The 142,666-nt window shown below is 39.5% G+C and overlaps 7 protein-coding genes and 1 long non-coding RNA gene across 17 annotated transcripts; 3 read left to right on the top strand and 5 right to left on the bottom strand.

Annotated features, from left to right (window-relative positions):
- Positions 1-2,346: 2,346 nt before the first annotated feature.
- On the bottom strand, positions 2,347-5,087 carry LOC146554972 (macrophage mannose receptor 1-like). 2 transcript variants are annotated; one of them, XM_085251867.1, is made up of 4 exons: positions 4,990-5,087; positions 4,359-4,752; positions 3,539-3,897; positions 2,347-2,950 (listed from the first exon to the last, which is right to left on the bottom strand). In XM_085251867.1, exons 1-4 carry the CDS (start codon positions 5,021-5,023, stop codon positions 2,604-2,606), a joined length of 1,134 nt encoding a protein of 377 aa, XP_085107993.1. In that variant the 5' UTR covers positions 5,024-5,087; the 3' UTR covers positions 2,347-2,603. The 2 variants fall into 2 exon arrangements, with proteins under 2 accessions (XP_085107993.1, XP_085107994.1); XM_085251868.1 differs by having other exon boundaries at positions 3,539-3,895; positions 4,366-4,752.
- A 1,307-nt stretch (positions 5,088-6,394) lies between these two features.
- LOC146554971 (macrophage mannose receptor 1-like) lies at positions 6,395-14,406 on the bottom strand. 2 transcript variants are annotated; one of them, XM_085251574.1, is made up of 6 exons: positions 14,352-14,406; positions 9,868-9,928; positions 9,539-9,592; positions 9,022-9,408; positions 8,195-8,551; positions 6,395-7,282 (listed from the first exon to the last, which is right to left on the bottom strand). In XM_085251574.1, exons 3-6 carry the CDS (start codon positions 9,570-9,572, stop codon positions 6,936-6,938), a joined length of 1,125 nt encoding a protein of 374 aa, XP_085107700.1. In that variant the 5' UTR covers positions 9,573-9,592; positions 9,868-9,928; positions 14,352-14,406; the 3' UTR covers positions 6,395-6,935. The 2 variants fall into 2 exon arrangements, with proteins under 2 accessions (XP_085107700.1, XP_085107699.1); XM_085251573.1 differs by lacking the exon at positions 14,352-14,406 and having other exon boundaries at positions 9,868-11,982.
- Positions 14,407-19,335: 4,929 nt separating this feature from the next.
- Positions 19,336-21,414, bottom strand: LOC146554970 (C-C motif chemokine 25-like). The gene is made up of 4 exons (XM_085252491.1): positions 21,286-21,414; positions 20,085-20,196; positions 19,862-19,950; positions 19,336-19,774 (listed from the first exon to the last, which is right to left on the bottom strand). The coding sequence occupies exons 1-4, from the start codon at positions 21,347-21,349 to the stop codon at positions 19,767-19,769; spliced, it is 273 nt and encodes a 90-aa protein (XP_085108617.1). The 5' UTR covers positions 21,350-21,414; the 3' UTR covers positions 19,336-19,766.
- A 9,237-nt stretch (positions 21,415-30,651) lies between these two features.
- On the top strand, positions 30,652-41,956 carry LOC146554969 (plexin-C1-like). 2 transcript variants are annotated; one of them, XM_085252214.1, is made up of 15 exons: positions 30,652-31,739; positions 32,279-32,401; positions 33,290-33,424; positions 33,499-33,599; positions 33,674-33,779; positions 33,858-34,023; positions 34,259-34,361; positions 35,212-35,287; positions 35,664-35,705; positions 35,810-35,943; positions 36,461-36,640; positions 37,537-37,645; positions 40,719-40,898; positions 40,990-41,157; positions 41,554-41,956. In XM_085252214.1, the coding sequence occupies exons 1-15, from the start codon at positions 30,744-30,746 to the stop codon at positions 41,662-41,664; spliced, it is 2,730 nt and encodes a 909-aa protein (XP_085108340.1). In that variant the 5' UTR covers positions 30,652-30,743; the 3' UTR covers positions 41,665-41,956. The 2 variants fall into 2 exon arrangements, with proteins under 2 accessions (XP_085108340.1, XP_085108341.1); XM_085252215.1 differs by having other exon boundaries at positions 35,212-35,317.
- A 3,473-nt stretch (positions 41,957-45,429) lies between these two features.
- Positions 45,430-55,720, top strand: LOC146554968 (plexin-C1-like). 2 transcript variants are annotated; one of them, XM_085251234.1, is made up of 16 exons: positions 45,430-46,502; positions 46,786-46,908; positions 48,134-48,268; positions 48,343-48,443; positions 48,523-48,628; positions 48,708-48,870; positions 49,018-49,120; positions 49,309-49,384; positions 49,772-49,813; positions 49,926-50,059; positions 50,574-50,753; positions 51,462-51,570; positions 53,721-53,900; positions 53,984-54,151; positions 54,764-54,860; positions 55,466-55,720. In XM_085251234.1, the coding sequence occupies exons 1-16, from the start codon at positions 45,498-45,500 to the stop codon at positions 55,549-55,551; spliced, it is 2,808 nt and encodes a 935-aa protein (XP_085107360.1). In that variant the 5' UTR covers positions 45,430-45,497; the 3' UTR covers positions 55,552-55,720. The 2 variants fall into 2 exon arrangements, with proteins under 2 accessions (XP_085107360.1, XP_085107361.1); XM_085251235.1 differs by lacking the exons at positions 53,721-53,900; positions 53,984-54,151.
- Positions 55,721-61,963: 6,243 nt separating this feature from the next.
- Positions 61,964-79,913, bottom strand: LOC146554967 (NXPE family member 3-like). Of its 2 annotated transcripts, none has more exons than XM_085251237.1 (7): positions 79,219-79,913; positions 73,439-73,612; positions 71,798-72,250; positions 67,773-68,065; positions 67,437-67,507; positions 65,648-65,854; positions 61,964-65,560 (listed from the first exon to the last, which is right to left on the bottom strand). In XM_085251237.1, exons 2-7 carry the CDS (start codon positions 73,550-73,552, stop codon positions 65,004-65,006), a joined length of 1,695 nt encoding a protein of 564 aa, XP_085107363.1. In that variant the 5' UTR covers positions 73,553-73,612; positions 79,219-79,913; the 3' UTR covers positions 61,964-65,003. The 2 variants fall into 2 exon arrangements, with proteins under 2 accessions (XP_085107363.1, XP_085107362.1); XM_085251236.1 differs by lacking the exon at positions 79,219-79,913 and adding an exon at positions 74,154-74,945.
- Positions 79,914-81,418: 1,505 nt separating this feature from the next.
- LOC146554965 (anoctamin-4-like) lies at positions 81,419-140,124 on the top strand. 4 transcript variants are annotated; one of them, XM_085253071.1, is made up of 29 exons: positions 81,419-81,790; positions 84,566-84,640; positions 94,444-94,668; positions 106,388-106,588; positions 107,285-107,433; positions 107,597-107,746; positions 108,828-108,928; positions 109,567-109,611; positions 109,689-109,820; positions 110,041-110,147; positions 110,841-110,896; positions 111,032-111,153; positions 111,368-111,502; positions 112,542-112,638; positions 113,091-113,151; positions 126,047-126,129; positions 127,251-127,391; positions 127,596-127,760; positions 128,020-128,056; positions 128,150-128,261; positions 129,853-129,910; positions 130,560-130,657; positions 131,504-131,646; positions 132,781-132,933; positions 133,020-133,167; positions 133,253-133,372; positions 134,660-134,765; positions 137,048-137,251; positions 139,530-140,124. In XM_085253071.1, exons 1-28 carry the CDS (start codon positions 81,565-81,567, stop codon positions 137,237-137,239), a joined length of 3,438 nt encoding a protein of 1,145 aa, XP_085109197.1. In that variant the 5' UTR covers positions 81,419-81,564; the 3' UTR covers positions 137,240-137,251; positions 139,530-140,124. The 4 variants fall into 4 exon arrangements, with proteins under 4 accessions (XP_085109197.1, XP_085109200.1, XP_085109198.1 ...); XM_085253074.1 differs by lacking the exons at positions 81,419-81,790; positions 84,566-84,640; positions 94,444-94,668 and adding exons at positions 96,113-96,629; positions 104,532-105,967; XM_085253072.1 differs by lacking the exons at positions 81,419-81,790; positions 84,566-84,640; positions 94,444-94,668 and adding an exon at positions 96,113-96,629.
- On the bottom strand, positions 113,286-123,472 carry LOC146554966 (uncharacterized). 2 transcript variants are annotated; one of them, XR_014889347.1, is made up of 10 exons: positions 123,182-123,472; positions 120,032-120,149; positions 118,313-119,640; positions 116,689-116,820; positions 116,472-116,571; positions 116,294-116,353; positions 116,114-116,204; positions 115,790-115,947; positions 114,970-115,127; positions 113,286-113,992 (listed from the first exon to the last, which is right to left on the bottom strand). It is a non-coding gene; the product is annotated as an uncharacterized LOC146554966 (long non-coding RNA). The 2 variants fall into 2 exon arrangements; XR_014889346.1 differs by lacking the exon at positions 113,286-113,992 and having other exon boundaries at positions 114,606-115,127.
- Positions 140,125-142,666: the final 2,542 nt, after the last annotated feature.

The following is a 142,666-nucleotide window of genomic DNA, read 5'->3' as shown; positions in this document are numbered from 1 at the left end:
AGAATACACTGACACAGGACACAGACTGTCAAAGTAAAACAGGAAACTAACACAGAGACGCAGACATGACAAGGGGCACAGCAAACCTGGAACACAGAGACAGAAACAGAAGGACTCTAAATAACACTGAAACCAAAGACTAGAGATTCTAAATAAGACAAAAGCAAAGACTATTAATAATAAACAACACAAAACGCTGGGTCACCGATGCAGGACCATGACAGAAATATGGAAACTGTAAACAAAAAAGAACAAACATATAGATGAAAATAATGCAGCTAAGTATAAACAAAGAAGATTAGACAAATAAATGCTTCAACAACCACTGACTTATTGCAATGCTCTTACTCTGTGGAAACTATATGAAAAAAAATCTAATTTTAAACAAAGAAAGAAAAACTACTTTAAACTTCAACCTACATATTATAAATTTTGAAAAGCAACACAAAGTTTTAATGTATATTTGATTATTTGTGTTTCCTTGCTTCTCTCTGATGTCTCTATTTGATGTGTTAATGAAGGCTGCATTCAATAAAGTTCCTCATCCTGCTCCAACAGAGAAGACTCTGTTGAATGGATTTGAATATGCAAACAAGAAGTCTAAGCTGGCCAAACACCAGGCAATATAATAACAATATTTACATAATGTAATGGAAAAAAGGACAGACAAGAAGCCAAACCTGCTGTTTGACATGCTGAAAGACACAACTAAAAACATCCTTTCTGTTAGAGCAATGGTAAAAGACTAAATTAAATGAATGTTTTTAATAATTGAGATTTGTTTTTCTTTGTAGTTGTGGTCATTCTGAAAACTGACCAACAAGTTAAACAACAAGAAAGTATTTGTGTAGAAGATAAACTAAATTCATGCTGATAATCAAGTTTATAATCTTAAATCTAGAACACTTTTCTGTGTTCTAGATGTGTTCATATCTATTTTAACTACAACTTCTTAATGATGCTGCTGACATAGTTTGAATACTAGTAGTAGCAGAAAGTAGCATGTAACTAAAGACGTATGGAAAGTTTACAATCCAACACGCTGGACAGAGTTTATTTGTGCCGTCAATAATCATTTAAAATTATTGTAAAACATTTCTTTCCAGGAATTTTATTGAGAATATACAGAAAAATAAAAATGTGTGGACGGTTAAATTATGGCTGACAGCTGCTGCTGGAAATTTTTAAGAGGTAAATATTTTTAACCCAATAATATCATAGTGGTCACTTTTTTCTACTCAGAAGAGGCACCATTTACACAAATGTTCAGTCAGTCCATAGAAAAACATGTCAGTGTGGTTTAACTCAGAAACTCTGATGAGCGCACAGAGACACTCATGATGTGTCTCTGTGTGCACGTCTTCAGGTATTCCTGTCAGTTCACCGTGTTTAAGGGTTTTTCATGTTTTAGTTTTAGATCACCCAGTTTAGGTTATTGTTTCGTTTCACCCATGCCCTTCATTTGTATTTATTTTACCAGCCTTAGTAAACTGCTCGTTTTCTGTTACTCCACGTCACGTTTCACTTTCTGTTTTGGTCTGCATTTGAGTCCTTTTTTGCTACACATACAGTCTGCCACTGCCAGCATAGCACACAGTGTGTCTCTGTGTGCTTTGCTAATGAAGTCTGCACTCAGTAAAATATTCCATTCTGCTCCAGTAAAGAGGATTTTATTGTGTGCATTTGGATATCATCATACAAACAGTGCTACAATAACAATATTTGCATCATATCATTAAATGGAGAGCAAACACAATGGTGAACTTTGGATCAACCAGCCCCCCCAAAACCAGTCATTTCTCCTGAGACTACATATAATGAAACTAAAATAGGCGAATGAGCTTTTTTTTTACTTTTTGAGATGTATTTTGAAAAAAAATAAATAAAACTTCAGATTTCTAAGAAAGATTAATAATTTCTTATTCCTTCAGAATAAACAATGATCTTTGCTAATTTATTTTCAAATGATTCCTAACGTTCATCCGACAGCTTTCATTACTAGTAAAAATCTTCATTTTTTGACTCTCTGCTGTGTTAATATTAAAGTGGTGCAAACACATTAGTCACGTTTTTGCACATTTATTTTATGCTGGCTTTAAAATCCGAGTGAGGAATTTGGCAACAGTGAATGTATCCAATGCATTAACTCATTGCTCTTGCTTATTTTATTTTAAATTTTTGTCTCACATTTCACACAGTTGACAATTTCAATAAAGTAGCATAATTCAGCAAATATCAAGTTTCCAGAGTATTGTTGTAGTTTATGTGGAGCACTTTCAATTAGAGTTCAAAAGTATCACAAAATAGATACATTTAAAATAGGACACAATGGCGTGGATTTATTTATTTATTTATTTTTACTGCACTACAAACTTCTTAGTACATTTAAAAAGAGAAAAAAACGAAAATGATTACATGCAAAATCCAGCGTTATTGTATTAAACAAAAATCCTGTCCAGAGTGGAGGTTTGCACTCAGAGTGCTTCTTGTTGTTATATCCCATCAATCTCTAGCCTGGATAAAGGAAAAATATAGTAAGTGTGATTACAACACTTACTAGAAATATAAGATTTAAAACAATTAATTTAGCATGGTTCCAAAGCCTATGATAAAGAACAGATGAAGCTAAACATCTGTGCATCATTTTTCTTGAACCATTTATGTTCTCCTCTTGTCTCCATGGCTACAGCCAGGTTACAGTCCCCAGTGTCTGTGTCATCGGCCCAGTTCTCATAGCAGACAAGCTGGTCATTGACCCAGAACCACAGATCAAGAGCACAGCTGTAGCGCAGTCCCAGCCAGATGTGGGGTGTGCTGGCATTCTTGGCTTTCTCTTGCACCAGTTCCTGCTGTTCAAGGTTTGTGATGGAGACGAGGTCACGATGGTGCTTTCTGCAGTAATTTACAGCCTCATCCCAGTTTTTCCTTTCATTGATCAGGATCAACTTTTCTGCCATGAACAAACAGATGTTCAGTTCAAATTAAATGAAATCAGGTTTCTAGATTTTCTACCTCAAATACAAAAATACATGAGGAACAAACAGAAGAAAACAAAAAACTAAACAAATTTCATAAAAATAAGTGTTGGACAGTTTGTCATATTTTTTACTTTCCTGCTGTAAGTTTTTCCAGCTTAGAATTTTCAATTTACTTTATTAAAGTCTTATTATTTAAATTTAAGTGAGCCTTTTTATATTTAATTTTCTTTTAATCAGGAGGATTTAGAAACAAGAATTATGTCTCATTATAGCTGTAAATCTAGAACCTATTAGAAACAGTAGCGATACCCACACTCAGAAACTAATATGACCCCTGTGACTCAGGTTCCTGATGAAAGGAGGCTGCATTATGTGTCTGGGGTGTAGCTCTATCTCCATAACAGCTTGCATTATTTAGCTTTATGATGAAACATATACCAACCTCTTCGTGTACAGATTTTCCATGAGACTAAGAAATATTAGTTTAGCTTTAACATTTATTCCTCAGTAAGAAAACTGACAGAAACCAGATGTGAAAAATGAATCTCTGTAAATCTCACCATCGTAGCAGAAGAAAGATTTTCTGGTGTTACAATCATCAGCTTTCCATTTTCCTTCTTTGTTTAATTCAGTCATCGCACATTTCCTGGTGCTGTTGTCAGTTTCAGACAGCTCTTCAGGTAACTCACCAACATCTCTCCAGTGTCTGTAAGAATAATTACTCCCATCTGACCACCTCCAGGTGTCTCTGAACAGGCCGATCCATGATCGTGGTTCATCAGAACTCTTAAATGTACTGACTGCTTCCTTTAACTGTTCTGCTCCACTGGCCAGGTCTGTGTGGTGCTCTCTGCAGTAGCTCTGAGCCTCACGCCACTTTTTTTCATTGTCAATGAAATGTAGTGATTTGTTTTGTTCTGTGGAATAAAGAGAAAGACAAGACTCATAAGAAATGTACATTTCTATCTTTAAATGTATCTTTAAATTGATTTTCTAAAGACACAACTTAAAATAGCTCGAAACCTTCAAAACTAAAATACCAACATTATGGGAATAACCACAGCTGTGACATTATGCTCAGGATGACTTTGCTCTGTGTGGCAGAGAAACAGTTTTCTGATCAAAGGTCTGGTATGAAATTTTGTGTGATGACATTTGGCACCACGAGATGGTTCAGCAAAGCAAATGAACAGTGTCCTGGTGTAACATGAGAGGCAGAGAAAGCACCGTGGGAGGACGGGTATTCAAATGAGCAGGATAGCACACAGGGGCTAAAACACCAGCAGCCAATTATCGCATCTTCTCATTTTCATTAGAGATGAGCTGTAGATATGTTTAAATATAAACACTTTGTTTAATTAATACAATTATTGTCACATATTCTCACCATTATAGCAGATAAAGCGGTGAACATGAGAACAACCAAAATCCAACAACCCACCAGAGCTGTCAATCACTACACAGTTCTCAAGATATCCGCCTTTATCATTAGGTTCATTTCCACTCCATTTCACGTCTTTATCATTGAACTCCACTCCTGGCAGAGACCAGTGCCACCTCCTGTTTTCTTTTCCTGAGATGCTGTACAGCCCAATCCAGGCGTTTCCTTGATTCTCTGTAGAATCTGTGTACAGTGTCTTCATATATGTCATGTTAGGCACTGTGGCCAGGTCTTTATATCCTTCTCTACAGTAACGCTGAGCTTCGTCCCAAGTTTTAGGCTCTTTAATGAAATAGTATTTATAGCCTTGGCATAAAATCAAAGAACACTGACCTAAAAACAACAACAACAACAAGTTATTCAGAAATCTACTGATGGCAAAAATGTTGTTAATAAAATTATATCCGGAGGACAGAGGTCCCATAGAGACTGCTCACACATGGTTGTTGACAGAAATTGTGTTTTGGATGTTGTTATCTGACAGGTTTTGTAAGCAGTTCACAGAAACCTTCATTAATCTCAAGTGATGCAGTAAATCTGTGGTTTTTAATGCTAAATTGATCGACTTACCGATCAGGATGAGCAGAAAAAGCCTCCCGTGCATATTTCCTCTGTTTGATGAAACTAAGATTTTAATTGTGTCGATTTTGAGTTAATATAGTTAGATGTTTGAGTTAGATGAGTTCTAAGGAAGACCAGTGAAAGATGGATGAAAAAATCAAGCTGTAAACAGGAACCACAACAAGCAGGACAATTTCAAATAATATGAATAAGAAATTAAAGGTTGGATCCAGTTTCTTTTACATAAAAAAGATTATTATTACAAACCAAGAGAATTCCTACTTTAAAAATTCTTAAAATGTTCATTCTAAAACTAAAAATGCTTTTCATTTTAAAAGTGCAAATCATTTTAATATTAAGCAGAAAATGAGGAAGAAATAAATATTGTAGGTAAAAATGTTAATTTCAACTACAAAGTTTTAACTTACATCTGGTTATTCTTCTGTGCTTCGCTCTGATGCGTCTGCGTGTTGCTGTAAAGAAGACTGCACTTAATAAAATATTCCACTCTGCTTCAACAAAGAGAATTCTGTGGTACACATTTAAATATTCCTACTTTTGGTTTAACAGTGGGACTTTGTGTTTACTGGAAGCATATCCGGTTTGTTCTTTTTAAACTTGTTTTTTGTTGCCGTCTCTTCCTCCTGCGTGTGCAGTCCTCCCCATTGACAGTGAACTGTGACAGCTCGCGTCACGTCTTAAGAAACTAAATGATAGAAAAGAGGAAGAAGTGAAATATGCACTGTTGGCTGTCCAGCAAATAAATACAGAAAGTGTCACTTCACAGAAAGACACTTCTGTGGGAGATAAACTAAAATAGTTGTTCATACTGAATTTTTATATTTAAAAATCAGACTTAGGGAAAAACAAAATGTTCTGTGTCATGAAACTTGCTCTTATTACCTGGTTAAATCACCATGGCAACTTATGGTGAACACACAACCTGGTTGAGAGCAGGTTGTGTGTTCAGGTTTTCAGTTTAAAATCAGCTCAGCTTTTTTTAAATTTTACCATTCTCTAAGCTGTCACTACATTTGCAAGTGACTGCAGCATTAATCTTCTATTTACAACAGTCTTGCATTTTACTATTTTATATTTCATGTTCTTAGATTTTTATCACAAATTTAACCACCATCAACATTGAAAAGAAAGAAAAAGACCTTCTAGTGTTTAACATGGACATTAATTGAAAATAACTAAAAGGAAACAATAAGATGGGAGCTCAGTCACAAAGCCCTCCTGGTGTTTTACTATATGATTGTAAATATTGGTCTATTTCTTTCTGAAAAGCATAAAAATGAAGTTTAAACTGTCTAAGAATACAAAACTTTATGAGAAATATATTTATTAGTTTTTCATATTCTTTTACTTTGTTAAAACAAAAGCATAGTCCAACATAATTTCAGAGCTACTGTTTAATGTTGATTTACACAAAAAGACCAAACTGGGTAACATGAATCATTTAAAGTACAAGCACACGACTTTTCAGACATTTTTCAGTGGCTTGGCTGACTCGAATGCACCATCTAGTGTTCAAGAAAAAAATTGAAAAAAGAGAAATAAAAGTAGACGGAAACAGAATAATAAACATTTTATGTTAGACACCAAACTAATAATTACATATATGTGGTTTTGAGACACATTAGCTATTATAAGCATATAAATGCTGTGGTGTACTTTGCTGTAAACACCCAGAAAGCTGTAACCTGACCGTTTTTCAACAAATAAAACATTTTTAAGTTTGAAATAACAAAACAAAAAAGGGATTCTTATTCTGTAGGTAGTAGTAAACAATATGCAAAAAACAAAACAAAAAAAACAACCTTAAGAATAAACACAAAGAGAAATTATCACTGTTAGATGTCATCTGCTTCTAGTTTTGATTTTGATTTTTTGACTTCATAATTACGAGAAATATCAACTCTATAAGCAGTCATTTAGACTGGTTTAAAAGCCTATCGCAGCGAACAGATGAAGTTAAACATCTCTGAATCATTTTTCTTGAACCATTTATGCTCTCCTCCTGTCTCCATGGCTACAGACATGCCACACCGTCCAGCGTGATCCTCATTGGCCCAGTTCTCATAACAGACAACCCGGTCACTGACCCACAGCCACAGTTGAAAAACACAGCTGAAGCGCAGTCCCAGCCACACATACGGTGTGGTGGCGTTCTTCACTTTCTCCTTCACTAATTCTTCCTCTTTGGGATTTGTGATAGAGACCAGATCATGATGGTGCCGCTGGCAGTAAGTTAAGGCCTCATCCCATTTTTTGTTTTCTTTGATCAGAATGAAGTTTTCTGGCATGAACAAACACAGGATGGTCGGTTAAAAGGAAACAAATCAGGACAAAAACAAAAGAAAAAGAATTTAAGCATTTTCTGTTTCAAATCTTTACTCCTCTTGATTTACCCGTGGTAAAATCATTAATGTCATATGACTTGTTACCCAGAGTATACCTCGACCACCCCAAGTTATCGAGAAGATTTCTTTCTTTCTTAAGAATTATTTACATGTAAGTTGCATTACAGGCCCTCACTGACAGAAACTGATGTGACTAATGTGTCTTAAGTTCCTTACAAAAGAAGTCTGCATTAAGCGTATACCTTTATCTCCATAAAAGCTTGCATTATTTCACTTTGATGATGACTTCTTTTCAATAAGAATAAGAAAGATTAGTTTAGTTTGAATATGTATTCCTCGAGTAAGAAACATGAAAGATACCAGATGTGAAAGATGCATTTTTGCAAATCTCACCGTCATCATAGCAGAAGAAAGGTTTACTGGTGTTATAAGTAATAATAAGAGTTGGAAATATTTTTTACTTTCCTGATGTAAGTTTTTCCAATTTAGAATTTTAACTTTTCCTAATTTGCTTTATTAAAGTCCTATTAACTAAAATCTTTCATGTATGAGTGAGCCTTTAAAAAAAAGGGAAAAAAACTGGAGAATTCATAAACAAGTATTATTATAAACTAATATGACCCCTGGTTCTTATAAGGTTCCTATAGGGAGGCTGCATTATGTGTCTGGGGTGTAGCTCTATCTCCATAACAGCTTGCATTATTAAGCTTTATGATGAAACATATACCAGCCCTTCATGTACACTTTTTCAGTGAGAGAAGAAATATTAGTTTAGCTTTAACCTTTATTCCTTCAGTAAGAAAACTGACAGAAACCAGATGTGAAAAATGAATCTCTGTAAATCTCACCATCGTAGCAGAAGAAAGATTTTCCGGTGTTACAATCATCAGCTTTCCATTTTCCTTCTTTGTTTAATTCAGTCATCGCACATTTCCTGGTGCCGCTGTCAGTTTCAGACAGCTCTTCAGGTAACTCACCAACATCTCTCCAGTGTCTGTAAGAGTCATTACTCCCATCTGACCACCTCCAGGTGTCTCTGAACAGGCCGATCCATGATCGTGGTTCATCAGAACTCTTAAATGTACTGACTGCTTCCTTTAACTGTTCTGCTCCACTGGCCAGGTCTGTGTGGTGCTCTCTGCAGTAGCTCTGAGCCTCACGCCACTTTTTTTCATTGTCAATGAAATGTAGTGATTTGTTTTGTTCTGTGGAATAAAGAGAGAGACAAAAATCATAAGAAATGTACATTTCTATCTTTAAATGTATCTTTAAATTGATTTTCTAAAGACACAACTTAAAATAGCTCGAAACCTTCAAAACTAAACTACCAACATTATGGGAATAACCACAGCTGTGACATTATGCTCAGGATGACTTTGCTCTGTGTGGCAGAGAAACAGTTTTCTGATCAAAGGTCTGGTATGAAATTTTGTGTAATGACATTTGGCACCACGAGATGGTTCAGCAAAGCAAATGAACAGTGTCCTGGTGTAACATGAGAGGCAGAGAAAGCACCGTGGGAGGACGGGTATTCAAATGAGCAGGATAGCACACAGGGGCTAAAACACCAGCAGCCAATTATCGCATCTTCTCATTTTCATTAGAGATGAGCTGTAGATATGTTTAAATATAAACACTTTGTTTAATTAATACAATTATTGTCAAATATTCTCACCATTATAGCAGATAAAGGAGTAACCATTAGAACAACTAAGATCCATCAACCGACTGGAGCTGTCAATCAGTGCACAGTTCTCAAGATATCCGCCTCCATCATTAGGTTCACCTGCACTCCATTTCATCTCCTCAGCATTGAACTCCACTCCTGGCAGAGACCAGTGCCACCTCCTGTTTTCTTTTCCTGAGATGCTGTACAGCCCAATCCAGGCGTTTCCTTGATTCTCTGTAGAATCTGTGTACAGTGTCTTCATATATGTCATGTTAGGCACTGTGGCCAGGTCTTTATATCCTTCTCTACAGTAGCGCTGAGCTTCGTCCCAAGTTTTAGGCTCTTTAATAAAATAGTATTTATAGCCTTGGCATAAAATCAAGGAACACTGACCTAAAAACACAACAACAACAAAAAAAACCCCAGGTCATTGAGAAAAGTTTTGTGAGCAGTTCACAGAAACCCTGCACTAATCTGAAGTGATGCAAATCTGCAGTTTTTACTGTTAAAATGATCGACTTACCCATCAGCATGAGCAGAAAAAGCCTCCGGTGCATATTTCCTCTGTTTGATGAAACTAAGATTTGAAAGACAGATAAACAACCATCAAAGTTAATATAACTGCACCACTTTCACAGATAATAGGGTAATATAGGTAAGGTAATATATGAGTAAGAAAACATAGTTTATTTTGCACTGTAAAAAAATACATTACACATGAGGGGAATAGCTACTTTAAAAATGGTTTTGAGTCTTTTGAAAATCAGCAGAAATACAGAATAAATACTGTAAGTTTAATGTAAAGCCAGTGCTGAGCTAACAATGTAAATTGAGACTGAAGTTTGAACTTACATCTGATTATTCTTCTTTCCTTGCTTCAGTCCGATGCCTCTGCGTGTTGTGTTAAAGAAACCTGCAGTCAGTAAAATGTCTCTGCTTCAACAAAGATCATTCTATGGGACTCATTTAAATATTCCAACAAGATGGTCATAACAGAGGTAATATAATACTAATATTTACATAATGTCAAACAAAGAGAGGGTGTTATTTAAAATAATTTACTTTAACAACATGCTTCCTTCTCTCAGAGGTATTTATATATAATAAAACTTATAATAAAACTAAACTAACTGCATGTCTTTACTGTTTGCATTTTGAAGGTTCTTTGGAAGGTTCATAAACAAAATTAGACTACTGAAACAGAACTTAATGAGCTACACAAATCAATAGGAGCTATGATGTAAGGTATGCACGTATGCTGAGATGCAAGTGTTGTAAATGCAACAAACAACAAAGAGTAAAGAAAAAGCAGTGCAGGAAGATTTATAGTCTGGGAACCAAAGGCCCAGTTGGCACTGATGAACCCTGCTGCACCCACCAGATCTGAAACACTTTAGAGAAGGTTTAAAACAATGAGCAGGGTTCATCACACCTCTCCCAAAAAAGAAAGGTCCCACAGGAACCCCCACAAAATCCAACTCAGCAGTTTTTCATATCCAAAATCAGGGAATCTCCATTAACACTCACACTGTCTCATCACTCCCATACCTCAGCAGCTGGATCCTGGAGGCAAATTATTGGAGGCAAAGACCCACTTCAGTTTGCCTACCAGCCTGGCATTGGAGCGGATGATGCCGTCATTCACCTCCTACATCGTTCCCTCGCTCACCTGGAGACCGCTGGAAGCACTGTGAGAATCATGTTCTTTGATTTCTCCAGTGCCTTCAACACTATTCTTCCCTCGGTTCTGAAGGACAAGCTGGTGAACTCTGGAGTGGACCATCACCTCACTACCTGGATTTTGGACTACCTCACCGACCGACCACAGTATGTGAGGACTCAGGGTCGTCTGCAGTATGGGGGCCCCACAGGGAACGGTTCTGGCTCCGTTCCTCTTCACCATCTACACTGCAGACTTCTCCCACAATTCCACCCAGTGCTTCCTGCAGAAGTTCTCTGATGACTCTGCAATAGTCGGCCTCATCACTGATGGGGACGACAAGGAGTACAGAGGTCTGACTCAAGACTTTGTGGACTGGTGCCAGCTGAACTACCTCCAGATCAACGCCAGTAAAACCAAGGAGCTGGTGGTAGACTTCCGCAGGCACAAGCATTCTCCACTGCAACCACTGAACATCCAGGGTATGGACATTGAGGCTGTGGACAGCTACAGGTACCTTGGTGTTCATCTGAACAACAGACTGGACTGGACTCATAACTCAGACGCCCTCTACAGGAAAGGGCAGAGCAGGCTGTACCTGCTGCGGAGACTCAGGTCGTTTGGAGTGGAGGGCCCACTCCTGAAGACCTTCTATGACTCTGTGGTGGCTTCTGCTATCTTTTATGGTGTGGTCTGCTGGGGCGGCAGCATCTCTGCTGGGGACAGGAAGAGACTGAACAGGGTGATCCGAAGGGCCAGCTCTGTTCTAGGATGCCCTCTGGACCCAGTGGAGGTGGTGAGTGACAGGAGAATGGCGGCTAAGCTGTCATCCCTGTTGGACAACGTCTCCCACCCCATGCAGCAGACTGTGACAGCACTGAGCAGCTCCTTCAGTGGGAGACTGCGGCACCCACGGTGTGGGACGGAGAGATTTCGCAGGTCTTTCCTCCCCACTGCTGTCAGACTCCACAACAAAGACTTTAACTGAACAAACACACACATCCACACATGTGCAATAACACTAAGTGCAATAATCTTTTCTGGCATCGTTGTATTTTTACTCAGTTGTATATAGCATTCGTATTCTATTTTTATCTTCTTGTATATTTTTATTCTATTTTATTCTACTGTATATAGTATATTATTTTATTCTATTCTGTACAGCTGTGTACTGTATTTATTCTTATTGTATTCTAATTTTTGCGTCATAACTTTTGCACTGTCCACTTCCTGCTGTGACAAAACAAATTTCCCACGTGTGGGACTAATAAAGGTTATCTTATCTTATCTTATCTTATCTTATTAAAAGAGTGTAAGAGTGTAACACAGTAAAACATGAATGGGAAATGACCATATGCATCATATTCCTAAGTCCAGAATTGATTGTGTAATTATTCAGCCCTCATGGAACAACAAATACAGAGATTCCACATGCACACAAAGAGAGCAGAACCTCCGAATACCCTTTCAATAAAAATCGAATTTACTCACAAATGTAGCTGGACCCACTCGACCTATTGTCGACAAATTCTAAGCAGTCATTCGATTTCACATTAACCACTACCTTTGTAAGTCTGAGCAGACACACCATGATTCAGAGGTTGCTCAGCAGAGGAGGAAGAAACTTTCCTTAAATTGATATCCTCTGTATTTGCATGATGTTTGCCTCAGTTTGAGTCTGAGGGTTTGACTGAAAATGAAAATATATTCATGTTTAAGTTAAATCAGTGATATATAATGTTTTAAAATTTGAACATTACAGTATATACAAGTCACATATCAAACTCAAAACATCCAAAACAAATTTTTGTCATTAACAAACTACAACATTTTATTGAGTAAAAGTTCATCATTCAGTCTTTAAGGTGACAAATATCCAGAATTAGCAAACATCCAGAAGGCCTCTCTTCTCTTCAATAATAAGTTGTGGTTTTAACACCTTGGGGGTCATTGAACATGTTCAATGCAACCAAATCGTAAATACACAAAATCCTGTTTCATATCATTAAACTGAGCAGACCCTGTATAATCGCACTTTTGTGTTCATGTATTTTCTGTTTCAGTGATAAACTGAAACTGTTCCACATGTATGTGAAATGTACATGACAGACAGACAGACAGACAGACAGACAGACAGATAGGTATATATGGTTAATGAGGTTTACTCCCTGGAGTGAGAAGCTACTTGAGCTGGAGTCTGATATTCCATTACAGGTGTGTGATTGTACTACTGAGTGTGGGGTTTTCTACAGCAGCAGAAATATCCTGCACATTACTTTGATTTAGATCTCATCCAGTGTCTGTTTCAGATGCTGCTGATCCACACTCTACCATCGGTCTCACCTCCTTCATGGACCTCCTGCTTCAGAGAGGCATGCCTGGTGTCTAATAAGCTAAAGGAGTATTACATGGTGGCAAAAGTCCTCTTCAGCTACTACAACTAGTCTGCTATGCTACAGCATTAGATCCTCTGAAACACAAAAATATTCTCATTTCAGCCGTGTGGCCTTCGTCACGCCATGAACCAATCTATGATTGGTTTAAAGGAATCACATGGTAAAAGTCTCTCACTAATCTCATATCCATCATCTTAATGATGAGAAAAATTATGAATCTTACAACAGAGTAGTGTGCTGAGGGTGTCAGTTTTATCATAAACATTCTGTATTTTCATGTATATCATACAAGCTTGTTCACAAAAACTGTTTTCAGGCAAAATCCTCATTCACACCAGAAGGTGTCATTGTGCTCAGCACTGAAGTCGCACACGTCTCTCTCTGAGAAAACGCCTTAGATAGACTTCCCCTAAGAGTGGGAAGTCTAATGCTCAATACCAGTAAAATGTAGGGTGGGAGGAGAGCTGTGTTTAGCCTCATAATAGTGTTTGGCTATCTAATTCGTCTTGTTTGTTTAAGTGCTCTCTTTGTGTGTCCAGTAAAGGTTGACCACCGGTGTATTTAAGCACACAAATAACTCATGTTGTGTTGAAGTTTGTGAACTGTTTAACAGGCGACGTCTTTCCACTGTGTGGATGAGTAAAATACATCTGAAACATCGTTCAGTTTATTTGAACAATATTGACAAGATGATCCCTAACTGTCTGAGCTCCTTAAAATAATAAGACGGGAAGTTGCTCCAGTATCAGCACTCAGCAATGCTTCAGTCTCTAGAGTGTGCCAGTGTCTGCAATGCGTATTGTTAAGCTGCTGATAACAGTGGTTGAACTCAGAGATGAAGGTTAGTCTTTCTGTTTTTCCAGTTGGAGTTCAGATCTGGACAATATTAAAGCTTGTAGGCTCTCCCAGTTATGGAGGGATGGTACTTTCTTTCATTAAATCTTGATCTCACTACTTTCGCTCTGTTTTAAATCCAAGTGTGATAAACAAGAATTGTTTTAAGCTGTGAATCATGCAAAGCTACTTTAGAGAGTCCAAGAATAAGAACATATGAAACAGGAAATGAACAGAAGAGGTCCAATTTAAATAAAAAAAAATCTCTCTAAAACCAGTGTATCAGTAACTTATGACGAGAGGACGCGAAGCAGTATTGCTACATCCAATAAATGCGCAGTTAAACTGAGGAGTTCTTTGTCTGTCAGCATTAAATCCGAACTTTGAAATTTTTTAGCAAATTTGTTGATTTGAGACATCAAACCAGACAATATATTTACACTCACTCAGTATTTCTGATTGCTCACCACAGTATCCAGACCGCTGATCCACAGATTCCTGCACAACAAGAAAGAGCAGGTAAGTGTTGTGGCAGGTAATAAACGAAGCCGTGATTTTACTCACTGCAGTAATGCAGCAACCCAGCACTGACTGAAGCTCAGCTGCTCAATTAAGTAGTGGCTCTTAACAAGGTGATCACAGACATTTGTGTGATTAAAAGCTCTCATAATGAAGTTTATTCACTGGGGAGGAACGTTAAGAGCACAAATAATGTTGAAAGTTTTCCATGGTTTTATTTAAATTTTGTTTTTATCTGTGTAAATGATTGTATGAATATTTTCATAAATCCTTCAGGGATGCCAGCCTGAGCTTAAAGCCACTCTGCCTCAGTAATTACAGTGGCTTGAACTTTTCCACATTTTGTCACATTACAGCCACAAACATGAATCAGTTTTATTGGAATTCCACGTGAAAGACCAACACAGTGGTGTACACGTGAGAAGTGGAATGAAAATCATACATGATTCCAAACATTTTTTACAAATAACTGCAAAGTGGGGTGTGCGTAATTATTCAGCCCGCTGAGTCAATACTTTGTAGAACCACCTTTTGCTGCAATTCCAGCTGCCAGTCTTTTAGGGTCTGTCTCTACCAGCTTTGCACATCTAGAGACTGAAATCCCTGCCCATTCTTCTTTGCAAAACAGCTCCAGCTCAGTCAGATTAGATGGGCAGCGTTTGTGAACAGCAGGTTTCAGATTTTGCCACAGATTCTCAATTGGATTTAGATCTGGACTTTGACTGGGCCGTTCTAACACATGGATATGTTTTGTTTTAAACCATTCCATTGTTGCCCTGGCTTTATGTTTAGGGTCGTTGTCCTGCTGGAAGGTGAACCTCCGCCCCAGTCTCAAGTCTTTTGCAGACTCCAAGAGGTTTTCTTCCAAGACTGCCCTGTATTTGGCTCCATCCATCTTCCCATCAACTCTGACCAGCTTCCCTGTCCCTGCTGAAGAGAAGCACCCCCCAGAGCAGGATGCTGCCACCACCATATTTGAAAGTGGGGATGGTGTGTTCAGAGTGATGTGCAGTGTTAGTTTTCCGCCACACATAGCATTTCGCATTTTGGCCAAAAACTTCCATTTTGGTCTCATCTGACCAGAGCACCTTCTTCCACGTTTGCTGTGTCCCCCACATGGCTTGTGGCAAACTGCAAACTGGACTTCTCATGGTTTTCTGTTAACAATGGCTTTCTTCTTGCAACTCCAAAAAGGCAAACTTATGGCTGTCCTATGGACAGATTTCCCCACCTGAGCTGTAGATCTCTGCAGCTCGTCCACAGTCACCATGGGCCTCTTGGCTGCATTTCTGATCAGCGCTCTCCTTGTTCGGCCTGTGAGTTTAGGTGGACGGCCTTGTCTTGGTAGGGTTACAGTTGTGCCATACTCCTTCCATTTCTGAATGATGGCTTGAACAGTGCTCCGTGGGATGTTCAAGGCTTGGGAAATCTTTTTGTAGCCTAAGCCTGCTTTAAATTTCTCAATAACTTTATCCTTGACCTGTCTGGTGTGTTCTTTGGACTTCATGGTGTTGTTGCTCCCAATATTCTCTTAGACAACCTCTGAGGCCGTCACAGAGCAGCTGTATTTGTACTGACATTAGATTACACACAGGTGCATGCTATTTAGTCATTAGCACTCATCAGGCAATGTCTATGTGCAACTGACTGCACTCAGACCAAAGGGGGCTGAATAATTACGCACACCCCACTTTGCAGTTATTTATTTGTAAAAAAATGTTTGGAATCATGTATGATTTTAAGTTCAAGGGGGCCAAATACTTTTGCAAGCCACTGTATTACAAAGAGTAAAGCCAGATTTACTGAACAGAATAGATATTTTTTCACACCGGTTTTGAACTATTTCCCCTCCAATCTCTACGTCTGGACAATTCTGGTTCTTTTCTTTCAGCAGTTTCGGCATCTTCCCCCAAGGATGATACGACTGTCTTTTTCTGCAGCATGTGCAAGACTCCAGATTTTTACAGTTTCCAACAAGGATTCTGCTGGGGTGTAAAATTTTATTTATGATGAATTATTTGTAATCCTTGAAATTTGATAAATTAGTGAGTCTTGAGTCAGTTCTGGGGAACTGATTTTGGAATCAAATCAAACACTTTCATGAAAATGATGAAAACTTTAATTGTGTTTGTGTATTTGTGACTGTAACATGTCATTTCACACCAAAACGTGCAAGTGATGGGCCTTTAGTTTCCCGTCACTTGCATTTAGGATACAAAAGTCTTTCTGAACCAGGAGTCAGTGTTGTGTGTGACACAACCTGGCAGTGTCCGTGTGCACACACTGGCTCTGTTTCTTATGAGAGTTTGGCACTATAACTTAATATTTTGCAATAAGGGTTTTAAGCCCACAGCCTGTTTGCACAAGAATGTGCACACATTGTGTGGGCAAGAGCAAACATAGAGAGGGGTTATTAACATCGGAATAGGTGCCAAGAATACGTCTTAACTTGCTGATTGTTTAGGAATCCTGTTCTTGCTCAATATCACTACTTGAAGAGTCTCTGTTATCGTTTCCACTTGAGAAAGTTGTAATCTCCACAACTTTCTGCGCAATTATTCATTAAACTGTTCAAGGATGCAATGAATAATGTTCTCTTTGCAATAAACACTGAGAAACTAGCAGCTTCCTCTGAGCCAAAAACCTCCCCAGCTGCATCGGTATACCTAAACCAGCTGAACTGTAATCCCTGAGATATGCAGGAAAGCTGTAAGAAGACCACAAACAAAAGGACCAGCAACTAGTGGCTTGCCGCTCACACACCCAGTTTAGTTAGTGAAGCTAGTGAGCAAGCTAACCTTAGAGGGCAACAATGTGCACTCTGACACTAAGCTGTAGGCAGGATGACAAAAACAGCAAGACTGACACGCAGGGACAGATTTACACCAAAAACAGTTTTCAATCCTTTGTATCCTGCACTGGACTGAAACGAGGAGGTGGGGGAGTTTCACCCAGCTGGAAGAAATTAAACTATCTAAACTGTTACTTGTATGCATCAGCCCTCAAGAAATACACAGAGACCAGGCAGAGGGGAAATCAGTATGATGGTTTTGGAGAAAAATGCTGCTGCTTACTGTAATAGTTTAATCAGAGCTTTTCTTTTTGTCCTGTTTTGTTGTAAATCTACGTAAAACATGGCTGCACACACACTGCACCACAAATTCTTTTGCACATTAAAAAACCAGCCAGTTAAGGGTGCGGGCTTGGGAGGATTAAGAAGCTGATGAAAAGGTTCTTGGCTGCATTATCAATCAGGGACATGCTGTTTTGATGGGCCATGTCTTTGCCCTTAGACTACCAGTATATCCTGTAGTTGTTGCTGACGTCTGAGGGCTTTTCACGGTACATTAGTCATGTTCTAATAAATGAGTGGCATTGTGATGTGTGAGGGATGAACATCCGAACTTCCAGATTCACCTGGCCAGGTGCAGTGCTCATTTGGCACACATTTGGCCATGGCACAGACTCAACAAGGTGCTGGAAACAATCCTCAGACATTCTGTTATTGCACAGTTGGTGGAGAGTTGTGGGTTGCACATCCATGATGTGAATCTTTTGTTTCAGTAAATCCTCAAGGTGCTCTGTTGGACTGGAATCTGATGACTGTGGAGACCATTGTTCTGGAAACCAATTTGGTATAATCTGAGATATCCCCTACACCAGCAGTCCCCAACCTTTTTTGCGCCACGGAACGGTTTATGCCAATATATTATAACAATGTTTTAAAGGTGTTGTGGATAAATACAACAAAATAAAACCAGTACTGGTACCAAAAAAAGAAGATTTATTCATAACAGACAGGAAAAGACTCAGGGAAAACGAGTTAACGATAAAAATAATAAAAAATAAAATAACGGTAAAAACCAATAAAAACCCAGAAAACCATAAATTTCACACCAGAACATCAACTCTTGCAGCCCAGTGCCAAACGACTCCGGGGGTTGGAGACCGCTGCCCTATACCATTGCATCCCCACCACCATCAGGAAGCATGGATCCATGCTGTCATTTTTTTTTATCCCAAATTCTGACCCTACTTTTGAATTTTGCAGCAGAAATTGACCAGACAATGTTTACCCAGTCTACTACTCTCCAATTTTGGTGAGACTGTGTGAACTGTAGCCTCAGTTTTCTGTTCTTAGCTGACAGGACACCCAGCTGCACACAGTGTGGTTTTTTGCTGCTGTTGCTCATCTGCTTTAAAGTTCCATATTTGGTGCATGTAGAAAGCCTTTTCTGCACAAGTTGGTTGTAGTGAGTGTTTATATGAGCTACAGTTGCTTTCATGAGCTTGGAGAAGTCTGGCCATTCTCCTCTGACCTCTGACATCAACAGATATTTTCTGTTTTTCACTTTCTGTATCGTGTGGAAAATCCCAACAGGTCAAAAGTTTCTGAAATACATATGCCGCATTATGTGGAAAATGTACCAAGTATGTAGGAATGTAATATAAAATGTAATAAATACATTTTCGTGGGAGTACTGTGAGTAATATGGAGACATGACTAATGTTGGAAACACACTTACAATGGAGCACTGACAGCTAACAGAACCAGTTTTAATGTGTGCATGTGACTGTTGCTTTAAGACAGATGTGAAATATGTTGAATCTGTCCTTTAATCCCGGCTGGATTGATTGGTTAAGGCAACGCATTCACTTTTATCTCAACTCTGAGTGTTGGATTAAGTGTACAGTAGAACAAATACCTTGTTTAATGTATTTTACAGTTGTAGCACATAGACAATTAACAGCTCAAATCGCTGCCAAAAGAATATATCAGAGATTACTGAATCAAAGGCTGGTTGCTTTACCTCATCTGGGCCTTCTAGAAAACACCAGAACAGGGATTAGATATTTAAAACAGATCCTGGCTTTTCTGATTAATTACAAACTTTTGTAGGACAACAGAGGTTTTGTATGGTTTTGCTTTTTATTGGCAATAGAAAAAGACAAAGTACAATTATAGTGCTGATACAAAAATTAGCAAACCTGTTGTATATAATGAAAAAATAAAGTGTATGTTTCTCTCAGAGATGCACTTTGTATTCACTCACGATTCAAAGCTGAATAGTACAATATCATATATGTTTTATATACATTCATTTTCCCCACAACCATTCTAACATTAACGTCTTAATGCCAAATGTATCTTATCTGATATATACATGGGTGTCAAAAAATAATTAGAATTTTCTGACAGTTATTTATGGTTCAGCCTTTAAAAGGATTAGGATACAGTATTTTTCTGTATTGGTGAACTGTGCACATGACCAAAGGATGATATACGATGTCTGACAGTTCGTTGAAGCGTCCGCTGTCCTCTCTGATCTTCCTTTTCTCGCTTAGCCATCTGTAAAGAGGCAGGAGTTATGATGATTCATGTGCATAACCTGTGAAAGTGTATGCCATTTTAAGAGCATGTTGTGTAACTTCTTACGCATTAAATCCAGCCTCCTCATCTCCTTCTGCACCCAGTGATCATTTGGATTGGCACACACGGGTTGTTCCCTCTTCTTCCACTTAAACCTACACATATGAGTATCGTTATTAAAAATCTGTGGATAAATGGGGATCAGTCACTTCCTCGGTCTGTGCCAAGTCATTATGATGGAATTTGACAAAATGTGCCAAAAGTGAAGGACTTCACAGTTGATACTCACAAAACAGCTCTGATGTTGCAGTCCCCATCTGTTTCCTGCATAGTGTAACTGACAAGGTTTCTCTTCTTTTTTATCTCACGAACGTAGCCGAGGCAGCAGTTGGCATACGAGCCTGGAGAGAAAGTTAAAGAGAATTATGATCAAATAAACCAGCCCACTGGAATTTGACCGTTTTGATGATTTGAACAGATCTGAACGTCTGCCAGAGCAGCCCAGGAAGATTCCCACATCCCCTTACTTGGGGATCTTTTTCAGGATCTATTTCAGCAAATTCACCGCTCACCCCTCTCCTTAGTTTTATTGTTGTTTTTAGCTGACTTTACCTTAACCTCAACATCTCTGCCTGAACTGATGCTGCTGATTGAGAATTCCTCTGAACAAAGCCAGCTTGCACAAATGCTGAGAAAATACGATGTCTGTAGACCTGTTGCACTTGGCAGCAGCTGCAAATAATTTCACAGTATGCACAGAAAAAAAGTGAAAGCACTTGAACATGAAAGGGCTGGTTTTACATGAAAAATATTTGGATCCTTTAGGAATCTTTACTTTAATCAAAGTAGCAATACTACAGTATAAAGGTATCAATAGTATTTAATCAGATAAGTAGTACTCATTTCAAAATCATACCCACATTACTGGTTCATGATTAATGTCTGTGTCCCTCCCTTGAATGTTGCAGCTGCATCAAAGAAACAATTATTTTAGACATAAACATACAGTACTTAATAAAATGATTTTGTTTTAGTCCAACTTTACTTTTCTTTTATTATTCAATTGTTTAAGGAATTTTTTTTAGAATTTCATTTATTATTTAAGTCCTCTGTACATGTGACAGCTGTCCTTATGTCCTTTTTAAAATTCTGCAGATTTCCACATTTAAGTGATCTGTAAAAGCAAGATGAGTGAATACATGTGCATTTAAAGAGTTGTGATAAATGGCTTTGAACAGAATCTCATTCACTGAAAAATTGTCCTCACAGCTTCAAAGAGATGTGGCTTCAGGAGCTGTGGTTAAACGAAGACAGGGCATAAAAAAAAGCACTCAGGTGCATATTTTCAGTAATTTGCTTTGTCCAGAAAATGCTTTTGAGATACCATGAAGAGCTGCATGGTTAAACTTTTGTGAATTCTCTTAAAAATACATTTTTAAGTGGAAATGTTAAAGTAGTGATTTGAAACCAGACAATTCTGTTTCACTTACCTTGTGCCAGACTCAGGTACGTGCAGAGGAAGAGCAGCATGAAAACAAAAGCATGAAACTTCATGGTCGCTGCTGCTGTTCTTGTGTTGCAGACTGCACAGAAAGTTAGAGGCAGAATCTATCACCCCCACTGTCTTGAAAATGTTGGGCAAATATATAGTTTTTTCTCAAATCCCTCCCTCAGAGCTATTATGAAAGAGCACAGAGGGAGGGATTACTTTTTGTTTCTTTAGCTGAATCAACACAAAAAACCCCAAAGATAACACAGTTTGACATACATAAAGAAAGAGTTATTAGCTAAAAAAAATAAATAATAAAAAATATTTATATCAGCAAGTGTCCCCTTTAAAAACTGAGGATAATCTAGCTTTCATGTGAAAGGCTAGCTCAATTGTTTTGAAAGAAGAAATATGACCCAGTTCATCAAAGGTCCTAAACATGATACTGGAGTCATGCAAGGATGATGAACTAAATTGAGGGGCATTTTTTAAATGTAAAATATTGTATTTTATTTATTTATTTTTCCATCCATTTTTGTAGTAGCGTATCTATTTCAGGCACACAAAGGGACCGAAGCTTAGGTGGACCCTGGAAAGGTCGGGGCTAACGTAGAGACACAAACATTCTTGTTCACATTTACACGGCTGCCAATTAACCCAACATGCATTTGGAGTGTGGGAGGAAGCCAACATGACATCCAGCCATTAATCAAAAGACATCAGTGTAAATTTGGGGAAGCCTTTGAGCTGCAATCTTTGGGGATTCAGAGAAGAGCCAGTAGCACCAGAACAACCGTTAACACTATTAACTTTAATACTTGGACAAACATTTAGAGTCACAGATTATACTACATAAAAAGACAGAACATACAGTAACTGTGGCTGTGGAAATCTGTGGCTTGTCCCACATAAACTGAGAAAGTTACATTTTGAGCTCCATCTAAATTTTTTCACCTTTTTATCTCATTTGTATGTACAAACTGTTTCCATTTAAATCCTCATTTAAATAATTATTCAATAAAATTAATTTTTAAGTCATAGTGATCAAAAAGTCTTTCAGCAGAGAGAAAATCCAGTTCACACATTACACATAAAGAACTTGTCTGGCAGTACCTGTAGTCTGGGTTTGATGGCAGGTAGGGATTTCTCCAAAACCAAACGCTAAACAATGAATGTTCATTAGATTAACTGAGATCCAGTCACTCATTAGAGCTTTCCAGCCACACATACGTATTTGTCAATATATGTGGCTTTGTTGTCAGACTTCTCTCTTTTCCCTTTTGACTCATGGAACTCAAAGGTAACTGGATAAACATCATTTTAAATATTATGTTTCCATCCAAGTATGAAAGTTTTTAATACTTGGAGGATTTAAGCCTTGTCTCCACTCCTATTGATGCTTTACTTACTCAACAGCTCACACAGTGAATTGTGATATAATAAAGGTTTTACCCTGGTCTATGAATGCAAATGTTTGTAAATAATATAATTATTTATTTATATATTATTTTATTCCTTAAAAAATGTCCAACATACGTTCACAGCTATAATGATCGTAATTACTGATTTTATACGTAAAAGACACGTGGCAACATGATGCATTTAGTGGATTTTATTTAATTTGTTTATTTAATTCATTTAATGTACATAATTCACCTACTTGCTGCACACAATGTCCCCCTTGTATATATTCATTAATGTATATAATGCTCTTCTCTCCCCTTTTGCACAGTCGAAGAGCGAGTCAGGATACATTTCACTGCGTTTTGCATTTGACAAATAAAGAATCTTGAATCTTTAATGGCTCGAGTGCGCCATCTAGTGTTGGTGTGAATTACTTCTTGCAGAAAATGATCTTGATCATCTGTACAAGTTTCTTACTGATTGAAGAAGAAGAATTAGAGGATAAGAAAGTACAAGTAGATCTGAATTAGATTCAGATCTACTTGTACTCTCAAGTCCAGTTTTCCTTAACTGGCATAAGATATCCCTTTATTGTTTGAAAATGTAAATAGAAACAAAACACTAAAGCTATTCTGTTACACCTGTATGCAAAAAACGCACTGCACCCAAAATAATTTGCAGTTCAGCAATTCTGATCTTTTAGTTTAAACTTTTAGATGAACTTTAAAAAAAACAAATAAAGTATTTCAAGTAATATTCCAAAAGTAATTTAAAATGCAATTTTATGCAGATTTCAAAAACTCTTTGGTTCTGAAAAAAGACGTGCAATATCAGCACAAAATAATGTTTAAATTTAACAACTTAAAAACAGAACAGGTTGGAGAAGGGACTCTTTTATAATTAAGGCTTAACATAAACATAAACAAAATTTTAAATATTAGATAATACAAGCAAACACAAAATGCAGTTTCTAAATATACCCAAACCTGCATGCAGACTTCCCATGTCTCAGTTAAGGTCAGAGTTCATAACTCCACGAAAAGAAAGAAACTGGGCAAAAATGGTGTGCATGGCAAAAACCACTGCTGAGCAAAAGGAACATGATGGCTCATGCCAGTTTTGCCAGAAAACATCTTCCTGATCACCAAGACTTTTGAGAAAATGCTCTGTTGACTGACAAAGGTTTACCTCTTAGAAAGGTTTGAGTCCTGTTTCATCTGGCATAAAAGTAACACAGCATTACAGAAAAGGAGCATCATACAAACTGTATAATGGGGTGGTGGTAGTGTGATGGTCGGGGTCTGTTTTCCTCAGGACCTGGAAGACTTGCTGTGGTAAATGGAACCATAAATTCTGCTTTCTACCAAAATCTCCTGAAGGAGAATGTCCGGCTATCTGTTCATGACCTCAAGCTGAAGCACGGTTCTGTAGCATGCCAATGATCCAAAACACACAAGCAAGTCCACCTCTGAATGACTTAAGAAAAACAAAATGGTAAATGGACTGGTTTTTATATTAGTGCCTTTCTACTCTGAGCGCTTTACACAACTTGCCTCATTCACCCAAGCACTTTTTCTAGGCTCTAAGCACCTTCTATCTAACATTCACAGTCCGATGGCTGCATCAGAGACCAATATGGGGTTTGTATCTTGACCAAGGATATTTGGCATGCAGTGTGGAGTAAGGTATCGAACAACCAACCTTCCGGTGAGTAGGTAGGTGACCTGCTCTACCACCTGAGCTACAGACACCCCAAAATGAAGACTTTGGAGTGACTTAGTCAAAGTCCTGGTGTAAATGTGAGACCTGCCTCTATGACATTCATTTAACCTCTTTCTAGATAAAGTATGGTGGCAGGACAATAAGACTTGGGCCGCAGTCTTCTTTACACAAGGTCCTTCAAATACGGCGTTTCCTGCTGATGCCTTGTGTTATTGTTGGTAAGTGATTTGATTCTGTCTGCTTTTTATTTTGTGCCCTAAACCTGAAACAAATAAAATGTTGTTTTAAATTAATCTTACATTTCAAACAGCTATTTTCAGAAAATTAAATGCAGCAGATGTGTAGTTCATGTTTTCTACTCAACTTTACTGATGATGTTTTAGTTTTCTGCTGTGTTTAGCTGCTCTTTGTCTTTCAGTGTTGGTGGTTATCTTAGTTTGGCAGAAGACATTCACAAGTGAAATGAATAAGCTCTGGCTGCTGACTGGTTATATTCTATAACCAGGCTAGTAGATTATGTATAGCATATTCAATACTATAACCTATAATACTAGAAGTGCTGGATATACAAGTCTGGCCTAAGTCTTCGGGCAGAAAGACTACCAGGAGTTGAGTTCACTGTCTTTAATTAAGCTCCACAGAAGAATTGGTTACATCAGAGCTTCCCATGTGTAATCCAAATGTGGTGCAGCCATACATGAACTTATAGTTGTAGAAGATACAGTATATGCGAATATGAGCTTGGATGTAGGTTCATTAACACACACGTCATCACACAAAACCGTGTTACAACTGTGATGCTCTGCTGCTGCTCCTTCAGTCTCTCTCCCTCAGCTTGCGCACATGACCACTGATGAGCTCATTGCCTTTGGGTGCGCTTGATTCTTTCCTCTAGACATCCTGAGGCCAAGTCAGCAGGGAATTTTCTGTATGACTGGTGGTGACTAAGAAAAAGTTCCCTCTTTGTCTCAAAATATGTATTACAGGGGTGGGGAGATCCAGGCCGCAAGGGCCAGTGTCCTGCAGGTTTTATATGTCACCCTGGGTCAACACCAGAGGTGGGACCAAGTCATTGTTTTGCAAGTCTCAAGTAAGTCTCAAGTCTTTATCCTCAAGTCTCAAGTCAAGTCTCAAGTAATGTCAGGCAAGTCAGAGTCGAGTCTCAAGTCACTGGTGTAAAAGTCCGAGTCAAGTCACAAGTCTGAAACTTTGAATTTCAAGTCCTTTCGAGTCTTTAAAAAAAAAAAAGAAAAAATAATGTTGCAGTTATATGCTAAATGTAAATATTAGACCATGTAATTTTAAAATCTGTGTTTTTCTCAACACATGACAAAATAGTGAACTTAGAAAATATACACAAATTGTGAAATTGCACCTCTTTAAAATGCAGCTCAATTAAACCTAGCTCCAAGAATAATTTTCACCGACAGTTCTGAGATAAGCTGCATGTTATTCTTGGATGCGGTTGTAGGACCGGCTTTAAAATCGCATGACAAAAATATCATACACATTAAAAAAAACTGTATCACCAACGTAGCCTGGACAACATTTGCTAGTTAGATGAAGTCAGCTATCTCATCTTAGCATATTTATATGCATATTTATAATCATACGGTTCTTGGAGTGAGTGCATACACTCATGAAGTTTAGTAACTTCAGGTCACTGCAACAAGCCCAGGTACAGTTTACCGACGGATGGGTGCAGGACCTTGAAATGCACCGTGTAGAAAGTAAAGACCATCGTACGTATCATAAGTTTACCAATCTCACAAATTGTCGTCATAAATACATATTCCTTAACCGTTTATTAATAGGACCTTTGAGCTCAACGGTAATTAATTAGTAGTGGAAATAATTTCTGGTAGCATCACAGAAATGTAGCAGTGACAATAATACTGTATGCTGTAATCGTACTGGACAATTAGTGATACAAAAAACCTGTTTTATCCTGTGAATAAAAGTATATGTTTTTGTCAATGTACCATAATAACAGAAGCGAAACGCAATATTGTGTCAGGACAATTCACTATTTATGCACAATACATAAAGGAGCATAGCGCGACAATTTCTGTTCAGCGCCAGACTTGCTTGTAACCTATATCACTAATTATGTTATGAAAATGACGTATTAACTACTGACCTTCGTGTAAATGCTTGGAGCAGACTAACCTGTGAGCTGGAGTGTTCTGGGACGTTATAATTGGTCTTTGAATGATCCAGGCCATCCGTTGCGTCTTTGTTACTTCGGAAACATGGCTTGAACAATTTCTCTTCAACGACGTAATCCGATAACAACCGATCTCTTTACCCGTCGGCTTCCCGTGGCTGTCATGCGACCGGCTATTGCAGTTAATAATACAACAGCTTCTTGACATTTTTGTGTTTCTTTTTATCGCTGTATAACTGATTTCAATTGAAAGCCTGCGTACGCTAGTACCGCTTGCCACGAGTTCCCAGAATCCTTTGCGGTTCTACCCGTGAATGACGTCACATTTTCAATCTCTATATAATATGCATGTTAAATTTTATATTTGGGGTAAAATATCAAGTCTTTTCAAGTAAACCGGTTCAAGTCCAATTCAAGTCCCAAGTCATTGGTGTAAAAGTCCAAGTCAAGTCACAAGTCTTAGAACATTTTTTCAAGTCAAGTCTAAAGTCATAAAATTAATGACTCGAGTCTGACTCGAGTCCAAGTCATGTGACTCGAGTCCACACCTCTGGTCAACACACCTGAATCAAATGATTAGTTCATTACCAGGCCTCTGGAGAACTTCAAGACATGTTGAGGAGGTAATTTAGCCATTTAAATCCGCTGTGTTGGATCAAGGACACATCTAAAACCTGCATGACACAGGCCCTTGAGGCCTGGAGTTGGACAACCCTGGTATATTAGGATTTCTTTCAAAATTTGGCTTTTGTTGCATCTGCGAGCAATTTCTGAATTGTTTAACATAGATGTAGTTTTATCTTATAAGCTACTTAATAGTTTTGACTGTTGACTGGAGGTAGCACTTTCTACTACAGCTCGGTAATAAAGCGGTAATAGAAGAGTAACAAGGCAAAAACAAGAACATAATAATGTCGTAATTTAAATGCATGCCAATAGATGTATGTAATTCCAAACATAAAAAGGTTTTTAAAATTATACAAAATAAAGAAGAAAAACTAAAAAGTACAAGAAAAGGGTGCACTGTAAAATATAACTTGTTGTTTCAACTTAAAAATATGATGTAAAGGGCTGCCTTAAAATTTTAAGTTAATTCAAGAAATAGAGTTTGTTCTTGTAACACAACTAAATGTTATGTTGATGAAAAATCACATGTTGTCTAAACTTTTGTCTTAGTTTAGTTGACTGCGATTTGTTAGTCAGTTCAACTCCTTTAATTGTCATTAAAGTTGGGAAAAATTGGGAAAACCCTTTCAGCTAAATTAAAATAATCTATTGTTTAAACTCTTGTCATAGTTCAGTTGACTTGGGTTTTTTAGTTAATTCAAATACTTTAGTAGTTCTTTTAACTTAGGAATCTATTTTAGCTTAACTAAAATTATTTGTTAGCTAAGTTGATTTAAGTTTATTAATTAACTGAGCTCTTTAAGGTAGCTGTGTGAACTCATAAATCAGTTTCATTTTAATTATCAGGGTTGATTGACTGGATGTAAAGAAAATGTGTATTGAACATCTTAAGTATTTTTTTTTTAGCTTTCCAATTTCGTCCATTTCAGCAAAACTACCTGTTAGGTTTATCTCAGGTTTAAATATCTACATTCCTTTAAATAAATTTTCTGTTGTTTACAGAAAAAAATAAAACCCCACAGATTCCATTAAAGTGTATCTGATCATTGCAGGCAGAAAGTTTGTTTCAAGAACATGACAAGACAATTACTCATGAGCACCCAACATTCACCATTTATTGTGCCATCTTAGTCATCTGAGAAACAGAAAAATCTGTGACGTAGCTCATCAGGCTCACAATCCATCAAAACTCATAGGTTGCTCCCTGTGAAGCAATAAATTTGAACTGGGTCTTGAGCCCAGTTTGGGTGAAGACAGATTGGGTGATTATTTTGCACAAGTTTGATTAAATTCTGACCAATACTTTAGGAGCAGTAGTGATTCTTGTGAATTGCGGACAGCTGGTCAACCGAACCCTCACCATGGCATGAGCTTATCAGACTTTCAACAGGATGAGATAAAAAACTGCTGTGTTAAAAGTAACAACATAAAGTCTGCATTAATGTAATGTATCAACGGGACACTTGCCATTTTAGAAAAGTTATTCTTTACATTTGCAATATTTTTAAACTTCATTGTGCTCAGTCACACCTGTTCGCATAAAACTTGAAATATTAAAATAGTACAAAACCTTTGATAAGTGACAGTAAAGATCAGTTTACAACAACTAAGACATCAAACTCTTGTATTTGTCTTCAATTACAATTGCAACAAATTCCACAGAACCAATTTCTCTGAAAATGAGTGCTGCCTGCTTCTGAAACATTTCATAATATGAATATTTCAGAAACATTGGTTTGACTCTGCTCAATTGCAAAACAAAGGAAAAACTACTGACTTGCATGAGATAAGCATCTGCAGAGTCCACCATTATATTGTTGATAGCAATCACGTGGGACAGTTTTGAATCCTGCTGTGCTCAACTTCCCCACATTGTCAAGTTCACATAAGTTGCTGATTTAGCTGGACATGAGTTTTCAAGTTAGCTTTTTTTTTTATGTAATTGGGACATTTTTAACTTGTAATTCTATGTTATAACAACAACTTCAGTCATCTATCATCAAACTGATATAGAATAATATGTTACAATAACAAACATCTAGAATTACATTTTACAGTGTGTGGTTCCTGAGGAGGAAGAATGGGGAGCAGAGAGAGGTGGTCAAATTGTCACAGTTGGGCGAGAGATGTCGCCCAACTGGGCAAGAGATAACGTCAAATTTGCCTATACTTGATGTTACTGTACAAATGGTCCAGTGACCTGTTTCCTCTGGTAGGACACTACGATGTTGGTAGAATTTGGGGAGTACAGATTTCAAACATACCTGATTAAAGTCCTCAGGAACAATATGGACGCCCTCCACATTGGCCTCTAAGACTGGTGAGCAGTGACTGTCTATAATTCTACTGTTATGGCACCAACCCTGAAGCACATGAGCACAGAGCTCTAGGCCCCTTCCCTTAGAGTCTTTGTTGCCGTCATGGCAGTGTAATGTCTGGCCCGGTACCTCGACTGATGCATTGGGGATGTTTGGACGAAGGATTCAGCTACAAACAACACTCACAGAAAAAGCAGTTGTAGTAAATCTCTGATTGCAGCTCATCTGGTTTGTTTACCGAGGGATCTGGCATTGGTGAGATGGATGGAAGTATGAAATGCATTTATTAAAGTGACTCTGCATCAGTTAGAGATATTTCTTGAAGGATGGTCAGTCATTAGATCCTGCTGGCCCAACAAGAAGTGAAGTCATTTTGGATAACATGAGCAATGTCATTCTGATAATTCTAAGTCAAAGCTGAACTTAACTATGCATATTTATTTTGGGGTATTGTTTAAAAAAAAAAACATGATAGCACTTCATTAATTTGTCTTTAGGTCTTTGTTTAGAATGAATAACCTGTGGTTCTGGTTTCAGGGTCAAGCACAGTGACTTTTCTTTGTCCTTCTTCCATACAGTAGTAAAGTAAAGGTAAAATTTTATTTATACAGCACCTTTTAAGATGTCATGATGCTTTCTCAATCATCCAGGAAAGTAAATCTCCAAAAGTTGATTCTGTTCATTTGGACGTAGCGTTTTGTGGGAGAAACGTTTCGTCACTCATCCAAGTGACATCTTCAGTCTCAGCTGACTGCAGGTTTCCCCAATCTTATGCAAATGTACTGTTTATAAGATTGGGGGAACCTGGTGTGAATGGCTTTTGTTTCAGAATCATTTCTGAGGTCATATCTTTCCATTGATTTAAGCCAAATCTGACTTTACACTAACATTTATGGAAGGTTTAAAGAATACAGCTGAGGGCTGTAATTGCGGTGATTTTGCTTAGGGACGCACTATATCCGGCTTTTTTTTTTTTTTGTAACATTGACCTGTACAGAGGTACGGGGTGGAAATGAGACGGAAGCTGCTGAGTGAAAATGTTCAAATATTTTCACTTTCGCTTGGCACGCTCCAGCCCTCCTCCTTCCAGCGGTTCTCTTTTCAGCTGCGCGCGCTGCTCGCGCTGCGCTTCACACACAACTTTAGAGACACAGAGAGCAGAGTGCCACGCAGAGCATCGCTGTGTGAGCATGTCCCAGGTAGAATTATCGTTATTATAAGATGATCCTGCTGCTCGCTCTGCTTTCTGTTCTCTCTGGAGAACTGGGTCTGTGCCGGAAGGAGGATGAAGGCTTCAACTTTGATGGAGACATCCGCCAATTCGCCGTGACCCCCAATATGCTTTACATCGCCACAGAGGAGAGGCTGTACCAGCTGAGCCACGACTTGACTTTGATCAACAGTCTGACCCAGAGGGGAATCTTAAAGACCGGAAACCAGCAGGATGATGTGCAGTTTCACCGGGTTTCTGACACAGCTGAGTGGAACGCAACTTTCAGCATCAACGTGTTGTTGCCTTTCACAAAGAATGACTCGCTGATCAGCTGCGGTGTGACTGACGATGACTGCGGCCACTGCGAGATTCTGGACCTGAAGAACATCTCCAAGCTTCTGCACAGAGAACACATCCAGGTGGGACCTCTGAAGCGCAGCAGCAGGTCAGTCAGCTTTCTGGTGGATGTGAAGAAGAAAACTCAGGCTGACACTTACATTCTGACCGCGATCCAACAAAACACAGAAAAGCCCGAAAACAACAAGTGTGGTATTAATCGGCAGACTGTCAATCTGCAAGATACAGATAACAAACAGGGTGGAGGTATATTTTCTCTAACTGATGGAGCTTCAGGCACACCTGGGATCAAAAGTAAAGGTGATGTGGAGTTTGTTGACGGGTTTCAGATCAATTCAACCATCTATCTGTTCTCCAACGCGCTCTCAGCTCAAACAAACAGAGTCCGTCTCATTTGGCTCGAAGGCGAAAAGAGCAAAACTGATACACTCAAGTCTCTGCGGGGCGCGACTCTCAGTGTCTCTGACAGTGAAAACAGCAGACTCGTGGCCTCCTCGGTCATCCCGGGGGAGCTTTGGAGCGGCGTGTTCAGTGTGGATGGAGGAGACACCAACACTCAGCTAATGGTGTTTGACATCAGCCCTGATTACAGCAGTGATGCCGACAGAGATCCAGACTTCTACACCTCTGTGCCATCAGAAGTGACGGTGAGAGCTTTTCAAACTCTGATTTAATGGTTCTTAATTTAATGGCTCCAGTATCCTCTGGATAAATGTCCCTTTAAAAAAGAATAAAATAACTAAAATATACATTTTAACTACAACAAAAAGAAAGTTTTGTTCTTTTGTGCGTCTTAATAGAGTTATTTTTGTAATATCATTTCAGCTGCTGGAAAAATCTTGTCATGTTTGAGCATCATAGACTGAAGAAAGATGAGAGAGCAGTTTAAGACTTTTGTACAATTGGTGATAAAATAATCCATATATTTGTTTCTCCACACATACTATAACAAAAAAAAATGTTATCTATGAACCAGTTTAACTATTAAGCCAACTGTGGGATGTCCTAATGGCCACACTTCATGTCTGAACCTCATATTTCAAACTAAAATGACAAAATCAAGAAATTCAACTGACTTTGGTGACAATGCAGCAACAGACATGCTTCAGTGAGGCTTCAGGACTTTCAGTACTTCTGATGTTCAGTTCTTCAGGTCAGTTATTTCTGATGTTTTTCTGTTTCTCAGCCAAAGATCCTCAAACCGAAGGCAGTGATTTTCAGGCAGAGCTACATGACCTCAGTGCTGGCAGTGAGGCAGAGAGGCTGGATGGTTTTCTATATTGGGACAGGAGACGGACAGCTCATTAAGGTTTGTATAAATTATCATATATCAGTTATTATTAACAGAAAGAAATAAAGCTAATGTTCAGTATTTCAGAGGCCATCTAGTAGCAGTAGGGTGTCTATTGAGAAACTGTTAACTAAACAAATTTAATGCATTAACTGTTTAGGAATTACAGCCATTTTTATACACAGGCTGCCATTTTCACAGTCAGTTGAGGCCTAATTTCGTTATGTCACAACATTTCGCTGGAAGTCAACGTATTAGGCCCAAGGAAGTGTCAGTGCAAGTAAACAAGGCTGAACAAGCAAAAGAAAGCAGACAGACGGCAGAGCCTGTAGGAGAAGCCAAATCAACATTCCAGATCAAGAACATCCAACGAGTCTGAACAAGTACAGAAGACAACCGATGTGGATGTTTGCAGCAGTGTTTCATTAGTTTACAGCTACAGAGCATCATGGAATCCCAAGAAAACCCTTGGAGAAGTAGTTTTGTCGTCCTTTATCAAACTTTGAGTTAAAGAGACACCTTCAGGAATGTATATACGGAAACCATTGTTTACACTCGGGCACAGGAAGACCAGATTAGACCTGGCTGAAAACATCTCAAAGATGCCTAAAAATAAATATTTGGACAGAAACAAAGATTTACTGGATGATGGTTAACGGGGGGAAGAAAAGTGTAAAAGCTTTTGTTTTTAGTGTAAATTCTAACATTAACACTTGTGATCTTAATTATATGATTATCAGCTTTATTTATTTTTTACATTCTTCCTAGAGTCCCATTTTTTTCAAAGCAAGGTTGTAACTAGATTGATCACTCACACTGCTTCTGATTTGACATAAACAACCAAACAATACAAACCCCCCCACTGAGTACAGAAACAATAGTACAGTCTCTCCTTCTTGTTGTCAGCTGTCTGTGGACAAGAACTATCACGCTGCCTGTCCCACGGTGCTCTACAGGACCAGTGATGACCGCAAAGTGTTTCCCAAATTACATCTGGATCCAGTGGGTCGTAAACATCTGTATGTGCCATTTACAAACCAGGTACTTAAATTATTTACTGATTATCTTAACGTCACATGTACCTGTGCTGCATTTTAAAGTGTTTGTTGTTCTAGGTGAAGCGAGTTCCTGTGTCAAAGTGCAGCACGTACACAAATGTGCAGGAGTGTTGGTCTGCACAGGATCCATACTGTGGTTGGTGTGGCTCTAAAAGCAGGTGAGAGAAACAACATGCAGCTGACGTCTCCAAACTATTCTGAACTTGGTGATCATTTCTCCTTCTTCTCCCAGCTGCACATTTGAAGATGACTGCACAGATTCAGATTGGCTGTCCATTCCTGATGAGTCCCAACACAAAATGATTTCCCACAAAGTTGAAAAGGACACAAACGGACAGGTACAGCTTACAAACACACTTGGGACTGTGATCATTTGTGGCTTTCAGGTGTTTCTCACTTATGTTCTTCATTTTCAGATTTTACTAAAAATCCACACACACCTGACTGTGGGCCAGGAAGGGCCGTCTAACTTTGCCTGTCAGTTCGTTGGAAGGTCCGGCTCGATTTGTGCTTCGAATAACCCTCCTCCACATTTCCCACAATGCACCTGCATCCTGTCTGATCGTACGCTTCCTGCTGATGGTCAGTGACTTTTCAGAAATAATTCCAGGAATAAAATGCTTCACAACAAAAGTTATTTATTGATTTGTAGTATTTGCCAAAATAAGAAAATTAAATCAGAAATATTAATGACAGAGCTACTCTGACAGATGAAATATTCTAACTGTTTATTATTATAGTGGTACAGCTCAAACATATATACTACTAATAGTAGAGACTTTGACACTTAAGTTTTTTTGTTTTTTTTAATGTACAGGTCTGCATGTCACAATAAAATTCAGACTTGGGACATCACAGCTGTCAGAACAACTGAGGTTAAACGACTGCTCTAACATGAGTGGACCACCAAGTTTCATGTTGTAAGTCCATTAATACTAGAAATGATTCAACGACTCAGACTGTGGACAGACTAAAGTGGTCCTGATGTGATTAACAGAAAGATCAGACAATCAAGTCGCAGTTAGAAATCAAAGAGAACGAAACCTTACTGATGAAAGCTGGAAAAGTTGAACAATTGAATGAAACTGTACGGACAGGATGGACCAGAGACGAGTGGTCTTGTTGTGGGAAGTCTTTATACTGGTTTATTTCAGCAAAGCCATGAGCTTGCTCATGGCCCGGAGCGTACTTGAAAACATATTTTCATTATTAAATGTTCTCGGCAGTAAACTCATACAGCGTCCTCATTTCAGCTGAGCTTTGTTCAGTAGAACTTCTTGGCTGAACATCTGCTCTCTTCCTGTTATTCATTCAGGATGACGCGGACTGGGTGTTTCTGTTTCTGCATGAAAAGTATGGCAGTCTCTTTTCATTCCCAAAAGTACACGTAGTTGATTCCTCTTCTTGAATCCTTTCCTCGGCATCTTGGTCCCTCCTACCAGCTGTGGCAGCAGAGGAAATGAGGAAGAGAGATATTTAACAAAATAAGACATCCTGTCAGTTAAGACATAAATGAACCATAAAGAACTTTAGCGACTGTGGCTGAGGAATAAGAACTGCTTCAGTGCAGATTGGATTGACTGAGGCGACACGCAGTTTTCCTCAGGAAGTGGGTGGAGAGCAGGCAGGTGGGGTCAGCGTGTGTGTTCGGAGGTCCAGGTGGTTATGAGTAGGAAAAACAAAACAGCTTTGTCCTTCTCTCATTCATGCACTCCTTTTTTCCCTATGGTGCTTTTTTGTGCTCATCTCACTCCTCTGTTTTCTGCTCAGGTGTCGGCAGTGTATCAAAGCTGGTTGTGGATGGAACAAAAACAGCTGTTCCTGGGCTAACCAAGGAGAGACTGGTGTACTAGTGACTGATTTTATGGATTTATCAGTCTGTGTGCTACATTATTTTAAATTCATCACTTTTTAACATTCAGCAAGAAACGTGGGCTTAATGGTAGAAAACAACATTTTTAGTAAAGGCCAGACATGCTAAGAAAAACACAATTACTGAGCAAATTTCCTACTGATTAACTTATTTTGAGGATGACATTTTCAAGTATTTATTGCTTCATCAATACAATGATTTCCATGTTTAGTTTATAAAAAATAAAAATGCTTTTATTAGCAGTTTTCCTCTTTTTGAACTAAGATAATGTTAGCCACAACAGGTCCTAGATCAGTTCTGATAGATTACAGTGCTACGCACATGCTAAGTGCTGAATCCCCTCCTGCAGGACAGAGTTTGCCAAGAGTTGGAGTCTGGGAAGAACTTCTCCGTGAGTCTGATCCTCATTGTTCCTCTGACACCTAATCCACATCCAGTATAATGTCAGCAGAAAGAAATTAAATTATCTGTTTTTTTTGTTTGTTTCACTGTCAGATCCCAGAGATCTCCTCCATCACTCCCAGTGTGGTGTCTTTCTATGGGACAAACCATGCAGTGTTATTAGGTCGTAACCTTGGTGATGTGAAACGAGTGAGGATCCAGACACACGCTGACTGTACTCCAAAAGAGTGAGCCACTGTACACATAACTAAGACGATGCTGGGAAATGACAAATTAAAGAGCAGATTTTAATACAGGGGAACACCACCCATATTACAAACCTACATATTCTATAATTTAACCCTCTCAAAGCAGGTGTTGCCGATTTGCAACAGTTAAAAACTAACAACCTGATTACCCCACATACATATTTTATGAGTTTTTTTTACTCAGAAGTACCACTGCAGGACTTGGTTGTGCATTAGCAACAAAAAGTTTAATTTGAGCCTGAGAGGGTTAACTTTGACAGGTCAATTCTAAAATAGTTAACAGTGTGTTTCATAAAATACTAACAAATCCAGAATATGTACAATAAGAGTCACCCTTCACACAAAACAACAATAAAATATTAAATAAAGAAACAATACAAGGATTCAAAATTAAGGTGCAAAAGAAGAAATTAGTAAAAATAAAACAACAAGTTTTGTCTGTTTTCAGGTTTTCTGCATATCGTGGTGATGTCATTGAGTGTGTGTCTTTGCCCAGGTCTCCTGTTTGGGGCAACACTGGTATCAGTCTGACGTTCCACATTCCCACCACAGAACTTAAAGGTGTGGCCAGCGTCTGCGTTCTCCTCCCAGATGGTAGTTGCCATGGTGAGGCTAACATCACTTACCGCTCATCGCCATCCTGTGGCAACATTACTCCAAGCAGCAGCTGGATGAGGTAAGATTAGTTTTGCACAAAGCGTTAGCGACAGCTGCTGATGGTGGATCCAGAACTTCCAGCAGCTAATGTCACAGAAAGAGTTTAAACTGAAGCTTTTAAACTGGATGACTAAAAGGAACTAGTGCTGATAACTGATTTTGAGGAGGTGGTCACCTCTGACTAAATTCAGTTTAGTTTTTAGACAAATCAAATCAAATAGAACCAAATTAACAACCATACAATATCTGCAACACATTTAATGTGACATATGGAGAGCACTGTCTCTAAGAAATTATCTTCTGAGAAGTGCAATAAAAAAACCTGATAAATCAAAATAATAATCATCTGCAGTTCATTTTAACAGGGAGTCTTCCTGAGGCAATAAAGGCCGATAGTAAAGGTGGTGTTAATGATCCAAATCTAAAACTACTTTAGTCTTATTTATTTATTACAAATATAACATGTTAGTGGGAAAGAATAGAGACATGGATATTTTTCTGCTCCATCAAGCAATAAGCTTATTGTTACACCTTTATTGAGCTCTGCTGGTTTTCTGCTATAATGCTGTAGATCTTTCTTCCATTAAGAAGTGATGCAGCATCATTTTTATTCTCAAGTAAACTCTTAAAGAACCCCACGGTGATCCTTTCATGCTTTGGCCTTTATAGCTGCAAAGCTAAATTTGTTGTTTTAGTCCATCAGACACTTTGGTCTGCATCAGAACATAACAACTAGGTCATCCTCAGATGATGACTCATTATACTCTAGTGTATAGAAATCTCTTAAACCTGCAATGGGAGCCACTGCAGTACAGTTTTACCATTACATTGAGGTGTCATTATAAGAATTATTCTCTGTGATCAAGAGTCTTTCATACTCTCTGCTCTGCATAAATGCTGCTCTGTGTTTGGTAGTGGGAAGAGGAAGCTCACACTCATGGGGTCTCACCTGGACCTTGTTGAAGGGGTCGTACACAGCCACGCCAAGCACGACGTCAAGCTTCCCATCGGCAGCAGCTATCAGGTCTGCAGACACACACAGTGTAAATGGGATTGTTGTTACACATCAAATATATCATTTTACATAATATGTCTTTCTCTGGTTGATTTACAGAGGTAAAGATGTCATGGTTCAAACTTTCAAATTTTAAAATGTTCAAAATGTTGGCTGATTTCAACATGAAAGCAGAACACATTCAGACTAGATGTGTTCTTAAATGCCGTTCAAACAAACGTTTGTTCATCATTTTAAAAGATAATAGGATGAACACTAGTGAACGATGATTACAAAAGCACGCATGTTAAATGAACAAACAAATAAACAATGAACTAACATTAAAGCAAGCTTCAGTGTTTGAGAAGACAAATTAATCTGCTCCACTACCAGGTTTTCTATTCATTGTGCATGTGTATGAAACGTGTGCACACCCGGGTTTTAGTCAACTTAAAAAATGAGATCAAATAATTTCAAAACTGTTCTCATCTTTAACTCTAACCTGTACAATATAATTTCAAAACCAACTAACCAACTATGTTTTTAAAAATTATATTTTTTAAAATATATTTAAAAATAATAATAAAACATCCAATTAGTTGGTTGCATACGTGTGCACAAACTTAGTTAGCCCAATACTTTGTGGAAGTGCCTTTTGATTAATCAGAGGATTGGGTCTCTCAGCATGGCATATCTGACCTGCCTATTCTTACTTGCACCAAATGTGTAAAATGTGAGAGCATGTGCACAGGCATCTTCTGCTCATCCCACAGATTTTTTAATGGAAATAATTAGACCCCATCTTATCTTAAAGACAGCATCGTATCATATCACCCCAATAGAGCACTTTGCGCTCAGACTATTGATTCATTGGGTATTTAAAAGTAGAATGGGAAGCAGAGCCTTCAGCTTTCAGCTCCTTCTCTGTAGAACCAGCTCGAAGTTTGGATTCAGGAGACAGACACCCTCTCTACTTTTAAGATTAGGCTTAAATCTTTCCTTTTTGATGAAGCTTACAGGGAGTGCAGAATTATTAGGCAAGTTGTATTTTTGAGGAATAATTTTATTATTGAACAACAACCATGTTCTCAATGAACCCAAAAGAGTCATTAATATCAAAGCTGAATGTTTTTGGAAGTAGTTTTTAGTTTGTTTTTAGTTTTAGCTATTTTAGGGGGATATCTGTGTGTGCAGGTGACTATTACTGTGCATAATTATTAGGCAACTCAAAAAACAAATATATACCCATTTCAATTATTTATTTTTACCAGTGAAACCAATATAACATCTCCACATTCACAAATATACATTTCTGACATTCAAAAACAAAACAAAAACAAATCAGCGACCAATATAGCCACCTTTCTTTGCAAGGACACTCAAAAGCCTGCCATCCATGGATCCTGTCAGTGTTTTGATCTGTTCACCATCAACATTGCGTGCAGCAGCAACCACAGCCTCCCAGACACTGTTCAGAGAGGTGTACTGTTTTCCCTCCTTGTAAATCTCACATTTGATGATGGACCACAGGTTCTCAATGGGGTTCAGATCAGGTGAACAAGGTGGCCATGTCATTAGTTTTTCTTCTTTTATACCCTTTCTTGCCAGCCACGCTGTGGAGTACTTGGACGCGTGTGATGGAGCATTGTCCTGCATGAAAATCATGTTTTTCTTGAAGGATGCAGACTTCTTCCTGTACCACTGCTTGAAGAAGGTGTCTTCCAGAAACTGGCAGTAGGACTGGGAGTTGAGCTTGACTCCATCCTCAACCCGAAAAGGCCCCACAAGCTCATCTTTGATGATACCAGCCCAAACCAGTACTCCACCTCCACCTTGCTGGCGTCTGAGTCGGACTGGAGCTCTCTGCCCTTTACCAATCCAGCCACAGGCCCATCCATCTGGCCCATCAAGACTCACTCTCATTTCATCAGTCCATAAAACCTTAGAAAAACCAGTCTTGAGATATTTCTTGGCCCAGTCTTGACGTTTCAGCTTGTGTGTCTTGTTCAGTGGTGGGCGTCTTTCAGCCTTTCTTACCTTGGCCATGTCTCTGAGTATTGCACACCTTGTGCTTTTGGGCACTCCAGTGATGTTGCAGCTCTGAAATATGGCCAAACTGGTGGCAAGTGGCATCTTGGCAGCTTTTCTCAGTTCATGGGCAGTTATTTGGCGCCTTGGTTTTTCCACACGCTTCTTGCGACCCTGTTGACTATTTTGAATGAAACGCTTGATTGTTCGATGATCACGCTTCAGAAGCTTTGCAATTTTGAGACTGCTGCATCCCTCTGTAAGATATCTCACCATTTTTGACTATTCTGAGCCTGTCAAGTCCTTCTTTTGACCCATTTTGCCAAAGGAAAGGACGTTGCCTAATAATTATGCACACCTGATATAGGGGGTTGATGTCATTAGACCACACCCCTTCTCATTACAGAGATGCACATCACCTAATATGCTTAATTGGTAGTAGGCTTTCGAGCCTATACAGCTTGGAGTAAGACAACATGCATGAAGAGGATGATGTGGACAAAATACTCATTTGCCTAATAATTCTGCACTCCCTGTATAGTTAGGGCTGGATGAGGTGACCCCAAATCCTTCTTTAGTTATGCTGTAATAGGCACAGGCTGCTGGGGGATTCCCATGATTCACTGTGAGTGTTTGCATTTTCACTCTATATATGTTTATAAACCACTCTGCATTTAATCATTAGTTATTATTAGTCTCATGCCCTCTTCCACAGTGTGTCTGTGTCCTGTCTTCCTTCTCTCACCCCCAACCAGACCAACATGTCAGATGGCTGCCCCTCCCTGAGCTTGGTTCTGCTAGAATTTTCTCCCTGTTAAAAGGAAGTTTTGAATGTTCTGTTGAATTTAGGTCTGTGTGTGTGTGTGTGTGTGTGTGTGTGTGTGTGTGTGTGTGTGTGTGTGTGTGTGTGTGTGTGTGTGTGTGCGTGTGTGCGTGTGTGTGTGTGTGCTTTTCAGGTCATGGTAGCTCCTGTGCTAAAGAATTAGTGCTCAACTATATTTAAAAAATAACATCACTTAAGCATCTCATCCAGACATTGACTTTATAACACAGAATGTATTTAAACTCCTTGCAGAGTCTCAGCTATGACACACCTGAAGCTGAAAGCACTTTGATGATTTCTAGCAGCACTGTGTTTCTAAAAGCAGCCAATGAAACTTTAGCCTGCTCTTTAAACATCACCTACCATCCAGAGCCTGAGTTTACCAGCTTCACAGCCATAAGGACAGGAAACAATGTCCGCATCACCTTAAAGGTAACATTGTTACTTTTGCTTTTTTTTTTTTTTTTATCGCATGTACAAACAGGAGTTCATTAAAGGTCAAACTTTGTTTCTGTTATTTTAGAAAAAGTCAGACAAACTGGAGATGTCAAAAGACGAGTTATCAGTGTGGGGCGTTCAAGACACACAGGAATACGGCTGTATCCTGGTGGCCAAAGAAACCAGTAAAGAGACTGACTCCTTCAGCTGTGAGATTAAAGGGCTACCCAACACACGATTCCAAAAGTTAAAGGTAAATCTTTCTTTTAAGCTATAGGCAACACTTTCATAGAGATACATTTGTTGTGACAGTAGGTCCAACATTATAGCAATCGTGTTACCATACAAAGTACACAAAATATATTTCTGATATCATTTTAAATGACTGTTTTCTAAAATAATTCTATAAATACGTGATATTGAACTTCAATACACAATCAACATAAAACAAAACAAAACTGATCAAATGAGTCTGTGGTGAGAATAGCAAAAGTTTTGAGTAGAATCTTTAAACTTGTATCAAGTCCAAAAACATCTATTAAAACATCATTTTTTAAACAGTTATGTTCAAATTGTGATATTTCCTTGAGAATAGTTCTGCTGCTCTGGTGAGACTTCACCCTGTGAAATGCTTTTTTGTATTTTCTAGATAAAGTATGGTGACAAGACAATAAGCCTCAGTGATTCTTCATCACACCATGTCTCTCCAATACTGCTTTCCCTGCTGATAATTGGACATATTGCCAGTAAGTTGTGTTGACATATTGGCTTTTTCTATAAACCCTGAACAAATTTCAATTTCAATTATGTAGTACAATTTCTGGAGACCTTTTCTACTCCATCTTGACAGCCTTCTAGTTTTTCTGCTCAGGTTAAATTGGTTACTGTTTGGCTTTTTGTATTGGTGGCTATCTGTCTATGGTGGAGGAGACGCCCAGGGAGATGAATGGATTTTGACCAATGATGCCCCTCTCTCTGTTCAAGTGTTTTCATGTTATGTCTGTTTGATTAATAAATCACTTTGATGAATAAATCTTCCTTGTTTAAAAATGTGCCATGGTGTGTTCTCCCTCTGTTTATGACCTCTTGATGTCTTTTATTAATAAAAATTATAAAAAACAAAAACAAAACACCAAATATAATAATATACACCAGAATCTCATTATAGCTTTGGAGTATGCTTGTGCACAACATCCCACAAATAACTCAAATTTCAAGAGAATTTTCTGGGAAGACATAATTAAATACCAATCATATATATATATGATTGGTATTGGTATATATATATATATATATATATATATATATATATATATATAAATGGTGGTGGCTAACCAACCGGACATAGTGGTGGTAGACAAACAGAAGAAGACGGCTGTAGTGATCGATGTAGCGGTTCCGAATGACAGCAATATCAGGAAGAAGGAACACGAGAAGCTGGAGAAATACCAAGGGCTCAGAGAAGAGCTCGAGAGGATGTGGAGGGTGAAGGTAACGGTGGTCCCCGTGGTAATCGGAGCACTAGGTGCGGTGACTCCCAAGCTAGGCGAGTGGCTCCAGCAGATCCCGGGAATAACATCGGAGATCTCCGTCCAGAAGAGCGCAGTCCTGGGAACAGCTAAGATACTGCGCAGGACCCTCAAGCTCCCAGGCCTCTGGTAGAGGACCCGAGCTTGAAGGATAAACCGCCCGCAGGGGCGTGCTGGGTGTTTTTTGTTTATATTTATATATATATATATATATATATATATATATATATATATATATATATATATATATATATATATATATATATATATATATATATGTACACGAGTACAGCATTCTTTATTTCTATTAAATATCCTAAAAATGAGCTACTGTACCTTAAACACAAGTGAAGTTGGAAGAAACTTACATACTTTGGATTCATGTGCCAGGTCACCAAGGAGTTATTTTTTCCTTCCCATATTTTGGTTAATCGGTAACCTCACAATTCAGGCATAACTTCAGGCTGTTGCCCTTGTGATAGTATAAATATGCATTTTAGTTGTTTCATGTAATTTCTTTTTCATATGTTTTGGAAGCAGGCATTGATGTAAATTCCTTCCACAATGCAAATAAAGGGTTCTCCCTAGCAGAGATGTTACTTGTAACGTGTTACTGTAATCTGATTACTTTTTTCAGGTAACGAGTAAAGTAAGGGATTACTATTGCAAAAACGGTAATTAGATTACTGTTACTTTCCCGTAGGAACGCTGCGTTACTAAAACCGTGATTTTTTTGCAAGAATGTCTCATGACAGTGACGTAAGCGAGTGCGACGTTCGTGACAACAGCTGTGTGCAGATCAACAGTGCATCATATATCGAGTGCGGGAGAGAGTATGAGCGTGCAGTGTTTAAAGCGTGGAAGTACTGACCTTATTTGGAGTTTGATTCCATAAAAAGTGACAAAAACATTAGTGTCCGTTGTGCGTGGGAAGAAAACTTCTTTTTACACGGAAAAAAACCCCTAAACTTCCAAGCAAGCACTGAGTGTGCTATGACGTAATGGGAAATTCACAGAGAAACTCGCGGATTCTTCCACTGACCGCTGCGGCACACCTGCACCAGGGTAAACCTCCGCCTACCCTATTCCTGCTTTACAGGTGAAAATAGAGCAACAGGACCGCTAGTCTTTGATGTCATTTATTTTCTGCTGTGTTTTACTTGCATCTATTTGAAAGAGTGAGTGTAAACACACACACAAAAAAAAATATTTTATGTGCTGGAATGTGCAGAAAATAAGTTTAACAAATTTCTTCCAGTCAGAGAATGTTGCATATAATTAAATTTTTGCTTGATGCATAAAGTTAAAAGGTTAAAACTAATAAAACAAGTTTTAAAAAGAGACTTTTCCATTTGATTACATTTTGTATGATGGATTATGTAGAAAAAGTAGAATTGGGCTGAAAGAGCTATCGCTTTATCACCAAGTAACTAAGTAATTAATTACTTTTGAAAATAAGTAATCAGTAAAGTAACGGGATTACTTTTTGGGGGGAGTAATCGGTAATTAGTTACTGACTACTTTTTTCAAGTAACTTGACCAACACTGCTCCCTAGTGTTTAATTATTTTGCATAGTGTATAGTGTGTTGTTTTTTTTATTATAGCTGGAACTGTGTATTTAAAATAAATACATATGTTTGTCAGAAGGCACACCATCTGTTTGGTCAGGTTTTGCAAATGAAAAACGTCACATGCCAGAAAATAAGAGAAAAGTACTTCCCAACACTGACACTAGATGTCGCTGTTGCTGTTCTCAAGTTAAAACGTGTAGGAAGTTTTTATATTACATTTTTTAAAAGTTGGCTGAGGTTTCTTCTGCTCATGTTAATCAGTGGACACATCATTTGTTCAATGGAAAGATCATCACATTAGATCCAGACACAACGCATATCAGAATTCTGCCTGTGCTAACGTCTCAGCTCCTCTAAGTGTGTCCTTAGCTGAGAGTTTCCATTACATTCCTAAACTCAGGACTGAATGGCTTTTGTGTCTGAATTATTTCTCAGTTCATATATTTCCATTGATTTAGGTCAAATCTGGCTTTACACTAACACCAAATCGCCTCTTATTATGTCCACAGTTCAATTTCCTTATTTGTTAAAGGGGAAAGTAAAATACATCAAACTCAGTTTCGCTGTTTGTTTTTATTTGACATTAACTGACAGACAGATGTTAATAAGTACAGCATTAAACAGATTGTAACAAACATGTTATCGATTAGTGAATTGCTTCATGATTTTTGATTGAATAGTACCCATACTACATGACATGGACTGGGAATTCAGTTGAGAAATGATTATAACTGAAATGCTTCCATCCACTCTGGATTCTGATTCTTGTTGAGATGGATATCATCGTATAACTTGCAAGGTTGTTATAGTTAACTAAAGCTAAACTAAAAACTAAAATGTGATTAAAAAAAACAAAAACATTTTAGTTAATTAAAACAAAACTAGACCAAACTGAAAACTAACTGAAACAATCTTACGATGCTAGAAAACTAACAAACTAAAATGAACATGTGAAAATATGCACTTAGTGTTTGTTAGTTTGGTACATTTGAATCTGAACTTGCTTTATGAGGCTTTGATGCACATATTTTTTGAGATTTCTACACAACTATTTCAACAGTGTGTGCTTTTATTGTAATACTGTACTGATTTTGCTGATTGTTGCCTCTAACATAAGACCTCCATACAATAATAACTAAAAAATTACCAAAACTAAGACTGAAACTAAAACTAAATATGTTTGGAACAGTAAGAAGTAAACCGTAGTGAGCAAACTTGCTGCAGAAAGTAACTGACTATGGGACACATCTGGGTTCCTTTGGCCTGTACAGAGGTACGGGGTGGAAATGAGACGAAAGCTGCTGAGTGAAAATGTTCAAATATTTTCACTTTCGCTTGGCATGCTCCAGCCCTCCTCCTTCCAGCAGTTCTCTTTTCAGCTGTGCGCTCTGAGCTTTACGCACAAGTATAGAGACACAGTGTCAGAGAGCAGAGTGCCACGCAGAGCATCGCTGTGTGAGCATGTCCTGGGTAGAATTATCGTTATTATAAGATGATCCTGCTGCTCGCTCTGCTTTCTGTTCTCTCTGGAGAACTGGGTCTGTGCCAGAAGGAGGATGAAGGCTTCAACTTTGATGGAGACATCCGCCAATTTGTCGTGACCCCCAACATGCTTTACATCGCCACAGAGGAGAGGCTGTACCAGCTGAGCCACGACTTGACTTTGATCAACAGTCTGACCCAGAGAGGAATCTTAAAGACCGGAAACCAGCAGGATGATGTGCAGTTTTACCGGGTTTCTGACACAGCTGAGTGGAACGCAACTTTCAGCATCAACGTGTTGTTGCCTTTCACAAAGAATGACTCGCTGATCAGCTGCGGTGTGACTGACGATGACTGCGGCCACTGCGAGATTCTGGACCTGAAGAACATCTCCAAGCTTCTGCACAGAGAACACATCCAGGTGGGTCCTCTGAAGCGCAGCAGCAGGTCAGTCAGCTTTCTGGTGGATGTGAAGAAGAAAACTCAGGCTGACACTTACATTCTGACCGCGATCCAACAAAACACAGAAAAGCCCGAAAACAACAAGTGTGGTATTAATCGGCAGACTGTCAATCTTCAGGATGCAGATGACAAACAGGGTGGAGGTATATTTTCTCTAACTGATGGAGCTTCAGGCACACCTGGGATCAAAAGTAAAGGTGATGTGGAGTTTGTTGACGGGTTTCAGATCAATTCAACCATCTATTTGTTCTCCAACGCGCTCTCAGCTCAAACAAACAGAGTCCGTCTCATTTGGCTCGAAGGCGAAAAGAGCAAAACTGATACGCTCAAGTCTCTGCGGGGCGCGACTCTCAGTGTCTCTGACAGTCAAAGCAGCAGACTTGTGGCCTCCTCGGTCATCCCGGGGGAGCAGCCGGTGCTTTGGAGCGGCGTTTTCAGTGTGGATGGAGGAGATACCGACACCCAGCTAATGGTGTTTGACATCAGCCCTGATTATAGCAGGAACACTGACAGAGATCCAGACTTCTACACCTCTGTGCCATCAGAAGTGACGGTGAGAGCTTTTTAAACTCTGATTTAATGGTTGTACTGTTGATATTGTTCTCACCTGCTGCTCCAGTATCTTCTCTGGTCAGTGATGCAAGTAAAACATTAATATGAGGGGCCGTACAAGCCAAAATTCATTCTTTCACTCTCACACACATACATTCTTCTATCAAAAGATAACATCAATAAACTTGGGTCAGTTTGATAATAACGCAGCAAGATGCTTCAATAAGGCTTTCAGTAGTAGTAGTGTTCATGTCTTCTGGTTTCTCATGTTTTGTTTGCGTCAGCCAAAGATCCTGAAACCAAAGGCAGTCCTCTTCAGGCAAAGCTACATGACCTCAGTGCTGGCAGTGAGGCAGAATGCCTGGATGGTTTTCTATATTTGGACAGAAGATGGGCTGCTCATTAAGGTAAGGAATTAAGGAATTTTTTATATATGAAATTGAATACCATACGGTCTCAAAAGTCATTCTGATAAACAAGGCCTGCATCAGGTGTTGAGGAACCAGGACACACTGATGAGTGTGTTTGCAACTGGAATACAAAGGCAAATGTCGATAACTGCTGAGAATAGCGAGCAGTTGGAATGCTACTAAGCAAGTAATCACAGCAGAAGAGGTTACATGAAGAGGATGTGGGACTTGAGGATTCTTTGGCACACGACATCTATACTAATGACAAAGCAACTTGTTGCTCAGTGTTCCAACATCTGGAAGAAGCAACTGCTATAAAAACTAGAGACTGATGAGGCAGAACACAAATATAGAGGCTAAGTCAGCACAGAGGGAAGTTAGCCAACTACTGGAGATGCAAAAAGATGAGTTGAAGAACAAGATGGCTAATAAGTGCAGCAAGCTGTCCATACCTGAGTGTTCCACGCAAAGACTCACAGCTTTGGCCAGCCACTTGAATAACGTATACCAGAGAGATAGAAGCCAGTCCTGAACCATTAAAGGTGTACTCTCAGAGGCAGGGAAACAGTATGAGAATAGTGAGTGGGGAATTCTTTGTTCTTTATTTAGCTATTTAGTGGAATATATTATAACCTGTTTACTGGAACTCAGCATTTGGTCTCCAAAGAGATGTAAGTGCAAGTGAAGAAGGTCATTACAGTGGATAATCTCTGCATTGTTTCATTGGTTAGTCTTGAACTAACCTGTCTTGAACCTCTCTTTATCAAACTCTAAAATCAAGAGATGCCTTCAAGAATGTAAATACAAAAAATAATTTTGCACTTATTGACAGGAAGGACACGAGACCTCAAACAGTTGGCTTTGACCTGGAAAATATTCTTTGGAAAGATGAAACAAAGATTAACTTGATGATGATGGGGATGTAGAAGCTGTATGGTTTTTCTGAATGCAAGTTGTAACATTTAACATTTGATACATTGTCTCTGCATGATTTTTTGATTAAATATTGCTCAATACTGTATATCCAATTTGCAGATGATTTAAATTCTGCTTACTGTCCCATGAAACAAGGTATAAACAGATTAATCACTCTTCTGATACTTCTGATTTGAGAAAAACAAACCAATAAACAAAGCATTTTATTTTAAATAAATGAAGAAAAAACATTGAGTACAGAAACAATAGTACAGTGTCTCAGAAATAATCACCTTCTTGTTGTCAGCTGTCTGTGGACAGGAAGTATCACGCTGCCTGTCCCACGGTGCTCTACAGGACCAGTGATGACCACAAAGTGTTTTTCAAATTGCATCTGGATCCAGTGGGTCATAAACATGTGTATGTGCCATTTACAAACCAGGTACTTATATTATTTACTGATTATCTTAACGTCACATGTACCTGTGCTGCATTTTAAAGTGTTTGTTGTTCTAGGTGAAGCGAGTTCCTGTGTCAAAGTGCAGCACGTACACAAATGTGCAGGAGTGTTGGTCTGCACAGGATCCATACTGTGGTTGGTGTGGCTCTAAAAGCAGGTGAGAGAAACAATATCTGCAGCTGACGTCTTCAAACAATTTTGAACTTGGTGATCATTTCTTCTTCTTCTTCTCCCAGCTGCACATTTGAAGATGACTGCACAGATTCAGACTGGCTGTCCATTCCTGATGAGTCCCAACACAAAATGATTTCCCACAAAGTTGAAAAGGACACAAACGGACAGGTACAGCTTACAAACACACTCAGGACTGTGATCATTTCTGGTTTTCATTTATTGTTCAGTTATGTCCTTCCGATTTTAGATCTCACTGAAAATCCACACACACCTGACTTTGGGCCAGAAAGTATCGTCTGACTTCACCTGCCAGTTCTCTGCAATTTCTGGCCACCTTTGTATTGGGAATAACCCTCCACGGTTCCCCCAGTGCACCTGCTACCTGTCTGATCACACACTTCCTCCTGATGGTTTGTCACTTTTGATAAATAATCCCAGGAATGTATTGATTTGAAACATTTGACAAATTGAGTTGAATCTTTTGTTGTTTATTATTATATATTGGTCCAACTCATTTGAAATTCATCATTTAATATATATATATATTTATTTTACAGGCCTGCATGTCACAGTAAAGTTTAGGCTTGGAAAAATACTCCTGTCAGAACAAATGAAATTAACCAACTGCTCTGACATCCATGGACCTCCAACTTCTATCTTGTAAGTCCAGTCAGATTATAAAGATAACAAATAATCATAGACTGAAATAATCATTCCCATGACTTATAAAATAACCATGTCCTAGTCATACAAAATAAATATGATGAAATAAAATAAGTGAATCTTATGAGTAGTTCTATGAGGCACATTCAAAGTCCTCTGATCCTATATGATTGTTTTCTGTTCAGGTGTCAGCAGTGTATCAAGGCTGGTTGTGGTTGGAGCAGAAACAGCTGTTCCTGGGCTAACCAAGGAGAGACTGATGTAATAATGAAACTATCGTATTTTTATGGATTTCTGTAGCAGTTTTTCACATTTCATGTTGTGCATTTGTTGTATGGAACATTTCCAATCCAACAATATTGCGTAAATGTGTAGAAAGTGAGACATAAACTCTGCTTAAAAATTCAGATTTTCTTCAGTGTCATTTGCAGTAGGTCATGAGGCTAGACTAGTTGATGAATAGAGTTTAGATTTCCCTCATTGTAAAAGGATTCACTTCAGTTTCTAAATGGAAATACTCAGGTTAGTTGTTTCCTACCATTTAAACGTTTTGAACAAAGCTAATGTTAGCTACAACATGTCTGAGATCAGCTCTAATAGCATCTGCACAGTGTTGTGATTCAAGGGTAAATTCATTCTCTGCTACAGGAAAGTGTTTGCCAAACGTTGGAGTCTGGGAAGAACTTTTCTGTGAGTGTAATGCTCTTTTTTTTATTGTTCTTCTGATACTGATCCAGTAGAGGTTTTAATGGCAGAAGAAGGAAATTATTTTAATCTGATTATTTTTTTGTTTCACCTTCAGATCCCAGAGATCTTCTCCATCACTCCCAATGTGGTGTCGTTGTATGGCACAAACCATGCTGTGTTATTAGGTCATAACCTTGGTGACGTGTCAGGAGTGAGGATCCAGACGCACACTGACTGTGCTCCAAAAGAGTGAGTCACTTTACAGATAACTAAGATGATTCCTGGACTAGAAAGAATTTATTAAAGTGTAGAAACAATTCCAAACAGGGAGACATATTTAAAACTGAATATTCTACAATTTAATTTTGACAATTGAAAAAAAAAACTTTAGCTTTACAGCTTTTAGCTTTGGAAGAGGCTGCAGAAAGTACAGGTACGAGTGATGCACTATTTGCCTCACAGTGTCGGTGCTCAGAGAGACTGTTTGGTATCAGAGTGGAAAAATGAAACTCCGCCATGCTTCCTGTGCTTTTGCTTTGAAGAAGTCCATCGCTGTCAGTTGCTGTGTTAAAAGGATTCCTCAGGATATTTTATAATCACAGTAGATGCGTTAAGTTTGGAAAACACATTTCTTCATACAAACAAATCCTTAATTATACTGTGGAAGATTTTACTGATCAGTTTTTGTCTGTGTTCAGATTTTCTGCATAATATGATGATCTTAGTGATGACTTTTCTCGCTTTGTGTGTGTGTTCTGGTCAGGTCTCCTGTTTGGGACAACTCTGGTGTCAGTGTGACGTTCCACATTCCCAGCACAGATATCAAAGGTGTGGTCAATGTATGTGTTCTCCTCCCAGATGGTAGTTGCCACGGCGAAGCTAACATCACATACTTGTCATCACCATCCTGTACAAACGCTACTCCAAGCAGCAGCTGGATAAGGTACACTTAATTTAACTGAAACCACCCAACAAAGCCGAGATGTTATGAAAACAGATAATGTTAATTTCTTTGAATGATTAAGAGGAACTCGTGTTTTTGGGGAACAGGTCACCTGAAAAAATACCCAAGTTCACTTTAGTTATTAGTACCAAACTCAGAGGAACTGAAACTTTCACAGAAGCTGCAGCACACCTAAAGTGACACAAGCAGTGCACTGCCTGTAACATATTGTCTTCTGAAACTAGAACTTGCTTGTTTATCACAAATATACCACTGTGCTAAAGAAAATGGATCTAAAATCTGCTCTTTTTTCTCAGCTTTTTTCACAAACACTAAACCTTCTCGTTCTACAGAGGTCGCACATACTGGTATTGCATAGGAAGTCTTCTTTTTTTATCTTGCATTTTCTTCTTCCATTAAGAAATGATCCACCACGTTGGTTTGGTACTTAAACTCTCCAATAATACTACTGTGATCCATTAATGCTTTGTTTCAGTCCATCAGACACTTTGGTCTGCAGCATCATATCTGATTATCCTCATTATCCTCAGGTTGTTCTTATATATACTCAAATACATATAAGAGTAACCAGTGTCTTAAGTAGCAGTGGTCAACTATTGTTTTGCTGTCAAATTAGAGTCACTGTAATCAAAATTCTTTTGAAAGGTTCTCTGCTGTGACTAAAATTATGCTCTCTGTGTCCTGCAGTGGGAACAGGAAGATCACAGTCAGGGGGTCCCACCTGAAGTTTGTTGAAGGCATTGTACACAGCCATGCCATGCAGGAAGTTGCACTTCCCAAAAACAGCAGCTACCAGGTGGGTCTGTACACACACAGTGTCCAGTACAGTTATTATACATGACATACACCCTCTCACTGCATGCCAAAGCTCTTGAGTAATCTTCTTACAATATGTCATCTGTACATATGCACAGACTTGCAGCTTGAAGCTTACCCTTAACCCATAACACAACAATAAAAGTACCATCCTCTTTTTGTGCCACCAAAACAGCTCTGAACCCCACACTCTATGCTGTGTTACACTGTTAAAAAAAACATCTTAAAAAAACGGTAATATTCCGGCAGCTGGGGCGCCAAAATACGACCGTAAAATAACATAAAATAACTTTCCCATAAAAATACGGTTATTTTCAGTAATGAAAATAATCTTGCGCTAATTTGACATGGGATTCTGCCTTTTCCAAGTGCTTTTAGACATTAAATTAGGAACATTTTTACGCGATCAAACAATGAAATTACCTATAAACAAGGTCAATGAATGTGGAAATATGAATCATAATACGTAAATGTACAGAAATATACAGTTAACAGTTGGTTTAAATAATAATGGATTGCATGCCCTGGGACAGAGGCGAGGGTGCCATATCGCACCATTGGCCCCTTTGGCCATCACTAATAGGCGGGAGGTGAAGAGTCTTGACCACGGGCACAACGGCTGAGAGTGTCTGAGCCGGGGCGCGAACCGGCAATCTTCTGATCACAAGGCGAGCTGCCAACTCTTGAGCTACAAACGCCCTAAATAGCAAAGATAATAATACTTATGTGATGTAACACAAGCTTATAGGGATCACGTTATATACTTTTCCATAGCATTACATTTGAATTCAACAGTTCAATCTTTCAAATAACGGACAGATATTTGTGAGATCATGATACATTTGTGAATGTATTTTAACAATCTAAATATGCATATGTACAGACAGATACATTTAATAATCAAGAAAATTATGTTGTATTACATTACAGTGATTTAACGTTAATTTACATTCAAAATGAGAAGTCAAAGTCTATTTACGTAACTTTAATGATATTCTAGAAGAACAGAACATTACTGTAAAATGCACAGTAGAATACCTTCATATTAGGGTTTTTTTCCTACGGTCGCAGCGTTACCCGCGACCTTGTTAGTTCACATTCATTGGCCGATGCTTAGCATCATGTTATTTATATTAATTGCAATTCCTACCTCTACATTTCTTTTTCAAAATATATAATTAGCAACGCGTGTCCGTGCAATGTTTTACACTGTGGCATGCAGAGAAATCTTAACAAAGAAGCTCACAGAGAGAGATTGAGCTTGTTATTTAACCCCAAGCTGGTAGGGGAGCTCCTTATTAAAACATTTGCCGATGCAACAATGTGCCTCAAGGTTCAACAACAGCACAACAGAAGTCACTCATGGTACAGCACTCTCTCTACAAAACAACAACTGTCAGTAACGCTGCACCACGGTGTAAACACAACATTCAAGATAACAGTTTAAAGTAACGTAACCATAAACAATAAAACAAGAACATCTAAACAGCAACACATGTCCCAAGGCATGATGGGAGACATTTCTGGATGTATTTTTACGATCTAGATATGCATATGTACAACAAAATATATTTAACAAACAAGTAAATTGTGTTTTATTACATTTACAGTGATGTTATGTTATTTTACATTTGACGTGTCAGATCACAGTCTACTTATGTAAATGTAATGATATTCTAGAAAAACAGTACACAACTGTAAAATACACAGTAAAATAATTTGACATTACTATTTTTTGGAACAGTGTAGCATGTACTGTCTAAAAATCAAATGAAAAAAACAAAACAATAAACATATTGTAGTTTTCCTGTAGTGTATCAAGTTGAATTGTTTCAGAAAACAACGATATTACAAAAATGCAGTAATCAGAAAAATCACTTACATTTTATTGGGAGTCAAATTAAAATAAAAAGGCAAGGTTAAAATAAACACCTTGTTGAAGATTGAGGGTAACCGGTAAGATTATTTGGCACAAAACAAGTTGTGGAGAGAAGCTGAATCATTAGAAATATAGATGTTGAGGCGCTTCTGATTCTGTGATTGACATTGTTTATCATGTCACCATCATGACCATACCATGCTAGCTATATAAAGAGTCTATGATTTATATAAAAATGTAATTCATTGCAGAGTCTCACCTATGACTCACCTTCAGCTGAAAACAGTCCTGGGATTTCTAGCAGCACTGTGTTTTTGAAAGTAGCTAATCAAACCTTGGCCTGCTCCACAAACATGTCCTACTATCCAGACCCTGAGTTTATCAGCTTCACAGCCACAAGGACAGGAAACAGTGTTCACATCACTATACGGGTAATGCATGTTTAAATCGCACATTCACAAACATGTGACATCAGCTCGTAGAACATCAGTCTTTGCTTGTGTTGTTGTTTTAGAAAAAGGTCGATAAACTGGAAATGACAACAGCAGAGTTATCAGTGTGGGGCGTTCAAGACAGTAAGGAATACCGCTGCGTCATGGAAACAAACAAAACCAGTGATGAGACTCACTCTTTCACTTGTGAGGTTAAAAACCCACCCGGCGTTGAATTTCAGCTGTTGTTGGTAAATCTTTCTTTCATACTAACACGAGGCACTGTTTATGGACAGACAAACATACCTATCCAGTCTTTAAGACTGACATCAATAGCCATTTCTGGGTCCAAACTCCACTTCAGGTCCCAAAGTCAAACAAACACTGCGGCATCACTGAGAGTTAAAAACTGTCTAAATTCTTTCATTGTTCAGATTAAGAAGATACAAAGCATTAAAACACTTTAAAAACACAACAGCCTTAATTAACATGGAGAGGTTTGGACCAGGAAGCAGGGTTCATACGTCATCACTTAAAGACTGGATCATTGTGATAAGAGCTCCACGGTGCAGTACTCTGCTAATGGTTTAGGCACTGAAATGATATCTTTCAGATATAATATCAAGGGATTAGGTTCAAAGACAAATAGTGCTATAAATATTCTTATTCACTGAGCTTCACGCGGAGCACAATCAATCAGAATGGATGCATGATGTAACTGCTCTTTGCTTTTAACATAACGTCAACTATCCTTGTACAACATTATTTACAGCCTGTTTGACATTATGATTTTTACTGTATGAATAATATTTTGAAAATCTCTGACCTGCTGCTCTATTGAGACTTTCCTTAATGTTTTCTAGATAAAGTATGGTAGCAGGACCGTAAGCCTCAGTAAGCCTCGGCCTTCATCACACCTTCTATTGCTGCTTTTGCTGTTGATACCCTGTGTTATTGCTGGTACGTGATTTTGATACATCAGCTTTTTATTTTATGACTAGGATTTTTTTTTCTTAGTTTCAGTGTCGCTGTTCGCATTGCATTGTACCAGAAATACTTTTCAGAGCCGACACTAATGCTAGCGTTATAGTTCGTTTAGCTGTTAGCTATAGATTCCTTTTAGGGAATCAGGCTCCAAAGGAACAATGGCCTTTCAATGGTTTATTTTGTCATAGTCAGTTAAGTGTGTCTGATACATGGTTAGTTGTCCTTAACTGCTTGTTAAAAGTCCTAAACAAAAGAGCTATACAAATGATAATTAACCTCCTTGGCACAAGCTATCAGTCCTTTCAAACTGGGCTGTCTAACATGCTATATAGATGTTTTTAAAGCTAAGTTCACATGTCACAAGTCTCCAAAGTGGTTAGTGAGACAAATTCTATTTGGTTTTATGCCATTTGAAGCCCCATTTGTGTCTACTCTCAGAATGAAACCAAGGACCTTTTGTTTATTAGGCAAGTGTGTAAACCCCTACACCTACACTATAGAGCCACATGAAAACCTTTTCTACTCCACAACTCTCTAGTTTTCTGCTTGATTTAAATCAGTTACCGTTTGTCTTTCAGTGCTGGTGTTTATGTATCTGTGGAGGAAGAGACGTGCCACAGAAATAACGTTTAAAGTTTCTTTCCTGTCTCTGCTGGCTGACTGACAGTCTTCACGGAGTTGCTGTACTAAAAGTTGATTTTTCCAGTTGTTATATATTTTTTGTACTTTCATATATTTTTCATGAGTCATATAAACATCAAACTAATTAAGGCTTTTCTTGAAATGTTGAATTATTTTGTTCAAGCACTATCCTATTAAAGATTTTTCTGATATCTGCTTTTGTGATAGTTCTCTGACTGAACCAATTGTTGGAATTGTATATTTCAGACAAAAATGTCTTAGACTTTTACATTGTATGCTAAACCTTTTGCATGTTTAGAACAATAAGAGTTATTGTAATAGATAGTATGTTACTTCTCTTTCTCTTAAGTGAAAGTCACATATGTACTTTTTGGCTCTAAAGGCATATAAAGCCTTTCTACATGCTATCTGTCTATTTGGAGATAGATGGAGTACTGGATTAGGCTCCCTTTTGGCCTCAGAACTTCTTTAATTCTTCATGATACAGATTCAACAAGATGCTGGAAACATTTCTCTCAGATTTTGCTCCATGATATCATTGCAAGGTTACTGCAGTGGACATGAAGGGTTGGACATGGTCAGCATGAATACTGTGTTTAAAGGTTTTTAAACAATGCCCAGGTTTAAAGTTTGCCAAAGAAATATTCCCAACACCATTACACTGTCTCCACCATCCCAAACCACTGATACAAGGCAGGATGGATGGATGCTTTCATGTTATTTACACTAAATTCAGAGTCTGAAACATGGAGTATTTTGACACAAGGACACACACATATACACCAAACACACAGAGAGGGACACACAGGACAAAGACACAAGGGGAACCCAAATGTGCAAGAAAGTAACATGGAATAAACTCGGGACTAACTAAATGAAGCATAAAAAATAAACCATAATCCACAGGGCGATCGGGGCTCATGAGTTGTCAGTTCGTTTTGTAATCTGAAGGTTGCCGGTTCCAGCCCCGGCTCCGATAGTCTCGGTTGTTGTGTCCTTGGGCACGACACTTCACCCGTTGCCTAGTGGTGGTAGTCAGCGCGCCCTGTCAGGACAGCTGTGGCTACAATGTAGCTTGCCATCACCAGTGTGTGAATGTGTGTGGGAATGGGTGGATGACTGAATGCAGTGTAAAGCGCTTTAGGGTCCGCTAAGTAAAGCGCTACACAAATACAGGCCATTTACCAGTTGGGGTGAGTTGGGAAAAAAACAACTCTTAAGGTACAGCATTACAGCTTGTTGATGGAAATGGGTGAAAGTGAGATCAGATGGAATTGATTGGTGCGTGTTACATTTGGTTTCTTTGGAGTTCTTAAAAGAGGTTGGGATGTACAGTGGGGCAAAAAAGTATTTAGTCAGCCACCGATTGTGCAAGTTCCCCCACCTAAAATGATGACAGAGGTCAGTAATTTGCACCAGAGGTACACTTCAACTGTGAGAGACAGAATGTGAAAAAAAAAATCCATGAATTCACATGGTAGGATTTGTAAAGAATTTATTCGTAAATCAGGGTGGAAAATAAGTATTTGGTCAATAACAAAAATACAACTCAATACTTTGTAACATAACCTTTGTTGGCAATAACAGAGGTCAAACGTTTACTATAGGTCTTTACCAGGTTTGCACACACAGTAGCTGGTATTTTGGCCCATTCCTCCATGCAGATCTTCTCGAGAGCAGTGATGTTTTGGGGCTGTCGCCGAGCAACACGGACTTTCAACTCCCGCCACAGATTTTCTATGGGGTTGAGGTCTGGAGACTGGCTAGGCCACTCCAGGACTTTCAAATGCTTCTTACGGAGCCACTCCTTTGTTGCCCGGGCGGTGTGTTTTGGATCATTGTCATGTTGGAAGACCCAGCCTCGTTTCATCTTCAAAGTTCTCACTGATGGAAGGAGGTTTTGGCTCAAAATCTCACGATACATGGCCCCATTCATTCTGTCCTTAACACGGATCAGTCGTCCTGTCCCCTTGGCAGAAAAACAGCCCCATAGCATGATGTTTCCACCCCCATGCTTCACAGTAGGTATGGTGTTCTTGGGATGCAACTCAGTATTCTTCATCCTCCAAACACGACGAGTTGAGTTTATACCAAAAAGTTCTACTTTGGTTTCATCTGACCACATGACATTCTCCCAATCCTCTGCTGTATCATCCATGTGCTCTCTGGCAAACTTCAGACGGGCCTGGACATGCACTGGCTTCAGCAGCGGAACACGTCTGGCACTGCGGGATTTGATTCCCTGCCGTTGTAGTGTGTTACTGATGGTGACCTTTGTTACTTTGGTCCCAGCTCTCTGCAGGTCATTCACCAGGTCCCCCCGTGTGGTTCTGGGATCTTTGCTCACCGTTCTCATGATCATTTTGACCCCACGGGATGAGATCTTGCGTGGAGCCCCAGATCGAGGGAGATTATCAGTGGTCTTGTATGTCTTCCATTTTCTGATGATTGCTCCCACAGTTGATTTTTTCACACCAAGCTGCTTGCCTATTGTAGATTCACTCTTCCCAGTCTGGTGCAAGTCTACAATACTTTTCCTGGTGTCCTTCGAAAGCTCTTTCGTCTTGGCCATGGCGGAGTTTGGAGTCTGACTGTTTGAGGCTGTGGACAGGTGTCTTTTATACAGATGATGAGTTCAAACAGGTGCCATTCATACAGGTAACGAGTGGGGGACAGAAAAGCTTCTTACAGAAGACGTTACAGGTCTGTGAGAGCCAGAGATTTTCCTTGTTTGAGGTGACCAAATACTTATTTTCCACCCGAATTTACGAATAAATTCTTTACAAATCCTACCATGTGAATTCATGGATTTTTTTTTCACATTCTGTCTCTCACAGTTGAAGTGTACCTCTGGTGCAAATTACTGACCTCTGTCATCATTTTAAGTGGGGGAACTTGCACAATCGGTGGCTGACTAAATACTTTTTTGCCCCACTGTATATTCAACTTTTTTACAAATGGGCGGCAGAGGGACAAGACCACGTTGTGTAATTACAACTGGTAGGGCTGGAGTAGGTTGGTTTGCCTTTCTGGGGCACGAGTCATGCGAAAAGGCCTGGCAGTTGCGTAGATTCTGACACTGGCGAGGCGGGCCTCAAATTTTGCATTTTTGGCCTAATAGATGGCAAAGGAGTCTGTTGTGACTGTTGTCGTCCAACCATCTTTGAAATGGGCTGGATTTACTCATCTTGCTCAGATGAGATTTCCCTGCCTACATAGATATTAGGGGTGCAACAATACTCGTATCGATATTGAACCGTTCGATACAGTGCTTTCGGTTCGGTACGCATACTGTACGTTTATCCTACCATAAAACAATAAGACAAGGTACGACCTCTCCCATGCTCCCAGAGTGCTCTGGAATGCACACAAAGTTTGCAGACTATTAAGGATCAATCCTCTACCAATCTACAACTTATTATAAAACTCTAAGCCTATAGAAGTAGATATTTCTAAGCATAAATGACAATCAACAATACAAAACCTAACAGGAAGAAGCAAGAAGAAAGAGTTAAGTAAAGTTTGACTTATCTGACTGTTTTGTTTCGCTTAATGCATTTTATAATCCGGTGTGCCTTATGGTCCAAAAAATACGGTGTGTTAAATCTGATTGAACTAATCCCTTGTCTTCTGCACAGGATGGTGAAGGTAATTCTGTGCATGTCCAGGTTAAGGATAATGGCAACAGCACATACGCCTGCACCTACACCCCACGTAAGCCTGTGAAGCACACTGTGATGGTCTCCTGGGGAGACGTTCACATCCCCGAGCGTCCGTTCAGGGTGAGTATGCACTCACACACGCTCTCACTTTCACTCTGGCATGCAGGGATTGTCTTTTCTTCTCACTGAGAAGTCTCTTGAGTTTTGGTGTTTGTGCCCACAGATGAATATCGGAGCTGAATATCGGAGCGGGCTGTCATCCAAACAAGGTGAAGGTCTCTGACCCTGGAGTGGCAAAGACGGGCCTCAAAGCCTTCGAGACAACATACTTCACTGTTGACTGCTCAGAGTCTGGTCAAGGTAAAGCTCCATAAAACTGTGTGTGTGAGAGTAAAGAGCGCAAACATATGATCATGTCAAAGAAATATTCCAAACATGTTTATAAACAGATATTACAGGGAAACGTATTTAACCCACCTGCTGTTTGAGGCTAAAAATGACTGAAGAGCATTACCTGCAAAGGTAACATGCTAACACAGCCTTTGTCCTCTGCCATCAGGACAAAGGCTGTTTGTGTTTAGACTATAACAATGACACCCTTCAGGGTCAAAGTGGATCCTTCTCAAGGCAGAGGGACCAGGACTCAGCCGCAGTGGTAAGAATACCTGTACTGCCTCACAAAGTCAGAGAGTACTAACAAAAACGAGTCTGTTGAGTTTGTTTAGTTTGTTGGTCTATAATACGGTCGGAATGTTTTCCGTCATACTACATGGAACAACGCTTCATAACACTTTTATGAAAATGTTTGATGAAATTGACAAGATCAAAATTAAAATCACAATCGCACGGATTTAAAAAGAAGAATAAACATGAATAAACAGGGTTATAGTTGGTATGCTAATGTAAACAGGTCCTTTTGAGCTGTCATTTGAACTGTGTACCATTCAAAGCAGTAGTAGCAGCAGGCTGTGAAAGACTTTGAAATCATCAACAACCACAACAACACACACACTGTTAAATATACACCTGTGCAACAGGCGAGAAAAGTAATGCTCACACATGCGGGCGTGGATTGTAGTTACTTTGTAGTTACTTTGTATTATGTGGGTTGTTATAAGACAAAGAAGTGTTCTTCTGGCTGTTATACATCATATTAAATGGGAGGATGTGGATCGCTTCCCTTTCCCATGACAGGGTCCCCTGGGAGTTGCGTGACCTACGGTGGAGATCACATTCCCAAGAGCCCTTTCAGTGTCGTCGTGGCAGCCACACTGGACCTTAGCAAGGTCAAGGTGACAGGCCTGTGAGACAGTATGTACCTCTGTCATTGTTCTTGTACATCCACACCTTCTGACACCAAACCTCAGCCTACATAAAGCCTAGTTATAACCTATGAAACTATTATTTGCTTTTAAATGTTTGCCTAAGCATGAATGTTTTTACGATGGCTTTTTTTTACCCCTTGTACAGTTGCCAGTATATTGATGTTTTAATTTAATTCTTTTAAATGAATCTAAGCTTTTCAAGCAGATCAGAGGTGTCAGTGTATTTTTCTTTGGTGTTCTCATCATAGTGCTCATATACAGGTAAACATGTTCAGTTCACGGAGCATCAGTTTCTTATTTGATCAACATATTGGTTGGTTTTGATCTTAATATTACCTCTTCATCATGGCTTGTGGGTCAGGAGAAAGCAAATAGGCCATGAGGGACCATCAGAAAGTTCAGATCCAGCTGGAGAACCTGGAGACGAGTGTTTGAGACCGCTGTAAGAAGGAGTTCACAGGTAACTTCCTCTTTTTCTTCTGAACCGAGCTTTCGCTGTTGTGGCCCCCAGATTATGGAAAAAGCTGTCCATCCATATTAGGCTGGCCCCAAGACTTGAAATGTTCAAATCACTTTTAAAAACACCTTTTTTTCCAAAGGCTTTTTAGGAGAAGCACCAGAGTCAGCTTGTAGTCAGTTTTAGTCAGTAGATGGTCACTCTTAATCTTTTTTTGTTAATTTTATTCATTGTATATTTTAATGTCTATTTTACTCATGTTTTATTATTTGATATATACTGATTTATTTTTTATCTTCTTTTTTCATTTATGTATTTATTTTATTGTTATTTAGATATTTTTCTTTGTCTGCTTAATGTATGGTTTTTAACTGTTATCTCTGTTTTTTATTATTGGAAAGCACTTTGGTCAACTATGTTGTTTTTAAAGTGCTCTATAAATAAAGTTGGATTGGACTTTTACATCTTGTGAAAGTAAGACGAAACCTTAATTCCTCTTTTTAGACTGGATGACAGAGATGATGGACATGTTCAATGCTTTGCTGGGCTCTGGGATTGCTTTCCTGGATTACCAAACATATGCTGAGCGCATTTTCTTCCCGGGGCACCAGGAGTCCCAACTGGGACAAGCTCTGGATGTTTCAGAAAGTTGTAGGCAGACGGTTGAGCAAGGGCTGATTTCTTTGTCCAATTTGCTGAACAGTAAACCTTTTCTCACCAAGGTAAGCCTCCACAGCTACCTTTGATTAAATCTTTATTTATGTATTTGTTTTATTTATGCCGCCTACATTTGCTGAGCAAGTCCCTACGCAGTCCACCGACATCAGAGTGTCTGACTTCATACATATCATACGTGTTGATTGACTGTTGGTTCTATTTTGTTGCTACTACTCTCCAATGTCAGCTTTACTGGTCTTGACATAAACGAGGAGGATTTTTCATACACAGATTAAGTAACTTCATATTCTCACCATTACAAAAATGCAGTAATCAGAAAAATCACTTACATTTTATTGGGAGTCAAATTAAAATAAAAAAGCAAGATTAAAATAAACACCTTGTTGAAGATTGAGGGTAACCGGTAAGATTATTTGGCACAAAACAAGTTATGGAGAGAAGCTGAATCATTAGAAATATAGATGTTGAGGCGCTTCTGATTCTGTGATTGACATTAGGTTTATCATGTCACCATCATGACCATACCATGCTAGCTATATAAAGAGTCTATGATTTATATAAAAATGTAATTCATTGCAGAGTCTCACCTATGACTCACCTTCAGCTGAAAACAGTCCTGGGATTTCTAGCAGCACTGTGTTTTTGAAAGTAGCTAATCAAACCTTGGCCTGCTCCACAAACATGTCCTACTATCCAGACCCTGAGTTTATCAGCTTCACAGCCACAAGGACAAGAAACAGTGTTCACATCACTATACGGGTAATGCATGTTTTAAATCGCACATTCACAAACATGTGACATCAGCTCGTAGAACATCAGTCTTTGCTTGTGTTGTTGTTATAGAAAAAGGCAGATAAACTGGAAATGACAACAGCAGAGTTATCAGTGTGGGGCGTTCAAGACAGTAAGGAATACCGCTGCGCCATGGAAACAAACAAAACCAGTGATGAGACTCACTCTTTCACTTGTGAGGTTAAAAACCCACCCGACGTTGAATTTCAGCTGTTGTTGGTAAATCTTTCTTTCATACTAACACGAGGCACTGTTTATGGAGAGACAAACATACCTATCCAGTCTTTAAGACTGACATAAATAGCCATTTCTGGGTCCAAACTCCACTTCAGGTCCCAAAGTCAAACAAACACTGCGGCATCACTGGGAGTTAAAAACTGTCTAAATTCTTTCATTGTTCAGATTAAGAAGATACAAAGCATTAAAACACTTTAAAAACACAACAGCCTTAATTAACATGGAGAGGTTTGGACCAGGAAGCAGGGTTCATACGTCATCAATTAAAGACTGGATCATTGTGATAAGAGCTCCACAACATTATTTACAGCCTGTTTCACATCATGATATTTACTGTATGAATAATATTTTGAAAATCTCTGACCTGCTGCTCTATTGAGACTTTCCTTAATGTTTTCTAGATAAAGTATGGTAGCAGGACCGTAAGCCTCAGTAAGCCTTCATCACACCTTCTATTGCTGCTTTTGCTGTTGATACCCTGTGTTATTGCTGGTACGTGATTTTGATACATCAGCTTTTTATTTTATGACTAGGATTTTTTTTCTTAGTTTCAGTGTCACTGAAAACATTGTATTGCATTGTACCAGAAATACTTTGTAGAGCCGACACTAATGCTAGAGTTATAGTTCGTTTAGCTGTTAGCTATAGATTCCTTTTAGGGAATCAGGCTCCAAAGGAACAATGGCCTTTCAATGGTTTATTTTGCATAGCCAGTTAAGTGTGTCCGATACCTGGTTAATTGTCCTTAACTGCTTGTTAAAAGTCCTAAACAAAAGAGCTATACAAATGATAATTAACCTCCTTGGCACAAGCTATCAGTCCTTTCAAACTGGGCTGTCTAACATGTTACATAGATGTTTTTAAAGCTACATTCACGTGTCACAAGTTTCCAAAGTGGTTAGTGAGACAGATTTTATTAGTTTTTATGCCATTTGAAGCCCCATTTGTGTCTACTCTCAGAATGAAACCAAGGACCTTTTGTTTATTAGGCAAGTGTGTAAACCCCTACACCTACACTATAGAGCCACAGACAACTCTCTAGTCTTCTGCTTGGTTTAAATCAGTTACCGTTTGTAAATCAGTTACTGTTAATCACAGTTAATGTGACAAAACTATTCAGGAAAAAACATGCATACATAATGTTTATCATGACTCTGGTCTTACGTAGCCTATCAACACAATGTTCATGTGGTCATGTGATTGGCTTGATATAAGGTGCGGTAGGCTGAAGACAGCTTCAACCATCTGTTTGTTGAAAAATAGTAAAGCGACCGCACCACATTTTCTAGTTAACAGCATTGTAACGATAGAAATAGTAATTAGTTAGATTACTTGTTACTGGAAAAAGTAACGTTAGTAACACCGTTATTGAGGCGATCGTGGCTCAAGAGTTGGGAGTTCGCCTTGTAATCGGAAGGTTGCCAGTTCGAGCCCCGGCTTGGACAATCTCGGTCGTTGTGTCCTTGGGCAAGACACTTCACCCATTGCCTACTGGTCAGAGGGCCCGGTGGCGCCAGTGTCCGGCAGCCTCGCCTCTGTCAGTGCGTCCCAGGGTGGCTGTGGCTACAATGCAGCTGCCATCACCAGTGTGTGAATGGGTGGATGACTGGATGTGTAAAGCGCTTTGGGGTCCTTAGGGACTAGTAAAGTGCTATATAAATACAGGCTCTTTACCATTTACCACTGCTAACTAGGCGGCTCATTCTCTTTCTGTGAAGATATACAGTAACACATCTCGAGTTCACCTTAAATATGTATAAACCAAATTCTAATGGATTGTTAACACAATCCCAATCCTACACGCCTACGTAGTTTTATCAGAATTAATTCAAAACCATGTTTACAGACAGAATAACACAGATGCATGTAAACATGTCCCAAAACATAACTGCCCCTAAATACAGTATTTACAGATTCAGATGAAACCTGAAAGGCATTTCACGCTGGGAGTGAAATTTTGTGCTAACCTTTGTTTTTGTCCCTTTAACTTCCTGTGTTTATGCTGACCATGTTTAAAGTACAAATCAGCTTTGGTTTCTTAGGTGATGCAGTGGGAAACAACATTATTTAACAAATCAAATAGGGACTATTATTAAAAATGAAAAATGGATTAAATGTACTGTATGCAGAGAGTGGAACCAATGAGGCTGATTAAGATGGTTACAAGCTTTCTCTGGGGCTACTATGAACATTTATAATAGTTACTTTTGCTGTTTACTGTAGTTAATTTAATTCAAATAGATGGTAAATAAATGTGTGTGCACAGACTGCTAACCCCCCCCCCCACACACACACACACACACACACACACACACACACACATCTAACCATCCTTTTCAGGGCATATGTACGACAGGAGAACATTAATCATGTTCTTAATAATGGGAGGTTGTGGGTGGAGTTCTTGGGGCAGGTGGTGGGCAATGACCATCTCCCAGGCATTCACCAGATGGACATTCAGTCCTTTGAATATGGCCTTGAGCACTTTGAGTTGCTGCAGCGTGTACCAGTCACTGTTAGTGGATGAGTGAAGGAAACATGTTAAAGATTTGGGGTTTCCGGTCCGAATAACCACCAGTGTGTCTGGAGCCCTGGACAGCAGCCGCACCACTGCCCTGCGGATGGACAACATCCGCCGGATGTAGAACTCCAAGGGAAAAGTGGCAAAGTGTGCCCAGATTCCAAGTACTACAACGGTTTTGCTGCCTCCAACCATGTTGTCTAACTCGTTGGCAATATAATGCATCTCAATGGCTGGGACAGTAGTGCTCCGGAGAGGAGGACCGTGGCAGCGGTACTTCACCATGATGTTGTGTGTAAAGTTCAGGGCCATGAAAGGTCCAGCTTGTTTCTCACTATTCAGGTCAAACTCCTTGAGATCTGAAAGTATTACAGAGGAAATAATGCGTGTGATAAGGTGTCTAAAGAAAATCAGAGGGGTGCCTGAAAGGGTTGTGGGGTAGTTACCTGGTAGTGTTGCTGTAAGGTGTTCAAACCACTGCCTAATGGTGGAGTCTCCATACATATGAACCACCTTGCCTTTCAGGCACTGAGTGATGGCCGAGGAAGTGTTGAACTGATGAATTTTTGTGCCACCTAGTCCTCGCCAAACATCTTGGTAGTAATAGCCCGAGGGTCCAGACTCCTCACTGCTGCTCTTCTCCTCTGACTGTCCTGAGAACAAGTCAACAGACACGCTATATGACTATTTTTGAGTTATTAACAAGAAAAGACCCAAACAAAATCTTTCCTTTACCTGTATGAGTGAATGAAATCTAATATTACTTATAATTTTAATTTTATAAGACAGCTAGTTTGCTGTAGTTTTCTAACCTCACTCAAGTTGAAGTACAGTTAGTTTGTTTATGACTTTTTTAGTCCCAAAAAATATAAGTGCAGTACACTGGTGATTACCTAATTTAAATGTTTACCATCCACTGTTGAAGATCATCTTATCATGCATTTATGCACCACTATGACTACTGCTGCTGTTATTAGATCACTTCCTGGAAGTCCCATCCCTTTCATGTGCAATCTTAGAAACGTGGTGTCAAACCATTCTGGATGGCTTTATTTTGACCTCCAGTGACACTGTAAGGAAACTTGGAGTCATGTCCCTCAATGCACATATTAAACAAATATGTATGACTGTTTTCTTGCATTAGTGCAGTATCTCAAAAATGAGAAATCCTGTCTCAGACTGATATGGAAGAATTAGTTAATGCATTTATTAATTCTAGACTGGACTACTGAGATTCATTAATATCAGGATTGCCTAAAAATTAGAGATGGCACGATACCACTTTTTTATGTCCGATACCGATACCGATATCATAAATTTGGATATCTGCCGATACCGATATGAATCCGATATAGTGTTTTTTAATCAACAAAACGTTTTTTTAATATCTTGCTGCATTTTGTATACGTTTATACTCAAGTTTAAATAAATAACAACACTAAAGCTATTCTGTTATACCTGTATGTAAAAAATACACTGCGCCCAAAATATTTCATAGTTCAGCAAAACCAATCAATCTAATAAACTTAAACCTACTCCATCCTCCCTATTCTGGTATTTTAAAGAGTACTTAGCAGAAATATTAAGCAACCTAACTAATAGGGTTGCAAACTCCCAGCAAAAAAAATAGGGAGCCACCCTCCACCTCATGATGCTTAATCGATATAATCAAATTTAATTTGATGCAGGGGGGAAAATGCACAGAAATAAATTATTTTTCAAGAATAATTAAATAGATTCAACATCTTTCTTCAACAGAATTGCACACTGCACAGATGGTATCTTCCCAAAGGAAAAAGTAGTATAGCTTACTAGGGTATATTAGACTTAACAGTTACTATATAACTGTTACTGTTACTATTTTTTAACTACACAGACATATCTGACCCAAAATAAGTGCAAGGGAACAGAATGGGACATCCAGGGAGCAATCTATAACTAATTACATTTTTGAAAATGGGCTTAAGATGCACAAAAAGACAACACTCAAGAAGACGGATCAGCCTAATATAAATCAGTTGAGGTCAGTTCCCAGAACTTTCTGATCATACCTCACATTCTTATAATAAACCTCTTTATTCTGGGAATAAGAACTGTTGAAGTTCATTTCATCCACATGTTATGAACTATCCATACAGAGGAAAAGTTACACTGTTAGTAGTTAATTCAAAATCCATAAACTATTAAATGTTCTACAAATGTTTATTTAATATAGGTGTTAACATCTGGCTTTACCTTTCATTCTTGGAAAAATGGTGACACCTGCAGGTCCTGAAGCTCGAATGGAGACTTTCAAGTTGACGCCACTGAGGCAAAGCACACACAATAAAAGTTCTTAAGAAAAGTTTAAAAGTTTTTTAAACTAGAAATTTATTAGAGACGGCAGGCAGCAAAAACAGATTAAATCATATTAAACATTAAATAGTTGACAGGGAAACTGGCTAACACACAACAATGAAGAATTTTCCAGGTGGAGAAAAAGATAGTTCCCTCTTTTTGCTGTGGAGAGTAAAACAAAGAAAAAGATTGACTTTTATACTTTTACACTAAGGACATAAACGAAATCTTCACCTCTTAAAAAGCTTCTCCATGGTTGTGATGCTTTGTTGATATCCTCCATTGAAGTAATTCATTCTGGCATCACAACTCAGGTTATCTGGCTTGTAGCAGAACCAGGGCTCGCCTGTATGGAGGTCAGTGTAGTTGCACAGAGACTTCTGGGTTGGACGCAAACATATGTTACAGGTGGTAGTTTCAGTGACTGAGCCTGACTGGAAGACGCTCTTAAAGAAAATCCTGTCAGGGTGTTCTCTGTTCAGCCTGCGCAGCTCCATGACTGCCTCACTGGGGTGAACCAGTGTCACCTGTAGAAAACAGACTCAGAGTTTTGCAACCAGTTTTCAGATAAATACCTATAATTACTACAACCTTTGAATACAGCATCTTGATTCATGCTCAATCATCCCAGTAAGGAAATCCCAGAAAGTTGATTCTGTTCATCTGGATGTTTTCAGTGGGAGAAATGTTTCGTCACTCACCCAAGTGACTTTTTCAGTCTCAGCTGACTGCAGGTTTCCCCAACCTTATAAAAAGAGCATCTCCATGAAACTGAAGAAGTCACTTGGGTGAGTGACGAAACATTTCTCCCACTGAAAAAACTACATACAGATAAATGGAATCAACTTTTGGGGAATTTGCATTTCTGGTTGGTGGTAAGTAATTCATTCAGATTATATGTTGGCAAAAAGAAACAGTGCCAATGGAAAGAAAACGTTACCTTTTGTCATGGTCAGCATTCCATTCCCCTGGTTCAAGTAGCATTAAAGACTAACTGTTTAGTAAGGGCTATTTACAGTGGGTGGAGATACACAGATGCCTACGTAATCTTAGGCATCTGTGTATGCCGAAGCTGCTGCAATGAGCTGCGGCCGCAAGGCGGTTGGTGCCTGCCGTGGTGGTAATCCCCGAACCAAATGGTGGACACCAGAGGTGAAGGGAACCACCAGGCTGAAGAAGGAGTCCTATTGGGCTTGGTTAGCCTGTGGGACTCCGGAGGCAGCCGACAGGTATCGACAGGCCAAGCGGAATGCGGCTCGGGCAGTGGCTGAAGCAAAAACTCGGGTGTGGGAGGAGTTCGGAGAGGCCATGGAAAAAGACTTTCGGACTGCCTCGAAGAGATTCTGGCAAACCGTCAGACGTCTCAGGAGGGGAAAGCGGTGCTCTACCTGCACTGTGTATAGTGCTGGCGGAGCGCTGCTGACGTCGACTGAGAAAATTGTCAGGCGGTGGAAGGAATACTTCGAGGACCTCCTTAATCCCACTGACACGTCTTCCAAGGAGGAAGCAGAGTCTGGGGATGAGGGGAATGACCCGCCAATTTCCGGGGGCGAGGTCACTGAGGCAGTTAAACAACTCCTTGGTGGCAGAGCCCCTGGTGTTGATGAGGTCCGCCCCGAGTTCCTGAAGGCTCTGGACGTTGTAGGGCTGTCCTGGTTGACACGCCTCTGCAATGTTGCGTGGAGATCAGGGGCAGTACCTGTGGACTGGCAGACCGGGGTGGTGGTCCCCATCTTCAAGAAAGGGGACCGGAGGGTGTGTTCCAACTACAGGGGGATAACACTCCTCAGCCTCCCTGGGAAAGTCTATGCCAGGGTGCTGGAAAGGAGAGTTCGTCCGTTAGTCGAACCTCGGATACAGGAGGAACAATGTGGTTTTCGTCCTGGTCGCGGAACACTGGACCAGCTCTTTATCCTCTCCAGGATACTTGAGGGTGCATGGGAGTTTGCCCAACCAGTCTACATGTGTTTTGTGGACTTGGAGAAGGCATTCGACCGTGTCCCTCGGGGTGTCCTGTGGGAGGTGTTGCGGGAATATGGGGTGTCTGGCCCATTGCTACGGGCCATTCGATCCCTATACAACCGTTGCAAGAGCTTGGTTCGCATTGCCGGCAATAAGTCGGACTCGTTCCCGGTGGGTGATGGGCTCCGCCAGGGCTGCCCTTTGTCTCCGGTTCTGTTCATAATTTTTATGGACAGGATTTCTAGGCGCAGCCAAGTGGCGGAGGGCTTTCGCTTTGGTGGCCTCAGAATCTCATCTCTGATTTTTGCAGATGATGTGGTTCTGTTGGCTTCATCGGGTGAGGGCCTCCAGCTCGCACTGGAGCGGTTCGCAGCCGAGTGTGAAGCAGCGGGAATGAGGATCAGCACCTCCAAATCTGAGGCCATGGTTCTCAGTCGGAAAAGGGTGGAGTGCCCACTCCAGGTCGGGGATGAGTTCCTGCCCCAAGTGGAGGAGTTCAAGTATCTCGGGGTCTTGTTCGCGAGTGATGGGAGAAGGGAGCCGGAGATCGACAGACGGATTGGGGCTGCAGCTGCAGTAATGCGGACGCTGCACCGTTCCGTCGTGGTGAAGAGGGAGCTGAGTGTAAAAGCGAAGCTCTCAATTTACCAGTCGATCTACGTCCCTACCCTCACCTATGGCCACGAGCTGTGGGTAGTGACCGAAAGAACGAGATCGCGGATACAAGCGGCAGAAATGAGCTTCCTCCGAAGGGTGGCTGGCCTCTCCCTTAGAGATAGGGTGAGAAGTTTGGCCATCTGGGAGGGGCTCAGAGTAGAGCAGCTGCTGCTCCACATCGAAAGGAGCCAGCTGAGGTGGTTCGGGCATCTGACAAGGATGCCCCCTGGGCGCCTCCTGGGTGAGGTGTTCCAGGCATGTCCCACCGGGAGGAGGCCCCGGGGCAGACCCAGGACACGCTGGAGAGATTATATCTCTCGGCTGGCCTGGGAACGCCTTGGTATTCCCCCGGATAAGCTGGAGGAGGTGGCTGGGGAGAGGGAGGTCTGGGCCTCTTTGCTTAGGCTGCTGCCCCCGCGACCCGGCCCCGGACAAAGCGGATGAAGATGGATGGATGGATGGATGGAGATACACAGCCCATATGGAAAAGATATATATAAATCTTATAAAGTTTGTATCTGTCTTGTGTGAAACTTGTATGAAAAGCATATAAGAGTGAAAACAGATATAAGATCCCTTGAAAAATTATATAATGAAACTTGTATGTTTTGGATACTTACTAAAACAATGTATGAAAGTAATGAGAAAGTGGCCACTTTCATGAGTAAATCATGTAAGCCTTATATGATTTACTCATGAAAGTGGCCACTTTCATGAGTAATCACATATAAGTTTTTACTATTTCTTTTCCATATGGGAGCAAACGGCCTTGGGTTGGAATTTAACCCATCTGCTGTTAGAATTGTCTAACAGCTATGGTTCAGTGGAAAAGATGAGTTGGCTCTATTTCATAAGCAAGCTATGATCATTAAATATTTGCAGCAAAGGTCTGTTGGGGAAGCAGCAAAATAATTTGTTTTGTAACAGATAGAATTCTTGTTTCTGTTAAAGCATATTTTGTCATCCAGCTCAAACCCAAGCTGGTGGAGACTCTGGAGGAAATAATTTGTTTTTAAAGCTTCAGCTAATGGCATTGAGGTCATGACCATACCTTGCTAGTTAGCAAGGAGCACCATACTTTGCATTCATTACATGGGCTTACTACAAACATGCTAACTTTAGTGCTAATAGTTTTCTCCTACTGCAGAAACTGAACACGATCTTGAAGTATAACCCGGAACCACATTCCCCCTCCATTACAGTTTCCATTAACACAAAAATAAGCAATATAAACATCACAACCTATGAGAACTTTGGAAGTCAGTCTCAGTTCCTTTTGGGGAACACATTTTTGCGGCACCTCCTCATTAGTTTATTTTTTCACCCCCAGATTGCTGCTCAGTATTGCATAAGAATGAAGTGACTGTTTGGTCTTAGCATTTGTCCTAATGTCAGTAGCTAAAAGTAGGGGTAACAGACTTTATGTGCAAATTTGAGAAGTAGGTTTCTTTATGCCAACGGCAACAGGAAGCTAACATTTTACATCAGCTTGAAACATTACTTTACTATTAAGTCTTTGTCTAGAGAAATGGGAAGATGTATTTTTCTAAACATTCCAGTGACTGAAAAAAAAGAAAGATGGGATGTTGACATTTCCAATGCCTTCAACCACATGTAAAATGATACATTTTCTTAATCACCTGGACTTGTGCACTTCCTTTCCAGAGTAAAAAGAATACAGCTGTGTAGGAGCCATTGAGATGATCCACCACTTCTCCTGCAACACCCGCACCGATAGTTGGGCTGTGCAGCCGGGCAAGTAAAACGTCTCCTCCAAACTTTTTTGGACGGCCCTGAAAGTCCTTCATGTTAATCATAACCTCCAGCTTATCTCCTATTCGCCACTGGCCCCCTCCCCTCTTTGGAAGAATGGTGAAGGTGCTGTGGTCTGGATCACTGGTCTTTTCCAGGGAAAGAGGAAATGATAAAGGTGGCGTTTCAGGCCAAGTAATAGACTCTAGCAGGAGGTCTTCTTCTTGAGCCTCCTTAGGGGACAGCGGTTTTAACTTGCAGAAGTCATAATGCATGTCAGTAGACAGGGTAACAGCGGCAGGCCTTGGGAATATGCTGATGGTCTTCATTTTATTCTGAAACTGCAATATTAATCATTGAATTAAAACATGCAATACAATTCAGTACACCTAAGAATCAACATGTTCCATTATCCAGTTTAAGACAATGAAATCTGAATAGGGCTCTGAGAGTTGGAAACAAAAACATTTCATACAAAGCAAAAGTTGCAGATTTTGAAGCTGCTTAGTTGCCATGGTAAATTTTAAAAAGAGGTAAATACTAAACATAGTTGAAAACTGTTAAAAATTCTTCTCATGTGATAAGACAACAAAGCTTTTCTTTGTACATAAATGAATAAATCAAAATCCTTAAAATATATGCATTACCAATTTAACTAAGCCAAGAAATATACAGATACAGATTACACTCAGCTCTCTATGATAAGGCAAACTAAATGCAGTTGTATCAAATGCAAAATGTGGTTACTGGCAGAAATGTTGCCTTTCAGAAAATCACCAGGATTTCAATCTTATAATACCAATGTTTATAATGTGAGATACAAAATTGATTTAAATTTGGAGGGACTAATCAGCACTCTCCAATGAGTTGATTTTACCATAAACCTCACATACAAGGCTACATTAATTACTAGCTTACAACAGGGTTGCCAGGTCAGGGTGACACATTCTTCCTAACAAGAACTAAAGGACTAAAAAAAAAAAATTAAATAGAAGTAAATAAAAAAGTAAGTTTAAAAAGTAAAAAAAGTTATCTCGTGTTGCAGATTAAATATTAGTATATTTAGTATTTTTGCACCACCAACAAGATGATTGTCGAAGGGCTACATCCAAAAACATGACTATTGTGGGGAGTGGTTTGTGGCTCCGCTGCAGGGGAGGGGTAGAGCAGTGGGTTTTCAGGGTGTGGTGAAAGATGGAGGCTGATTCACACACCTGACCTCATCATCTAATCATGTCTCCCCTTTTAAGGATGTTTCTGGGAGAGTGGTGTGTGCTACTTTAAAACGGGAAAATAAAGGATCTTTAAAAACTACAATGCTGTGGTCATCGGATCGCTCATTGTCACATTTACCTATTTAATCTAAAACCTATATAGCAGATGAAAGTCATGTGAAAGCACTGTATGACCTAAGAATTGCATCTGGCTCTTCATATGGACATCTGACACATCATACCTACATTATTCATTTAATCTTTTTTTCAACACAAAAAACTGTAGTCACTAATTAGAAAAACACAAGTTCTTACCTCCAGGGTGTTCGTGATAAATAACACCAGGAAAAAAAGAGTGAAGAAAAGGAAAATCCAGGCACATTTTGGGAGTCTAGTAAAGGCCTGTCGTTTACAAACTTGGAACTTCATGATTGGTAAACAGTCCACATCTCCGGCTGCAGTGTTGCACTATGACCAGTTCACCAGATACTAGATTTTATGAATGAAATTAAAACAAAAACAATAACAAAGTATATGTTAAAAAACAAAACAAAATGCAGTTGCAAATCCTCTCTCAATTACAAACTGTTTAATTACTGAAACCAATATATTCTGTTAAACTGACACTATTATTATTTTTTATTGACTCATCAGAATATGCAGCTGTGGAGGACGAAAATCTTGATGTAAGTAGCAGTTAATGTGTAAAGAGTTGTAAAGACAGAAACATTTTTTGATTTATCAAACAAGTGGAAAATAAAAGTCTGGTAGAGATCGTAGAAATAAATTCTCCCTAATACATGTCCTCGGTTCAGACGTGTGTCAAAGATGTACACGTCTACAGTTTAAGGAACAAATGAGTAAGACACAAGCAGAAGTGATAACGGCAATATTTTTCTGTAGAAAAATGTCACACAGCGTAAAATCGCACAAAATCCTCTACAAAGCACATAAGTACATTAATAATGTATTGTAATGCTAAACGATTCTCATTTTTACATTTACTTCTCAAGTCTATAGCACATCTTACCTCGACGGAGAAGATTCTTTTAGTGAGAACCAGCGCTGAAGCTCATTGCATTGATTTGCTGTTTTCCCAGTTGTGACACAATGAATCAAAGACATACCAAAAGTTAATTATTATCCAAGAGCGACTGTACTCTGTCCACTGCAAATTAATGCAAAGGGGAAAATGCAAATCTTCCCCTGAGTCCCTGGTAGTCTTTTTCTTGGCCCACCCTGTTAAATTTACTGAAGTATGATGTTTATACTAACCTTACACTTTGTAAATTTATAACATAAACAAAAAAAATCAGAGTGAAGTCATACTCTTTCACAGCACTGCAGTTGTGCTCAATCCTGCTCTGATTCTTTCTCCTCACTCAAATGTTTCTGGTAAAAATCTCTGTGTTGGTGCGCGCACATCTTGTCATGGTTTTAATTGAATATGTAGGAAAAGAGTTCATTAATCCTGTTCTTAATAGTGGGTGGTGGTGGGCGGATGCTGTGGGCCAAGCTCATCTGCCAGGCGTCCACCAGATGGACATTTAGTCACAGTTAGTAATTGCCTCATCAAAGCTTTGTGGTTTACAGTCCGAATGACTACCAGTGTGTTTGGAGCTGTGGATAGCAGCTGCACCATCGCCCTGTGGATCCTCTGCAGCAGGATGTACTCAGGATGTGCTACATCATAGTGAGAGACAGTTGAGATAGCTTTCTTAGGTTGCCGAAAAAAGAATTACATCTAACTGTCACTAACTGTAACTCATGCATGTTATGTTATCTGCCTACGCATGAAGGGCCGTGAACCCTGACATATAAAACTGTGTATCTAAGTGCTTCCTCTTTTAGATCGACACGGAAGGTAGTATTGTGTACATCTCCACATGCATGTGCTTAATAAATGATTGTTGATTGACTGGACCTGCTCTGAGTATTGGTTGTTTGTTCTCAGCCCAACATCAAAGAATTCGGGACAAGAGGGAAAAGGTTAAGCTGCAGTGTGTGAATAAAAATCTAATTGGTGTTAGAAAGATTTCAAGGTAGTTCTGCTTTAAGGTGTTCAAACCACTGCCTGATGGTAGAGTGCTGAGCTGAGGACCTGTGCCACCTAGTGGTCTCTGCAGAGACTGGTTACTGGAGAACCAACAAGCCAGGTGTTTTAACACAGGTGCACGTCATTGCACGATCTTCTCATGCAAAGTGGCATGTATTACAAATGAGCAAGCACAGCTGACTGGTGTTTCATCGGAAACGGTGGCTAAAGTGCTGTCATACAGATTCTTAGAAAAGATCCCAGTAACCACATTGGAAATTGCAACATCCCCAAAAAAGAAAAAGTGCAAGAGCAGCTCATCGTCATGCTGCTGAAACTGTCAGCGCAGGATGTGATCAGACTCAAGAATATTCTGTCAGTGATTACAGAGAGAAGGATATGGAGTCAGTCCATAAACCACGAGAGCGAATGTACATTTGTCAGTTGTGTGCTGCAAAAAGAGCCAGACACTTATAAAAAATAATAGTTTGGTTATCCTTCATCATATTATTGAATGACAGGCAAGTACAAGTGTGCCTACAAAGGGCAGAGGTCTGACCCTTACTGTATCCAATCAGTCCTCATCTCTGGTTGATTTTTGTGGTTGAGTAAAAGGAGGGGGAAAAAAAAACAAAGCGAAAATTATTTAAGTGACATAAACAAACCGACAAGTCTTTGAGTAGGTATAACAGAAATTCGGTCCACTAAGAAATTCTCTGAAATAGATCAGCTATTAACTGAGGCCCCAACAAGAGTTTGGACCTTTTCTAACATAATGTCAATATTTGAATAGATTTTGACTCCACTGTCTGGCACCACAGTTACCCTTAAAAAGAGCACATAAGTGTTTTCAGTCTCAGGGCACATGTCTCTCTGCTGATGGTAAAACTTTTCTGCCCTAATTTAACCAGCTGCATTTTTACGATAGCTGCCTGTTTAGACCTAGTTCATGTGAATGTTGTTCAGCCAGTCCACTGAGCCATTTGTTGGGCCATGAGTCAATGCTGACATCACAGTTTAAATTAATTGCATAGTTCATTTTAAAATTGTAGTTTTTTTTTCTTTTTTTGTTGCTGTTTTTAAAAATTGCATTTGAATGTTTGGATTTTAAAAAATCGATAGATCGATGGAATTTAAGGTAGTTCAAACAGCAGATAGTTTCACAGTGTTTGCACTGACAGCAGATTTGAACATTGTGTAAAATATAAATAAAAGCAGAATGCAATGATCTGAGGATCTCACAAATCCATATACACAATAAAACAAATCATGAGGAATATTAAATTTTTCAACTGAAACATTTACTATGTAATGAAAAATGTTAGACTATTTTGAATTTGATGGCAGCAACACATCACAATAATGTTGAAATGAAGGAAACAAAAAGACTGGAAAAATAAATGGTACTGAAAACCAGCGGGGGTTTTGCTGTTAATTAGGTAAAATGCCATCAGGTCAGTTCGTAGGATGATTTGCTCCTCCAAATATCGAAACAGAGCTAAATGCCCCCCAAAAGATGAACTATTACATTCCAATCTAATTCAAACTAAATCTATAGTAAGTTTGCATTGCTTTCATCTTTAACCCATTTATCGTTGGGTTGTACAGAATACAGGGGATGGACAAAAGATTTTAAACACTCTTTGTTGCTATAGCTATTTGCTGGTTAGTGTGTTTTCTTAAACTCTCTCTCTCACACACACACACACACAGAAATCATGTGTACTACCCCAAAAAACTCTCTTGAATCATTGCTGTTAGACACGATGACAAGGTTAGATATAAAACTTGAAATGATTTAAGGCTAAACACACCAAAGCTGACATGCTGCTTTATTACAGAGCAGCAGATTGGACCTTGCTCAGCTGAGTCTGGGCCACACTCTGCTTGTGAATGTGGAACAGCATAAAGGATCTCTGCAGTAGTTAAGTTATTATCCGACAGATCTGGGCTGTTTCCCTTGAGCCAAATGGACTTCCTCAAGTGAAGTGTTTTCTACCTCAAAGGCTCATCAGTTTACACTGGAATCCATTTTTTGTTTATTAAATTTAATTGCCATTATGATTACACAAGTTTGTACTGATTTTAGCTTTAACATCCAGTCTGGATCAGATTTTGCACTTGTGCAATTATTTTGCAACTCTCATAAGTCCATGTTTTATTCACAACAGAACACAGAAAACATGTCAAATGTTAGTTTTGAATTTGATGAGAGCAAAAAAGAGGACAGGTTTGGCCAGTGTTTACCACTGTGCAGCATCCCCTCTTCTTTCAATGAGAGGTTTGCACTGCAGATTCTTCTACTGTGATGATATGCTGCAGTATGCAGTTTAGCATTGTGTTGCTGAAATATGAAAGGCCTTCCTTGAAGAGGAGGTTGCTAAAACTTGTGTATAAGCTTTCAGTAGTGATGGTGCCTTTTCAGATGTGCAAGCTGCCACTTCCATAGGCACTAATGCACTCCCATACTACCAGAGATGCAGGCTTTTGAACTGAGTACTGATAATGAGCTAGATGGTTGGTCTCCTTTTTAGTCCAGAGCAGGGGGCAGATCTAGAGAAAATTTTTAGGGCATCATGAAAATCAGATGGAGTAGCAAAATACAAGCAATTTCTATACACATTCTTTAATATGTACTATATATGGTTAAAATATATAAAGTGCAGTAAGTATATTCATGTTTCATATAGACTGACTTTCTTATTAAAATTAGCCCAAATAATAAAACATTTGAGTTATATGTAAAAAAAAAGATATAAATGAAATGAATTTATGAACCGTAAATGTCAGTTTATTTAACAAATAAGCATACAGCCAAAAAAGTATAAAGTCCAGAAAGCCAAATGAGGTGGATCGATTAAAAATGAATTTAAAATTAAGACATTAGGGGAAAAAAAACAGCATTTAGCCTACACTGACATTTGACATACTCTCTCAACTTTTCTGAAATTTTGATGTTGATGTATTGATGTGATATCATTTTTAGGAATGTGTGCTTCCTAACAGGCTCTGCTCCCCATGCATATCAATGATCCTTTGGCCAATGTTACAGCTCAGTGCTTTTCCTTTTTTGAACTAGTTTTACCATCACATGTTGGCCGATATCAAAGTCTGTCAGTTCTCAGTCCTGATGAAACATGATCTTTTTATTAACTTTATTGCTGTTGTTCACACATGAAACCATGGCCCACCAATTCAATTCAATTTTTTTATACAGCACCAAATCACAACAACAGTCGCCTCAAGGCGCTTTATATTGTAAGGTAGATCCTACCAGAGGTGGGACCAAGTCATTGTTTTGCAAGTCTCAAGTAAGTCTCAAGTCTTTATCCTCAAGTCTCAAGTCAAGTCTCAAGTAATGTCAGGCAAGTCAGAGTCGAGTCTCAAGTCACAAGTCTGAAACTTTGAATTTCAAGTCCTTTCGAGTCTTTAAAAAAAAAAACAACGAAAAAATAATGTTGCAGTTATATGCTAAATGTAAATATTAGACCATGTAATTTTAAATCTGTGTTTTTCTCAACACATGACAAAAGTGAACGTAGAAAATATACACAAATTGTGAAATTGCACCTCTTTAAAATGCAGCTCAATTAAACTTAGCTCCAAGAATAATTTTCACCGACAGTTCTGAGATAAGCTGCATGTTATTCTTGGATGCGGTTGTAGGACCAGCTTTAAAATCGCATGACAAAAATATCATACACATTAAAAAAAAACTGTATCACCAACGTAGCCTGGACAACATTTGCTAGTTAGATGAAGTCAGCTATCTCATTGTAGCATATTTATATGCATATTTATAATCATACGGTTCTTGGAGTGAGTGCATACACTCATGAAGTTTAGTAACTTCAGGTCACTGCAACAAGCCCAGGTACAGTTTACCGACGGATGGGTACAGGACCTTGAAATGCACCGTGTAGAACGAAAGACCATCGTACGTATCATAAGTTTACCAGTCTCACAAATTGTCGTCATAAATACACATTCATTAACCGTTTATTAATAGGACCTTTGAGCTCAACGGTAATTAATTAGCAGTGGAAATAATTTCTGGTACCTGAAGGAAACGGTTTCCAAGGCCTAATCCGTGGATCGACTTCCTTCGAGGCGTGGACGTCTATCAGCAGAGAATGTACCTTCACCTATCAGCAGAGAATGTCCCTTAGTCTGTAACACAGTCAAATATATTCTCAAGTAATATTCAAGCATGCCATTCAGCGTGTTAGTACGAGCTCGGGAGCAGCTTGGGAGAACAAGAAAACAGAGACTGCTTTAGATTGTCTTCCCAAATTGACTCAACTTTATTCACAAGTACAACAGTTTATATAGAGGGTAAAATTCATGAGACAGCAGATTTATCAGTTTAAACCAGTACAGACCAAGATAAGGCAGCGTCTTCCTGCCCTTGGGTGAAGAAGCATCCTTTGTGTAGTGTATCAGTTCAGCTACAATTGTGATTATCTCAGCGACATATTTTCAAGGCACAAAACGAAGAGTTCTTACATTAGTGAAATCTGAAACAAACCATTTGGCCTTCAACAGGCGTCTAAAAGATTAAGAAACTAATGTAGCTGAGGGAGTGATCTCTGTGGTATTTCAACCTTGTACCAGCCTGTGATTCTCACACATCAATTCTTGGGTCAAAGAGAAAAATAACTAAAACAAAGGGGCCTTATTGAATGACAGAGTTTTCCTGCATAATGTCACTATAAAACAATATCCAGTAAATGCTACCATGGTACTAAAATACCTAACAGTACCCATCACAGAAATGTAGCAGTGACAATAATATGGTATGCTGTAATCGTACTGGGCAATTAGTGATACAAAAAACCTGTTTTATCCTGTGAATAAAAGTATATGTTTTTGTCAATGTACCATAATAACAGAAGCTAAACGCAATATTGTGTCAGGACAATTCACTATTTATGCACAATAAATAAAGGAGCATAGCGCGACAGCGCCAGACTTGCTTGTAACCTATATCACTAATTATGTTATGAAAATGACGTATTAACTACTAAAAAACACTGACCTTCGTGTAAATGCTTGGAGCAGACTAACCTGTGAGCTGGAGGGTTCTGGGACGTTATATTTGGTCTTTGAATGGCTGCAATCCAGTCGTGTCTTTGTTACTTCGGAAACATGGCTGAACAATTTACAACCGATCTCTTTACCCGTCGGCTTCCCGTGGCTGTCATGCGACCGGCTATTGCAGTTAATGATACAACAGCTTCTTGCCATTTTTGTGTTTCTTTTTATCGCTGTATAACTGATTTTAATTGAAAGCCTGCGTGCGCTAGTACCGCTTGCCACGAGTTCCCAGAATCCTTTGCGGTTCTACCCGTGAATGACGTCACATTTTCAATCTCTATATAATATGCATGTTAGATTTTATATTTGGGGTAAAATATCAAGTCTTTTCAAGTAAACCGGTTCAAGTCCAATTCAAGTCCCAAGTCATTGGTGTAAAAGTCCAAGTCAAGTCACAAGTCTTAGAACATTTTTTCAAGTCAAGTCTAAAGTCATAAAATTAATGACTCGAGTCTGACTCGAGTCCAAGTCATGTGACTCGAGTCCACACCTCTGGATCCTACAATAATAAATAAAGAGGAAAACCCAAAAGTCATATGACCCCCTATGGGCAAGCACTTTGTAGATAGTGGGAAGGAAAAACTCCCTTTTAAGAGGAAGAATCCTCCGGCATAACCAGACTCAGGGAGGGGCAGGGCCATCTGCTGCAACTGGTATTAGAACATCTTAGGGCTGAGGTATATAACAAAGCCTCATCCTCTGGGTTCAGATCTGAAATTAATGTGTGTTGATTAACCTAAAGTCATGCATTACTCATCTTTTTATTTAGTTTTCATTTCTGCATGCTGAGCTGCTGTGTGGTCATTCCTACAAAACATTATCCTCACTGTCCTCCTCCGATTGATCGACCAGTCACAGCTCAAATTGTCTCTCTATAAAAACCCAAGCACCCTGCTAATGGATACTGGCTGGACATTTAAAAGTTTAGTTCTGGTGTCGGTCTCTGCTTTGATTCTCTAAGTCCAAGATACTGACAGTGTTACGGGGGGGGGGAGGGGATCTAAATTGATCCTATGATCGATTGTGGGACTTTAATTAAGTATTTATTTTAGTATCACTGTTATAACCCCTAAGAACTTGACACTGCGACCTCATTAACCACGTGAAACAGCCACGCCTGCAGTTGTGCGTAAAGACTGCAACACTAACCGCTTACACGAGCCGAAAGAGGCTGACACGATGGAGCCGAGGTGAGTGCGGAGGACAGGTTAGAGTAGGTGGGGTTAATGATGTTTGAGGTACAGGACAAGTTGATGCCTCCTCATGCCGAACCCATGCGTAATAAGTGCGATCGTCGCCGGTGAGGAGGATGCTGGATCATGAGGCTGGAGCCGACATGCGACTGGTCCGTAAGATCAACACAGGCATGAAGATCCACGCCGGGGGTGAGCACATGGGCTGCAGCAAGGTGGAAGACAACCAGGACAACCAGGTCATCTGCTTGCAATGTCAAGATGAGGTGATGCGGGTTTGCCCGGGGAGTCCTCGCAGTCCTCGCCGCGCTATCGCGACGCGCCTCTCATCCGGATCCGCAGGTAAGGGCAAGCAATGCAGCACACGAGGTTAAAAAGAAAGCGCGACGCATGCTGTCAGCTGCAAGCGTTAATAACACTGTTTCTTCCGTTCATATCGTCAATTACTCCGATTTCAAGCTGAAATGTGGGTGTGGTGATCCACTGTGGTCAAAGTGAGTCCACGGGACGACCCAAGGCACACAAACAGTAGTGGAACACCTCACGGATTCTCACAGAGCAGACAGCGAAAGCTGCACTACCACAACACATACTAGTCCTTTTTTATTTTAAATATAATTGCATGTTGTACAAGATTGTTGTTGTACACTGCCTCAGAGTAGGGGTGCTATTTTTCAGTGAACATTTTGCTGTGGTGTAATTCATTCATCTGATGTTAAATTAATGATGTGGCTGGAAGCTGCTCAGAGGCTGATATGGTTTGTTCAGCGGTGTGCTCACTCCAAAGCCCATAGCTTTGGAAATAAATGATACCTGCAGCTTTATCTCTACACCGGGACGGGAATGTGTGTGCTTAAAAATATTCCCAGTCAGTGATAAATGTCTACACTGTGCTGCATTTGCTCTTTTTTGATGCATCTGTAGGTGTTAGATAGGAAAATAAAGGAAATTAGAGTTTGTTTTTTTAAAGTTGTCTTAGTGCTTAAATGAGAAAAAGCAGTTCAGGTGTTCATTTATCAGTCCCAGGCAAAAATGTTGGGTGGTATCTTTCAGGAGGTGACTGCAGTGCCAGAGAAAGTCTTCTGCTCTGCTGAGGCAGATTAATGACTTAACCTCTGTCTCCCAGAGGAAAGTTGGTGTTCCACATCAGGCCTTCAGTTTCCACTGTCAGGTTTATCTTATTAATTGGAGCCTCGGTTAACAAAGCCCCTCAAAACCTCCTTCCACAAGTTTTTCAAACTGCGCTAATCCAAATAAAGGCGCAGATAAGGTTGCTTAACTTTTATTCTTTTCTTTTTTCCCCACTATCGCCAGTTTTGCTATTGCAGAGTTCTCCCATAGATTTAAATGACTGATTCTGTGAGTGCAAATTGTCTCTGTCTTATAACAGTTCTGACAGTTACACTGTACTCTACTGGACTGAATTATTGTTGAGTTGCTTATTGTCAGTGATGGTATGAAGAGAGTGCTAAAAAATAGAAAATATGAGCACATCTATAACCTGCAGGAGTGGTTGGGTTAGGTTTGCCTTTTTATTACAACCAAAACTGTAACATTAAGTGTACACCTACTTTTCATCAAATAATAATGCACATTGAAGCCATGTCTTAAATCATGTTACTGGTCACATGACGCTCAGTCACACAGAACATATACATTAAACTCATGGTGTTCATTTTGCCATTATGTAATTTGGCTGCAAGAACAAAACAGTAGGAAAACTTACTTCAAAAGAACATTTCTGTGGTAAACACTGAACAGCTAGCTGTTGGCTAGATAGCTGCCCTCTGGGAATTTGTCATTGTCGTTGCTGTTTGGATCCAGTTTGAATCAACACTTGATGTACTGAGTGCTTTTGTATTTTCTGTTTAACTGAATGTCCTCTTTAGTCTATTGTTTTGTTACCTTTTTGACTCAACTGATCCAATATTTTATTTATCGTATTGAACTCATCGTTTTACCTGTTTTGTATGCTATAATGCAGTAATTTCACAACATTTGGGATCAATAAAGTCCTTTTCATCTTATCATATCTTATCTTATTGTTACATAGCACCCCAACCTTTTGTAAATAGATACATAACTTAGCCAATAATTTTATTCTTGTTTACTTATATTGTATATTGTCAAATAAAATAGTATTTAGCAGTGTAAGTAGCTCATATGGTGATTTGTGCTTTCTATTTAGTTAATTAATGAATAGCTAAAGGACTTAAAAAGAATTCTGTTTTTTCCATGCTGAAAATGTTTTTTTTCCTTGGAATAATAGGATGAATGAAAGAGAGAATCAAATGAACTCTTGATTATTATTATTATGGGTATCAACAGAAGCTTTCACATTTAGTGCATCCCTAGATAGCATTTAACAGGCTTTCCATTATATATGTGGCTTTAATTGTATTAAATATTAATAATATTGTTTCAGATGTGCCACTTGGGTAAAACTTGTACTATTATAGCAGTTGCAGTTCAAAAAGAAAATGAAGTTAAATTAATGTAAAAGTTGTTAATCATTAATCTTTTTGGTCAGTGTCACAAAGACTGAAAAAAGAACTGCAAAATGCTTCACAGTTAAATCTTACTCCATTCAGTCTCGTATGGGTTTAATTATTTTCTCTTTGTTTTGTCCAGTCTGCCCTGCAGGGAAAGAAGGTGAAAATCACTTGCGGTATTCGAGGCATTATTTCTTAAACATTATCAGGCTCTTGGAGAGGTTTTCTCCCTGTAATCCACAGAGTTCTACCACAGTGAAAGCTTTTATTCCCTCTATATAAATTGGTAGACAAAGGCAATAAAGCTGCCAGACTCATGCATTTTATTCCCCTACCTCTGCCAAGGTCAAGAGTTTCCTCCCCTTGTGTAGCTCAATGTGGATCAGGGCACTAACATTGCAGGATTACGGGTTTGATTCCTGTAACGCTGCTGGGTCATGGATTTTCACAAGCCCCCAGGAAAAAGAGAAGCTCAAAAGCTTAGTGGGCACATTTGAAATTGCAAGATACATGTTTCTCTGGGACTCCATGGTACTGATGGTCACCTGTGCTAACAAAAAAACCCTACCTTAGTTACACTGAATATTTGCCTTCACCTTATACGTGATGTCTTCTCCATTCACAGATCGCGAACCCAGCAGTAGCAGCTACAATGTCTCCTCAGGAACCTTCTACAGTTGTGTCAGTCAGATCACCATCGGTGAGTGCACTGCTTTAGAGTTGTGTCATGGTTCCTTCAGCATGAGGGTTTGGTCAGGAGATTTGGTATCTCCTGCATGTAGTTAGTCTTGTCTCCATGTTTGTTTACATTCTGTCTCACCAGTCATGTCCCCATGTCTGTGCAATCCCTCTGTGCCCTTTTTCTGTAGTTTTTCATTTTTCTCTCTCAGTTGTGTCTCCATGTTTACTTTCCCTTTCATCTATGTCAAGTTTTTATGTCTCTGCCTCTCAGTTTTACTTTTCTAACGTGTTCCCCAGGTGTGTCCTCTCTACCTTGATTCCTTCTTATTGTCTGAGTCTGAGTAGTAAAAAAAGTGAAGCGTCCATGTGGACAGTTTTATGTTTGTACCTAACATTTTCAGAAAACTGTAAGAAAACTGTAAGCACGCTGGGCAAAACCCATCCACAGAGCTATTTAATCTAAGCACTGGCTTTACACTAAAGGGAAGTTCATTTCCAAACTCTGCAAAACATCACTGGATTTTATTTAACTGGGAAAAGGCCAACACAACACTCTCCTTAATCAAACACAAATGTTTATTTCAAGCTCGAACATTTTGGACTTAAGGGCCACTGACCGAATACATTCATACAACCTGAATTCCAAAAAAGTAAATATAAAAGAATGCAAAGATTGATTTACAAATACCCCAAAACTAGTATTTTATTAATAGAACTTAAAAAAAACATATCAAATGTTTAAACTGAGACATTTTACTTTTTCATGAAAAATATGATCTCATTCTGAATTTGATGACAGCAACATGTCTCTTAAAAGTTGGGGCAACAAAAGGCTGGAAAAGTAAGCCCTAAAAAGAAAAAGCTGCAGGAACATTTTGGTAATAATTAGGTTAATTGCCAACAGATCAATAGCATGCTTGGATAAAAAAGAGCATCTTAGACAGGCAGAGTTTCACTTATCTGCAAAAAACAAGAGCTGTTCACAGATTGTGGAACAAATTCAGTGTTTTTAAGTATAAAATTCATTGTCTGTTTCATAATCTATACCATCAAACCCTAAAAAGATCCTGAAAGTGCTGTGCAAAAGAGATGAACACTGAATGCTGTGATGTTCATGTCCTCAGGTGACGCTGCATTAAACACACGTACAGGCCTATCAAGGTCTATCATGCAATTTCTGCCATCTTCTCTGCATCTCACACTAGAACAATCTTGATAATATTTTTTTTTAAAAGGCAAAATCGACATGGGGAAAAATTTTTATCATCATAAATAAAAAAAGGAAGACAGAATGAGCATATTTACTTTAAATGTTTTAGCAATATAATGGGTGTTACAGTGGGGCAAAAAAGTATTTAGTCAGCCACCCTGATTTACGAATAAATTCTTTACAAATCCTACCATGTGGATTCATGGATTTTTTTTTCACATTCTGTCTCTCACAGTTGAAGTGTACCTCTGGTGCAAATTACTGACCTCTGTCATCATTTTAGTTGGGGGAACTTGCACAATCGGTGGCTGACTAAATACTTTTTTGCCCCACTGTATATTTTATTTTTATTATGTATCAGTGCAGTTTAGTCCCGTATGAATTGTTAGAGTTCTGACAGCAGAGGGGTTAGGGGAAATTTAACTTGGGATTTGCTAAGCAGTAAAAAAATTAAAGATTTCCGCTGACGTGGAAGTTTGTTTGTACGTCCAAGGTTCTTGATGGAAAATTGTACAATGGTGACAAAGCTGTTCAACATAATTTTCCTGTCTGTCACAAAACTGCAACTGCCTGCCATTTGGAATATTGAGGCCTTGGCTTTCGACATTTTTTCAATGAATATTAACACAGTGTGTGGTTAGCCTGTAAGCTACTGTATAGGTTGTTGACAGCAAGGGGATTCAGACTGTGCTGCTGCATGCAGGTGTTCCTCTCTTCTCTAGAAGCTAAATTTAAAAACAAAAAACAAAAAAAACAACTAACTAATGAACTGCTGAGGGGGAGCTTTGGACCACTGAGACTCACTCTGTTGGTTTTCACAAAAGAAAGATCTATAGTCTCGTCCCACACTCTGACATCAAAAAGATTTACTGTGCTGCCTGTGATTTTAAAGCTCCGGCCTTTGTTCGAGAGGAAAATACAAGTCAGCATCACCGTAGGTTCTTAAACGTTCTAATCGATTATAATCTCACATCAATTCCACCCTCCTTTATTGTTGTAGGAATCTACTGGGATAGTGCAGCTTATAGACAGAGCTAATATTCACCCTGAGGTAGGGATTCAGTGAAGGATGAAATAAAACATTAAATGCGTCATGCTGGAAATTTTAGAGCACTACTGCACTGAGGTTGGCTCTGCACTGGCCAGAACCAAAAACACAAGTTATCCTTTTTTTTTTTACAGTTTGAAGTGTGAGATTTTGCCGTCCGAGAGGATTCATGGTGTTTTGTAAAAATATCAGGTCATCACAAAATTCAAGTTCAGTACTTTGAGGAAAGATCCCCAGCTCTGCCATTCATCCCATCTCAGCCCTCTGTATAACTGATCGCTTTTCACCCTGACTTCAACTAAGCAGTGCGACACAGCTAAAAGCACTTTTCACTTGCAAGAATTAAGCTGATATAAAGCATATACAGTAAGTGGCCCCAAAAAAGTCTTTGTTGGCACTGAATAAAATCTGAGAAGAGAACCACATAAAGTGGCATTTTTAAAACCCAGCAGCCTACAAGAAGCCAGATAAAGGACAACAGAACAAAAAATAAATAAATAAATGGATGGATTGATGAGGAGGGACAGGTATGTTTTTATACCACCAATGAAGTCCAATGTTTTGACCAGTGAAGATGTTTATTGTCAGAGAAAGCAAGATGAACAGAGACAGTGCAGTCAGAGGGACAGGGAGCGATGGTGATCAAGTGAGCTAGAAAGTGAATAAAGAGAAGAAAGGGTGTTATGGTTTGTTCTAGATAAACAATTTAGGTTTGGGTAAAGAAACAGGGTTGGGGTTCACAAAGGAAGCAGGAAGAATAAGTCGAGTAAAGTTTCACTTGTCTGACTCTTTTGTTTCACTTAATGCACCTAATAATCCGGAGAATACGGTTACTTCCGCCTTCCTTTAGTATGTCCAGAAGTCCAAAACATTTCGTCGACATTGTTGTGTTTGTTGGGCAGAAAACTTATGAAATTACAGTACAGTGGTCCCTCATTTATCTTGGGAGTTACGTTCTAAAATTAAGCCGCAATAGGGGAAATCCGCGAAGTAGTTAGCTTTATTTTTTACAACTATTATAGATGTTTTAAGGCTGTAAAACCCTTCACTACACACTTTATGCACTTTTGTCAGACAAGCATGAACATTTTCATACTTTTCTCTCCTGTTTAAACACTCTCAAAGTTCAAACCTTCATAGAAAAATAAGTCCAGTATTATAGAACGAAACCAAAGATCAAACCCTGTTTTCAGGTCCAGAACATAGCAATAGAGCAGCTGCCAGATAATTCAACAATAATGAATCAATGGTACAGAAGTGGAGGAAGCAAGAAGAATGAGTTGAGTAAAGTTTTACTTATCTAACTGTTTTGTTTCGCTTAATGCGCCTAATAATCCAGAAAATATGGTAACTTCTACCTTCCTTTAGCATGTCCAGAAGTCCAACTTTTTGAATGACGGTTAGCATCTTCCTCTGCCTTTTGGGTGCTACCGCAGATGCCTTTGACGGTGCAAAACATTTCGTCGACATTGTTGTGTTTGTTTGGGAGAAAACTTACAAACATACAGTACAGCGCTTTAGAGTCACACTGCTAGCGATCAAAGATTTATGTAAATTATGTAAATTTGATAAGTTGACAAATCATGCAAAATTGCATACAAAAAATACGCGAAACAGCGATGCTGTGAAAGCTGAGCCGGGTTATAGCGAGGGACCACTGTATTGCCAAAAGTCTCAGGTCACCAACTTTCTGCAGAGTCAGAATTTATGTGTTCAAACCTTTAGTGAAGGTTACAAATGATCTTCTTATGGTCTCTGACAGTGGACTCATCTCTGTGCTTGTCCTGCTAGACCTCAGTGCAGTGTTCGATACTGTTGACCATAATATCCTATTAGCGCGATTAGAGCACGATGTAGGCATTGCAGGTACTGCACTGCAGTGGTTTGTATCATATCTATCTAACAGACTCCAATTTGTGCATATACATGGAGAGTCCTCTTCACACACTGAGGTTAATTATGGAGTTCCACAGGGTTCAGTGCTAGGAGCAATTCTGTTTACATTATACATGCTTCCCCTTGGCAGTATCATCAGAAGACATAGCATACATTTTCACTGCTATGCAGATGACACCCAACTCTATCTGTCCATGAAGCCAGGTAACACACACCAATTAGTTAAACTGCAGGAATGTCTTAAAGACATAAAGACCTGGATGGCCTCTAACTTTTTGCTTCTTAATTCAGATAAAACTGAGGTTATTGTACTCGGCCCTGAAAAGCTTAGAAATATGGTATCTAACCAGATTCTTACTCTGGATGGCATTACCTTGGCCTCCAGTGACACTGTGAGGAACCTTGGAGTCATTTTTGACCAGGACATGTCCTTCAATGCACATATTAAACAAATATGTAAGACTGCGTTCTTCGATTTGCGCAACATCTCTAAAATTAGAAATATCCTGTCTCAGAGTGACGCTGAAAAACTAGTTCATGCATTTATTACTTCCAGGCTGGACGACTGTAATTCATTATTATCAGGATGTCCAAAAAACCCGCTGAAAAGCCTTCAGTTAATCCAAAATGCTGCAGCAAGAGTGCTGACAGGGACTCGAAAGAGAGAGCATATTTCTCCTGTTTTGGCTTCCCTTCATTGGCTTCCTGTTAAGTCCAGAATTGAATTCAAAATCCTGCTCCTCACATACAAGGTCTTAAATAATCAGGCCCCATCTTATCTTAATGACCTTGTAGTACCATATCACCCTATTAGAGCACTTTGCTCTCGCACTGCAGGCCAACTTGTTCTTCCTACAATATTTAAAAGTAGAATGGGAGGCAGAGCCTTCAGTTTTCAGGCCCCTCTTCTGTGGAACCAGCTTCCAGTTTGGATTCAGGAGACAGACACTATCTCTACTTTTAAGATTAGGCTTAAAACTTTCCTTTTTGCTAAAGCATATAGTTAGGGCTGGACCAGGTGACCCTGAATCCTCCCTTGGTTATGCTGCAATAGACGTAGGCTGCCGGGGGATTCCCATGATGCATTGAGTTTTTCCTCTCCAGTCACCTTTCTCACTCACTATGTATTAACAGACCTCTCTGCATTGAATCATATCTGTTATTAATCTCTGTCTCTCTTCCACAGCATGTCTTTATCCTGTTTTCATCCTCTCACCCCAACCGGTCACAGAAGATGGCCGCCCCTCTCTGAGCCTGGTTCTGCCGGAGGTTTCTTCCTGTTAAAAGGGAGTTTTTCCTTCCCACTGTTGCCAAAGTACTTGCTCATAGGGGGTCATATGATTGTTGGGTTTTTCTCTGTATCCATTATTATACGATCTACCTCACAATATAAACCACCTTGAGGCACCTGTTGCTGTGATTTGGCGCTATATAAATAAAATTGAATTGAATTGAATTGAATTGAATGTGGCCTTCAGATTAGCTCAGTAACATATAGAGTGTATAGGACTATAGAGCTTCATTGAATGGGTTGCAATGGCTGAACAGCTGCAACCAAGTGCTATGGAAAGCATCCGGTTGAAACTACGCCACCACTGGACTCTAGGGCAGTGGAGATGTTTTCTCTGGAGTGATGAATGATGCTTTGATGGACAAGTCTGGCTTTGGCAGTTGTCAACGGTACCTGTCTGACACCATTGTGTCTCCAAGTGTCAAGTTTGGTGGATGGAGATTATGGTGTGGGGCTATTTTTCAGGAGCTGGGCGTGGCCCCTCAGTTCCAATGCAAGGAACTCAACTTAATGCTTCAACATATGTTAATGTTTATTTTATTTAACTTCCATAAGGTTGTTAAATTGAAATAGTGTAAAAAGCAAAGAATGAACATTTTCATTCATTGTGTTTTACCCTGAATTGAATGTATGGATATTTTTTACTGTATGAAGATTTTTACTCTGATGGAAAAAGACAGCTATTGTTATCAAGAATAATACTGTACATAGATTTGCAAAGCTACAACTGTGTTTCCAACCTTTTACTTAGTATTGTCCCTAAAATGATAAAAACCATTCATACAGTATTTAATATAATGTATAACTTCAACTGTGCAGCACTTCTTAGGCTGTGTTGCTGCAGTTTCCGACACATGCCCATTCACTGTTCAAATTAAAGCACCAGTAGTTTCCTGTAAACTCCAAGCTCAAACGTGTTAATGCATTGTGCCGCATGTGGCCCAGATAAATGCACCTGCATTTGTTTTCTTACCTCTGAGGGCATCAGGAAGTGAGGGGGGGTGTATCTAGGGCTCTCTCTCCTCAGAGAGCCACAGGGGAACTTTTTTCTGATGACTGCGACATAGATAATGCTTAGAACACACTATGCCCGGGCAACATAAGTTTTGGAGGTCGTTCGGATACACGCCAGGTGTAGATTACAGCACCCACTCCACCCTTCCCATCGTTGTGGGTGACTTTTATGAGATGATGGCATTGATGGCTCAAAGCACTTGTTAATACAGTTTAAAATCCAGGAGCCACTTACAGGTTATGGAGCACTGTAGATTGACCACATAAATCATTCAGCAGAGATGTAAGCAGGTACAGGATACAAAAACTTCAAAGAACACTGTGTGCCTGTAAACAAATTCTAAAAGGCATTAATGGAGCCATACCTCCCCACATAAATCAATAGATTCCTTTTTAAGGCTTGAAGGCATCAACTAGACAAACGGTATAAGCTACAAGATTTTTGAAAAAATGTAAATTGGCAAAATTATACTAGTAGCAGTTCGTAAAGTAAAATTTACATTTAACACCCATCTTACAGGCTAATCCACTTCTAAAGTTTAAAACAAAACTATGCATATATAAACTGCTGAGGTGCTCTTTCTGTTTGTGGCCATCGAGTAGACGGGCTGCTCTGGAATATCTTAGAAAATTAGAGCAAACATGCTTGATATTATTTATTAAGTCCCTACAAGAAACAACAGATTTAGTATACATAGATATAAGCCCAAATAACATATATAAAATAGCCTCCCTATGTCTTAGGGTCATTCTCACTGCCCTGCAGTGCGCATATGCCTGTGTCCACCTCACACTGTACATCAGTAACGGATACATCTCAGAGACTGCAGTGTAATTTATCCATCCATCCCTGCTATTTTCATCACCTTCAGTAATATGAGCTGCACATGGCACATTGTTTCATATCTTCACTATTCCTTATTTCAAATCATACACTGAAATAAGATCAGGGGTAACAAATCCCTATAGTGTGAGGGCATGTCTGTTACACTGCAGTAATGTTTGTAATGAGTTAACAAACACAGTGTATTTTAACAAGGTGTCTGTGCTTTAAAAGAGTTGAAAAAAATCAAGTTTTCATCATTATTACAGGCTGTCTTTTTTTAAAAAAAATTATAATTCCACACCTATGAAATCAACTATAAATCATCACCATATCATAAATGCGTTCCAGTATTTGCTCTACATCCAAATTAATATCTCACTATGTCAAATTTTCACCAACCAAAGACGGGAGTTAGATTTGTCTTTCCAGAGGTAATGCACTTACAGTTTTCTCCCCCGGGGTGAATAAAGTCCTACTCACAGTTTTTGAAAGCGCTGACTTGAGCACATCATTTTGGGGGATGCCCAGCCTTACACTCTTACACTTCATTTGTGAAATCCCTCCTTTCATTCTCTCTGAAAACTGGAGGGTGTAAAAGATTCGATGAAATATAAAGTATGGCTTAGATTTATCTCGTCACTCCTCATCGCAGTTTATCCTCCAGCTGAATGTGCATTGCAAGGAGCGAGCCAGAGGGCCTGGAGACTGTGAGGCGTTCCACTTTTCTGCTATTGATTGGGGCTGCGTTTGTTCATTGCTGATGTACATCTGAAATCTGCTGGGCTTTGTGTTTTACAGGAAACCAGGAGGTGGCATGGGTGGAGGTGTTCCCTTATCCCACCTGCCAGTGAAAGATACCAGAAATATTAAATATACAAAACATTAAAAACACACTTTGCTGCTCTTTATATTTGGTACTATGTGTCTCATCTATTCAGTTCAGTTCAATTTTATTTATACAGCGCCAAATCACAACAACAGTCACCTCAAGGCACTTTATTTTGTAAATTGGGCCCTACAGAGAAAAACCCAACAATCATATGACCCTATGAGGGTCATATGAGCAAGCACTTTGTCAACAGTGGGAAGGAAAAACTCTCTTTTAATAGGAAGAAACCTCCAGCAGAATCAGTCCACTCATGTAAGCAAACGCAACATATCAGTTCAGATTAAAAATGCAAAGCAGGTAGTGATGCTGCTATTGAAAAAATAATATTGTGATTTAATTAATAATTTGTTTTTAAAATGAAATAAAAAAAATTAAGGTTTGGTTTGTGAAGTGTAAAGAAATAGTTTTATCATTTTTCCTTCCTTAACGAGACTTATTTTGGAAAATAGGACATTTATTTGCCCGTTATTTTGTGTAGAGTAAAAAACATACGTAACATTGGCATTATGGCATTGGCATATCAGAGATTTCTTTAGAATAAGGCATAGAATAAAGTCAAGGTTAATAAAAAAAAAAGCAAAAAAACAAAGTAATCAAAAAGGCTTAATAAATTGAACACAATTAAATAGTAAATTGAAAAGAACACAGATTATTTACAACAGAGCTCATCTACTGCATCTGGATCTATTGGATCTCTGATTCCAAAGTTTAAGCCAACATAGATCAAGTGTTCTAACAGCAGGTACAAGAATGTACATTGTGGTCCTAATTGAAGGGTAAAGTAGGGCACCATGACCTGGAAGACAAGCATAAAGCATTTCAATTGACTGCAGCATTCTGAAGGTCAGCATGGCCAAACTGCACTTGATAATTCAATAATGGGGTCAGCAGCAGCTTATAAGATAGCTATGTACAATCAGATCTGCTGCATCTATAATGCCCTACTGAAGAATTATAGATAATAAAGGTTTGGGGAGGTGGGGGGCAGCTACATCTGGACCATCCAGCTCAGTCACTTGTCAGAGCTGAGCTGAAACAGGGAGGGAAGCCTGCTGAGGAGAAATCGAAGGCCGGAAGCGTGCCGAGCTGGTTCAGCAGAGGGCTGGTCCTCAGGAACTCTGGAGAGCAGCAAAAACTGACAGAAAGATGTGGAGGTTCTTCGTGGCCATTCTCATTATTATTATATTTTCATTTAATATAAGTCAGAGGTGTTTGAAGTATTCCTGTGTATTAACTTGTTGTTTTGCAACTTTTAGCTATTGGAGGAAATTGCAAAATTATGCTTAATAATCTATCTTTTAACTATATGCTTTTATGTCTATTTGTCTGTGTGGCTGTATTACATTGTCATGAATTTTATCATAATTACTTTGCTGAACTAGAATCTCATACACTGAGAATCATCTTTTGTGTGGTTGCTGCTGAGGACATACCTGGCAACAATGAAAATTCAATGTTTTATTGAAGTTGAAAGTTTCCACCACTAGGGGGCAACATTGCAACAACTGTTTGCTGTTATGTTCAGCATACACAGTCCCAAATTGTACATGTAGCAATGCTCCCACAAGATGAATGTTAAAGTTTTCAGTGTCCTCTTCCATTCTTGTTTAGAATCTCATTATCTGCCTCAATTGTTGTCACTCAACAGGGTTTGATCTCGGGGGTCAAGTGGCCATCGAGTTCTCACACTGGAACAGTCCTTTTCCAGAGAGCAGCCAGAACCTCCCGAGTCCAGACTGTGTTCACTCCGAGGCCTCCGCTGTCCCGCCCATCAGCGAGCATCTTGAGCCAGTGTCCTGCCCGGCGTCGCTGTCCGTCACCCCGCTCCCCACGTACAGTGCCAGCCAGGAGACGCTGTGTGACAGCAGCACGAGTACGCTGAGAGCTGTGACAGTACATTCTTTTCAATTATGATAACTTTTTTTTTTTTTACAGCAAATCTACATTTCAGTTAGTAAAACACTGATTACAACAGGTCAGATGGTAACATCCTGTAGCTGTGTTGATATCAGAGTTATGATTGACCCTCTACGCAATCTCCATAATGCTGAAACTGGCACTCTGTGGGCCACACAACAACTGTTTACTCTTTGAGCTGAAGGCAGTTCTTAATGTCTTTGGTTGTACATATGAGCTGATTGTCATGCTGCAGAATCAATTTATAACCAGATAAACTGCACGGTGTCTGTACTTTTTTAGCACAAAGGAAACTCTGATCACATCTGAAGCTAAATAAGGAGAAACGTGGTCTCAACCTCCAAGTTTCCTCCACCATGCATTTCTGTTTCCTGTTGACATTCATCTGCTGTGCTCTCTGGCCCTGGATTAAATAAACTGCCCTTTGTCGACAAGTGATTCAAATGTTATGGGAGCACCCTCACTGCTCAAGCTTGGCTTCAGACCAGGGACCCTCCGGTGTTCGTGAATTCTCAGCTAATGGCAGTTTTAAAGTGGAGTCAGCTTATCCTGTCATCCATAAGTGCGGGTTTTGTTTTATTTGAACACCATCAGGTTTTCCCATTCAGTATAATCAATGCTGAGTCAACACACATATGGACATGATTTACTCTTCTGCCCTCTTTTGTCTTTGGCTAGTACCAGTATCGATATCCGGTCACCCTTGAGCCTTTTGTTTGAGAAAATAGCCTCTTTAATGCAATAACTCAGCAACGTAGGAGTTTCAAACTGATACCATAGATGCAACTACTTAAAAACTTGTTTTAGACTAGAGAAGATGAGGCTGAGATAATGTTTATATCGGGGACTTCATTCCTAAATATTGGTCAGAGTGTTCTGGCCCTTCAACCTGTCTTCACCTCACTTTACCACGCTGCAGGTTTTCCAGTCGTCTGTTCTTATGTCTGTACACATCTGCAGAAGAGCTTGGGCAGCACATCTGCTACACCTCTATGACGTGGTGTAGTACACTATCACTTCTTCACCAGTGTCACCTTTTCAATATGGCTGTCCTTCACCCAGATTTGCCCCCATCCCCCCCGCGCAGCTGTTTCTGCTCCACTTACTTGTTTCGCTTAACAAACTGCAGATCTCTATATTGAAATCAATCGTTCTTATAGGGTTTTTATTATGACATGATAAACCTGCAATATCTGTTAATAGGTTAGATAGATTAATGGATATATTTATTCCCAGGTGTGTGTGTCTATGTGTGCGTGCATGTATTTGTATGTAAGCGTGTGTGCCCTTGAGTCTCCATCAGAGGACCATGCTGACACTGTCATCAGTGCCAACTGTCATTGTTTTGGGCTGCAGCAACACTGACTAGCCGGCCCTTTTTTCTGATTGGCCGCTGTCAGAGCAGCTTGACCCCCGATTGGCTGCCAGAGAAGCCCGATTAAGAATGCCGATGAGTAGCTCTCCTTTCTCTCTCGCTCTCTATCTCTCAGACACTGTAAACATCCTGCTCATGCTTGTGTTTTTTTTCCTTCAGTGAGGATCTGTGACAGCTTTTGCAGCTTTCCTGCTGCCAGATTTGAGCATCTTTCACTATGACAGATCCGATCCGCATGTGTGTGAATGTTACAGTGATTCTGGACCGACTGATGCAGGGATGTGAGGAATAAGGAGTAAAAAAAAAAAAAGTGGGGATGCTGGTTGCTCTCGTGGGACATCGCACTTGTTTGTCGCCCTCAGCGAGGGGCTGGAGGTGGAGGATGGTGTGTGCATATGTCAGTGTGTGTATGTAGAGGAGTCATCGGGCTGTTTTGGCATTTGCTGCGGCTCAGCTGTGAAGCCTCTCCCCCCCTCCTCCTCCTCCTCCTCCTGCCTTCTGAGGAGCGAAGCTGCCTCTCTGCCTCTGCCCACCTTCACATGGTGAGTGTCCTCAAGTTGTCTTGAAGCAAAGGCAGCTTGATCTCCAGAATGGATTCTCTTCTTTATTTTCTGCAGTGCTCTCACTCATTTGTTACCGTGTCCTTCTCCCCGCCCTTACACTGCTTCATCTTTCACCCGCAGTTCCCTGAACAGTGTAAGCATTTGACCTTCATATGCACACACACACTCTTTCTTCCAGCTCCTCATAATCCCCTTTCTCTTGATTGTAATTCTACTTGTTTTTTCCCACATGCTCCACCAGCTCTTTTGCTGTGATTCATCAGCTGTAACGCACGGAAACTAGTCATGTCTCTGTGAGCAATGTCCGTGTATGAGTGTGTGTTTGCTGTGACTGTGGTGACTGGGCACCAGTAGCAGCTCGGCAGGTGCAAAAATTTCCATCCCTTGGCTGCTAGGGAGAAAATGCGCCCCTGGGTATGATTCGCGCATCCAGCTAGAACAAACAATCCCTCCTAACTGGTGACTGACACCTAATCCCCCTTGACAACACACACACCCCCTCCCTCCCTCCCATTTCCCATTAACCCCCCCCCCCCCCACACACACACACACACACACATTCATACACACACACACCTTTCTTCTCCTATCAGCGTGAGCTGTCATCTCCATGTTGTGTTGTGTTATAAATGGAGCCGCACTGTTGAGTGTTTTAAGCAACTAGAAGAGAAGAATAATTCCTTTTTCACTGGAGAAAAAATCTTTAAATATTCTTGTGTAATAGTAATTTTATGCTCTTTTTTAATATGACCACCACCCCAGTCTTCAACAGGTTCTAAACACACTGCGTTTTCCAGTGTATTTAAGACCAAGTTAAGATAAATTGTGTCCATTTACTCCTCTGCATGTAACATTTCAAAACTAATTCTCTAATCAACTGGGACTCAAGGTCAGGCACATAAAGTAAGAATAAGGTGAGTTTGCTTACTAAAAGACATTAGAAGTCTTGGTGTAAGTCTGAAAGAGATTATCAAAGCCAGTGAACGGGTCACAACAGTAATCTAAACACAATGGCAAAAAAACATGGACGCTTAAATCTCGTGGTGTGTCCACAGATGTGACCATAAAACACTGAAATAACAAGCATGGCCTACTTCTCCTCACATTAATTTTGATGACTTACTTGCTTCAAATACCGGAGATCTTGACTCCAAACTATTTAGCAGACAAGTTTAAATTATTGATACGACATCCTGTAAATGAAAAAAGTATTTGGGCTGCTCAAACTGACACAGTGGAATGATATTATGTTAACAGAGAAGGCTCACCACACTAAAAATGCAGAAAATAAAATACATAATCAAACCGAGGTTGTTTGAAGTTATTCAAACAGGCTATCCAGATTTATGTGTCACTTTTGCATCTTCAAAATCAATAAAGACCTGTTTGAGTGACCACGTGAAGCTCCAGTGTTACATCAGTTTACACAGTTTAATGAATTTTCTTCAGACGCAGACAATTTCTCGCTTAATGTTTTGCACCATTCCACTGCTGGTGTCTTTTTTTCAGCTTTTGTTCAAACTGTCATTATGTCATCATGAAGCATTTAATGACCCTCAGCATATCGCAGTGAAAAAGTCACAGCAAGGTAACTTTAACATAACTGTGATCAGCTATTTTTAGTTCAAGCTTGTGTGGTTGGAAAGTAGCAATCAGTTCGGAAAAATGACCTGCATTAGCATGAAACTATTCGTTTTGTTACAATGGTGGCTGGTCGTACTAAACATGGCTAAAGTTTCATATAATCAGGTCAGTGTATGTACAAGTAACCTAAAATGAACCAAACTAGCTTCAGCTCTGGCAGTGAGCACCGAAGCCCCTCCAACCTGATGCTTAAACCTTTTGTTTGCTACGGCAACCAATTGAAAGAAAGCTGGCTTGAAGTGAAGGAGGCCTTAAAGGAAGTGGAGCTAAAGCAGCATGGTTCAGGATGAACTGAGGTGCTGCACCAAAGCTGAGTCGGACAAATAAAGATTGTTACATTTCAGTTCTTCTTGGTGGACATTAAGGTATTTCCAGGCTATAGAAGATATTGTGGTGGACCACTGGAGGGCTCCACTCACACCCAGTTCTCAGAAAGTGTTGTTGCTGTGTTTTGGAGGGAAAGTATTCAGTTCTGTGGTGATGAGTAATAAACGAGCAGTGTTTATCGAGAGCTCTCGTGTCGTCTGTGTTTACCTCCACATTGGTGACCCCTGACTCGAACATGCTGCAGTCCGATGGTGGCACCGACTCCGCTCTGGATGCATCAGCAGCCGCCAGCCCTCTGCCTCCAGCTGCAGCTACGTTTGCTGTGGCGCTCGAGCTGCCGGACTTTTGGCTTCACGACCCCCCGTCGTGGTTCGTGCACGTGGAGGCTCAGTTCGCCCTTCGTGGCATCTCGGCTGACGACACTAAATATCACCATGTGGTGGCTTCTCTCAACCCGCTAGCCACCCGTCGTGCGTTGACTCTCCTCCGGGACCCACCCACCCGAGGGAAGTACGGGCTTGGACCGGACGACGGGGGATTCCTCTTCACCCACATCTTCCTCCGACAGCCGGCGGCGGCCGTGAGAGCCGGCCTCGCCAACTCTCCGCTTCTGGGCACGAAGGATTATCGCTCCCTGGCTGAGGACGCGGATCGTATTCTCCTGGCTACCCGCACTTTCCACGATCACGACCTAGTTCCAGCCTCGCCGGCGGCGCCTTCCACTTCCCCGCTGACCTGCCACGACGTACCCGATCCTTCGCTGACGGCAAAGATCACGGCACAGCGACACCACGGACGGGACCTCTGTTTCTACCATCGGCGTTTTGGCGCCGGAGCGCGCCGCTGCCTCCCGCCTTGCGCTTTTCCGACCCTGGGACATGGACCCCGCCAGCGCGCTGTAGCGGCCGCAACCGCTGGCGACAAAGAAAAACTGCTCTTCATAGAAGATTCGCCCTCTGGGAGACGTTTCCTGGTCGACTCTGGCTTCCAGAAGAGCCTCCTTCCCCCGTCTGGAGCCGACAGTTTAGCAGCGGGCTGCGGACCGCAGCTTGTTGCGGCTAATGGCTCTCCCATCGCAACGTTCGGGGAAAGGTTCGTGACTGTTTGTTTTCATGGTCGGGATTTCCAATGGACCTTTGTTGTTGCCGCTAGCTCTGTACCTATTTTGGGCGCCGATTTTCTTTGTGCCCACGGACTGCTGGTCGATGTCGCTAACAGACGCTTAATCGATGCACTGTCTTTTTCTTCAATACCCTGTTTCACTCGTGCCATCGATCCCCTGAATCGGGCTAATGTAGTGACTTCAGGGAATGTTTTTCAGCATTTGCTCTTGGAGTTCCCTTCACTGACTGTTCCTAATTTCTCAAACACGGCAATGAAGCACGGGGTTGAACATTATATTCCGACGGTCGGTCCCCCAGTGTTCGCACGCGCCTCGACCCCGCGAAACTCTCGTCGCTCGGGAAGAGTTTGCCGCAATGGAGCGCCTCGGCATAGTGCAGCGCTCGAATAGTGCCTGGGCTTCTCCGCTACACATGGTGCCCAAGTCAGACGGTCGGTGGCGGCCGTGTGGGGATTTTTGCCGTTTGAATAATGTCACGGAGAACGACCGTTACCCCATTCCCCACATCCAGGATTTTTCCGCCCACCTCGCCGGCACCTCGATTTTTTCTAAAATTGACTTGGTGCAGGGGTAACACCAGGTTCCCGTGCGCACCGAAGACGTCCCCAAAACTGCCGTTATTACCCCTTTCGAACTGTCTGAATTTCTGCGCATGCCGTTCGGCCTGAAAGGCGCGGCCCAGACTTTTCAGCGGTTGATGGACTCTGTTTTGAGCGGGCTGCCTTTCGTCTTCGTGTACCTTGACGATATATTGGTGGCCAGCTGCTCTGAGAGTCAGCACGCGTCCCATCTGCATCAGGTTTTCCAGTGCTTGCCGGCACACACAACCCCTCCAAGTGCCAGTTCGGCTTGCCGGTTCTGGGTTTCTTGGGCCACCGCATTTCCACTGACGGTGTGGTTCCGTTGCCAGACAAGGTCCGGGCCGTTTCGGCTTTTCCGCATCCTGCGTCCGTTAAAGCACTGCAGGAGTTCTTGGGGATGGTCAATTTCTACAACCGCTTTCTCCCCAGAGCTGCGCACCTGCTGCAGCCTCTCTATGCTGCCTTGAAGGGTAAAACAGCTAAGGACACGATTGATTGGCCCCCTGAACGCATCCAGGCATTTTCTGGGGCCAAGACCGCGCTGGCAAACGCCGCCCTGCTGGCCCACCCGTGGACCACTGGAGGGCTCCACTCACACCCAGTTCTCAGGAAGTGTTGTTGCTGTGTTTTGGAGGGAAAGTATTCAGTTCTGTGGTGATGAGTAATAAACGAGCAGTGTTTATCGAGAGCTCTCGTGTCGTCTGTGTTTACCTCCACAATATATAATTTCTCCACAAGCGCTAACTAGCAATAACCAGAGTGACCACTTGGAAAACTTTTTTAGCACATGTGAGTGAGATTAACCTGCTCTACATCTACAGTAAAGGAATAAAAACGGAAATATCTAACAAAAACTCTTGTTCTGTTAGTCCAGTTAGCTGATCAGATGCTTCTGACTGTTTTCTGCTTTAAATTGAAACTCAGAGAGCATTCTCCAAACTGTGGAACAGCATTCCCCTCAGTCAAATCTGCTCCATCCAGCCTGGACTGGACTTAAAACTCATTTTTACTCACTGGCATTTGAATCGGACTTGCTCATTGTGTCTTCACTCACTTTTTCAGCTTCATGTGTTTAGCACCTATTAAAATGTAAATGGTAAATGGCCTGTATTTGTATAGCGTGGATGACTGGTTGTGTAAAGCGCTTTGGGGTCCCTAAGGTCCCTAAGGACCCCAAAGCGCTTTACACAACCAGTCATCCACCCATTCACACACACATTCACACACTGGTGATGGCAAGCTACATTGTAACCACAGCCACCCTGGGGCGCACTGATAGAGGCAAGTATGTATTTTAGTCATTTCTTATCCAAAGGAAAGGATTTACACGTGCTTAAATTGCTTTATTTTAGCATTATGCAATTCTGTTGTTCCAACTTAATGTACTTGAGTTGAACCAACTTAATTCATTAATTGTGAATCAACTTATATACTGCAGTTGAGTCCAATTTAATTAAATTGAGTTAATCCAACCTTTCCAAATTAGAGTAGTCCTGCAAAAGTACTTAATGCTAAGAGAAAGCCATTTATAAATGTCAAAATACCTTTCTGTGATTATTTTAAAGTTCATTTAAAGAGTTATTTCTTGGAGTGTCTAGAGTCTAGAGTCTGATTAACATAAAACGTGTGTAGACATTGCTTTTATAACAAAATGTACATACTGTAGCTGTCACTCCAGCCACTTGTCCTTATCAGGCTCACAGGGGGGCGAAGGGGGCTGGAGTCTATCCCAGGTGTTATAGGGCAAGGTATAAGCTGGACAAGTCTAACACAGCTTGGACAATTTAGAAAAATCAATTAACCTAACCCCACTAAGCACATGTTTGTTATGTGGGAGGAAGACAGAGTACCCAGAGTGAACCCACAGGGAGAACATGCAATCTCCACACAGTTGGTGGATTTGAACTCAGGACCTTGCTGTGAGGCAGCAATGGTAACCACCGTAATGTCATTCAGAAACAATATGACTGCAAGGCTTGATGCAGAATTGTCTTTACATTTTTGTCCTTCACAGGTTAAACCACAAAAAGGAACAATAGCATACATGTGGTGTGTGTATGGTTTTCTGCCACATCCAACCCCAGTGATTTTCCTGATACAACTACTACGAGTTGACAAGTATTAAAACTACATTAAGAGTATGAATATAGTTTATAGTAAGTGAGCACATGTGGCACAGGTAATACTTTATGAGAAAACCTGACACAACATATATTTTTTCTAATACAAAAAAACTGCATTATGCATACAAAACTAGTGAGAATAAAATAAATAATAAAGCAACAACTTGCAAGACTAGGCTGCATGTAATGGCATGTTATATAAAATCTTAAAATAGAATTAACAAATTCTTCATCTGGTAATTGAAAAAATTTAAGATGCATTTTTCTTGGATGTTCAAAATTAAAGAGGAAAAGGAAATAATCTACAGTGCCACTGCTGAAGTGTGGCTTTATTGAGTTTAAGAAAAACAGATGTGTGTACACCCAAAGCTTTAGTACCATGTGACCTCAGTTGTGGCTTGGGTTACAGAAGCACCATAAGGTTGTTAAAGATTGATGAATACATTGTTTGACTGGCCACTGCCTGGCAAGACAGCACGATGTAGGCTAATATCTGGTGTCTCAGTCCTCCGAGAGCCAATATTTATAGTAAGCAATTCTCCTTTCCATTAACGAGAGCAGCGTTGGAGTGCTGAGGGTGCTGAGGAAACGGGGTCGGGAAGTGTACGAGGTCATCACATACTGCCTGGGTTTAAGAGTTGAAAATAACATGCTAAAAAAGCTTCTCATGTCAGAACTATGGAAGCTAATTTCCACCAGTAACACAACAATAATAATAATAATTTTTCCATTAAAAACTATAATTGTTTTTTTTTAACTGTGCATGTTACACAGTAGAAAAGTACACCAATTTAAACTGATACAAAACTGGAATACGTTCAGGTATTGAACAAACTTTAAATTTTGTTGTGAGCAAAGCACAATCCATATGTTGCGACTGTTTCACTTAATTTTTATGGACGCCCTCCTGAATACAGATTATGTGTGCTTGAGTCCGACTCCTCCAAAGACACCCAGGCACAGTACAATATACGTATGACATCAAAGGAAAAGAATAGTAAAATTAGGACTTTATTTCAGTTTTTCAATTTAAATGAAGCGTAAAAGGTCGTAAATATTCATACACTCTTTAAAGTTCGTGATTAATTTGATCTTTTTTCACTTACTGGCAGAAATGAGTTTCCATAGAAGAACTTTTAATCTCAAATCTTGAGATGAAACTTTATTCATCTTCTTTGAATAAATAAAGTGTTTTTTCAGTGTGCCCTCTCTGAAGGTTGCAGGTTGAGTTGGTCACCCTGTTTTCCACTAGTATCAGATTGATCATCTTTCTATTAGCCTCGTCCATGGAGTCCAATGTTCCAAAGCATCAACGGCTGATTAAAGGCTGGGACGACTCCCCAACCTCTATATCTCTGTCCCTCTTACCACCGCTCAGCAGAAAAATTTAGCTGAGTCACCTTTGCTATCACAAACGTAAATTCACCATGCAGACCTTCAAGACAGCCAACCCCCTCTCTCGAAGTCTTCTCACTCTCCAGAGGACTGAAAGTAAGAGACACAGACCTGTTTAGATTGTTCGTTTTATGCTAAGCTTGGAATAATTTCTCCCTCCCAGACGGGCACAGTCTAGTTGACCAATAGCTCCAATTAGCATATGTGTTGCCATGTAGAGTGTCTATCTTTGGAGGGTCTTTCAAGGTTAATCTTTGCTAAGGAGATAGAAGTTACAGAGCTGTGCTTTTTCTTTTTTTCCCTCTAATTTTCACACAGCTTCCTCTGCCATATTATCTGTTGCTGTACATCTGTTCCTGCTGTTTTTGTCTTCCTTTTAAATTTTGCTGTTACGCTTCAGCAAAAACTCAAGGAAAGTGTTTGTATAGTGGGAATCTCTGTCTACGTCTTCAGCATTTATTGCATTCTACCCATTGGCTTACACCTTGTATGATGTGCAGCACGGCTGTTCATCAGCATTTCCTCTTAGGGACTGTTCCTTTCCACTCTACACTAAACTCTAGCTACCTTTGTAGATGTCAAAACCTCCATGGATTAAAGATTTAGAAAAGACAGTCTTGATTGCCTGTGAAGCTGTAGTTTTAAAAATATTTCTTTTACAACAAAGTTTTATTTATTTTATTTGCAGAGGGGGTTTGTTGTTGTTGTTTTTTGGAATACCCAGAGTGACCACTTGGAAAACTTTCTAGCATATGTGAGTGAGATTAACCTGCTCTACATCTACAGTAAAGGAAAAGAAAAGGTAATTTTCTCTAACGAAAACTCTTTGTCTGTTCGTCCGGTTAGCTGATCAGATGCTTCTGACTGTTTTCCACTTTAAATTGAAACTCAGAGAGCATTCTCCAAACTGTGGAACAGCATTCCCCTCCCAGTCAAATCTGCTCCATCCAGCCTGGACTGGACTTAAAACTCATTTTTACTCACTGGCATTTGAATCGGACTTGCTCATTGTGTCTTCACTCACTTTTTCAGCTTCATGTATTAAGCACCTACTAAAATGTATTTAAGTCATTTCGTATCTATTCCCTTTTGTGCTTTTTGCTTTTGTTTGTTTGTTTTTTTAAATCTATTTTGTCTTTTGAACAGGGTTTTGGTGCCGGTTGTTAACAATGTGTTAAAAATGTGCTTTATAAATACATTAAGTTGAGTTTGAGTCAAGTAATCTAGCCTTAACTGCGAGTGAAATATACGTAGAAACATTTAATTTGTTTGAAGTTCAACATTAGTTAACTTAGCTAGCTGAGCAGCCTTGTGTGTGTCGAGCTCTACTGGCCATGATGTGAACAAGTCAAGTGCGCACAGGCAGAAGTCAGTTGGGACACCAGCAGTTGACTTGTTAGCTTAGGAGTTAATAGTTAACATTTTATAACCAGTCAACTTGGGCATTGTTAGTGAAGTCAACATGGTCTCTGGCATTTCTAGAATAACTTTAACTGTGTTTTTGCAAGGCTGTCAGATGATGCTGGCTGGAGGGGCCCTTGTGACGTGTGTGTGTGTGTGTGTGTGTGTGTGTGTGTGTGTGTGTGTGTGTGTGTGTGTGTGTGTGTGTGTGTGTGTGTGTGTGTGTGCGCGTGCGTGCAGAGTAATTGCAAGTTTTGCCTGCCTGGCCCTGATTATTTTTGTTGATTTATTCCTTGGGATGACTCACGTTTAGCTTCGGGTCTTTGGTCTTGATGTATTCTTCTTGCATGGATGGCCATTACCGTGTAGTTAGTGAGAAAGCTTTACCTGGGGGACGTTCTGACAGAAAGTCTTCTCATGTTCACTGTCACAATAGTTCCAAGTCCAGATGACACGGTCAATACTCGACCAGTTGCTCGCAAGTTTATTACTGTCACGGTCCGGGGCAGCGGCCGTGTGGAAAGTGGAAGGAGGACCCAAAATGCAGCACTTATTCAGATGTGAGGGTGATTTATTGTTAATAACAAACACAAAGTGGAGATAGCAAACAGAACTAAGGACGAAACTAAACTGGGATAAACTACACAGAGGAGTGGCAAACCTGAACATGAAGGGAGAACAGCAGGGAGAACACGCAGAGGATTACACCAGGTAGGAACACAGGTAGGAACACAGACGACGCGACGAGGAGCAGAGGAAATCACACGCTATAAATACACAAAGAGACACTGGGAAATCACACACAGATGGGGGAAACAGCTGGACCTGATTAACCTGACGAGACAGGGGAACACTAACACCAGGGACCAACAGAGGGAGCACAAACCCAGAACCCAGTGTCTAAAATCCCAAACACAAACCATCCCAAAACAGCCATGAATAATAATGAAAGTAATAACAATAAGTACATAAACATAAAGTCACTGAGTCATGGTCGCAGGACCATGACAATTACTAGACTTTCTGTTGTGTCTTAAGCGAGAGCAAGTAAATGGAAAAAGATAACAATAAGCACTAAAAGATTAATTGCTATCTCTTAAAAGGAAGCAAAAAACGACAGTAACGTGCTGTGTATCCTTACAGGTGCAAGTTTATCTCTACATGGGTCTGAGCTCCAGCACCAGAGCCTCCGCCGACACAGAGTCCAGCTGCAGCCCTCGGCCTCTGGCTACCGGGCAGCAGACAGACCTCTCACCTTCCCCTCCTGTGGGGAAGAAGACATCATGGAGGAATCTTTGGCCACAGCCCCAGATTCCAGCACTCAAGATGATGTGCCTCCACTGGGTGAGCACCACCAGCAGCAACTAAATTTATGTCGACTTCACTCAGCTTATTTTCTCCCAGCAAGTTTAGCTGACAGCATTGTGGTCTTTCTAATGAATACCTTTACATCAGCTAATAAAAGGCCATCACTGCTCAGAGAAACTTTTTCAGACTTGCGTGCAGGTTGTTGGCATTTTCAATTACTGTATTTAGAGTTGTTCCCCTTTACCTGATATAAAAATAGTAAAATACGATAGTCCTCTCTGCTCTCTGCCAACATACTTGCTTTTTGCGACAACACAGATTAATTAAAGGAGTTAGATACAGTACAGAGCATCGTGAAAGAATCAAAAGCCATTTGAATTGGAATTTAATTTAAAGTCCCTTTCCTCTCATACAAGCTCTTGAATAATCAGCTCCTGTTGTGTCTGAAGATGCCACTTGTGGTTTCTATAGTTCTTAAAAGTAGAATTTGAAGCAGAGCTGATTCTATCCCGGAGAAAAACTTCTAACACTACGATCGTGTTGATGTTTTTGAGCTTTTTAGCTCATTGTTTTGGATTTTTATAGCTAAAAAATAATAAGGGATGAAAAGGTTTTCTTTAGCTGTCTTATGATTGCTCAGTTATTGAATAAGAACAGAAGAAGAGTCAGCATTTTTACTGGATTAAAAGTTAGTCAGCTTGGATTCTATTCTCGTTTCCATTTACTCTCCAGTTGTGAAGGATGTTAACGTGCTTCTTGAACGAGAAAGGTCAGGTGGCATCAGCAGCCCGTCCAGAGACGACGACTCCACTCTGCAGAACCAGGGCACCCACAGCAGCATCCTTGATGACAACACAAAGTCCAGTGCAGGTCTCCCAGAGGTCAGCGGTGAAAATAAACAAATCACCGACAGCCAAATGTTTGCTTATTCATCCATCCATCGTCAATAATAGACAATAACTGAGTCAAAACAGCAGAGATAACGGTTCCTCTAAATGGCTACTTGCTATTCTTTGCTGACTCTCTTTATCTGCGTGGCCTCAGGGGAGGAGTAAGTCCAGTGGCCTTTGCTTCAGTGATGGAAAGAGCCGCATCGATTACATCCTGGTCTACAGGAAATCCAGTTCACAGTCAGAGAAAAGGGAAGTATTTGAACGGAACATCCGTGCAGAGGGCCTGCACATGGAAAAGGAGGTAAAATAGCTGGCTTGCACAGTGTTTGTTAACCATTCACTAATCCTTTCTAGTATTTTGCGCTTTGCAGGTAAAACAGTTTCTAAGACCTTTTCCTTTTCTTTTTTTGACAGCAACAATAAAAGCAATGTGACCTAAATTATTCTGAAGCATCTCCTTGTGGTTTGCAAAATCCAAACAATAGACCCAGTCAATGAATGAGGCAAACTTTGGATTATAAATCATTTATGATATACCGTATTTTTAAATTTGTTTTGGAGGTCAGCAATGTAGCACTCAATTCGTTCTTCGGCCATATATCTATTGCTCAAGAGCAATTCTTATAATCACAGGACATTAGCAAAGCAAACGTAGTCCAGTTCTTTAAAAAGCGATGACTCCAAAGTAAACGAGAAGCTCGATAGTTTCCGGTGCTGACAGAGAACCAGCTTCTTCAGCCAACCTGCAATTGCATTTATTGTGAGTCTCGCTCAACAGCGATACCATTTTATGTGAGGAAGTTATTTAATGCACAGCCCTATTATGCATGTAATCTAAATGGCCGAAGTGTTGAATTTTAAAATGCTCAAAGCCTTTGTGCCAGGTCTGACAGCTGGGGGCTGTCGAGACGTTCAGCACTCGTAGAGCAAAATCAAATGTGCCGATCGCAATTTTCCCTGCTGCTGCTTCTCACTGAGCAAAAGTGTCACTTGATAGAATGGAGAAGGTGGATGTTGTGATGCTGTGTGTTAACCTCAGCTCTGTTTGCTGATGCTGTACCGCCAAGATCGTCATTATCTAGAGTGCGCAGCGGAAGGCGACGGTTGTTGTCTCCTTCAACCTTCAGCCCACTTGTGTGTATTTCTTGCATGGAGTCATTTAGTTATTTTTAGGTCTCTGCAGTTAGCTTCTGATTCATGTACCCTTAGACAGACTCCTACACAGTCAGGAAGTACAAACAGGTGAGGAAAAGAGCAGATGCTCAACAGCCTGCAGTGAGATATTTTGTAGCTCTTCCCTTTAAAAAATAAATTCTGCTTTATATATATATACATATTATAAAACAGTATAGTATATTTATGTGTGTTTGACTTCATTACAGGCCTCGTTAACAAACAGTGATGTGATCTTCTTGAAGCTTCATGCACCATGGGATGTTCTCTGTCGCTATGCAGAGCTCATGAACATTCGCATGCCTTTCAGGTTAGACAAAACTTCTAATGATGCTAATGTGAAAATAATTAAAGCTGCCCTGTCGAATTTTCTTGTACACAAACAGAAGTTATTTGCATGTAGTGTAATGTAACCCCAACAGATCACTGAGCCTGATTCTTCCAGGGGTTTCTTCCTGTAAAAATTGAGTTTTTCCTTCCCAGTTTCACCAAGTGCTCCCTCATTTAGGGTCTTTACTCTACAATATAAAGCACCCTGAGGTGACTGTGCACTCTATAAATATAATATTTAATAATTACTATTCAAACATACATGAAGATACAGTATAAAAAGCAAAAAAGCTCTTCGTTTTATGTTGGCTGCCCTGTTCCATTTCTGTCTAGATGATGCCCCACTGTTTTAACACGGTAATATAAAATCACCATTAAAACAACACTTAACACTTAATGAGATCCATTAGCTGAAAGTTGTAGCTTATTTCTATAAAAATATCTTAAAACCCAGTGCACACAGTAATTTTAAGCTCTGTGGAATTTATTGCACTGTTGAATAGATGGAAGCCCAAATTGGTTGTAAGGTTGTATTTATTTATTTAATGAATTAATTATCAAGTGATAGCATCCTGAATGAATTTCTTCTTCTCTTCTCATCAACATTCCGTTTTCCAGGAGGAAAATCTTCTACATGCACCGACGGCACAAGTTTATGAGCAGGTGAGTGTCCATGGCAACGTGTAAGTGGACTAAGCAAACCCCCACTGCTGCAGCTTCAACAGAAGCTTCTCTTGCAGGATGGAGAAGCGCATCAACAAATTCCGCGGCTGGCTTCCCCGCAAGCCCATGAAGTTCGACAATGACAGGCTGCCCGACCTGGAGGAGAACGAGAGCTTTACCGCCCCCTTCAGTCGATCGAGGATCCATCAGTGAGTTGTTGAGGAATGCTTCACCCCAAGAGACTTTTTGAACTTAATCTTACACCGCCAGCTGGTGCATTTCCATTCCCTCTTTTGTACTTTAGCCTCTTATATGCAAATTGGTGCACAGTGTAAAACACACTTTTGCACTTACATATGTGCACGTATATACAAAAAACCTATCAGTCAGGGCAGACAGACTTGTTCTAACCAGTTTGTTTCACTCCAGTTTCATCATCCACAACAAAGATACATTTTTCAACAACGCCACCAGAAGTCGCATCGTTCACCACATCCTGCAGCGGGTCAAATATGAGGAGGGGAAAACTAAGATGGGTAAGATTCTGTAGAATTAATGAAAATTACCAAAAAATAAATTTAAAAAAATACATATCAATGCACAAAATGCACCAGAATATTATTGTATATAAGCACCGTATATTTGACTAAGAAATCCATTTGGTTTCCATTCTTTTTTACACTTTAAGCTTATGTGTAAGTTTTCAGACTTTAAATATGGTTTTATAACATTTTAATATTACTATTTCCTGTTTATCAATGCCTTTTTATAAAAAAAAAAACACCAGACAGTCCTATCTGATGCATATTAATCCAAGGCCCATAAAAAATGGCAGCTCATGCTGTCTCAAAAACTCCGGATGAATTCTCAAAATCCTTTTATGACAGACTTACAGGCATTTCTCCTGATTTTATCCCAGTGGTTAGTTGTGGCATTACATCAACAACAATGAAAAAATCCTCTTTAGCTCAAACGGTGTTTCTGCAGGGACCAGAATTTCAGCCGATATCTGTAAAACACCCCCAGCTGCAAAATTTTGACTCAATTTTTATGAGGTTTTTAATGAATGTGTTTGCATGAAACCCCGTCTTCTCATGCAAGGCTTGATTTGATTATGCATTCACACGGTAAATTCTAAATGTGAACACGGAAACGGTATGGCTCCACCTGACTTCACTCCTTTAATGATTCTCTTTCTTTCTTTTATTTATTTATTAATTTTTTTGCAGGGCTTAATCGTCTTTTGAGCAATAATTCATACGAGGCAGCTTTCCCCCTTCATGAGGTAATTTGGCTGCTAGAAACCTTTCACTCATTCATTTCCACCACCTGTTTTGAAGTAGTTCTTTGCTGTGATATTATATCACACACAGAGATCATGTCTATGTGTACATAAACATATATATGCATGCTTTAACAGGGGAGCTACCACAGCAAAAACTCCATCAGAACGCACGGAGCAGACAACCATCGGCACCTCTTGTATGAGTGCTGGGCTTGGTGGGGGGTTTGGTACAAGTACCAGCCGCTGGATCTAGTCAGGTAACTACATGCACACAATTAGATCTGAAAGTATATTGAAATGAGAACATCATCATCATCAGGTAGCGATAGCTGAAATATCTTTACATAAAATTTAATTAAGACATCATGATGTGTTGTGTAGCTTTTACCACATACAGGTGTAGTTTCGAGGCCATTCTGAGGGAACAAACTTGTTTTTTCTCATTCCGCTTGTGCTCGGCTGTTGTTCCAGGAGGTATTTTGGAGAGAAGATCGGACTGTACTTCGCCTGGCTCGGCTGGTACACGGGGATGCTGTTTCCTGCAGCTCTAGTTGGCCTACTGGTATTTCTGTACGGGCTTTTCACTCTGGAGCACTGCCAGGTCAGGTAAAGACACCTCCTCTCTGTAGTGATAAACATGTGTGTCCTGCTATTCTTTACTCTGAGCGTCTACAGAAGAAGACGCATTATTTTCTTCAAACTGCTGCATCTTTCCACGAATCCTCGTGTGCAGAGCAGACTAAACGTTAAATTATTTTTACATACATTTGGATACATTTAGATCTATAATGTGTTGAAAATGTTTCTATTTCAGTCAAAGACTGTTGCATATAATTTAATGTTTGCTTGATGCATGAAGATTAAAACTAACAAGTTTTAAAAAGAGACTTTTTCATTTCATTCAATTTTATGTGATGATTATGCAGAAAAAATAGAATTGGGCTGAAAGGTCTGTTGCTTTATTGTGGAAAGGTCTGTTGTCTGTTGTGTAGCATGTAAATAAGTAATAAGTAACTAATTACTTTTGAAAATAAGTCATCAGTAAAGTAACAGGATTTCTTTCTTGGAGAAGTAATCAGTAATTAACAACTAATTGCTTTTTTCAAGTAGCTTGACCAACACTGCTCCTAAGGTATTTGCTGTCTCTCTCAGTCAGTACTAAAATGAATTTGGAGCCTCTTCGTTTAAACTATATATACGTTTATGTTTACAAATACTTCAATCATATCCTGGCTGTTTGATTTAAAATTCACTGCAGTGATAATACGGAGGCAAAACTACAAAAAATGTGTGTTTGTCCAACAGATTATGGAGCTAACTGTAATTTGCAATTTGAGATGAGGCAACAGAGTGTGAAATTGTCCCCTGTACGTGATTATACTGGATGCTGCTTAACTGAAACAGAAAATCAAACGTGCGCAGGCTTCTTTGGCTGAAAAATCTCACACAGAAGCAAATGTTCTCTGTAATGACTTTTCTTAAGAACATAATTTCATTTACCTGAACAGAGATCACACACACTTACGTTTTGCACTTGTATTTTTTAAGAGAACTCAGACTTGCGTTAGTCTGGGTTTTTCTCTTGCTGGATGTTATAATTCTTGTCCTACTTGAATGCTTTGGTCATTTGTTTGTCGTCGTCCAGCAAAGAAATCTGCCAGGCCAACGACATCATCATGTGCCCCATCTGTGACCAGTACTGCCCCTACCTGAGACTGTCAGACAGCTGCATCTACGCCAAGGTACATGAAAAGGGGGACGAAATGTTCCCAGCAGCTGATACTTGTGATAGTAGCCGATCTCAGTGTTAGTTAAATAAATATGTGTTAAGAAGCTGTCTATCACTAAATGAGTCCAGTAGGATTGAAATATTTGTATATTTGAAGTATCATCAAAAAGAGATTAATGAGGGTATGCTTTGGGGTAGCCCTATGTTTTGATTCACAAGCTACCAGTTTATGAATGAATGTGCAGTGTCCTCAGTTTCTCACCCTTCAATCATCTCATCCTACTTGGAAACACTGTGATGAAAATGACATTTTTATCATCCAAAAGTATTCTTAGGAACATACTAACTGCACATAAACCGGCACTAAAATCTTTGACATTTATGCATCTCATTGAATCAGGTGTGTAGATTTTTCCTAAATTTGCTTTTTGACAAAAAAATGTGTGATCTTGTCTTCGTTTTAAGGTCACCCATCTATTCGACAACGGGGCCACTGTTTTCTTTGCTGTGTTCATGGCTGTGTGGGGTAAGTTAACATTGAACTTTGGAAAAATGCAGCAGGGAAACACATAACAATGAGGTTCGTACAGTGCTGTGCTGCTGCACTGTCTGATAACCTCTTCTGATGTTTTCTAAAAGATAGAGATTACTGTGCAAAAGCCTTGAGCCATCCCTCATTTATTTGTATTTTTCAGGGAACATGGAAATTAGGCTTCTTTAACTATATTCAGGTTGGCTGTCTTTTGTTCCATTCAGCCTCAGGATTAAATAAACGTGCACTTGTTTGTTCCCACTCATGTTTGATATGTAAAGCAGATCAAAATAGGTGGATAGATTTCTGCTTTAATTTTTTTTTTCCTAAATGACTCTCTGTATATTGTTTACATGATAAAAATTAACTGAAAAACAACAACAGAAACAAAAAAAACCCCCAGTTAATTCCCCTAAAAATCATCACGTACAAGGAATGGACTGAAAATGAATGAAGCAGCAGCCAATAGCTGAAGACACTAAAACATTTCAACACAGAGCTATTTCAGCTATTTTATATATTATCAAAGATTTTCACATTACACAGTAACATCAGTCGTTTGTATTTCTTTTTCAATTAGTATTAATACTCTAAAAACAAAACATTTCCGAATTTTATATATTTAAAAGATTAAACAGACATTTACAGTTTCATTAACACTGTTTAAAAGCCTGGTTGAACTGTTAGACACGTGACTACTGAACAAGGTCCCAGTATATGTGCGGTGCACTTAAGGAACCTGTGGGCTGTTCATAACTTTCCTCCACTGCTGACACGGCAGGTGATGAAGAACCAGCAGCATCATAAAGGTGATCCCTGGACTCTTTAGAAATGCCTTAGTGACAGAAAAATGGAGCACAAAAAATGCACAAAATAAAGAAAAATTACTCAAAAGTCACATTTCTAACAGCTTAAACTCAAAATGATACATATCAAAACAATGTTGATGTTTAAAAATAACTACCATCTTTAACAGGTGTTCCTGCACATTGATCTTCACATATATAATCAGAAATGTTGTTGAACTGTGTTTAATTTGAGTACCTACACTGTAAAAAAAAATCTGTCAAATTTACGGTAAAATACCGGCAGCTGTGGTTGCCAGGAATATACCGTGTAAAAAATGTGGAATCTGTAAAAGACAATACGGTATACTGGTTTTGTAACCCTAATTTTTAAGGTAGACAACGTATTATTTTACCAAAATCATGATAGAAAAAACCAAATATATTTGTCAATTATACAGCAATTTAATGTAAAAAAATGCAACTTTCCATAGCTTTTTACGGATATTTGCAGTAAAAAAAATAATAATATAATAATATTTACAGTAATTTGTTGTTAATTTAACAGTAATAGGATAGACCCTATTATTGTAAATAACTGTAAAAATAACAGAAATATGTTAAACCTTATTAAAACCTTTGACAGTAAAAAACACAGTGAAATTGTATAACAAATTACAGCATTTTATTTTGACCAGATACATTTTACGGTAAATTCCTGGCAACCACAGCTGCCGGTATTTTACCGCTAAAAATACAGTACAATATGAGGAACATAAATGGTTTACCGTACATTTTACATTTGCAACCGCTAAATATAGAAAAATCTAAAGATGCTCATATACAACCAAGGTAGAGAATATTACTGATAAACAATGAGAAAATTTGACATACCATTTGAAAACAGACTAAACATATTATTTTCTCTATTCCTACAAAACAGCATAGATCTTGAGAATACAGCATGTGTCCATATATATGGCTGGTAATCCATGGAGGAATGAATAAACATGAAACAAAATATTACCTGCCCCTGACCTATCAACAGTAATGAGTCACTGGGTCCTGCCTTGGTGAAGGAAAGGACTCGGTGGAGTTTCTAATGCGCATGGTGTTGAAGATACAAGCTCTGCAGGAGTACTTCAATGTCCATCAGGAGTTCACTTTGGACTGGCAGGATCCCCTCTGCAGCAAAAAAAATGGACAAAGTTTGATCAGTGCTTGAGCAAAATGCACAGAAATGAACAAAACGTGCTGCCAAAACCAGATCTAATGATAAATGATTTCTTAAGTGTAAAATATACAGTTCTTAAAGGATAGCTATTGTCAAAATGCAACCTGGGCTGTTTTTTTCAGTTTTTTTTTTTTTTACTGTAAACGAGACAAACATATATCTAAAAGCATAATTACGACAAACAAGCCGTTTTTGAGATTGACCGTGATTTTGTTTTGTGGTCAATAGCCAGTGAATGGGAATACTAGGGGGCCGGGGCATAAATTTGAGCACATCAAAATCGATACAGTAAAAAAAACAAAAAAAAAAAAAACAGCCCAGGTTGCGTTTTGGCAATAGTTATACTTTAAATCTACTTATGTAAAAGTTATACATAGACAACGCAGCCCTAATCACAATCATAATTTGTTGGAAAACGTATTTAAGTTTCGTATTGATTTATCATAGAACTTGAAGTTAATGGCTGAATGCATGGTGATGAGACCTATCATTCAATCTACATTTTATAGCGTATGAAACTGCTCACCTGGACATGAACCTGAGCTCGGCTGATTAAGATTAGTGTCTCCTGTCCATCTTTCTTTAGCAAAACTTGAATAATACCACTGCTTACCTCTCATTGAATCTTTGGGTGCAGACTTAATTGAAGAGCCTCGTATAAACAGGCAGGGTGTGATGTTTAGGGAAACCAAAGAATACAGCCGCCATCATTTCTGCCAGAAGACTCATTGGGTGCAACGAAGCTTTCATTGTGGACTGGCTAGATACCTTCTGCATTCAGAAGGAAAACAAGAAGGGCATACACCATAAACAATAATAACTGACAAAAATAATGAGACAAGAAATTAAAGTAACAAAATAAGTGCAAATCAAGTTTCCCTGTGTTACAGTGTAGCTGAATGTTTTTCAACAATTTGATTTACGGTAAAACACATACCAAATATTTCCAGCCAAGGTTTGTTTCAATCTTCAGCATTTTTTTCCTGCCATTGTCTTGAAACTGTTTCATCTGTCTCTCTCATTTGATGCTGTTTACAAAAACAAAACAGCAATATTGTAAAGGGAAAAAGGGAAATTAATTTAATGGAAAAAAAAAGATTATGACCTGAAATCTCACCATTTCCTGAGAGTCACAGGTCCTTTGAGTATCCTTATGGTTTCTGCTCAAATTCAGTGTCTGAAAAGGGCAGGAACAAAACAAACCTTTTTAATCATAATAAAGACAAAATAAGATTTAGAGACAGACGACAAAGAAATGTGTAAAATATCTTCTTGAATCTGTTTACTTTACTAACCTTGAAAGAGACTCTTGGGTCTTAGCTGTGCCACCACCCTTAAACCTTAAAACAGATGGAGACGATATGCTGGCCTGGCTTGAAATTTCCATATTTGGTGCTGTAAAACAATATCACAAACAATAGATTAATTGTACTTTTTGGACCTTGGCCAAAGCATAATAGAAAAAACAGAAAGTCCTTCATGGCTATTGTGCAATGAAATCATAATACTTACTGGTTTGTTTCTCAGATGTCTCCACTCCTAATGATTGTAGTGCCTCCAGTACAATTTCAAGGATTGAGGCAGACAGGTCCGGCAGCACCTTAGTAATGGAACTCCTTATGCTGCCCCCCATTTCCAAGATGTCTGATAAAAGAGTGTGAATAAAGGTCAATTTACACCAAGTGGTACCTTTGGTCTTAAAATATGAAGCTGATCTTGCTTGATACTACACTTTTATACAGTGTTTCGTAAGTACCAAACTAACAGCACCATTATTGTGACAGCACACTGTGTTTCAGTGGAACCATTTGGTACCCATACTTCATGTAAGATGTTAATGGATAGAAATCAATTAAGTCAATGGGTTTTGACCAAAAAAATCATTTTATTTAAAACAGCTTACTATCACTTATGTCACACAGAACATCAGCAGGAGGCTCAGTAGAGGGCTCTTCTGATTTCTGCCACAGATCAGACTCTAGCAGACATCTCAAAGTCTCTCTTAAAGGCACATAATAGGCAAACCTATCTTTTCTGTTTTCATCTCTCCCTAAAAATATTTTCTTTGGTTCCGCATAGTTGAAGGCTTTTTTAAAGATCTGAGCTCTGGAGTGCACTGTCCTCAATGGCCCGGTATGACATGCAGAAAAAAGATCATAGCTTTTGACAGACTCACAGACTTTGTTGATGTCCTCCTCTGATAATGATGTGTCATCTTTTAACAGTGATGCAAGTTTACCCAAACTGTATGTCTGTCCCAACTCATGCATGTTCTGCATTTCCTCTACAATGTTCTGTATGGTTGAAGCAGGCAGTAGAAACTGACCCTGCAATTTTCAGTAGAATAGTGAAACGTTTCTCAGAAAAAGATCACAGAATTCAGGGGGCATTTCCATGTTATCTTCATGTGTAATAGACTGTGCAGCAGGCTCGGAAATCAAGGGTACAAAGTCATCTGATGTGGTTGGAACAGATGATGATTGACATGCAGACTGTCTATATAAATCACCAATGCTGCTGTCTGAAAACTCTGTGTTTACGTGACATGTGAGCAGTAAAAGATGATTTAACTCTAAAGGTATTTGTGCATCCTCTTACTGGACAAGTGACCACGTGTCCTTCCACAATATGGCTCTTCAGATGAGCTATTAACTCTTTAGAGTTCTGACACTGACGTTCACACATCGCCATTGCACATGTAAACGAAGAAACCACCACCACAACAGTGACATGGGTGGGGGCAGTGTCTTCGGTAAAAATGAGCCTTAAACGCGCCATACCTGGTGTATGTCTGCTTGCAGCCTGCTTCAATACACCGAAAGAAACAACGTGGCTCATTCCGATGCAGTTTACAATGAAGCACGTAGCCCCTTGATGACTGAACTACCTTACCACAGAAATTACACGTTAACATAACTCCATGTACTTTGGTAATTCCTCCCTAGCGAATTAAGCACGCCATATACAGAAACTAATCCAGAGCAATGCTTCCCTCGCAACAGTAATGCTAACTCAACTCACAAATGCTAACTAAATTCACAACCTCACTCATAAAAAACGAACTGCTAAAATTATCTATAAACGCTGGGCTGGTGGATTTTTATAACAGAGATAACTTGAAGTTGCATGTACTCACCTCACCTCGAACTAATTGTAAACTGCCAGGATGTCTACAAATTCCGAAGATGCTGTGGTCCAAGCAGCAATAAATGGTGCTAATATACGAGTTTAAAACTGTGTCCGTTAGCGAAGCCAACTTGAGTCTCCTGCATGAAAAAAAGAGCGGTTGGCACACAGCTCAGCAGCGCGCCGCGCTATTGGTCATTTTCAGGTGACGTCATCCCGCAATGTAACGTCGCTCTTTGTTTCTTTAGGAGGTTCGAATTTGATCAGAAGTCACGTCTGCAGACCGCTGCAGCCAGGTCTTACCTTGCTTCCCCTTTTTTTGGTGAAATGGTTCGCTCATACTGCACAATGTTGCTACCAGATTTTTTTTCTCTGCAATTCGAACGTAAAACGTCTGTACACAGTTTACCAGCAGTTTAGCTACCAATCAACAGCGATCACACAAATTCAAAATTTAAGGCCGACCCACTTAAGGTGGTCTGATAATATGGCGTGAAACACAACAACATAAAGTTGTTTTAAAATAATAATTAAAAAAGATTATTGAAATCAATTTTATTCACAACCATAAACTTTATTTTTAACATCTTCTTTTGCTGTTGATTTTTTTATCAGAAGGTTAACAATGATATACTGCAGGCCTAACTTTTAATCTGTATATCAGTATCTGAATTTTAAAATAAAAAAATACTATCAGTTTTATTGTCTTTCACTGCTGATATTTGCTTTTTTTTTAATGGTATGTACTGGTTGTATTATTACGGTGGACCCTATTTTTTAACATCTTGTTTCTGTAAAAATGAATGTTTTTGTTTGCTTAAAAATCTACAGCTTTATACTGTGAATTCCAATGTGCACAACCCCAAAAGATGTAGTTTTACTCAAATAATACCGTAAAATCTAAGTTTTTCAGACATTTTCAACATTACAATATGTAATCGTAAAATGTATGCATATTTATTTGTTTTCACAGAAAATATTTATAATTTCAACATTTTATTACAGTAAAAAACAAAGTTTTATCCAGTCTCACAATTAACGGTTATTCAATCTATTTAATACAGTAAAAGGAAGTTTTTGATTTTACGCTCCATTACCGTTGGAATTTGACGGTGTTTTGCTGTATATTTTACTGACTTTTTTTACAGTGTATGTAAAGGAAGAACAAAAAATAGAGTAGCAACAGATGCTCACCAAGGATTTTTTTAACATCGGTCGGCTGTTTGAGAGCCTCTCGTATTCTGTTGTCATATCTAAAACATCTCAGCATGAAGAACAGAGCTAAACACAGCTGGAGGATGAAGATCAACACACACAGCACGATGACAATGTTGTTTACTGTTGAGGGTAAAAAGGAGGGAAGAGGTACAAAAAGGCTTTAACAAATCAGACTGACAGAACAGGAATAAAACTTGGACCTTTGTTTCTTTATAATTATTATGAATTACCATTGATTACTTTCATAAATACAATGTACAGACAAATGAGGCGTAGCTTCATTCAACGTGAACTAATTATTGGATAAGATAAAAGATAATGCCTACATTTAGTGTTCAAAGAGGCACAAAGTCATTATTGATACTTTCATAGTTTTCTAGGGTGGGCCTAAGAGTACAAATGAACTGTTGAATAAAACAGTGCAAACAAAATCTCATTTTTCTATTTGTTTTCTGAAGTTGTAGTAGTTGTACAGAATCAGGACTCTTTTGCATTGGAAATATTATAGTACCAGCTGATTGTTGTGCTGTGGACTCCAAGTGGATGACCTCTGGTTGAGAAAAGACCAGAGACTGGTTCTGGTTCTGGAGGAGCCCCATCAGGTAGATCTTATTGCTCCAGGAGATTTGCTGTGAAGGCAAAACAACGGGCATTTGGATTTTGATCAGCTGGGCTTGGAATTTTATTCCAGCTTGTCATTGAAAAGAAGTTAAATTAAAAGCTCCGGTGGACGAGTTACTTGTGTTTGTGAGCTGTGTATAACTAAATAAAGGAAAGCTCAGTATCCGTTCATATAGAAGTTAAATTTGCCAGAAGAAAACAAATACTCTACAGCTTGTAAAAGCTCAGACCAGCGTTACAGCAAGCTACCACGTCCTTTCAACTAATCGCTGGCTTTTTAACTTTTCAAAATGCAATTTAAAACTTGCTTGGGAAGGCACGATGTGATCAAAAATGATTCCTTTGATTTTCTTTAATACAGATTTTTCCAGTTTTTGTAGATGTCATTTGCATACTTTGGTACCAACTGGCTCATGGCATTGTCTATTGTCTACTCTGCATGATGAAACAAAAAAAAAAAAGTTAAGAAACAACCTGAGCACATGGAGTTCTTATGCAAAGACATCCTAGTAAACTACAACTTCAGTGAAAAAACTTATTGTCTATCGATCAACCATTTCCTGAATTTTATAGTGCTGATGATGTCGTGTCTGACGTCATTGGGCTAGTCTGTTTTTATGTAGGAATGTCTTTTTTGCTTTTATTAGGAATTCAGATGTTATTTACTAAGATCATTTACCCTCATAGAGAGCCACTGAGGCATGTAAAAGAGCTCATCATGGTTCAGTCAATGTTTGATAATCTGATAATGATTTGTTGTAGGTCTAGCAGTTAGTTACTAGTTAGTTAGGTTTGAAGCAAACACAATTTGAGCGTTGCTTCAGATGAGCACAGTTTGGTTTAGTGGTATGCAATACTGCAAAATTTGGTATTGATCCATTACCACGTAATTACAGGACCATTATCACAGATGTTTAGTGTTTTCAGAGGGAGAAACATTTCGTCACTCATCCAAGTGACTGCTTCAGTCTCAGCTGACTGCAGGTTTCCCCAATCTTATAAACAGTACATTTGCCCTTCAATGACTGAAACCAGCCCACTGAAGGAACAATGGGCTGTGAGGTCATTTCCTTGATCATAAATATGCAAATTGTCATGACCATTGATCAATAACCACTGATCAAAGACCATTGGTCATTGATCAGTGGCCATGAGTACCATTCACAGAGAATTGGGAAATGGCTGCAGTCACAGCATTGTAAGATGGTGACAGATGTACCCTTAGGCCCCCTCCTTCTTGACTCCCCACATCAGACCAGTCCTAAATCCCTGTCCAGGATTAAATGAGAGTCCACTGGCCTGTAGGTGTGAGTAGATAGTAGAGTCCCGGCCTGACGAGGTAGCTCTTCTGTGTTGTGCCATCCGCTTAGTCAGAGGTTCTTTGGTTTCCCCGATGTATAAATCCTGGCAATAATCCTGGCACTTAACAGCGTACACTATGTTACTCTGTTTGTGTTGGGGGACCCGATCCTTGGGGTGGACCAATTTTTGGTCCACCCCAAGGATCGCAGCGCAGCGCGATTTGGGGTTTAAAAGCTTCAGAGACGCCGTGTTTTCGAGAAAATTCGTCTCAACTGTTCCGATACTCCTGAGACATCAAACGTTTCTCCCACTGAAAACGCGACGTCCAGATAAACTGAATCAACTTTTTGGGATAACAGCGGCTTATTTGTTATAAGTTTTGAAGTATCTATCCTCAATATGCTTCTTCTGAATACACCTACATGTCTTTGAATTTTAATTCCACTATTAGAGTGTTTTGTTGTGTTACTTAATAAAACCAAACACAGTTTTTACACAAATTTTACAACTGGCACTTTCACAGACCTACAATGTAACGACTTGACCTGAGAGTCAACACAAAAGTATCCTTGTATTCAGACATTTTCATTCATGATTGAGCAAATTAATGAACCTAGAGGAGAAAATCAAACGAAAGCATTGATCCTGTCTCGCTAGTATCGAGCCGATAACAATACCAACATTGGTATCAATACTATGGATATTTAAACTGAGCAGCCCACAGCTGGTGGGGCTGTGCTGTCTATAAATAAGCCTGTAAATCAAATGCTCCTCTCTGGGAAAACAAAATGCCTGATGACATATGTATGTGGCATGTTTTTATCTGTTTAAGATTCTGACTATGATCCTAGGTGCACCTTCTAATGCTGCTGAAGGTGCACCTAGGATGCACCTATCACAGAAGTAATAATGTGATAGTCCAACACAGCGGTTAAAAATGAGGTTTAAAGTCTTACTTTAACATGTTAAAGTGTTGCTGAAGATTATATGGTACAGTACAGGCAGCGACAGTCTTGACAGCAAGGTGCTAAACATCACTGCTGATTATCTTTTGGCTGCTTTAATTTGTATATTTAATCTGTGCTGCGGGAAGAAAGGGGCAGCTTTGATTGTGTAGCTTCGCACAGGCAAAAAATGTAAAAACTGCGGCACTTTAAATAATTCACTTTTCAGTAGAGGACATAATAACAGTCACCCAGTTAGCATGGATAGATCAATAGAGGGCATTCCCTGCTACTAAAGATGTTTACGTTTAATATAGTTCTGCAAACAACCTCTATAAACAACCTACTAAAACTAAAACTGTTAGTAATATGGTGTTGTACAGGACACTGGGATCTTGATAGGGAGCTACAACATTTTTACTCTACAATGAAATCTGCAATCCTAGTCCCTTATCTTATCAACTAACAAAGTTAACCAGCTCTTATGTAATTAACAAATAAGCACCCAACTGAGCTCTAAATAGTACAAAGTTAAACTCCACAAAATAGTTTTTTTATTTCTGTATAATAATTGATAATTCCTGAATACACATAGTTGCATTTATTAGACATTGAACTACACATATAAAAACACTTGCCAAGTTTAACAACCAGTGTAGAATACTAAAGCTGTTTTCACAGCTGCGCTGGCATCTCAGAGCACTGTTTCAAGTCTGCAAATACAGCAAAAACATTACCAGTTTTCTATTTTTATTAAAAGAAAAGTCAAAAAGAAAGCGCATTAATGTACTGACCTTACATCCACTGCTTCTCGCCGCTTGTCCGAATTAATTTTTGGGTTTCACTGCAGCACAGAATCCACTGAAATCCCCTCATTAAGGTTCCTCAGAAGTTCTCTCCCCTGCTGTTTGCTCATACAGCTGAGTGTTCGCTCTGAAAATACCTTTCTCTTATGCAGCTTCAGACGGCATGACAGAGAAAATAAATGAAAAGCTTGTGTTTGAAACACTGAGGATGAAGGCCTCTGATCTGAGCAGCGTCTGCAATAAGTAAGCCATCCGGAGGACTTTGTTCAGCAGGATCTAACTTCCATGGCTCAGCACTGTTTCTGAGTTGTCGTGCATTGTAAACACTGGATCAGAAAGCACTTTGACACGTGCCATTTTCAACACAGTTGGATAACACGGGCATCATATCAACCTCTCACTATTTACCACTCTGCAGTTAGGATTAACTTAATAGTGCATATATAAAGATCCAGAAGACCAGTAGGCATTTCCCTACACAGTGCAAGATCAACTCGGAAGCAATAGTAAAGATTAACTCATTAACCAGTGTTGGCAGTTTGTGTCAGTAATTTAAACTTCATTGTGATCTGTGGTGTAGAAAATAATGGCCAAAACACTATTCTCTTACCCGGAGAGTGATGCACGTTATTTTTATTTAGTGATGTTTTAAAATTTAAACAAATAAAAGCTGAAATGTTTCATCTTTTGTGCCTATTTTATATAAAGAGTTGGTCAAATTACATATATACAGTGGTCCCTCGCTATAACGCAGTTCACCTTTTGTGGCCTTGCTGTTTTGCGGATTTTTTTGTGCAATATTCCATGTTTTTTTTGTTTGCTAGTTTAGTTTTTTTAGTTTTGTTTTTTTAGATCCTGATTGGCTGTAGACCATTGTCAATCAATCTCATGCCGTGTCTCCTGTACAGTACAGAATGTGTTCAGCTTGTTAAATTTACATAAATCTTTCACTAGCAGTGTGACTCTGAAGTGCTGCTCTGTATGTTTGTAGGTTTTCTCCCCAACAAACACAACAATGTCGATGAAACGTTTTGCACCGTCAAAAGCAACCGCGGGTGCCTTTGGTGTCATTCTACAGTATAGTACTGGACTTATTTGAAGGCTTGAGCTCTGAGAGTGTTTAAAAGAGAGAGAAAGGTGTGAAAATGTTTATGCATGTCTGAGAAAAGTGTATAAAGTGTGCCATGAGGAGGTTTACAGCCTGAAAACATCTATAATAGTTGTAAAAAAATTAAGTTGGCTACTTCGCGGATTTCACCTATCGCGGGTTATTTTTAGAACATAATCCCCGCGATAAACGAGGGACCACTGTATTGTAAAAAGGCATAATTTGTAGAAGCTACCCTAATGCAGACTTACCTGCACTTTCTTATTTTTCTATTACGAGTTTGAGCATCTTTAGGCTAATTGGTCAGGTTTGTTGTTTTGGTTTACTTTTATCAACCTGGTTCTTTGCAACAGCCAGCAAGAACAGCTTTTGCTCTTGCGTCCTTCTACAGTTTGTCACAGTCTAGCTGAGAAGCTGACTGTGTGGAGTGAGGAGGAGGACCCGAGTACAAACATGCAAAACAAATCTTTAATCTATCTAAGAACAAGCCGTTTATTCAAGGCCGGAAAACATTACAAGAGGCAAAGGCGAAACTAAACAATAACCTAAACTTGGTGACCTAAGATTAAAACATAAAAACAAACCTAGAAACATGACATAGCATGAACATAGCAAACGACCCAAAGAAATGAATGAAAACACACAGACTAAATGCACACAGGAAGTGAGCAGGGGAAGTGGAAACACATGGGGAAACAGCTGATTAGAAAGAACATAATGACATCAGAGGGAAAAGTAAACTTAAACCTCACTGAATATAGAAACACAAGACTTTCAAAATAAAACAGGAAACATGGAGAGACAGGACAACACAAGCTTGACAATGACATGACAGACTAGACAAGAAACAAGACACAAAAGCCAAGGAGACAGATGATAGTAATGGCTAAACTAAAACTCCACTAGACCCCAAATAAGACTAACACAATAACTTATAATCACAAACTTTACATAAGAAACTCAAAAATACAGAATAAACTCAAAACGCCAGGTCAGAAACATGACACAATTCTTGCTAGCATGCTTTAAGCAAGCGAAGTTGTTGCAGTCCAAAACTACAAGATGAATCTGAGGGGTGTACTACAATAATGGGTTGAGCCATCTCTGTGTCTTGAAAGTGGTGCTTTACTGGCCAAGTATGTGTACGCATACAAGAAACTGGGGTCCAGACAATAACCACATATGGAGCATATTATTGGAATAATATGTGCAGATATGAAATCAGCACCAACTGAACAATCAGTTCTCTGGAAAATAACACTACTAATCCTGTTGGTCTTCTAAGCACGGATGGTAGGAGGGTCTAAAGTTTTTCTGATCATCAATTTTAGGGTAAGTGAATCCAGATACAGGAAAACTGCCCTCAGTATACTGAACTTGCTTCATACTACAAAGCCTGGGTTATGTGTTTAACAGAAAACTCAGACTTTAAGCTTGACTTAGCTTTCTGACCCATGCACTTTGCTTTTTATTACAAGTATCTGTCTTGTTGATTAATATCAGGCCAAATATTTAAAGATTGTGACGATTTCTTCATTATTAAGACTTGTACGTCTAAATTTGAAGCATGTTATCTGCAAAAACATGACGGGCTCATCAATAATGTATTGTTTACATAATGACAGAAGAGTCATCTAACAGAAGAAATTTAATAGAAAGTTGATTAGTGCTTGGTAGGAGCCATATAATCCCATCCTGGGGACTGTTTAGGACGCAATGCAAACTTTTTTGTTCATGTCTTCCAGCAACGGTCTTCCTGGAGTTCTGGAAGAGACGCAGAGCTGTCCTCGCATATGACTGGGACCTCATTGACTGGGAAGAAGAGGAGGTAAAAGTCCTGTAGCTTATCTGCTCCCTTTAACATAAATAAATAGTATGAAAAGAAATTAGGAGGGAAAAGATAGTCAATTATATTTCTAGTTATTTCTTTTTTTCTTGAACAAGCACTTCTTCCCTGAAGAAATGTTGACCTACTCATACCCTTTTCAGTCCATGTCAATCTCAAAGCATATATTTAAAAAGGTGGAGATGGTGTACTAAGAGCCTGTGTCAAGTCTGTCTCAGTTCATTTTATGAGTCACTGAAAATCTGCAGCTCTACAATGAAAGCACGAACAAACTAAAGACCCACACAGCTGTCATAATGTAATTTCTGTGGGTTTTTATGTTCTCTCCTGTCTTGTGTATCAACCTCCAACCATCATCTGTCAATCACATAATAGATAGTGAATGTGTTCTTTGAAGGCTGCTCTTCTTTCGATGTAAATGTGATTCAGAATTTCAATCTGCTTTGTACGTAACGTGAGAAGACAGGCTTTTGGTCAGAGCTTGAGGATATAAGGGTGGTTTGCAGCCACTTGGTTGTGCCTCTACACTGTCCCAGCTTGGCTATTATATCCTGTTGCTATGTGTCAGGCACCTTTGGACACAGCCTGCAGTTTGAGTCCTGTTGGCTGTGCTAGACTCTTGCCCAAATAGATCTGGTGCTTAGGGCCGGTTCTTGTGCTGCCATAATCAGAACCTCTGTGGCCTTTTCTAGCCGCTGGTAGGATTTCTTGACGTCAGAGACTTCCTCTATCTGTTGGTGGTACATCCCATGATACCCATGATCTGTGCTTTACACAGTTCGTATTAAATATTTGTGCTGATACCCTGAAGAAGAAGCTTTCTCCGTGGTAACCCTTTTAAAAAAAGTAGTACTTGTTCAGTCTTTTTCTAATTGCATTGACATGTCATGTCATTTATCCCACTAACTGAAGTCTGTTGAGTCCTTACGCTTTCCACTTCTGTGAAGATTGTGTTAATACATACCTCATACTGCCTGTGACTTGCACCCTCAACTATGCAATCCTGTGAAAAACTTCTCAGCAGAAATGGCTGCTAACTAGTAACTAAATGTGTGCTTTCTTACTGCAGTTTATGCTCATATGTGTAGTCTGTTATCTTTCAGGAAGAAATACGCCCGCAGTTTGAGGCCAAATACTCAAAGAAGGAGAGGATGAACCCTATATCTGGAAAACCTGAACCTTACCAGGCCTTCTCTGACAAATACAGTCGCCTCATCGTTTCCACATCTGGAATATTCTTTATGGTGAGTTTCTGGAGCAAGTGAGCATTAAGTAAAAGATGTGTTACTAAATGTGTCAACTGCTTTTTGTCTGCAATTACAATTTCCATTGTTCCATCTAAAACTAGACCTCTCAGTTTATAGACTGAAAAATTCAGTTATCATATATACATTCATAAGTGTTTACAGTTGAAATGTTCTCTTTTTCTTGTCACTGTCACGTCACAGATATTGGTGGTGATTGCTGCCGTGTTTGGCATCGTCATTTACCGAGTTATCACCGTCAGTACCTTCGCTGCCTTCGGCTGGGCTCTCATCAGGAACAACTCTCAGGTGGCGACCACGGGCACGGCAGTATGCATCAACTTTTGCATCATCATGCTCCTTAACGTGGTAAGTTTCTGCTGTTTTTCGACTGCACTGTGCAGAAGTAGAGCAATGACGAAATAGTTAATGCATTTATTTCAGGTGTGATAAATACTGTTTTAAATGTAACGGCTAATTCATGCATTGTATGAATAGTTACACGGATACATATAAGATTATCATTATCATTATTTTGATAGCTTTCTAACGCTTTTAACAGCATTTTTAGACAATAAATTTAGAGAAATACCTTGAGAAATACATTTAATTTCACCCTTTTTTACAGCTTTATGAAAAAGTTGCTCTGCTTCTTACCAATTTAGGTAAGCTGGTGACACACAATTTTGCAATTTCTTTTTGTATGAATAATGTTACGATATTCTTAAAATGAACTCCTTCTTTCTGTTTAACCACAGAGCAACCGAGGACAGAGTCTGAGTGGGAGAACAGCTTTACTTTCAAGATGTTTCTTTTTCAGTTTGTCAATCTTAACAGTTCAACTTTCTACATCGCCTTCTTTTTGGGAAGGTGAGTAAGTCACAGGCAATTTACAAATACAGGACAGGACCAGTATTAGTTGAATCATGTAACCAGTTTCACACAAATATACGTAGCTGAGTTCCTATTACTTATTCTTACACTGGCTAGTTGCCTTGTTTAGCAAAGGGGCCTGTATATTTTACTGTGATATTAAAGTCATTAGGGAATATCCAAAAGTCTTAAACAAAATATACTGAATCCTTTAGTACAGCTGACCTATAAGAAAGCAATCACCTGTCATGGTTTGCCTCCACCAGTGTGTGAATGTGAGAGTGAATGAATAGTGGAATTGTAAAGCCCTTTGAGTGTCTAGAAAGGCGCTATATAAATGCAATCCATTATTATTATTTAAATCAGAATAGCCTTAATACATTTTAAAGAGATGGTTTTTTTTGGGGGGGGGGGGGGGGGGGGTTGCTTGAATTGCTTGTATAGTTGTGAATAACCCATTGACAGAGATTAAGTTTTATATTACTTTAAACAGGAAGAGCATTTGTAAACTTTTGAAAATATAAGTCTGTGGAGATTGCCTCATTTTTTTTTAGCCAGCTTCAAGTGGCCGTTCGAGGAACTGCAGTTTTTGGTGCATGATCATATGCTTCATCTTTCAGCCTTGCTGCTTGGGGATAGTTATCCTGATACCCTTTGAAGAGTTCACCTTTTGTGTAATTAGGGACAAATTGGAATTTTCCTGACGGTCAATGATAGTACTGTATGTGTAAATTATACAGCTGACGTTCAAATGCTGGTTGGTTGTTGGTTAGGTAAAAAATGTAAAATGTAGCTTACAAAATGTAACCTAATGCAGCGCAGTGTATCTCATTGAATCTATAACAGCATTGTATATTTTGTGTACTTCTGTTCTCGAAGCCTGTTTCTTTACACACATTATTGTGAGCACTTAGATCAGGGGTGGGCAATTCCAGGCCCCGAGGGCCGGTGTCCTGCAGGTTTTAGATCTCACCTTGGGTCAACACACCTGAATCACATGATTAGTTCGTTACCAGGCCTCTGGAGAACTTCAGGACATGTTGAGGAGCTAATTTAGCCATTTAAATCAGCTGTGTTGGTTCAAGGACACATCTAAAACCTGCAGGGAGACCGGCCCTCGAGGCCTGGAGTTGCCCACCCCTGATTTAGATTAATCTTCCAGCTTTTATTTGTTACATGAAATAAAATGCCTTTAAAGCCATCAAAATTGTCCTGTTAAGTACAGTTAGGAATAAGTTTAAGGTTTTCTGGATCTTGTAATTATCCAAGAGTAATAAAGTGTCACAGGAAAATTGTTTAATCTCTCTTAAAAGGACAACCAAAGGGATACAAAGATGTCTCAGGTCTTTCAGTACCAGAAAACTGGCATTTTGCATTACCAAGGCTTTCAAATCTAGAAGAGTTTTTATTTTTCAGTGACATCTATAATTTTAACCATCGGGTCCATTTTGATACATTTTACAGACTTTGAGCAAAGCCGTCTCTGGGCTTAACGTAGCTTATAGTGACGCTAAACATGTAGCTCTAATTGTGTGCTCTTTTATTAACTCCTTACTCCTGTTGTTTTTTTTCGACCCTTGGCCTACAGATTCACAGGTCGACCTGGTTCATATCTGCGTCTCATAAATCGCTGGAAACTGGAAGAAGTGAGTAATGACTTTCCTTTTCCCAGTGGGGAATAATCGCAAGGCATTATGGATTGACATATTTCTAACTTGGGCATTAAGCTATTACTGTATGGCTAACCACCAGGCATTTAACCCCCATCATTAGTAAGTGGTACTTCTGGGAACATGCAGGGAAATAATACAGTGGAGTGGTCTAAGGGGACAAAAGGCCTGAGCCGACGTTTTTAGGTGCTGAGCTAATGTTTTCCCTCAGCAGCAGAAATGGAAAAAGTCTCTATAATGTGACATGTACAGTACAAGTGTAGCCTCAGTCAGCCTTTCATTCCCATGCAGAACCATTATTGTCCTTAAAGACATTACTGCCTCGGCTGCACATTTAAAAAGCTGTTAAAGGTTGCAGGCATAAATCATAATCGTAAGTGTATGAAAAATAATTACAGGTTGTGACTATAGCCTTTCCAAAATAAACTGCACTTGCATTGCTGCAGTGGGTGTTTTCCAGCAAGTGATGCTTGCAAATCCTGTTAGACTCATGCTTATAACAGTGACTAGTTCTAGCGATCCTGGATTCCTTCTTGAAAATGAAACTCTTTTGTTTACACTTTAAAACACCATGTTGGCAAAGGCTAAAGTTTGATTTCATGCTATCTCTTTCTTGTCTCCTCAGTGCCATCCTAGTGGCTGTCTCATTGACCTCTGTATGCAGATGGGAATCATCATGGTGCTAAAACAGACGTGGAACAACTTTATGGAGCTTGGCTACCCGTGAGTTCCGTTTGCCGCTGTAACCTTAAAATAATATAAACCTGTTATGTGTTTAGACAAAAAGCAGCATCTGGTGTAAAAAATAAAATATATGGAGCTAGTTACTATGGCAACCTCTTACGTGTATGTATATGGAGTAACTACAAAAATATATAATTCTAGCCCATTACTAGCCCATTTTATTTAATGCTGAATTGCAAATGCATCTTGCTATCCAAGCTAGCTAGCCAGTGCTAGCATTAGCTGGCAACTCTCTAACTCTACGTCATCTGAAAATTTGAAAAAAACAAACCAAAAAAAAACACAGTTATGGCAAAATTGTCAAACTGTTGTTAACAGCTGGGTACATCACAGTGGATACATCCGTCGTTTATATACAGTCTATGTTGGTCGAGAAACGTAGTGTCAGATTGAAAAGGTGCTGAACGTATCTGAATCTATTGCCATGGTAAACATTCATGATCCCCAGGCAATGAATCCTGCTTTTCTAACCTTGTGATTCATCATCTACTGCAAAACTGGTCTCACTCCCATTTTGTTTTTTGTTGTTTGATAAAGTGTTTTTCTCTTTCGTGCTTTTTATAAATTTATTTATTTATTTATTTTTAAATCAATCATTTGACCAGTACTTACTTATGGTCATTTACCTAGCTAATAACATTCCCATATTACTCACCTGTGCTTGTGTGCAGCTCCAGTTACCATATGGTTACATGTACTGTGTTTAAGAGCAGATCCGGAGAGCTTTTAAACTTGAAAACAGCAGTCTCTCGTGTTCCGAAACACCTGGACTTAGTGTAGTTGCACAAGAAGATCATGCCCAGTTTTTTTTTGTTTTTTACTCAGACTGATGCAGAACTGGTGGACGCGGCGGAGGCTGAGGAGAGAACACGGCCAAAATGCAAAGGCTGGCTTTCCACAGTGGGAGAGGGATTTTAACCTACAGCCAATGAATGCCTATGGACTGTTTGATGAATACCTGGAGATGAGTATGTTGGATGCAAGCACAATATGAATGAAATACGCTTTGCTGGTAACCTTTGATATCAGTTCTGTATTTTAAGGCTATCCTAAAATGCACTCTACAGTTTAATCTTCAGAATTTATCTAAACAATTTTTTTATCTTGGTCCCAGCAGCTTCAATCCATGTTATGTAATTCTGACACTGCACTATATTGAATTAGAGCTAGAAGCTTTTCCACGTGCTTTAAGGAGCTTTAAGGTGCATTTGACGTTTTTGATCATTGTTTTGGATTTTCATCCTACAGTTTTTAAGTTCACCCATTCCCAGATTTGAAATCGCTCAAATAAATCCACTATACGCTTTCTTCAAGTCATAAAGAGCTGAACAGGACAGAAACTACTGCCTTACATTCATGCAGCAGCCAATAACATGACTCTAAATTCTTAAATTCCAGTCTAAAAAAAAACTGTTTGAAAGCATGATGAACATCTAAAGGAGATGTTGGACATCATGTTCAAGGTAGCTAGTTTACCTTTATACAGTCTGGCTTCATTAAACCTAATAACCACAATCAGGCAAAACCTTCTCACAACACTGGTTTTCAACTCGATAAATAAAGGTTAGGGTCAACAGTATCATTCCTTCATATTTGTGCATGAGTAGATATGATTGTAAATCCCTTAAATGTATCCCTATTCTTAATGATCTTTATGATCCAGCCATGGTGATGTCAAACAGCCAAAAACTTACAGCGAGTAGTAAACAAACAGAGCCTTTTTTAATATCTGTGCACTGAGGTCTGCTCGAGCTTTGAGTGGTCAATAGACAGAGATTTTATAAATGTAGCTTGCTCAGGGTAGCAGGCTACTGTGCAGCATAAATGTCTGGATTTACCATGGCAACCACAAATCCTGCTTGTAATTAAATTGAGTAGAAATCACAACAACGGTCGCCTCAAGGTGCTTCTTATTGTTAGATAAAGACCCAACATTAATGCAGGCAAAACCCCGTCAATCAGACAGCCCTCTATGAGCAAGCACTTGGCGACAGTGGGAAGGAAAACCTCCCCTTTAACAGGAAGAAACCTCAAACAGAACCAGGCATCTGCCGTGGCCGGCTGTAGTGCAGGCCTCTGAAGTCTTGCACTGTTTGTTTCAGTTTTACAGTTTGGCTTTACCACCATCTTCGTGGCAGCTTTCCCTCTGGCCCCTCTCTTGGCGCTGATCAACAACATCATCGAGATCCGTTTAGACGCTTACAAGTTTGTCACACAGTGGCGACGCCCTCTGCCATCACAAGCCAAAGACATAGGTAAAGAGTAAAATGCAGTACGTTCCTTTATTACAGAAACACTTTCCTGTTTGTGGGGTGTCTTTGAAATCATTCTTTATTGGCAGGGATCTGGTATGGCATTTTGGAGGGCATCGGCATCTTGTCCGTCATCACCAACGCCTTTGTGATCGCCGTTACCTCGGACTTCATCCCCCGCCTTGTTTACGCCTACAAGTACGGACCCTGCGCTGGTCAGGGCCGAGCAGGGGAGGGGTGAGGGATGATTTCACAGTTTTTGCTTTAATTCTGTGTTGCTGCATGCTGCAGTTGGTAAAATCATTTCCCGTATGTGCCGCAGGTGCATGATGGGTTATGTCAACGCCAGTCTCTCAGTTTTCCGGGTGTCAGATTTTGAGAGGAGGTCGCACCCCAGGACGAATGGCTCGGAGCTGTTTGGAGAAGCCGTGAAGTACTGCAGGTGGTGTGAGAAGTGAAAAGCTGTTATTTTGAGGCAGCTGTAGAAAACAGAAACACTGTGGGAAGAGAAGTTTGTTTATTTTAAAAAGGCTTCAGCTAAAAGCACAGGGTCAACTATAAGATAATCCACTACTTTATTCACAATTCTGGTAACTGAGTGATCTTACTGAGATCCACATTGAACTGAAGTTACAGAACATCATTTTGGAAACGCCCCATTTTCTGCCAGTATCCCAATTTTCCTGCTCACTAATATGAGTACCGTAATTGTCGGGCTATAAGCCGCTACTTTTTGCACAAGCTTTGAACCCTGCGGCTTTTAGTCAGGTGCGGCTTTTCTATGGATTGTCCATGATTTTTGTCATATCGTAAGACGATTTGTTTTGTGTGTTCCGCTGTTGTACGGCACTACGTTGCCTGGCGGAAGGATCGGGGTTCAAGAGTGGTATGTTAGTCACATGTCCGTCTGCCAGGCAACGTAGTGCCGTACGAAGTAGCGCGAAAAACAAACTTCAAAGTAGCGGTACGCGTTCAGCGGGAGGCGTGGATGATGAGCGGCGATAAACTTGCGAAAAGCAAGTTATGCCCAACTCCACCGGTGGATTCTGACAGCGTGGAAAAGTGTGAAAACATCCACGATCACCAACGGATTTTGAAGGGCTGGACTGTTGCATGATGGAGAGGAGGACACCGCCACGGCCCTTCTGAGGGTGTTCGACTCTGACACTGACAACGAGGATTTCTTTGGTTTTGAAAGTGACAACGAAGGAGAGAAGCGGAGAGTGGATGACGAAGCCATCCTGAGCCTGTTTGTTTCCGACACTGGAGAAGAGGACTTTGGTGGTTTTAGAGCGCAGGAAGAAGAGAAAGATGGTGAATGACTGACTTTTCTTCTTGTTAAAGCCGTGTTACTGCACCTGAGCCTAAAAGGTAGTCCGAATCTATTTTTCTGGTGTGCTGTAGGTTACTGTTATGTACTACATGTGCAAATATGTACCCATAACTTGTTTTTCAAAATATTAATAAAAGTGATGTCTCCAAACAGCCATCTCTTTCCTGACAATTCCCTTTGTGCATATTCTCTTACATATGATAAGTCAACATTGAAACACCTGCGGCTTTTAGTCAGGTGCGGCTAATGTATGTACAAAACAGGATTTTCCCCGGATTTTAGCTTGTGCGGCTAATATTCAGGTGCGCTTTGTAGTCCGGGAAATACGGTAAATGAGTCATCAGTGTTTCTATAGGATGAACTTTGACCTTTCTCTTTTTTCCCCTCCCCTTTTAGGTATCGTGACTACAGGGAGCCTCCAGATTCTGCAGAGCCTTACTCTTACACTCTGCAGTTCTGGCACGTCCTGGCAGCCCGGCTGGCCTTCATCATTGTTTTTGAGGTCAGTCTTTTGTAGTCACTGACAAATGACAGCAGGCTGCAAGCTGCCTTTGGAATTGGATTCCTTCTTATTATTTTGTCAACAGGTTTTCACCTTTCTCTCTTATTTATCAGGACCAACCAGCAGTGCTGTGAAAAAGTACTTGACTCCCTTCTTTCCCCCTTCAAACTAATTCTAATTTTATAGAAAGATAAAAAGAGTAAATGCAAATTTCAGTTTTTAAATTATGATTTCATTGATCAAAAAAGCTATCTTACCTCGACCTTAGTCTAGGTGAATTAGTTGTTGTGAACCATATTTTTTTTTTAGAAAAATTTGTTTTAGATTACGAGCCACACCCAGGAAGACCTGTTGAATCAAGAATTCACTTAAATAGAACCTGTCTGAGAAGCTGAAGAGGTCTAAGAGATCTCATAAAGGAGGAACATCATGACACGATCTAAAGAAACTCAAGAAGATCTGAGAGAACAGATGAGAGACAAAGTCATCGACACCGGGGTGGAAGGGTTACAAAGGCATTTCTAAGGCTGAGGGAGGTCGTTATTCACAAATGGAGAAAACTTGGAGCATTCACAGGAAAGTCCACCCTTCCAAAATTTCTCTATGAGTGCATCAGCAACTTATCAAGGAGGTTACAAGAGAACTGCAGACGTAAATTGTCCCTAAAGGTCAAAGGTCATGGCTCAAAAATAAGAAAGACACTGGGCAACAATGGCACCAGGGGAGAGTTGGTGGAGACAGCCACAGCTGACCAAAAAGAACATAAAGGCTCGTTTCACAATTGCCAGAAACTATCTTACATCTATTCTATTCAATTCAATTCAATTTTATTTATATAGCGCCAAATCACAACAAAAGTCGCCTCAAGGCGCTTCATAGATACAGAGAAAAACCCAACAATCATATGACCCCCTATGAGCAAGCACTTTGGCGACAGTGGGAAGGAAAAACTCCCTTTTAACAGGAAGAAACCTCCGGCAGAACCAGGCTCAGGGAGGGGCGGGGCCATCTGCTGCAACCGGTTGGGGCGAGAGAAGAAAAACATCTGCCATAAAACTAACACAACATCATACAAGCAGGCAGACATGGTTGTAACAGTGTGGTGATCTGGGCCTACCTTGCTGCTTCAGGATTTGGACAACTTGCTGTAATTGGTGGAGCCATGAATTATGCTCTCTACCAGAAAATCCTGAAGGAGAATGTCAGGCCATCAGTTCATGTCCTGAAGCACAAGCTCACTTCTGCAGCAGGACGATGATCCCAAATACACCAGAGAGTCCACCTCTGAATGGCTAAAAATAACGAAACTTCAGGTTTTGGAGTGACTAGTCAAAGTCTGAACTTAAATCTTTGACCTTAAAAGGCCGTTCATGTCTGAAAACCCTCCAGTGTTGCTAAATTAAAACAGTTTTGCAAAGAGAATGCCTCAATTTCTCCACAATGAAGTGAAAGACTCATTGCCAGTTGGCACACTTGATTGCAGTTCTTGGGCGGCACAACCAGTTATGTTTAGATGGATTGTTTTCCCCTTAAAAATAATTTAAAATTGCATTTTGCATTTACTGGGGTTACTTTTGAATAATAATAAAAGTGTTCAATGATCTGAAACATGCAAGTGTTACAAATATGCAAAAAAGTAAGAAATCATGAAGGGGTTAAATACATTTTCATAGAACTGTATTTTTCTCAATATTTTTCTCAAATCTAAAAAAGCCTAATAGAGACATGGCTCTAGTGAATATTTTTAACCATGACCCATCAACTCAAATCATTTAGAGACTAAAGATTTGATGAATTGCAGAAAAGTGCAGCCACAGAAGCCCAGTCATGTTCTAACGTTGCTGTGACCAAAATAGAGTCATGCAATTTAAAAAAAACATGTTCTGCTTCCTGTGTTTGGCATTCTGAGCGACCTGTTCCAGCTTTCAGCGGCTGGAGGAGTGCACTCTTCTATTTTAGCTCACACGCTCTAAGTAACATTGCAACTAATCCAGATTTAGGAGGTGTAAAAAAAGCATTTTATAAATCCAGATTAGAGCTGCTCGGGTACAGTGTATTTATCAGAGAAGAGGCTCAAATAAACGTGTCACTCGGAAATTTTTTACCATCTTTCAAATCATTTGTTATGCTTTGTGAAGCATTTAACTGATAAAGAGCCAGTCTTTCCTATTAGGACATAACAATCAAAGAAGAAAAGCATTACTGCATCTTATCACTTCAAAGTTCTTAGCATAGTGGAGGTATAGCTCTGGGATTTCTGATAAAGTTCTGTGTTTTTGTAGCATATGGTCTTTGCCATCAAGACTCTGATCGCATACCTGATCCCCGACCTTCCCAAGGACCTGCGAGACAGAATGCGCAGGGAGAAATACTTGATCCAGGAGATGATGTATGAGGCTGAGTTGGAGAGACTGCAAAAGGAAAAAAACGAGAAGAAGAAGAAAGACAGGGTCCACCATAAGGAATGGCCCTGAACACACCAACAGGTACATGTAGAGAGATTTTCTTCAGCTCTATTAAGGGTGTATATCAAAAATGGCTACCATGATGTCATTTATTTGTTTGTGAAGACCAGCGTTGGGGTTGTTATTTAGGAAAAGTATTGCTTTATTACTTTTATTAAATGTAAGTATGTTACTGAATTACTCACCAGAAAGAGTAAAATTTTTTTACACTACTCGTTACATTACTTTCCAGTTACTCTGTAAAATGACCTGAAACACAGTGTCATGTAATTACTATTTAACAAACCTGAGGCTACAGTCCCACACATCAGCCCAAATCCCTATCCTAGTGAGGACAGGCCTACAATCTTTCTTTTAGTAGTTGCATATGAACACAAAGCAAAGAAACCTCAAAGGGGCTGCTGCAGTGATTCTACTTAAGTGGCATGAACAGGTGGAAACAGAGGCTTCAAGTCTGATGACTCATCATTTAACTAAGTGAAGATCAAGCCTATTAAAGATCAGCGTTTGGTTGCTGGGTTGGGGTCGGCATATACTCTGGGTTTTTGGCTAGCTTTGCCTTAGCATGCTGTCTGTGCAGACATGTGCAAAAAATAAAGTTGCTTTATCAGTAAAATGTGGCTTGTGGGCTTGTGTTAATTTTGTGAAATTAAAATAAAAGTGATGCACATAACTCCTCAAAGCTGATGCCGCTCCACCATTTTACTCCACCCAAATTCAGTTGATTGTAGTGCAAGTACACAAGACAAAAAAAAAGTGTTCGATGTGGGGTGTTTTTTTTTTCATTTCTGCTGCTGATAACTGAAGAACCTTTGTAACAGACGTAAAGAGATAATTGTAACTGCAATATAATTGCTGAATTTAGTATCATATTAACATATTACATTACAGTATTATGGACACATGTAATGTGATGAATCATATTACTTTGCATGCGTTGTATTAGTTACTGGTGTAATGTTTACACCAGTACACTGGTGAAGACCCATGTTGATGGTTTAAAGTTATTAATTTGACCACTGCTGTTCTTTTAGCCGGTATTTAGTGCCTAAAATTAGAATACCATAAAGTGGATGGGCGACATATGCAGACATAAGTGTCTGCTAAGTCACACAGAGAGGTTTGATTTGTAGTGGCATTTACCGCTTTACTCACCACGTTCTCATCCCAACGCATAACATACCGGCGCATGTGACAGATCGTCGGTATGTTACGCATTCTGAGGCATGAGAGCCGAAAGGAATGAATCTATACATGTAAATGTGTTTTATGTTCTGATCATGAATCACTCTGGAAAACACTACGTGATAGGTTTAAGCTTATGGTTAAGGTTCTGGTTCAGGCTGGAAGCGAGGGCTGGAGCCTCTGCTCGAAGCGTGTGTTCCCACCACGAGCGGCATTCTGTTGGATTCAATTGAGAATCTGGAGCATCTCATAAGGACGCAGAAGGGTACCTCTCGTGTCACTATGAGACTCCTCGGGCTGTGAGAAATTGTCAGTATGTTGCGCGTTGGGAATGAGAATGTTCTGGCTTTACTACCTTTTAAAGATTTTTACCGCTAAGTTTTAAAAGTTTAAAAAGTCCGAGTTATTAAATACTTAGCGGTGTGACTCAGCTATAGAGACCAAAAGCCTTTTTTGTATAAGGCTGTAAGCGTCCCTGTTTCCGCTATGATGTTTTACCAAGGGGGTCTTTGGAGACAGTCTTGAGGAAATGCAGTATTTGGCATTAATGCATTAGCTTCCGTTTTCAGCTCTGGTAGTTGCCATTTACTCACAACTAGCATCTTCTTATGGGGACTACAAATTTCAGTCCACCAGAACAGCTGTTGCAGTCTTGTATTTACTCTAGCTAACTAGCAAATTGTGCTAACGTTTAGTTCTGACTGAAAATGTGAACTGATTGAAAGCCTGGTTTATGTTTTTTATCTATATCCAGTCTATCCACAGAAATTCAAAAGCCCATCTAATATCGACTTAATAAATGTACAGTTGTATGACCAGGAAATGAAAGTTCTTGTGTTTAATAAGTGTTATAGTCACTTTTAGTTGGCATTTTCTGTTACTGGACTAAAACCCAGACATTTAAATTCATTACAGAGTAAAGTTACTAAGCTACAGTTCAAGTTATTGCTCAAAAGATGACATTAAAAGCAGTTTTCTGCTGCCATGGATGAATGCTGTGTATATTCAGTACAAAGTGTATTCAAACTGCGATCCAAAAAAATGTAAATAAAGCTGTTTGTTTGAAATGTTTCTCGGTGTTTGCAAGCTTTACACGAGTGTCTCTTATTTCCAGGTAGTCAGCAGGTCTTTGGTTTTCACAGCACAGCAGAGGGAGAGTGCCGGGTTTCCTGCATGTACTGGACTCTCATCCCTTCCTCCTGCTATGTCAGACCAGCCCCTCCTGTTGGACAGTTTCTGAACTGCATCTAGCTCACCGTAACAGTGACTTTGGAGCCCATGTCTGCAAAACTAAGAGAAGTGCTCTGGAACATTTGGCAGTGGGATTTGCTACTTTTTCCCTTCCAGTTTGGACTCTCAGCAGGGTACATCTTCAGATCCTGAATGTAGATTTTAAGCAAGATGAAACTTTTCCACATTTTCTGTTTTAGATGAGAGGACCTACTCTCCTGAGCTTACTAGGTAACAAACCCTGTTTACATTTCTTCTTGCTAAGGGAGTTCACATTTTGCTTCACTGTAAATAAATGTATTTAAATGAATGTCAGGCTTATATGCTCTGCTATAGTGTAGTGCAAGAAAAATTAAGTAATGTAAAGACCTATTCTATCAAGGCTATGGCGCTGTCCACAGTTTGCCTATATTGGAAATGCTTTCCACTTGAATTTAGATTGATAACTGCAGTAATAAATATTATTTATTGTAAAGACATTTGACTTTCCCTTTCTTGATTATATCTTGAGTCAGTAGATGTTTTTTATTTAGACATTATTGTCATTAACACTGAAAAAAAACGTCATGGTAAGTTTAATGCATGGTTTAAAAGTACAGGGAGACAACTGTAAAAATTGAATATGGAAAATTCTTTCACTGCATCCAGCTTTTTTTTTTTAACGTATTTTTACTTTTTTTCATAGCAGGTGAGTCAGCACTCACTAAAAAGTGAAAAAGGTGTATTTATTTAATTGAGTTCCTACTTCAAGGAAACAGACTCATATATATTTCTAGTTAATTAATTCCACAGTAAAACCACAGAGGCAAAAATGTCAACTTTCTTTAGAGGTGCAAACCAATACGAACCAATGGGATAAAAACAGTCAGCAATAATCAAATGGATAATAACTTTATTAATGAGTATTTACTCTCATACTTCTTCTACAATTGGTTCATTATTTTCTTAAAATATATTTCCCAATGAAAAGGTTAAAATAAAAGTGAACATGGTAAAGTAACTATTTTCTGCTACTTCATAGAGTACTTTTATTACCCCGCATTTGAGAGGAAGATATCAGACTTCAAGTTACTTTTTTTATTTTAACAGGAAGTAGAACTCTTGAAATTAAGAGTCTCTTTTCGAGAGTGCTCTGAGCCAAGACAAACAACATGAGGTTCACAACTCTGATTTTGACCCAGGACTCTCTTCCCATGTGGAAAAGCACTCACCACTGGGTCACATTAACGAACTGAGGTCGAAGTCATCACTGAGAGCCACTTCTGGCTGCTCCCCTGCCATACGGGGTCACCACCACAGGTAGCTCCACATGTTTGTTTTGACAGTTTCACACTTCCTGATGCATCACCAAAGGGGATTATTGTCCCCGGCTAGAAATGAAGTAACATTTCACTTTCCAGGCAAGTGTAAAAACCAGTACTTTTCTACTAACAGTACACAATCAGAAAATGTAATTTTTGGTTTTATTTGAATCGTTCTCCTGAGTCTTGGTAACCAGGGAACGAAGAAAATAATCATTCTAACATGTTTTGCTAAAAGTGAAACCAATGGCTGTAACTTTTTTGATTGGTTACTCTTTACAAAACTGTCACTGACTTTTCCAAAGTCTGCCATCTCAACCAGATATCGTTAAAATGGTGCCAGATCCAAGTAAATTTAACACAGAGTCTTCTTTTTTATTCATTCTTTCTTGTATTAAGAAGAGCAACTTTATCTGTAATGGACTCTGTTTTGTAGGGTTGTATTGCTGTTTTTTAACATCACTTTCACTGCTCAAATCTTTCGTGACACCACCAGGTATTGAGTTCAGAGGTGTGAATTGTTGTGCATTTGAAATACTCTAATCCTGAGTAACGCCAGCATTTATCATCCCACACCAACAGAGGGAGTCAGAGCCTTAATTTGCAGTTCACATTTTGTTAACTGTGCAACCTCTTGCAATATTAATAATACCCCGATGAAGACAGAGCCATAGCTCAAAGCAAATTAATGAATTCCTATAAATTCCACGACAGCCTCTAGATTTGCACTCTTTTGTAGATCATACACAAAAATGAAGGAATCATTGCTATCATCAATAAGATGTTTTCCTAAGCCCAAACACATCTGTTTGTCAATGGTCTGTCACTATCTGGTCATTTTGAACATGCAAATAATCATAGATTAAAGAGCAGAGGATTGTCCTCCAGCATGGATTACTTTGGTGTGGTGGCCTTTGCGCAAGCTGCAATTTGATTATTAAAAGCAGGGGACAGAGGAGGCAAACTGTTTTGTTTCCTATTAAGGGGACTTTTCTCCCCTGTAAGAGGATTACCCCTGACACACGCTCAGGAGTTACATAAGGCTGTCAGAGGATAACATCTGACATTTCCTCATATCCTGTATTTTGGCAGTTCGGCACTCTGTGAAATCACTATAGTTGAAAGGTACGCATGCAGTGAAAAAGTAACAAGGCATATGTGGAAATTAGAATGCATCGCAGTGCAGAAAGAGCTAACCTCAGCATTTTCTCCTCTTACTGACAACATTTAAAAGAATCTCTGTGGTTTTCAGGTTATGTTGTTATAAAGCTCTGTATTCTCTGGATCTCAAATGGATCAAATGACTAAGTCTAACATGAAAGGTACTGCTTATTGTTTAGTGAAACCACAGAAAGTTGGTTGAAACCCTAAAGTTCCATTCACTCCTGTTCATTTAAGTGCCATTTTTAAATGCAGAATGCTGCTGTTTTGCTGTTTTTTTTAGCCAATAAACCCCCTGAGAGGAGGTCTCTGTGGCAAAACAGCCAGATTTTTGTCTGCAAAGGTGGTGGAGGAGACCAAAACAAAGATAAAAGGAGAGTTCACTCACTGGGCCCACGTCCTCATTTGAGGTTTGACAGCGTTTTAGTAGATAGAGGTGCATGGCTTAAACATGAATTGGCGAAGGCCTTGAAGGGGGCTGGCGGTGGCTCCCGGACCCCATCTCCAAAAAGTATTCTACTTACTTGCAAGCAGACAGAAACATAAATGCTTGTCAATA

This window comes from Mchenga conophoros, linkage group LG17 (assembly GCF_057382185.1).
Source record: "Mchenga conophoros isolate Kocher_MC1m ecotype Shallow Benthic linkage group LG17, M_conophoros_male_GT1.1, whole genome shotgun sequence".
Taxonomy (NCBI): Eukaryota; Metazoa; Chordata; class Actinopteri; order Cichliformes; family Cichlidae; genus Mchenga; species Mchenga conophoros.
The sequence above is the reverse complement of the archived record's forward strand: the minus strand, read 5'-3'. Positions and strand labels throughout refer to the sequence as shown.

What these genes read in the sequence shown, in the direction of transcription:
- LOC146554972 (XM_085251867.1), bottom strand. Translation starts at nt 5,023, where the DNA reads ATGCACGGGAGGCTTTTTCTGCTCATCCTGATCG. An exon ending in TTTTCTGCTCATCCTGATCG is followed by an intron (nt 4,753 to 4,989) that starts GTAAGTCGATCA and finishes TGTTGTTTTTAG; the next exon opens with GTCAGTGTTCTTTGATTTTA. An exon ending in ATCTTTCTTCTGCTACGATG is followed by an intron (nt 2,951 to 3,538) that starts GTGAGATTTACA and finishes TGTTCATGGCAG; the next exon opens with AAAAGTTGATCCTGATCAAT.
- LOC146554971 (XM_085251574.1), bottom strand. Translation starts at nt 9,572, where the DNA reads ATGCACCGGAGGCTTTTTCTGCTCATGCTGATGG. An exon ending in TTTTCTGCTCATGCTGATGG is followed by an intron (nt 9,409 to 9,538) that starts GTAAGTCGATCA and finishes TTGTGTTTTTAG; the next exon opens with GTCAGTGTTCCTTGATTTTA. An exon ending in CTCCTTTATCTGCTATAATG is followed by an intron (nt 8,552 to 9,021) that starts GTGAGAATATTT and finishes TTTATTCCACAG; the next exon opens with AACAAAACAAATCACTACAT.
- LOC146554970 (XM_085252491.1), bottom strand. Translation starts at nt 21,349, where the DNA reads ATGAAGTTTCATGCTTTTGTTTTCATGCTGCTCTTCCTCTGCACGTAC. An exon ending in GTACCTGAGTCTGGCACAAG is followed by an intron (nt 20,197 to 21,285) that starts GTAAGTGAAACA and finishes CTTTCTCTCCAG; the next exon opens with GCTCGTATGCCAACTGCTGC. An exon ending in TGCAACATCAGAGCTGTTTT is followed by an intron (nt 19,951 to 20,084) that starts GTGAGTATCAAC and finishes TCATATGTGTAG; the next exon opens with GTTTAAGTGGAAGAAGAGGG.
- LOC146554969 (XM_085252215.1), top strand. Translation starts at nt 30,744, where the DNA reads ATGATCCTGCTGCTCGCTCTGCTTTCTGTTCTCTCTGGAGAACTGGGT. An exon ending in AAAAGGACACAAACGGACAG is followed by an intron (nt 33,780 to 33,857) that starts GTACAGCTTACA and finishes CTTCATTTTCAG; the next exon opens with ATTTTACTAAAAATCCACAC. An exon ending in ATGTCCGCATCACCTTAAAG is followed by an intron (nt 40,899 to 40,989) that starts GTAACATTGTTA and finishes CTGTTATTTTAG; the next exon opens with AAAAAGTCAGACAAACTGGA.
- LOC146554968 (XM_085251234.1), top strand. Translation starts at nt 45,498, where the DNA reads ATGATCCTGCTGCTCGCTCTGCTTTCTGTTCTCTCTGGAGAACTGGGT. An exon ending in ATGTGCCATTTACAAACCAG is followed by an intron (nt 48,269 to 48,342) that starts GTACTTATATTA and finishes TTGTTGTTCTAG; the next exon opens with GTGAAGCGAGTTCCTGTGTC. An exon ending in GGACCTCCAACTTCTATCTT is followed by an intron (nt 49,121 to 49,308) that starts GTAAGTCCAGTC and finishes TTTTCTGTTCAG; the next exon opens with GTGTCAGCAGTGTATCAAGG.
- LOC146554967 (XM_085251237.1), bottom strand. Translation starts at nt 73,552, where the DNA reads ATGAAGTTCCAAGTTTGTAAACGACAGGCCTTTACTAGACTCCCAAAA. An exon ending in CATTTTTCCAAGAATGAAAG is followed by an intron (nt 65,855 to 67,436) that starts GTAAAGCCAGAT and finishes ACTTGTTCTCAG; the next exon opens with GACAGTCAGAGGAGAAGAGC. An exon ending in CCTTACAGCAACACTACCAG is followed by an intron (nt 65,561 to 65,647) that starts GTAACTACCCCA and finishes TAATACTTTCAG; the next exon opens with ATCTCAAGGAGTTTGACCTG.
- LOC146554965 (XM_085253071.1), top strand. Translation starts at nt 81,565, where the DNA reads ATGCTGGATCATGAGGCTGGAGCCGACATGCGACTGGTCCGTAAGATC. An exon ending in AGTCGATCGAGGATCCATCA is followed by an intron (nt 109,821 to 110,040) that starts GTGAGTTGTTGA and finishes GTTTCACTCCAG; the next exon opens with TTTCATCATCCACAACAAAG. An exon ending in ATCGCCTTCTTTTTGGGAAG is followed by an intron (nt 128,262 to 129,852) that starts GTGAGTAAGTCA and finishes CTTGGCCTACAG; the next exon opens with ATTCACAGGTCGACCTGGTT.